Source organism: Mesoplodon densirostris, chromosome 19, assembly GCF_025265405.1.
Source record: "Mesoplodon densirostris isolate mMesDen1 chromosome 19, mMesDen1 primary haplotype, whole genome shotgun sequence".
NCBI classification, from domain to species: domain Eukaryota; kingdom Metazoa; phylum Chordata; class Mammalia; order Artiodactyla; family Ziphiidae; genus Mesoplodon; species Mesoplodon densirostris.
This window is the reverse complement of record NC_082679.1, coordinates 2,146,501-2,290,679: the sequence shown is the minus strand read 5'-3', so window position 1 is coordinate 2,290,679 and position 144,179 is coordinate 2,146,501. Positions and strand designations below refer to the sequence as shown.

Below are 144,179 nucleotides of genomic sequence, written 5' to 3'. Positions count from 1 at the left end.
TTGCAAATAAGATCATCTATACCATTTTTCTAGGTTCCACATATAAGCGATATTATACAATATTTGTTCTTCTCTTTCTGACTTACTTCACTTTTTGTGACAGTCTCTAGATCCATCCACGTCTCTGCAAATGACACAGTTTCATTCCTTTTTGTGGCTGAATAGTATTCTATTGTGTATATGTACCACATCTTCTTTATCCATACCTCTCTTGATGACATTTAGGTTGATTCCATGTCCTGGCTATTCTAAATAGTGCTGCAATGAACACTGGGGTGCATGTATCTTTTTGAATTATGGTTTTCTCTGGGTATATGTCGAGGAGTGGGATTCCTGGGTCATAGGGTAGTTCTATTTTCAGTTTTTTGAGGAACCTCCATCCTGTTCTCCATAGTGGCTGCACCAATTTACATTCCCACCAACAGTATAGGAAGGTTCCCTTTTCTCCACACCCTCTCCAGCATTTATTGTTTGTAGATTTTTCAAGGATGGTCATTCTGGGCGGTGTGAGGTGATACCTCATTGTAGACTTGATTTGCATTTCTCTAATAATTAGTGATGTTGAGCACCTTTTCATGTGTTTGTTGGCCATCTAGCTGCTATTTTAGATGGAGGAGTTGGGGGAAGCCTCTTCGAGGAAATGCTATTTAACCCGAGCCCCATGAGGTGTGCAGGAGCCAGCCCTGATGGGGGCGGGGGAGGCTTGGAGGTGGGAATTATGTTGGAAAGATCAAGGAACAGAAGGAAAACCAGCGAGGCCAGAGTGTGGTGAGCAGAGGGGACCTGGGAGGCCGGACCCCGTGGGTTGGATAAATTCCTTGTTGAACTCTTTCCGGGGAGCCATGGCAAAGTCATAAGCAGGTTCAGTGGGGCACAGTGTCACCAAGGAGGGCAGACCCATTGTAAGTGTTTTGAAGAGATGTGACGGAGGGAAGAGAAACAGGGAATTTTGACACTACCTTCCCACTCTTTTGAGGCCGTTCTCGTGCAGTTCAACACAACCTAACCAAGACTGGTGTTATTGCCTTCATTTTGCTGACAAGACCCCTCTGTTGGAGGAGTTAAACCAGCATCCCTAAGCCCTACATCTGAGTAGAAAGACCCTCATCTGGAAACCAGGTCCCGGAAGTGCCCGGTGGGTTACAAATCTCAAGGATTCTACGTAGCCGTCGACCGTGTCGGGTCCCGCTGAGCACATTTTGCAACAAAGGAAATCAAAGGTCCTGGAAGTCCCATCACCCGGCCGGGGCTACCTGGGCCCAGGATGCCCCTCAGCTCGAGCTCCCCAAGGAGAAGGGGTTAAACCCTTCAGCTTATTTGTTGTTGGAACCTCAGCTTGCATCCCACCCTGAAATTCTCCGAGCTACAAAGCCAGGCCAGCTGCCGGGTAGCCAGGCAACGCGGTGCTCCTTCTGGGAGACTCACAATGCGCTCGCTGTTCCGTCGATGTCAAGTTCCAGATGGAAGAGAGACTTCCATCCCCCAGCTTCACGGCTGTTTGACGCACCTCGCTCCTGAGATCCCGTTTTGTCTAGTTTTTACCCCGATGTTCCAGCGCGGCCATTTTGTCCCATCCTGTCTCTGATGTTGAATGTTTAATCCTTTACAAGTTGGTTTGTGTAGAAGGGAAATTGGAGGGAAGACTGAAGGGAAATGGACACAGTTAGGGACAACACCTAAGTGTTAAGATGAAGCCATGGGAAGAAAATTATTAATAGAGAAAAGGCCAGGAAGGTTTGGGTGATTAGGGACTGCAAGTCGAAATAATGCAACGCTGGGTTTAACTTGCAGACTCACCAAAACACGAGAATATCGGCAAAGGCCAGGGTTGGGGAGGGCGAGAGTGAGTTTGTACTCTCACACCCGGCGGGCGGGCGAGGGTTTCGAGGGCATGACCTCTTGGAGGGGGATTTTGTAGGAGGCAAAACTCCTCACCCAGACACAGAAAACGTACTTCCAGTAACTAACCCTACAGAAGGACTCACAGAAGTGCACATTCTATCGGAAAATATTGTAGATACTCTGTCCATCAATATGGGAAGGGTAAAACCGGTGGTCTTGTGTCCATTCTGTGGAGTCGTAAGCCACTGTCCAGAGATTGATGCAGTGGTGCATTTGGGGATAGAAAGTTGCCTGGGACACGCTGAGGGGTCACAAAGAGGAAAGACCATCAGGTCAGTAACAGTACATAGAGTCTGAACTTGATCCTATTGAAAAATGTGTGTATATTTTTCTATATGTATGTATATTTTTGTACACACAAAGAAACCTCTGGAAGGAAAAACAAAACATTAATAGTGGTTACGACTGTGGGGTAACGACTGTCCAGGACAGACTGTTGGTTCAAAGAACCAAGAAGGGCAAGTTGCCGCACAAAGTGTAGAATATGATTCCATTCCCATAGAAACAAAACTGTGTGTATGTGTGTACACGTGTGCACACAGCCACATACACAGGCCCATATGCATCTTTTGTACCAAAAAATTTCAAGAGGGAAAAAACAAGAAAACGTCAGTAGTTATTGGCGCTGTGGAAGTGGGAGGGATTTTTACAGTTTTTCTTTCTACATTTCTGATATAGTTTGAGGTTTCTCAAAGATTGCATATTATATTTTTAATTTTAAAAAAATCTTTAAAAATACCTTTAAGAAACTATCATAATCATACTACCCCAACATAAGTATTGTTTAGCAATTTTCTACATGAATCTCTTTCCCCTCTACACACACACACATACACACACACCTATGATATATATAAGAATTTATATATGATAAATACATAATAAATAATAAATATATAAATTGTTATATATTAAAATTTCTATATTATATGTGTGTATATACATAATATATATACACGTATAATGTCTGATAGAGATACACATGTGTATAATGTTGGAGAGATGGAGGTAGATATATAAAATATTAATATTGGACCTATAGATTGTCATACTGAGTGAAGTGTCTTTCTCAGACAGAGAAAGACAAATATCATATATATCGCTTATATGTGGAATTTAAAAAAATGGTACAAATGAACTTATTTACAAAACAGAAGTAGAGTTACAGATGTAGAAAACAAACTTATGGTTACCGGGGGGAAAAGGGGGAAGGGATAAATTGGGAGATTGGGATTGACATATACATACTACTATATTTAAATGGATAGCTAATAAGGACCTACTGTACAGCACAGGGAATTCTACTCAATACTCTGTCAAAACCTGTATGGGAAAAGAATCTAAAAAAGAGTGGATATATGTACGTGTATAACGGAGTCAATTTGCTTTGCTGAAACTAACCCAACATTGTAAATCAACTCTACTCCAATAAAAAGGAAAAAAAAAGAAAGAAAAAAAAGTGAATATTTTTGAAGGCTCACTATGTGCCAGGCTCTCTGTGGATGGGCTGCCGTGAGTACCAGACAGGAGAGTGGGTTGATGATGGGAAGCGGAGGTTCAGGAAGGCTTTGGGGAGCTATTGGCTGCTCCAGCTATCCAGGAACCAGGGATGTGTGGGTTAGCGTGGGCCGCGGGCAGCGAGGGTGGGGAGATGTGGATAGATCCAAGAGAGATGCAGACTTCAAGTGAGGACACAGCCCTGAAGAGGACGAGCTGAATGGGGGTGAGGGAAGAGGGACATTTCAAGCCAGAAGCAAAGGGACTGGATGAGGGAGGGGAGGGGGGAGGGGGAGAGAGGGGCCAAGGATGAGCCTGTGATTGAAGCGATGGTGACAGAAACATGGGAGAGGCTGCCCTCTGGGTGGGGACGGAGGGAGGGAGGACGGATGTTGGTCTGGTGTCTGCCAAGTACAATACTTGGGCAACCAAGCCAGCAGTTGAGAAGGGAACAGTATGGTGTGTCCTCAGAAACTCAGACATAGAATTAACATGTGATCCCCAAAGTTCCACTTTGGGGATACACCGAAAAGAATGGGAAACACAGCTGTATAACAGATAGAACCTTGTTAAGAGGGTATATCTTAAGAGTTCTCATCACAAGGAGAAAAATTCTTTAATTTTTTTCTTTATATTGTATCTACAGGAGATGATGGATGTTAGCTGAACCTATTGAGACAATCGTTCTATGGTAGTATATGTAATCAAATCATCATGCTGTATGCCTCAAACTTATACAGTGATGTAGACAATTATTTCTCAATAAAACTGAAAAAAAAAACCCCAAAACCAAACCAAACCAGAACAAACAAACAAACAAAGAAGGGGAAGCAGGAATTCAACGAAAATTCTGTGCACCCCTGCTCAAAGCGGCATTGTTTGCGGTAGGCAAAATGTGGAAGCCACCCAAGTGTCCATGGAGGGGTGAATGGATACATGGGATGCGGTGTGTGCATACAATGGAATATTACTCAGCCTTTATTTTTTTTAATTAATTTTATTGGGGTATAATTTCTTTACAATGTTGCATTAGTTTCTATCGTACAGCAAAATGAATCAGCTATACATATAACCCCTCTTTTTTGGATTTCCTACCCATTTAGGTCACCACAGTGCTTAAGTAGAGTTCCTTGTGCTCTACAGTAGGTTCTCATTAGTTATCTATTATTCAACCTTTAAAAGAAAGGAATTCTGACACAGTACAACACGGGTGACCCTCGAGGACATTCTGCCTAGTAAAGGAAGCCACTCGCAAAAGATTAATGCTGTAGAATTCCATTTCTAATTGTTTTTTTAAAATATTTATTTATTTAGTTGGTTGCATCTATGTTGCAGCAGGCGGGCACCTTAGTTGCAGCATGCGTGTGGGATCTAGTTCCCTGACCAGGGATCATACCTGGGCCCCCTGCATTGGGAGTGCAGAGTCTTACCCACTGTGCCACCAGGGAAGTCCCTGTAGGATTCCATTTCTATGAGATGTCTAGAGTAGTCAGATACAGAGGCAGCAAATAGAGTGGTGGGTGCCAGGGGCTGGACGGAGCTGGGGAATGGGAGTTAGTGTTCAGCAAGTTTTGGAGGTTCAGTTTCGCAAGATGAAAAGAGCTCTGGTGATGGCTGCACAACAGTGTGAATGTTCTGAATGCCTCAGAACTGTACACTTAAAAGTGGTTAAGATGGTAAATTCTGTTTGGTTTTGGTTTTTTTTTTTTTTTTTTTGAAGATGGTAAACTGTGTGTAATGTGTATTTTACCACAATTAAAATTAAAGAAGAAAAAAAAATAGGAAGGAAGTCTGGCCATGAGTGGAGGTTGGGGATTATTTGATTGTGTCCTGTGATGGGGAACAGTAGAGCACAAGGAAAAGAACGCTGAGAATACTCCACGTAGGAACTAAAAACTCGAGGGCATGCAAGGCCAGCACCTGTCTCTGAGGTGATCCCAGGGGCCCGAGTGTTGGAGAAGAGGCAGTGGGGATTTCCGCTGGATAGACCACTCCAGGGTGTGTGACCATGAACCCTCCTCATTTTGTAAAGACAGATTTATGCGATAAAATTGACATACAATAGACTGTGCATAGTGAAAGTGTATAATTTAGTACGTTTTGACATATACGTCTCTATACATATAGGTATACAAAACCTTCACCAAAGTCAAGACGGAACACACCTGTCACCCTCAAATTATCTTTTTTCCCCTTTGCAGTCTCCCCTTGTTCATCCCCACCCCTCCTGCCTAAGAAACCACCAAAGTATACTTTGTGCCACTATATTTAGTTTGCCTCTTCAGTTTTACTGACATCAAAGCATATAGCATGTACTTTTTTCTTGTCCAGCCTTTTAAACTCAATGTAATTATTTTGAGGTAATTATACATTGATGCAGGTATCAATAATTCATTTCTTTTTTAGTAATATTTTATTTTTAAATCTTTTTATTGAAGTACAGTTGGTATACAATATTATATAATTACAGGTGCGCAATATAGAGATTCACAATTTTTGAAGTTGATACTCCACTTATAATTATAAAATGTTGGCTAGGTTCGCTGTGTTGTACAGTGTATCCTTGTAGCTCATTTTATTTTTTCTTAACCATTTTTAAAAATTGAAGTATAGTTAATTTGCACTGTTTTGTTAGTTTCAGGTGTACAGCAAAGTGATTCAGTTATATATATGTATATATATATTTCAGATTCTTTTCCATTATAGGTTGTTACAAGATATTGAATATAGTTCCCTGTGCTATACAGTAGGGCCTTGTTGTTTATTTTATATATAGTAGTGTGTATATGCTAATCCCAAACTACTAATTTATCTCTCCCTCTCCCCCACCATCCCCTTTGGTAACCATAAGTTTGTTATCTATGTCTATGTCTATTTCTGTTTTATAAATAAGTTCACTTGTATCATTTTTTTAGGTTCCACATGTAAGTGATATCACAAGATATTTGTCTTTCTCTGTCTGACTTACTTCACGTACTATGATAATCTCTAGGTCCTTGTAGCTTATTTATTTATTTTTTTGGCCGAGCCTCAAGACATGCGGGATCTTAGTTCCCCAACCAGGGATCAAACCCGTACCCCCTGCAGTGGAAGCGCAGAGTCTTAACCAATGGACCACCAGGGAAGTCCCTCTTGTAGCTTTTTTTTTTTTTTTTTTTTTTTTTACAGTACGCAGGCCTCTCACTGCTGTGGCCTCTTCCGTTGTGGAGCACAGGCTCCAGACGCGCAGGCTCAGCGGCCATGGCTCACGGGCCCAGCCGCTCCGCGGCACGTGGGATCCTCCCGGACCGGGGCACGAACCCGCGTCCCCTGCACCGGCAGGCGGACTCTCAACCACTGCGCCACCAGGGAAGCCCTGTAGCTTATTTTATACCTAATAGTTTGTACCTATTAATCCCCTACCCCCATGTTGCCCCTCCTCCTTCCTTCTCCCCACTGAATAATTCATTTCTCTTCATTGCTGTGTGGTATTCCACTGTGTGGCTGCACCACAATTTGTGTATCCCTTTACCTGTTGGACGTTTGTGTTGCTGCTGGTGTGTGGCTACTACAGACAAAGCTACTATGAACATTCATGTACAAGTCTCTGTATGAACATAAGTGTCATTTTCTCTTGACTAAGTATCTGGGAGTGGGACAGCTGGCTTATGTGGTATGTTTATGTCCTTTTTTATGGTTCATGGGACCCTGATTCAGTTTGAGTGGTAATGTTGGATCATTTTTTAGGATAGGTATGTCCCAAATAATGCATGCATTTGTTGTTTATCTGAAATTCAAATTGAACTGGTATCCTTTTTATCTTCTCCATCTGGCAATTCCATCCCTCTCCCACTTCTTGGAGGTCTCTGCTCCAACCCTGGTCATCTCCCCCAAGAGTTCTTCACGGACTGCTTTCCCACCCTGCATTCAGATGGTAGCCCCTGCACCCTCCTGTAGCATCTTATCCTGCTGGTTTTGTTTCATGCCCTCCTCACAGCCTGGCCCTGTACATCCAACAACCAAATGAATTGGTTTGCTCACTATCCGTCTCCCCAGTGATAGCATCAGCAACACAAGGTTAGGGCTTTTGACTGCTCGTCCACTCTTTTACCCCCAGTACTCAGAAGAGCATCTGGCACGCAGTCCACATGCAAATACCATGCTGAATCCTTTCAACCCATCTTCCTTTTGCTTCACCAAAGCCCACAGACCCTGCCGGTAGTTTTAAACTAAGAACAACCGAAATCTGCCAAAATCATGTGCACACACGTGTATCCAGGCAGCTGCGTCCAAGGACATGGTTAACTGCTAAGCCCCCCTGGATCTATGCATTTACTCAGTCATCACATTCTGTTCCCGGGAAAGCAGCTAGAAGCCTGATGATGTTATGTAACCCTCACCACACCCCAATGTGAAACAAGTCCTGTAATCATTTCGGTTTAGAGATGCAGGATTTGAAGCTCAGAGCTGGTAAGGGCAGATCAAAGTTGGATGTGAGGCTGGCCCTGTTTTATGGAGTGGATGGTAACCAGGACCCCAAATAGGGATCAAGAGGAGAAGTCTATTTGTGGGTGGAGAGATGCAGGCAGTGACCTGAGTGTAAGAAGTCTGAGAGCCTCAGGCGGTGGCATTTGGGAGCTGGGTCTGAGGAAGAAGATCTGGGCTGAAGTTGGAATACACTGCTGGTGACTGGACTGTGGCTTCAGCTGAGTTATCTGTGGAGAAAGGTTAGTGAGGAAGGTGGATGAAGACCCTTCACATCCTCTGTGCTTGAGTTCTGTTGGGAGCAATGTCAGTTCAACCCTATCTCAACTGCACACATGAGAAAAACCTACCACAATGACCTAAATGAGTCAGGGCTTTATTTTTCTTCCCCAACTCAGGATGGACTGTTATGGCTCAGTAACTTCACCAAAGACCCAGTTTCCTATTCTCCTTCTTCCTCACGTTTCATAGTGTAAGTCTGTCTTCCTCAAGGTCACAAGACGGCTGCTGCACTTCCAGGCATCACACCCATGTTCCAGGCAGAAAGTCAGAGGGAAGGCCAAATGCCTCCTCCTCATGAAGCTCTGCCTTTTATTGGAGAAGGAATGTCAAGAGGATTTTTGTCCTTGTCTCATTGGCCAGAACTGGCTCATCTGTTCATGCGTGTGCAAGGGATTTCTGGGGAGGTGGGTATTTGTTACTGAACACATTGGCATGCTGAGCAAAATCAGAGTTTTAAACTTTTTTTAAAAAGAGCAAAATGGGTGTGGAGTAGGTAACCAGAGTGCCTGGCATAGTCAGTGATTAAGTGGGGAGAGAATTTAGAAAAGAGAGGGGTATGAACAGGGTCACAGAAGCCAGGAGAATATTTAGGAGCAGGGCTGAAGACTTTTTCACCTTAGAAGTCAAGATCTGGAGAAGAGTGGGGAAGGGAATTCATGAAAATACTGCTCTTCTTTATCAAGTGCTTATTACGGGTCAGACACTGCACCAAGCCCTTTTCCTAACTGCTCTTCTTAAACCCTCACCACTAGCCACTGATGTCGACATCCTCACCCCCTTTTTACCGATGGCAGAATGAAGTCTTACCAGAGTTAACCAATTCTTGCCCTTGTTACAATTTCTTTTTATAATTTTTTTTTTTTTGGCCATGCGACATGCGGGATCTTAGTTCCCCGACCAGGGATGGAACCCACGCCCCCTGCAGTGGAAACGCAGAGACAGCCAGGGAATTCCGGTTACAATTTCTTGAAACCTTTGATTTATTTATTTGGTTACGTAGTAAACATATTTGATACAAAGATCCAAAAAGGAGAAAAGACTACCCATTCAAGAGTGAATTTTCCTTCCCATCCCTGTGTCTCACCTACCAGGTCCTCTTCCCTAGAGACAACCACTGTTAACAATCACAGTCCATCTTTGTTATTCACAGATTCCATTGTTTGCAAATTCGCCTACTCCCTAAAATGTAACGCTCACGGAGGTTTCACAGACTTATGCCAAGTGGCGAAAAAATTTAAGTAACTCCTGATGAGGTTCTGCCTTCTTCTTTCAGCTTTCGTGCTGTAAACAGGTGTCTTTTTAGCAGTCTGTTTAGTGCCACCTATGACAGCTGCTGACTTCCCCACACTCTGGCCAACACAGCATGTGATCAAGATTTTTTTCTTGGTCTAACTGGTGAGTGGGAGATGGTACATGAAGGTTTTACTCTGGGTTTCTTTTACTGTGGCTGAGGCTGACCATCTTTTCACACGTAGAAGAGCCATTCGTGATTCTTTTTCTGTGGACGGTTGGCATTTACATTTACTTGAATGAGCTGTTGTTTGCTATCCATCCCGCCGTTTGGATTTAGACTCCAGGAGGACAGGGACCATGCGTGGTACCGCCTCGCTGTGACCCCCTGGCATATAACAGCACAGAGCTGGGTGGTCCCACGGGCAAACCTCACAGCTGGTAAGTTGCAGTGCTGGGAGTGGGACCCAGGTTGCTTGACCCTCAGATGGCCGGCTGCCTTTGGTATTGCGAACCCACTGCCAGGCACAAGGTCCTGGGTGGTTTGTATCAAACATCCCATTGGTCTCTCACTGCTTTTGTGTGGGTCATTTCCGCACCTCGCCAACGAAAAGACCAGGGCTCTGAGAATACCAACGGGTGTCAGCCTCCATGTCACATGCCTCCCGAGCAGAGGGAAAGGATGGATGGGTTGGAAAGTTGGTGCAAACTGAGGCAGCGCAGTTTGATTTCTAACACATGGCCCAGCTTCCAGAGGCAAGTTCAGCTCATCAACCTATCATGGGATTTTCCTCCAGGCTGAAAAGCCAGGGTGGATTCCAAGAAATATATACATTGCCGTGTAATTAAGCAACGGAACTGCGTTCTAGGAGCCTCAGTGCCCTGTGGTCAGTGTTAGGAAGACATTCACTTCCTGACAGTAAACAGATTTAAATACACCCTCTGTTTTGCAGTTATTTCCCTGGACCTGTTTTTAGTCAGTTTCTCTAATTTTCAGGTTCTGACAACCTTGTTTTCTTTTTCTTTCTTTTTTTTTTAAATGATGTAAAACAGTAGTTGCTTTTATTTTTTTCATGTGCCAGGTTTGATTCTTTTAATTTACATACCCTCATTTGTTCCCTAAAAGTAAAAAGTAAGCCTTCTTTCTGGTTGTTTGTTTTGTCATCATTCACAATGAGTAAGAATTTACAGAATCAGTATTTGGTTTGGTCCTCTAACTGGGAGAAGGTCATTTTAAAAAAATTTTAACATTATATCAATTTACTATCATTTTATTATATTATTTTTAATTAAAATAACAGACTTTCTTCTTGAAAAGTGAAAATTACCCATTCCCCATAGCATGTTCCACAGACTAAAGGGCAAATATCCAATTAAGGTCATGTTTTTGATAGATAGACATGGGAAGTAAAATTGATATGTAGGAGATGGGTAAATGTGATAATGTGGTCTTGAAAGTCTGTGAACTTTGGACAATTCCATTTACGTCTCTTCTTGGGACAGCAGAAAGTCCCTTTGGACAAATTCTTATGGGAGGGCATTTATTACAGTATCTGTTGTTGTAGTTTGTAGTGTATCCCCACGATTTGACACTTTGGGGCAGAAAATAGCGAGGTGTCAGAAGCCTCTTCTTATTCATACTGTGAACTCTTGGGTGTGTGCTAACAAATTCCCAATGAAGATGGAATACATTAGCTCAGTCTTGGGATACCGTTCAAAGCGGCTTTCTAAAACTCAAAATGTTGATGTTTTAAAAAGTTGCTCTTTTATTGTTTTTATTTTTAATTATAAAAATATTAGGTAAACAACAAGGTCCTATTGTATAGCACAGGGAATTGTATTCAATATCCTGGGATAAACCACAATGGAGAAAAATACAAAAAAGAATGTATACATATGTATAACTGAATCACTTTGCTGTACAGCCGAAATGAACACAACATTGTAAATCAACAATACTTCAAAAAAAAAAGTTTTCGGTGTTTTTCATATAAAGAAAATGAATTCCCCTTTAATGTTCCAAGGTAATGTTAAGAGACTTCCTGTATGTTTTTCTACATCTTTCTTTCTGCCTCTACATCTGCCTCCTGGCCTGGTGTGGTCTTTCTTTCTTTCTTTGTTTCTTTGTTTCTTTCTTTCTTCCTTTCTTTCTAACATCTTTATTGGAGTATAATTGCTTCACAATGGTGTGTTAGTTTCTACTTTACAACAAAGTGAATCAGCTATACATATACATATATCCCCATATCTCTTCCCTCTTGCATCTCCCTCCCTCCCGCCCTCCCTATCCCACCCCTCTAGGTGGTCACAAAGCACCGAGCTGATCTCCCTGTGCTATGCGGCTGCTTCCCACTGGCTATCGGTCTTACATTTGGTAGTGTATATATGTCCATGCCACTCTCTCACTTTGTCCCAGCTTACCCTTCCCCCTCCCCGTGTCCTCAAGTCCATTCTCTAGTAGGTCTGTGTCTTTATTCCTGTCCTGCCCCTAGGTTCTTCATGACTATTTTTTTTTTTTAGATTCCATATATATGTGTTAACATACAATATTTGTTTTTCTCTTTCTGACTTACTTCACTCTGTATGACAGACTCTAGGTCCATCCACCTCACTACAAATAACTCAATTTCGTTTCTTTTTATGGCTGAGTAATATTCCATTGTATAGGGCTTCCCTGGTGGTGCAGTGGTTGAGAGTCCGCCTGCCGATGCAGGGGACACAGGTTCGTGCCCCGGTCTGGGAAGATCCCACATGCCGCGGAGCGGCTGGGCCCGTGAGCCATGGCCTCTGAGCCTGCACGTCCGGAGGCTGTGCTCAACAACGGAAGAGGCCACAACAGTGAGAGGCCCACATACTGCAAAAAAAAAAAAAAAAATTCCATTGTATATATGTGCCACATCTTCTTTATCCATCATCTGTTGATGGACACTTAGGTTGCTTCTATGTCCTGGCTATTGTAAATAGAGCTGCAGTAAATATTGTGGTACATGACTCATTTTGAATTATGGTTTTCTCAGGGTATATTCCCAGTAGTGGGATTGCTGGGTCGTATGGTAGTTCTATTTTTAGTTTTTTAAGGAACCTCCATACTGTTTTCCATTGTGGCTGTATCAATTTACATTCCCACCAACAGTGCAAGAGGGTTCCCTTTCTAATTATTTACTTAAAACTGCTCCAAAGCCTGTTTCTAGCTTTGCACACCCCTTGCAGGTCCCTACATGCTGTTTTGAGCCTGTGTCATTTCATAGGGAACCATGGACAGGTTTCCTTTAACCTTCTTCATTTACGCTATCAGACAATTCTTTTTTTTTTTTAATTTCCATTTAATTTTTTAAAATTTATTTTACTGAAGACTGAAGTGATGCCATTTGCAGTGACATGGACGGACCTATAGAGCATCATACTAAGTGAAGTGAGTCAGACAGTTCTTATTACATGCCTACTATGTTCCAGGCCAGTGCTTCCTAAATTTCCAGACAATTACATCCACTGAGTGTCAATCCTGACCTGTTGAAACCATTCCATACTCACTCACCCACTTGGAAATGTCTACAGGGTGGACTGGCTCGCAATGCACATCAGCATCTGAGGTCTATTACAACTCAGTGCCCCAACCAAAACTTTTCATGAAACCCTTCTTTTGGGGAAAGCAATGCCTCCCCGAATTAACTTACAGAATGCCTGTTTGCTGAAAGCCTGTTCTCCAAGCGATCAAAATTTTAAAACATCCTAATTTGGGGCTTTAACCCAGGGTTTTTCTTAGCAAGCCAATCTGAAACATTTCACTTATTGGAATCAATCTCACTTAACAAATATTTGTGGGCATTTACTATCAGGTGCATTTCTAAGTGTTGAGATTAAAATAGTAAGACAGCAGACGTTCCCGTCCTTATGGAGCTCCCAGCCAAGTAGAGGAAACAGGCAAGAAGTGCATGCATAAATATGGAATACATGAGTGGTGTAGGTACTACATTAGGTGGTCATGAAAACATGTAGTGTGAGGTAGTGGGGAGAGGCAGACAATAAATAGTATAAAGTAACAAAACAGATGATGTAGCATAGCATAATGATATATGATATAATGTCATATGTAACAATATAGTGTATAATAATTCAATGCAGGGGACTTCCCTGGTGGTCCAGTGGTTAAGACTCCACACTTCCAATATAGGGGCCGAGGGTTTGATCCCTGGTTGGGGAACTAAGATCCCACATGCCGCGCAGCCAAAAATAAACCAATAAACAAATAATAATAATTCAATTCATAATGTAATATAATGTAATTCGTAATATAGTATAATATGCTACAATGGAATATGTTTTATGTAATGTTATAATATATACTGATACAATGTATAAGGTAGCAGAATATAAAGTAATATGATATATGTAATATAATAACATAATACAATACAATGCAATAACATAGTATATAATAATGTAACAGCGTGATGAAACACGCCAGGTATCCAGAGAAGTAAAGCAGGCTGAGGGGTAGAGAGTGAGGTGCAGCACCATTGACGTGCGTGGCCAGGCGGCAACTGAGCTGAGACCTTTCGGGTGTGGTTCAGCCGCGAGAAGAGCAAAAGGAACAGCAGGTACGGAGGCTCTACATGGAGACTTCCAAGAGATGGGAGGGAGTCCAGTGCCGCAGGAGTGGATTAAATGAGGTGGATGGCCAGGGAGCCGCCCCAGACCCCTTGGGGTCTCGGGGGCACATGGGAGGGGTCTGGATCGTATCCTGAGCAGGCAGAGTTCGGATTCTGGTCTGAGCGCTGTGAGAACCTTCCTATGGTGTAACTCAGGGTGGGGATGCCTTACTTGCCTTTTGAGAAGGCAGCTTTGGCTGCAGTGCGGAGGGTCACTTGCCGGGGAGAGGATGCAAGTGTGCGAGCAGTTGTGAGGCTCCTGCAGTGGCCCAGGGGAGAGGTGGTGGCCCCTTGGGCTGGGATGGCAGCTCCTCCTTGGAGGAGGCGAGCGCTGGTTGGAACCCAGATGTTTTGAAAGGAAAAGCCAACAAGACGGGCTATCGGTTGCCCTTGGGGGTAGAAGGAGAGAAGACAAGTCAGCGATGACTCCTGGGCAGGAGACCCAACAACGGGATGAGTGGGGTTGCTATTTACTGGGGTGGGAAGATCAGGGGGAAGAGCAGTGTGGGTTCGTCAGCTGGGCTGCGGTAACGAGATACCCCAGGCTGGGGGGCTCAAACCACAGACGTTGATTTCTCACAGTCGTGGAGGCTGGGAGGCCAAGATCAAGGTGGCAGCCAATGCAGCCCATCCGGGAGCTCTCTTCCTGGCTTGCAGATGGCTGCCTTCCTGCTGTGTCCTCCCGTGGTAGAGAGCGAGAGCGAGCGAGCCCTGGCGCCTCTCTGTCTTCTTGTGAGGACAGTAATCCCATGGGGAGGACCCCAGCCTCACGACCACATCTAACCCTAATTACTTCCCAGAGGCCACGCCTCCCAACACTGCCACACAGGGGCTTAGGGCTTCAACCAGCGAACTCGGGAGGGTTGGGCGGCACACAAACATTGAGTCCACAGCGCAGGGCTGGGAGGAGGTCAAGAGTCCCGTTTTGATTATATTCGTGTTGAGGTGTCTATGGGATACCCAAGTGGACATCGTAAGTGATGATAGGGTGGTTGTGAGAGTGTGGACCTCAGCGGAGGGCTGGGATCAGGAGGCAAGTTTGCGAGTGTTCGTTTCCTAGGGCAACAATTTACCCCACACTTGATGCCTTGAAACAACAGAAATGCATTTTCTCAGAGTTCCGAGGCCAGAAGCCCCAGATCAAGGTGTCAGCAGGGCCGTTGGGTCCTTCTGGAGGCTCCACCTGGCGCCTCTCTCTTAGCTTCTGGCATTTGCCCCCACACTGTTCCATCCGTGGGCTTGTAGCTGCACCACTCCAGTCCCTGCCTCCGTCACCGCAAGGCACTCATCTCTGTGTGTCCTGGGTCTGTATGTCTCCTTTTCTTACAAGGACACCCGTTATTGGAGTTAGGGGTCCACCCTACTCCAGGACGACCTCATCTGAACTAATCACATCTGCAGAGACCCTGTTTCCAAATAAGGTCACGTTCTGAGGTTCAAGCTGGACATGAGTTTGAGGGTGGGGGGAGGACCCTACTCAACTCAGTACGGTGAGTAATGGGCATAGGCTTAATACTGGAAATGATTGGTCTGGGGAGACCACCCAGTGAGTGGGGGTAGGTAGAGAAGAGACGAGAGTAGAGGATGAACCCCACACACCCCTACAGGTTGAGGGAGTGAACAGGAGGAGGGCGGGTGAAGAAGACAAGGAGCAGAGAGGTGCTCCTTGTCTCGGGGGGAAACTGGAGATGCCAGGGTAGGGAACCCAGGGAGGGGGGCGGTTCCACATCATCACGCGTGGTCATGAGATTGGATGGGATAAAGACGGAGAACCAACACTGGTTTCGGGCAACTGAAGGGTCCTGGTGAGTTTGACAAGAGTGGGTCATGTAGGCTGGAGGAAAGAGCCTCGTACCAGTGGGTTCAGGAGAGAATGTGCAGGCAGGAGTGGAACGATGCTTTGGGGTCAGGAGATGGTGCAGAAGCCAGAGAGGGATTCAGGGTCTAGAGAGCACTTGTTTTTTTAAGACGGGACCTATCACATCACGTCTGCATGCTAGTGGGAATGACTTAGTGCCGAGGAGGACAGGGCACGGTCCATACAGAAGAGAAAAGATGTGGAAGCAACGACCCCAAGCAAAGGCGACAAGCAAAGGATGCAGCGTTTCAGGGAGGCGGAGGCGGGGCGGGGGGCGGGGTGGTAGCTGGAAAGGGAGTTTGCTAAGTCGGTGATCTGCAGAATTATGCATTCACTGTCAACTAATTTCTATTAAATATTTATGAACATGACATCGAACTGTGCCACATGGCACGAGTCAACCTCAAGGGTAATTTTTTTTTTCCTTTGCTGTTTCGGTTTCACTTCGATCGAAACTAATTTCGGTTTTGCCCTAGTTTTTGTTTCAGTTGGGCAGGTTTATCTCAGCCTCGTAGCCTGATCTGCAGATCCAGCTCAGTCACCCATCAGATGCGGGCGTGATTCTCAATTGAGCCACAGAACCCCTCTCAAATGTTTAAAACATGTCAAAAATTTATGTGATCGTGCTGGGTAAAACATCTATACATTAAGAGAATTTCAAACGGCAAAGACAGTCACAAAAATAAGTTGGATGATAGAAACCTGTTCTCTCCTTTATAACACCCTTGACATCCCAGACCCAAGGAATACTGTTGGTTGAATCACAGAGATTCTTATTTTAAAATATAAAAATCCTCAGAACACACTAAACTTTCATTTGGCCAAGGCGAAACAGCTGTAGCCAATGTAAATCTGAACTCAAACTCCACTACCCTAAAAACGAAACTAAAACCTCAAATCATTCAAAGGTCACAACCATCCCCAGAAGCTCTCTTCCAAGTGGGATTGCTGTACGGTCAGAAAGAGTTCAAAGAAACACACGTTTTGTTGTTGTCGCTAAGTAGATAAAGCTGATAAATTTGGCCATTTTAGGGAATTAGCCATGCAGCAAAAATGGTCATTTGGAGAACTGATTTTCAGTCAGTCTGAAACGTGAGATCTGGTAGAGTAAAAATAACATGTCCCATAGCTGTGCTTTAGTTTTATAATTGTCTTTAAAACGTCCAGATGCATCTTCTCATACATTCTTCTCTATGTGTGATGTATTTCACTGTAAGATAAGGAAAGAAATTCCCATGGCTCATAAGGAACGGAAATGGGATTTGAATTCAAGTTGTTTGGGAAGAAGCTGGTGGGCGTTGAAACAGGAGATTTAGAATTAAAAAAAAAAAAATTCTCCTTACCAGATGCTATCTCTGCTATGGAATCCTGCCCCAGGGTACAGACAAGTTGTCATTCCAACAATACACACAGTGCAGCGAAGTCAGGCAAAGGAATGAAGTTCTTGAACACACAGCCCTGTGCTTCCCCCTTTGCCCTGCAGCAAACAGACTTAATACATCATCCATTTGCCGACACTAGCCATGCAACATTTTTTTCTTTCAGCTTTTTTCTTTGTAATTTTTGTAAACCTTTTCTTTTCTTTCTTTCTTTTTTTAAAACAGAAACTTGTGTTTGTTTTTGTTTACTCACGGGCTACCTACAATCGTTCTCAAATTAATTGATAGACACTTTGTATTGCATAAAAGGAAAAGCATCACGTTTTGTTTCTTCTGGTTCTGGTTACAAAGGTTAAGAACTTTCTAAACAGAATTTGATTTTATTCTTTAATAAGGAGGTGTTTCGTCTTACAGGATGGCCACCTGAAAAAAAGACAGTTAATACACAAGAGTTGGTAAAATTTGATTATTGATTCTTAAAATCTGATAAGTAGAAAACCATCTGATAACTCCAGTTGTGTTCCTCTGTTTAGGACTTCTGATAGTGTGTGTGTGTGTGTGTATATATCCCCTTGATTTTTTGGCTTTTATAAACCGTTCAAATATTTGGGGACCTATTTTTTTGTATCTAGAAACAGGAAGAACTTTCAAGACTCCCCATGTCTGTGCCGTGGGGCCCCCTGTGAATTGTACTAGCAAGTTCCAAATGAAGGTATGGAGAAAACACCAAAAGAAAGTAGCTCAGCCTTTTTTATTCAAAGGCAATTAATTGGCTCTATGTGTAAATAGATTTATCCTAGACTTTTGTGCTTCCGCTTTTAATTTTGGAATAAATGCAAGCTTGTTGTAACAGAACAACAAAATAGAGGTGTCTGAAAACCATGCTGTATCCCTGCCCCCTCCACCACCATCCCCTGATGTAACAGTATGAAAAATGTTTTGCATTTCCTTTTTCTTCCTGTAGAATCACACACCAGCCTCATTTTATGATCAGTTTTATCCCAGTTCTTTGCCAACACTAATCTTATACGGATCAAAACTAATAAATTTTTTTTGTTGTTTTGTTTTTTTGGTAAATAATCACCGACCACCCAGCATAAAAGTTTTCCATGTTAAATGCTTCCTTCCAGGTTTTAATTTGTATCTTCACATGGTTACAGTAACGGCTGACATTTACAGAGTGATTATCATGAAGCAGGCACTGTGCTAAGCACTAACAGGCATTCTTTTATTTATTCTTCCAAAAAAAATTGCTGGAAGTAGATTTACTCTCCTTTCATAGACGAAGAAGCTGAGATTCTGAGGCATGAAATGACTTAATCCAGTCACACAGCTAAAATACAGCAGAGTTGGGATTCAAACCCTGATTTGCCTGTACGGACGCAAAATGGAGTGTTTTGGCTGTGCTGTTTCAGTTTGTTTCAACTTTTGTTTTTCTTAATAATACCTCATAAGCATGTTTCCATTTTTTAAATGCTCTGTTAATTTCTTCATTAAAACAAGTATTGATTGGGAATTCCCTGGCAGCCCAGTGGTTAGGACTCTGAGCTTTCCCTGCCGAGGGCCTGGGTTCAATCCCTGGTCGGGGAACTAAGATCCCACAAGCTGCGTGGTGAGGCCAAAAACAAAATTATTGACTACAAGACTACTCTCTACTAGGTATGAAATCTAATCAACACAATGGCTACGTGGCTATTGAGGGGACCCGAATACGCCACCCCAAAACATGCCTCTTTGGCATATGGATTATTCTGAGTTTAAAGCCATTGAGAACCAGCAGAAGCAGGAAAATCTCCTAAATCAGGGCATGAGTTTTCCTGTCTCCCTCTGCATAGCTCATATTAAGATGTCTCCCTCTTGATAGCTCTTATCAACAGAGGAGACTTCAACCTAAATCTACATAACATAAGGATCTACTGTCTAGCTCAGGGAACTCTACTCTGTACTCTGTAATGGTCTACATGGGAAGAGAATCTAAAAAAGAGTGAACATATGTATAACTGATCCACTTTGCTGTACACCTGAAACTAACACAATATTGTAAATCAACTATACTCCAATAAAAATTAACTTTAAAAAAATCTACGTAACAACCTTACTAAACAACCCTTGTCTGCGATACTTTCCCTGGTCACCTTGGCCATAACTAGTTCCGCCCCACCCCCCACCCCCGCCAGAAGCCCCAAACCTCTTTTCCTTTGTTGGTATTTAAACCCAGGTTCTAACCCTCCTCTGGGTTACCCATCCATTCCCCGTGCTTCTATGTGTACACGCAAGATGCACTGCTCTTAAACGTCTGTTCGTTTTCCTCTTGTTAACCTGCTTTTGGCCAGTCTCATTTACAAAGCCCCAGCTGTAGGTGGGAACCTAAGGCGGGTAGCAGAAGGATTTTTCCCTCCCCTATACTAAAGAGCGTAGGCCCCTCTGATTTTGGACACTCATTATTCTCAGTGCTCTGGGGGTGCACCATCCAACACGGCAACCACGTGCCCCGCGTGGTTCTTGGGCACTTGACCTGTGGATTATCAGACTTGAAATAGGCTCCACCATAAATACAAAATGCACATTAGATCCAAAGATGTATCATGACAAAAATAATGTAAGGAACCTCAGTAATGTCTTTTATGGTGATGACATATTGAAATTATACTCCTTTGGAGACGTTGGGTGAAATAAAATGCATTCTTTAAATTAATCTGACCTGTTTACCTTTATATACATACATATTTTCTCAGCTGCACCACGTGGCATGCGGGATCTTAGTTCCCTGAACAGGGATGGAACCCATGCCCCCTGCAGTGAAAGTGCAGAGTCTTAACCACTGGACCACAAGGGAATTCCCTACTTCTACTTTTTTAAAAAATGTAACTACTAGAAAATTTAAAAATTTTTTTTTTTTTTTTTTTTTTTCTTTTTGCGGTATGTGGGCCTCTCACTGTTGTGGCCTCTCCCGTTGCAGAGCACAGGCTCCGGATGCGCAGGCCCAGCGGCCATGGCTCACGGGCCCAGCCGCTCCGTGGCATATGGGATCCTCCCAGACCGGGGCACGGAACCCGTATCCCCTGCATCGGCAGGCGGACTCTTAACCACTGCGCCACCAGGGAGGCCCGAAAATTTAAAATTTAGATGTGGGGTTGGCATTATATTTCTTTTGGAAAGCTGTGCTCTGACTTCTGACTTCTGTTACATTTTTCTCCTCAGAAAAAAAAAAAAATCCTGTGGAGTTTTTTTGTTTTGGGGGCGGTTTTTGCTATGGGGGGATATCGCTATAGAATTGGGATTTTCTCTAAAAAGTTAGAGGAAATAGCCCACCAACGTGTGTGAGAACTCCAGGTTCACAGCCTTCTTGCCTACGTAAGGTTTCCTACTGTTTTTCGGGTTTGAAGTACTTTGGGGGGGGAGTTAGAGTTGATGTTCGTGGGAGAACAATTCAGTGGTTTTTAGTAGATTCGCAGAGCTGTGCAGCCATCACCAGAATCCGTTTTTTAAAATTTTTTTTAATTTTTATTTTTGGCCTCTCTGCGCGGCTTGTGGAATCTTAGCTCCCAGACCAGGGACCAAACCTGGGCTCTCGGCAGTGAAAGTGCCAAGTCCTAACCACTGGACCACCAGGGAACTCCCACCAGAATGCATTTTAGAACATCGTCATTGCTAAAAAGAGAAACTCCATACCTTTAGCTGTCACCGCTTATCCTTCTACCCTCCCGCCCTCGGCAGCCACTAATCCACTTTCTGTCTCTGTAGGTTGGCCAATTCTGGACCTTTCATACAAATGGTTTCATATAATATGGCATCCTTTGGGACTGGCTTTTTTCGGACTTAGTGTGATGCTTTTGAGGTTCATCCACTTTGTAACGTGTGTCAGAACTTCGTTACTTTATATGGCTGAATAATATCCCATTGTGTGGATAGACCACATTTTGTTCATGCATTCATCCGTTGATGGACATATGGGTTGTTTCCACCTTTTGGTTATCGTGGATAATGCTGCGAGTGTGCATGGACCAATTTTTTGTTTGAACACCCGTTTTCAATTATTTTGGGTGTTTACTTTTTAGTGAGACAGAGAATGAGGAACACACACACACACACACGCATGCACACACACACACACCTTGTCTGTGAAAACTAGGACCCAAAAATTAATTGGGTTAGGTTCTGAGAGGTAATACCCATGCGTGCCCCAGTTTATTTGCTAACCTGCTTTGTACTGGCTGTGGATACAACAGTGAACAAGACAGAGAAGGGACCCAGCCCCAGGAAGCAGACCTTTCAATGGAGAAGGTCAAGGATAACGGTGTCGTTGTGAGGAATGTGACTTAAGATAGTGATGAGGACGGTGAAGGAACTGCACAGTGGCTGAGGGGGGCGGGGGGGGCATGGGTGTGGGGTCAGCGATGGTCTCTCTGGGTTGTGACTGACCCCTGGGGTGAGGCTTGAGTGCTGAGAAGGAGGCAGGGATGTGTGTGTGTGTGTGTCTGTTTCTGTGTGTCACTGTGTGTGTGTCTGTGTGTGTGTTTCTGTGTATCTCTGTGTGTGTGTCTGTGTTTCTGTGTGTGTCTGCATGTCCGTGTCTGTGTGTGTCTCTGTGTGTGTTTGTGTGTCCATGTCTGTGTGTGTGTCTCTGTGTGTGTTTGCATGTCCGTGTGTTTGTGTGTCCCTGTCTGTGTGTGTTTGTGTGTGTGTGTGTCTGTGTGCATCTCTGTTGTGTCTGCATGTCCGTGTCTGTGTGTGTTTGTGTGTCTGTGTGTGTTTGTGTCTCTGTGTGTGTCTGCATGTCCATGTCTGTGTGTGTCTCTGTGTGTGTCTGCATGTCTGTGTCTGTGTGTCTCTGTGTGTGTTTGTGTGTCCGTGTCTGTGTGTGTGTCTCTGTGTGTGTTTGTGTGTCCGTGTGTGTGTCTCTGTGTTTGTGTGTCCGTGTCTGTGTGTGTGTGTCTCTGTGTGTGTTTGCATGTCCGTGTCTGTGTGTGTGTCTCTGTGTGTGTCTGCATGTCTGTGTCTGTGTGTCTCTGTGTGTGTTTGTGTGTCCGTGTCTCTGTGTGTGTGTCTCTGTGTGTGTTTGCGTGTCCGTGTCTGTCTCTGTGTTTGTGTGTCCGTGTCTGTGTGTGTGTGTGTCTCTGTGTGTGTTTGCATGTCCGTGTCTGTGTGTGTCTCTGTGTTTGTGTGTCCGTGTCTGTGTGTGTGTGTGTCTGTGTGTGTCTGCATGTCCGTGTCTGTGTGTGTTTGTGTGTCTGTGTGTTTGTGTCTCTGCATGTCCATGTTTGTGTGTGTATCTCTGTGTGTGTCTGCATGTCCGTGTCTGTGTGTGTCTCTGTGTTTGTGTGTCCGTGTCTGTGTGTGTGTGTCTCTGTGTGTGTTTGCATGTCCGTGTCTGTGTGTGTCTCTGTGTGTGTTTGTGTGTGTCTCTGTGTGTGTTTTTGTGTGTGTGTCTCTGTGTGTGTTTGTGTGTGTGTCTCTGTGTGTGTCTGCATGTCCATGTCTGTGTGTGTATCTCTGTGTGTGTCTGCATGTCCGTGTTTGTGTGTCTCTGTGTGTGTTTGCATGTCCGTGTTTGTGTGTGTCTCTGTGTGTGTTTGCATGTCCGTGTCTGTGTGCATCTCTGTTGTGTCTGCATGTCCGTGTCTGTGTGTGTTTGTGTGTCTGTGTGTTTGTGTCTCTGCATGTCCATGTTTGTGTGTGTGTCTCTGTGTGTGTCTGCATGTCCGTGTCTGTGTGTGTCTCTGTGTTTGTGTGTCCGTGTCTGTGTGTGTGTGTGTTTGTGTGTCTCTGTGTGTGTTTGTGTGTCCGTGTCTGTGTGTGTGTGTGTCTCTTTGTGTGTTTGTGTGTCCCTGTCTGTGTGTGCTCTGGGGGAGAGGTGTGTCACGCAGGGCCCCGGGAGGATGAGGCGCTCACAGATGCCGGTGAGCTGAGGACAGGGGAGCGGCAGGCCCGAGCCCTCGTGTCTTGGGGTGTGGAGCTGTGGAGGGGCTTAGCGGGGCTCCCTGAGGCTATGTCCTCACCCCAGCTGCTGCCCCTCCCTCTCTGGGGTGGCGGGGAGGGGGGCGGGGGGGCAGGGGGGCAGGGGCCCTGAGCAGGCTAAGCTGGGGAGGAGAGAGGAGGCTTGTGAAAACAATCCTCCCCTGGCGCAGCCATCCTGCGCCAGCAGCCATCTCCACCCTCCCCAGCCCCCACCCTCACCCCAGCGTTCCTCCCGTCTCAATGCAGCAGGGGTCCCCGCAGCTGCCAGCTGGAACCTCACACTGCACGGCCCTAGTCAGGTCTGAGTGTTACTTTGGGGCGCTGTGACTCCCACCTGGAAAACAGCTTTGCCCCTGGGGGGCCTCTGGCTCTGCCTTCCCGTCTCTGCCCCCTTGTAGCCACTCATGGGCAACTCCCGGGGGCAAGCTCTCCCGCCACCCGCCCCGCCCCGCCCCGCCCATTCCCTCCTGCTTGCTGTCCCACTACCCAGCACCCCTGTTGCCAAATCCAGCTGCAAGTTCCCTGCCCTCGTGTCCTACTCAGCTTCCCAGTGTGGAAAAGCCTCACCACCCGCCCTGGTTAGAGAACTCTTCACAGCTTTACATCTTTCTTCTGTGACCCCTTCCTCCTCATCCTCCCAGCTCCTTGTGGAACCGAAAGTGGCGTCAGGCCGCTCACTGCTCAAAAGCCAATAAAGAGGCCAGGTTGGTGGAAAGGAAATTTGCTTTATTCTGGATGCCGGTTTGTTTCCATTTTCTTTGAGGCAAATTCTCGGAATGGCAGCTTATGTCATGGCTACAGTCTGGTCATCATATAATTAACTTCTTCTACCTGGTGGGGTTTCAGTATCTATAAGACAACTCACAGGATATGGCTCAGAATATTATCTATAGCCCTTGAGGAGGAACTAAAGGTCCTTGACTTTGCTTAATGACTAAACTATTAATATTTGGTCTCTGTCTGTTTTCCTTTGTTTCTGCGTTTTCTCACTTCTCTGATTAAACTTATTCTTTGGCTTAAATTTTTTCACACGCAAAAGGCAGGCCGAGGACATGGGGGGATGGGAAGGACCATAGGGTCCTGCTCCGTTTCACTTGGGCCTCCTTGCTCATGGACCTGGGCTGGTTCCTTCTGCTTGACCTGACCTCTCTGAAAGGCTGTGTCCTGGACCTTCCACACCCTCTCCTCATGGGATTTCATTTGGCCCTGTGGCTCTGTGTGCCACCCATATGCCCCGTCTCCCCATACTGACATCCTACACGCTCCCCATCTCACCTATCCACCCACCGACTTGACAACCTGATTTCTGTCAAGTGTGTGACCCTGCAGTGGCCAGCCTCCAAGGTGGTCCCCGAATAGCCTTGCCCTCTGCATTCCTGTGCTCATGTGGTCTCCTCCTCCCTGATCTTTGGGACCATGGGATCCTGTGAAAGCAACAGTGCATGACTTCTGGGGCTGGGACGTAAAGTGCTCAGCCGCATCTGCTTTGGTTTCCTGGAGCACTTGCTCTGAAGGAAGCCGGCCGCCATCTCATGAGGACACGCACGCAGATCCAGGAAGAAGCCCAGGTGGACAGGAGCGGAGCTTTCTCTCCCAGAGTGAGCGCTACCTTGACAGGGGGCAAGCCACCTTGGAAAAAGATCCCCCAGCCCATCAAGCCGTCTGATAACCGCAGTCTCACGAGGCATCTTTGACCGACCCACAGAAGCTTTATTGTTCCAAACCACCAAGTTTTGGGGAATTCGTTTTGCTGTAATGCGTAGCTAATACACAGACCTACCACTTGTAAAGTGGAACTCTTGCATCCTCACCAACCCCCAACCAAAACTGCAAATCCACCCGACATCCACATCAAAGTGCATCTGATTTATCTGCCATAAACCCAGTTTCTCCAGTCAGGAACCTATGATTGTTTTTTTTCAATTAATTTTTATTGGAGTATAGTTGCTTTACAATGTTGTGTTAGTTTCTACTGTACCGCAAAGTGAATCAGCTATACGAATACGTATATCCCCTCTTTTTTGGATTTCCTTCTCATTTAGGTCACCACAGAGCACTGAGTAGAATTCCCTGTGCTATACAGTAGGTTCTCATTAGTTATCTATTTTATACATGGTATCAGTAGTGTGTATATGTCAACCTCAATCTCCCAATTTCTTCCCTTTTATTTTATTTTATTTTTAAAATAAATTTATTTATTTATATATTTTGGGCTGTGTTGGGTCTTCATTGCTGTGCTCAGGCTTTCTCTAGTTGAGGCGAGTGGGGGTTACTCTTCATTACAGTACGCAGGCTTCTCATTGCAGTGGCTTCTCTTGTTGTGGAGCACGGGCTCTAGTCACACAGTCTTCAGTAGTTGCAGCACGCGGGCTCAGTAGTTGTGGCTCATGGGCTCTAGAGCATGGGCTCAGTAGTTGTGGCGCACGGGCTTCGTTGCTCCGCGGCATGTGGGATCTTCCCAGTCAGGCCTCGAACCCATGTCCCCTGCATTGGCAGGCGGTTTCTTAACCACTGTGACACCAGGGAAGCCCCCTTTTATTTTAAGTTGGCGTTATGTTGTGTAGCTCTTATCCCTTCACTGAAGGTGAATCACAACATGACAGTGTATGGATTTACCCTCTTTCATATGCCCAGTTTCCTCATGAAGACATTTAGATTGGTTCTAGGTTTCAGTATTGCAAATGAGGCTGCACGTCCCCAGGCCGTACCTGTCACACAGGTGACACTCAAATAAGATTTATCAAATTCGGGTACGTTGCAATGAACACTCTTCTCCGTGTCACCTTGCCCAACTGGGGGGAGTTTCTCTAGGGAATGGTCTCAGCATGAAATTGCTGATGGGGGTTGGGAATGCACTCTTTTTTTGTTGTTGTCTTTAATTTTTAATTCAAGTACAGTTGATTTACAATGTTGCATTAGTTTCAGGTGTACAGCAAAGTGATTTAGCTATTTACATATATATATATATATTCTTTTTCAGATTCTTTTCCCAAATAGGTTATTATAAAATATTGAGTATAGTTCCACATGCTAGATAGAGTAGGTCCTTGTGGATTATCTATTTTATATATAGTAGTGTGTATCTGTTAATCCCAAACTCCTAATTTAGCCCTCCCCCCTGCCACCTTTCCCCTTTTGGTAACCGTAAGTTTGTTTTCTAGGTCTGTGAGTCTATTTCTCTTTTGTAAGTAAGTTCATTTGTGTCATTTTTTTAGATTCCATGTGTAAGTGATATCATATGATATTTGTCTCCATCTGACCTACTTCACTTAGTATGATAATCTCTAGATCCATCCATGTTGCTGCAAATGGCTTTATTTCATTCTTTTTTATGGCTGAATAGTATTCTATTGTGTATACATGTACCACATCTTCTTTATCCGTTCTTCTGTTGATGGGCACTTAGTTCGCTTCCATGTCCTGGCTATTGTGAATAGTGCTGCTGTGAACACTGGGGTGTGTGTAGGAATGCACTCTTTCACCTTTCTAGATATTGTCAAAATACATTGTCAAGTGGTAGTTTCTTTGTGCCTGTTTCTCCCACTAAAATGGAAGTTTCTGGAACACAGTAAACTTGTCTTTCTTCCTCCCCCCCCCCACTGTGTTTGTCTGTTTCACAGAGTTCTTGGTGCACAGAGCTGCTCAATAATACTTGTAATCCTGTGCTGTCCAATATGGGAGCCACCAGCCACATGTGGCCAGTGAGCCCTGGAAATGTGGCCAGTGCCACGTGTTGAAATGATCATACCATGAATAGGTTGGTTTCAATGAAATAAACCATTACATTTATTTTTACCTGTTTCTTTTTACACTTTTAAATGTGATGACTAGAAAAATTTTAATTATGTATGTAGCTTGCACTACATTTCTATTGGACAGCTCTAGATTATGTATAAGTGAATGAATAAAAGAAAGAATGGATGGATGAATGTACGATTTTGACTCGAAATGGGGATTCGGGTCTGTATTGGTGGTTCTCAAGCAAGGGAGACTTTGCTTCTCTAGAGGACACTTGGCAATGTCTGGAGACGTTTTTCTTGTCACAACTGGGGAGGTGGGTGCCACTAGTATATGCTGGGTGAGACCAGGGATGCTGCTAAGCAGCCTGCAATGCACAGGACAGCCCTCCCCCACAAAGAATCATCTGGCCGTTCACGTCAATAGCATGAACATCGAGAAACTGCTGTGTAAAGGCTTATATCCTGATTTTCCTCCCATTAAATATATCATGATACTCAATGTTCTTCAAAAACAAATTTTATTTTTAAAGGAAGGCACTTCCTTTTTCTGACAGTAAAACACTACCTCATATTCACACTTAGTGTTCTTGTGCATGGTTATATATACTTTTTGCCCCGAAGTTTCTTGACCTCATGTTGCATCGGTGCCCTACAGACATGTCTTACTGTAAATATTCTTGTAGTCCAGAAGTGGGCTTGTATGTGTTTAGCTCTGTCTGTCCTTAACTCTGATACGTATTGTTCTATGTTCTCCAGAAAGGCTTGTGCCAACCACACATATACCCACCAGTAGCCTAAGGCTTTTTCTGTTTCTCCATGTCACAGCAACCCTGGGTGTTGCTGCTTTTTTCATCTTTCTCAGTCTGATGGGAGTAAACAACATCTCATTTTGGTTTAGATGTCCAGTTTTGGGTCCCAAGTAAGGAGGTGTTTTTCAACATTTGACTTTTCTTCGCTCCTTCCTTCTCCATCTCCTCCTCCTATTTCTTCTCCTACTTCTTCTCTTTCTCTCCCTCCATATCCTTTGCCTACATTTCTTCTATTTTGAGGTTCTTTTTTCCCCGTTTTGGACCTCTTCACACTCTGAGTTCCTTGTGCCTGTATAGATATGCTTTGAATATATATTTTGTGACATTTTTGCTCAGTTGTTCATTAAGTCTTATTCATGAAGGAGTTTCCCCATTTCTAATTTTTCAGTTTGGGGAGACAGACTTATTAATATTTTCTTTTATATTCGCTGGCTTCTTTTTTTTTTTTTTTTTTTGCTTTATAACAAATTTAATCAGTTATACATATACATATGTTTCCATATCCCCTCCCTTTTGTGTCTCCCTCCCACCCTCCCTATCCCACCCCTCCAGGCGGTCACAAAGCACCGAGCTGATCTCCCTGTGCTATGCGGCTGCTTCCCACTAGCTATCTACCTTACGTTTGGCAGTGTATATATGTCCATGCCGCTCTTTCACTTTGTCACAGCTTACCCTTCCCCCTCCCCATCGCTGGCTTCTTTGTTAAGTTTAATGGGACGTTCCTGCATCCCACAATTATAAGAATACATGTTCACCTATTTTATCTCATGCTGAGGTGAGCAAAGGAGCTCTTTACCTGCTCTAAACACTTCCTTCCATCCTCAACTTAGACATACATGCCATGTCCTTCAAGAACCAGTTGCTAAAAGCAAGATCTGGGGGCTTCCCTGGTGGTGCACTGGTTAGGAATCTGCCTACCAGTGCAGGGGACACGGGTTCGAGCACTGGTCTGGGAAGATTCCACATGCCACAGAGCAACGAAGCCCGTGCCCCACAACTACTGAGCCCACGTGCCGCAACTACTGAGCCCGCGTGCCACAATTACTGAAGCCCTCACCCCTAGAGCCCATGCTCCACAACAAGAAAAGCCACTGCCATGAGAAGGCTGTGCACCACAACGAAGAGTAGCCCCTGCTCACCACAACTAGAGAAAGCCCATGTGCAACAATGAAGACCCAATGCACCCATAAATAAATAAATAAAAGCAAGATCTGGACCAAAAACTGAACACAAAAGGAGGTTCCATTAGAGGTGATGATTTCTCAGAAAAAGCAAATCATCTCTGAACACCAGCCGTTAGGATGTCAGCTTGGTCCCAGTTGCCAAATAAAATGCCAGGGCAGCCACCCACCATGGAATTTCCCCTGATTAATGACCTACAAATGCCAGGCTCAAGTCCAAGCTCCATATACATCGACATCCAACTCAGGACAGGAACCGTTTTCCCAGAAACTGCACAAATGCCCAGTATTCTGGAGACGTCCATTTCTAAACCATAAAAATACTTAACATTAGCCATCTGTTTATAGATTATATCCCTGGGTCATGTTCATAACTGGGTTTTCTCTGGCTTTCTGGGGTGAAAAATCTTGTGTCCTTGTTTTGAGATGAGTTGAGTGTTTCTTCCAAATGCCCTTGGTGGCCCATGGTCCACTGTTTTCCTTATGGATGATGGTTTTAAATGTTGGCACATAACGGCAATCTACTTCCAGGTGTGTTTGTTGAGCTAAGGTACATAAACATTGGGATAATAACTCTAACAGTGTGTACATTTTCACTCCTATTCCTCTGTACCTCACTTTATAAATCCCTAAATACATGCATTCAAAGGAGTTGTTTGCTTTCTTTCCAAGGGCCGTCTTGTGTAACAGCGAACATCGTTGTGCAAACACCCCTGCAAGGCAGGTCCCTGAGCCTCCCAGCCTCCAATCTTGCCCCCCTTAAGCCCCTTCTGTGTGGAAATGCCAGAGTTCCCTCTATTTGTAGTTCCTCAGAGCTGGGTGTGCATCTGCAGAGCAATGGCATCTGCTGAGGTGTCCTTATGTGGGGACATGATCCGATTTTCCTTTCACACATCTACTCCTTTGTTTTGACATTTGATTCTCCAGTTTATTATTATAATTTATGATATAAGTGTCTCATTGAAGAACCTCTATAATTTTTTTCTATTATTTAAAAAATTCTTTTCCTATTTAGTTTATTACAGAATATTGAGCAGAGTTCCCTGTGCTATACAGTAGGCCCTTGTTGGTTATCTATTTTAAATATAGCACTCTATACATGTCAGTCCCAAACTCCAACTTCTCCAAAGAAGACGTGCAGATGGCCAAGAGGCACATGAAAAGATGTTCCACATCGCTAATTATTACAGAAATGCAAATCAAAACTACAATGAGATGTCACCTCACACCAGTCAGAATGGCCATGATCAAAAAAAATCTTCAAACAATAAATGCTGGAGAGGGTGTGGAGAAAAAGGAACCCTCCTACACTGTTGGTGGGAATGTAAATTGGTTACAGCCACTATGGAGAATAGTATGGAGGTTCCTTAAAAAACTAAAAATAGAGCTACCATATGATCCAGCAATCTGACTCCTGGGCATATATCCTGAGAAAAACATAATCCGAAAGGATACATGCACCCCAATGTTCATTGCTGCACTATTTACAATAGCCAGGACATGGATGCAAGCTAAGTGTCCATTGATGTATCTACTCTGATGCTTGTGAGGAACATAAACTGAAGACCAGGGATGGTGGATGCAGGAAACCAATGAAGAGATGGCTGGGGACACAGGAGAGAGAGGACGGAGGTGTGGCTGAGATGGGACCATCGGGAAGATGGAGAGATGTGTCCATGGTGAGGTTCTACTGGAGCACGGCCACACCCATCTATTACTATCGTCCACGGCTGCTTTCATGCCCCAGTGGCAGAAGTGAGTGGTAGTTGAGTCAGAGACCATATGGCCCCAAAGCCTGAAATATTTACTATGTGACACTTTGCAGGAAAAGTTGCCCCAGCCCACAAGTCGAGTCTAATGATTCAGAACTCTGTGTGGACCCAGCTTTGAGGAAAATTCCACAGAGCCCCTTCCCACATAGCTGGTACCCCCAAATTCCTCTAAAGAGAGAATCTGGGGTCCCTATAGCTTGGAGACTGTTCTGAGGAGGGTGGAGTTTATCCTAAGAGCAACAGGAATCAGCTGAAAAGCCCAGCAGGTGGTGGTTTGGCCAGATTTTCTTTGAGAAGGAAGAAGAGTTAGGGTTGTTTCTGCAGTCACTTAATAGAAAGATAAATAGGGTGGGCTGGTGAAAACCCTATTTCTGAGGCAGTCAGCAAGATTTGGGGAGCATTCGGCTTCAGGGTCGCGAAGAGGGGAAGTTAGCATTGATGTTCCAGTTTTTTTCGAGGACACACGAGGGACCGTTCTCAGGCATGGTGAGCGAAATAAAATAGATTACTAGGACTTCCCTGGTGGTGCAGTGGTTAAGAATCCGCCTGCCAATGCAGGGGACATGGGTTTGAGCCCTGGTCCGGGAAGATCCCACACGCCATGGAGCAGCTAAGCCCATGCACCACAGCTACTGAGCCTGCACTCTAGAGCTCGCGAGTCACAACTACTGAAGCCCGAGTGCCTAGAGCACATACTCTGCAACAAGAGAAGCCACCGCAGTGAGAAGTCCACACGCTGCAACAAAGAGTAGTGCCCGCTCGCTGCAACTAGAGAAAGCCCATGTGCAGCAATGAAGACCCAATGCAGCCAAAGTAAAATATAAATAAATAAATAAATTTATGTTAAAAAAATATATTACTAGCATTCATTTTAACTTCCTTTTTTTCCCTCAAAAACATGGGTACTAGAAAATTTTAACTTATACACACAGCTCGAATTATATTTCTATTAGACAGCACTGGTCTAAGGAGAATCATGACCTGACTTTCTGATCCACTAGGTTTTTTGTAAATGATGCGCCCAAGTGTGAAATATGTAGAGTTTGAAGTTGTGTTTTATAATTTTTTGGAGGTGGAATTCACATACCATAAAATGAACTATTTTAAAGGGAACCATTCAGTGGTATCTGGTGCTTTCACAATGTTGTACAACAACCACCTCTATCCACAACCAAGATATTTACCCCAAAAGGAAACCCTAAACCCACTAAGCAGTCATTCCCCATCCCCCCCACTTTCTCCCAGCCCCTGGCATTTGAGTGTATGAGGAGCTTAGCAGGAGGTTTGGGATGGAAAGAAATTGGAGGCATCAGTAAGCAGATGTGAGTGTGGCAGGGAGAGTGCAGAGAGTGAATATCCCTGGGCTTAATGTGGACAGAATTCCAGAGACCGGAGAACTCCATGTTAAGGTCTTTCATTAATAATGGGATAATAACAGGGAAAATATTACCAACCCCGATAGGTGTCCATCCGTAGTACAGACCAATGGTTCTCAAGCTTGAGGGAGCATCAGATGCACTGGTGGGTCCATGAAAGTCCGAGGAGAGGCCCCCCAAATTGGATTTCTAACAAGTTCCTAGATGCTGCTGCTGCTGGTGGCCCGGAGGGCTATGCTCCATTGTATAGACAGATGACAGTTGGTCCATATGTCACTCATCCTCCCCATTTATCCCTCCATCCTCCCCATTCATCGCCCACCTTTGCCCCAGGAGAAATAAATTCTCCAAATCATGCTTTTCTCACGTGGCTAGGATTTTTTAGCCGACAAGAAACTGCTCTGAGGGAATTCCCTGGCGGTCCAGTGGTTAGGACTCAGCACTTCCACTGCGGGGGGTGAGGGTTTGATCCCAGGTTGGGGAACTAAGATTCTGCAAGCCGCATGGCTCACCCAAAAGAACAAAAAACAAAACAAAACAAAAAAGCAAAAAAAAGAAAGAAAGAAAGAAACTGCTCTAAAAAGAAAAAAGAAATGATCGTTATGCTATGTGATAGAGGTGTTAGTTAACAGGACAGTGGTGATCCTATTGTAATCTATAAATGTATCAAATCGAAATGTTCCATGCCTTAAACCTACACAGTGTTACATTTCAATTCTATCTGAATGGAAATTTAAAAAAAAATTTATGTCAAAAAACCCAAAAGCTGCTCTGGAATCCAGAAACAGCTGGTCTCGAATGAAATCGGTTCTGCAGAGGGAGTCTGGGAGGATCCACAGCTTGGGGGATGGTGAGCATCAGGCCTCCGGAACTCTTGCCCATACCCCACCAGGCAATTTCATTAGCCAGAGCTCTGCTTTGTTCTCTCTGCGTACCTGCAGTTACAGCGGCAGGCTTATCGGTTGCCGTGGAAACTGCCGGCTGGGTTGGGAGGAGAGAGAGCGGTGGAACAGGCAGAGAGCTTCCGAGGCTGGAATTTTCCAGGCTCTAGAGGTAAACATGTACGGGTTTAAGAAAAACGCCAGCATATAGTTGTCACGTCTATATGCTTCTTGAGAGAGGGAACAACAAATCTAATTACGCTAGTAGAAAAAAATTCTCCACGGAAGGTTAGAAATCCCCGGAGTGGACATCAGATTGCAGCAGACATTCTCTCCTTAAAGCTGCCCTTGTTAATTGAATTATGGCTGGTAGAACTCTAAACAATAACCAAGAGCTGTAAACACTCACAGAAAGAAGATCGATGGATGGACCTAGAGGTGATCATCCTGAGTGAAGTAAGCCAGATGGAGAAAGACAAATATATGATATCGCTTATATGTAGACTCAATAAAATGACACAAATGAGCTTATTTACAAAACAGAAATAGACCCACAGACATAGAAAACAAACTGATGGTTACCAAAGGGGAAAGGGGGTGAGAAAGGTAAATTAGGAGGTTGGGATTAACATATACACCCTAATATATAAAACAGATAATCAACAAGGTCCTACTGTATAGCACAGGGAACTATACTCAATATTTTGTAATAACCTATAAGGGAAAAGAATCAAAAAAGAATATATATATATATATACACACACACACATATATATGTATAACTGAATCACTTTGCTGTACACCTGAAACTAACACAGCATTGTAAATCAACTCTACTTCCATTTAAAAAAGAAAAAGAAGAAAAGGGGGGAAAAAACGAAGAAAGAAGATTGTTTCAAACAAGTGCACTGGGGAAAGTCATTGGGAAAGAGGTGATTGACAGCTGCCATTGGTGGTATCATGGCATCGTCTTGGGACTTCTTTTCCTTATGCAGTAATCATGTTCCTGAGGTATATTCATATGGAAACTTGGCTTTGGTTCATTCATTCAGATGGCTGTATAGTATGTGAATGCACTTTGTTTTGTTTTATATATATCCATTCTTTTCTTGGCACAAGTCTTTGTCAGATAAATAACTGTTGCAATGTTCATTCTGGCATTTTCTCATTGCTCACATGTGGAGAGCTTCTCCAGGATGTTTGTCCGGGAAGGGAATTAGTGACTAATGGGAAATTCATGGTTTCAACCTATCTATACAGTACCAAATTGCTGTCCCCTTGGGTAGTTTGTTTTCTGTTTCTCCCATTAAAAGGAAGCCCCGGCTTCCCTGGTGGCGCAGTGGTTGAGAGTCCGCCTGCCGATGCAGGGGACACGGGTTCGTGCCCCGGTCCGGGAGGATCCCACGTGCCGCGGAGCGGCTGGGCCCGTGAGCCATGGCCGCTGAGCCTGTGCGTCCGGAGCCTGTGCTCCGCAGCGGGAGAGGCCACAGCAGTAAGAGGCCCGCGTACCGCAAAAAAAAAAAAAAAAAAAAAGGAAGCCCCAAGAGTGCAGAGACTTTTTCTGTCTTTGGTCTCCATGATGTTCCTGGGATGTTTCAGAATACCAGGTATATAGTAAATACTCAATACAGTTTCTAGACAAATGGTAAATATGTAAGTAATGAATGTGTGAATTATGTTTTGCCCCAAATTGGGATATGTGAGTTTTAATTTTTTTCATATAACATGCTCTCATGATATTAAGTATCCTTGAGAAAGTTGTTTTTAAAGAGCTTCCTCCAGACGTCCTTGGGGACACGTTACATGTACTTGTTTTCAATTGTTTGCATTCAGAGTCAATGCTGTCATTACCCCCATGTGGCTGGGTGCTTTCGTGGGGATTTAGATGAGCAGGGACAGATTCCCACAAGTGGAATCATTGGATCAAAGGATATGTGCATTTTAAACTTGCATAATTCTTGCCAAGACGTCTGCTGGGAAGGATGAACTAAACTGCTCTCTCCCAAGGCCAGCCTGTGAAGATGTCCATTCCCTCATTCTCTTGTCATCCTTGGGTGGTATCAATCCTTTCATCTTTATTTGCCTGATAAGGAAGAAAATGATGTCTCATTTTGGTTTCAACGTCTGGATTTGGGGACATAAGAGAGGTGTTATTGAAAATTCGACCCGGAGTAGATCCAGGCTTAGTAGGGTCTGAAGTTTGACAATTTGGGGGGTGGGGAGTCTCTTTGAGGAAGAGAATACAAAAATGACAAATACGAAAACTTGATACACAAGTGAAAATGTACTCAGGATGAGTATAGAAACAACAAAACCACTCAACATGCAACGAGATGGCTCAAATACCATAACGTTATCACAAAGTCAAAAGTGACATAAAGTGTTTTATTAATTAACTGCCTGACACACCTCTGGAAGACTTTTCTCCTAGGTGTTTTGTTTGTTTGTTTGTCTTGGCTACATACTTGTCCATTACCTCTTTTTATGAAAATAATTTTGCTCTAGAGTGGTTAAACAAAAGAGACAACAGCTGTATGATCCCACTTATATGAGGTCCCTAGAGCCGTCAAATTCAGAGACAGGAAGAAGAATGGTGGTTACTAGGGGGTGGAAGTAAGGGGGAATGGGGAGTTGGTGTCTAAAGGCTACAGAGTTTTTGTTTTGCAAGATGAGAAGGTTCTGGAGGTTGGCTGCACAACAATGTGAATGTACCTTAACACTGCACAACTGTACACTAAAAAGTGGCTAAAATGGTTAACCTTATGTGATGTGTATTCTACCACAATTTAAAAAATTTTTAAGTGGGATGGACCCCAGAAAGAAAATACGGAACAGTTGCAACACATGGAGACAGTCAGCAACCTCAGACCCTGTAAAGGCAGCGCTTTCTCTGCGGAGATTAAAGGGAATGAGTGGCATAGGATACATTCCTGCAGATTTGCAGATTTATCAGTGTTTGTAAAGGGAGTTGCTGCTTTCTGCTTTCAAATTTCCGAACAGCTGCAACTGTCACATACCGACCAAGAATGCTGTTCTCGGTGGATCACAGCCGCTCAGAACTTGTTTGACTTTGTTGAATAACATCTCAAAGAGATGGCTTGCAGCAGGCAGAAACGCTCCCCACAAAGTGTCTCATAGGTCTCCCCATGATAACAAACCCAAGTCATCAACGTCTGAACAGTCCCCACTACATTCAGCGCAGAATCGTAAAAGTATAGTCGTTATTTGGCATCTGGCCTGGAGCGTTTGATTTGCCGCTTTGTTTTGTAAACATTTTCCCCATTATTTAAATTAATTCTTTATATAGAGTTCTGTTTAAATAAAGCACATTTGTTTTCTCACTTTGATTTCCACCCCCCAAGTGCACAAGATGAGTATAATAATAACTCCCATGAAATTCATTTAAAGAGTTATTTGAAAAGTAAATAATCCTTCTTGTCTGGTCTAGTGCATTTGTGTTTGAATAATGTATCATCTGAGTAAACACAGCCTTCTGTGCTCTATGTAGAGTCTTTGTCACGTTGCTGGGCTTGCTGTATATTTACCTCGTTTGAAAACCCGTTTGATGCAAGTAATGCTGTTCTGGTTGAAAACCATTTACAGACAAAACGATATGCAAACTTTAGTGTTCAGAAAAGCTAGCCTGGATCTCATAATAGACTATGTATTGTCACTGCATATTCAGTGGATTCTTTGTAACTATTACTGAGATCATGCTTTGGGGGGAAAACACCCAAAACCAGTTTTTCAACCATGTTGAACGGAATATCGCTCATTACAACAGGTCATAATGAAAGCTCATGGTCCTTATTAAAATGAGCAAATTCTATTGAAATGAAAATCCTGCCGACCTCTTTGCCCATTTTTTGGTGACCCACAAATTATGGTTTTTATTTGCTATTATTTCCATTTTTCCTTCTGCTTTTAATTTCCTGTTTGGAAGAGTCCTGTGTTCTGGTAATGAGGAAAAAAAATGCCTTCTGCAGTTGTTTTCATTACATCTATCTTTTTGGCTGTCATAACTCTGTTTCTTATCACTATGATTTTTTGTCTAACAGCAGTTTTAGTTATCTTCATATTTTGAAGCCCCTGCCAGACTTCTTTCTTTCAGACTGCAACTTGGCTTCCATGAACATACTTCATTTTCTGGTGTATTTGAATTCTGACGTGATTGATAATTCTGAAAAAAAAAATAGAATATATATATATATGTATACAAATTTGATCTGAAATTAAATCATACCCAAGAGCAGTTCAAATGCTTTTTTAAATTGCCATTATGTTGTATTGGGTGGTGCTGAAAAACTGTGCAATCAGATTACTGTTTCCCTAGAGCAATTGATGGAAGGACTGATGAATGAATGTGTACAGGAGTTGGGTCACTGAAGCATTTCCTTCCTCAGTTCACTTCTCTGCGTCGGAGGGAATTTTATGTGACATTTTGGCTGGAACCACGAGGCTTCCTTAGGACCAGATGCGTCAGACACACATCTATACATCTTCACAGACGATCTTACTTGCTGTCTGTCCATCAGGTTTGACCCAAGGAAAACAGGGATTCTGCTAAAATCTATATCACAATTTCCCAAACTGTTACCACCATAAACACTGCCCTAAGGAGTTAATTGCTGACAGGGAATGATTTGTGTCTTGGCTAGGTGTTAGTGACAACTGAATCCTCCACTTACAAATTTACACTTCTCCACAGACCAGCTTCCGCTTTGTACATTTCAAACCTTATTTCTTCCCCACAGTTCTCAAATTTCTGGCGCCCTGCACCACAAGACACGTTTGTAGCATGAGAAGCATCTTCACAAACTGATGTAGGGTTAGCAATTCTCCTGGAGCTATTCTTACACTAGGATGGTAACTAATAACTCTATAGTTATTTATCTATAACTATATATTATTATATATGATATATATATAAACATATGCAGTTACATAGATATAACCTTATCTATAGCCTTATATGTATGTGTATATATAACCTTATAACAACAAATAACACAGAAATAGGGTTGCCTGATAAAATTTGAATTTCAGATAAGCAATGAATCCTTTTTTAGTATAAGTGCATATACTATATGTCTCAACTATTGCATGAGACATACTTGTACTAAAAGTTATCCATTGTTTATCTGAAATCCAAATTTAACTGCATATCCTGTATTTTTATTTGCTAAATCTTGCAGCCCTGCACATACATATATTCCACTAAATCTGCCCCCACTCAACTTGCCTTTAGTCTCAAAAATGCCCAGGACCACTTCAATTCCATCCAGTCTGAGGGTTCTTTTCAGGAAGGAGACATCAAACTAGAAACAAATGGTGATTTCAACCAATTACAGTTAAAATATCTCACTTCTGCCGCCTTTACAGAAACACCTTGCTAGGCTTTTGGAAGGGGCAAAAGAGGAAGCTTGAAGCTTAACCTTCATTGGAAATCTACATACTGTGAACAGACATTTCAAGTGACCCCACCTTTTGCCTATTTTGGTGTTTGTAGTGGGTCATATGGTGTCCTCCACAAAATTCATGTCCACCTAGAACCTTAGAATGTGACCTCATTTGGAAATAGGGTCTTTGCAGATGTCGTTAACTAAGTGTCTCAAGATGAAATAATCCTGGATTTATGATCGGCCCTGGATCCAGAGACTGGGGTACTTAGGAGAGAAAAGAGAAGGAGGTTTGGAGACACAGAGACCCAGAGGAGCAGATGGCATGAAAATGGGGGCAGAGATTGGAAAGACACGTGTGTAGGACAAGGAACGCTGGGAGGATTCTCCCCTGGAGCCTCTGGAGTGAGCGTGGTCCGGCTGGTCCCTTGATTTTGGACTTGTGGCCTCCAGAGCTGTGAGAGATCAACTTCTGTTGTTTTAAGCAACACAGTCGGTGGTCATTTGTTACGGCAGCCTTGCAAAACTAAGACAGAGTACCTGTTTCTTATTGATCTGTCACTGAAATGTATATAACTAGCAATTAGTGCTAGGGATTCGATTGTCAGACGTGCTGGGAAAAGTTTTACCTAGTGAGCCATTTAAACACTTCTCATGGTGACTGTGTAGGTTTCCCAGAGCTGCCCTGACAAAGCACCACAGACCAGGTGTCTTAAGCTCCAGAAACATTTTATCTCCCGGTTCTGGAGGCTGCAAGTCCGAGATCAAGGTGTCAGCAGAGCCGGTTCCTTCTGATGCCCTGAGGGAAGATTCCTTCCAGGGCTCTGCCCTTGGCTTATCGATGGCTGTCATCTTCCTGTGTCTTTTCACGGCCTTCTTTCTGTACCTGTCTATCTGCAGATCTCCCCTTCAGATCTCTCTGTTCTTTTTCCCTTGGCGGGGCAGGAATTTTGCTGTACCTGTCTGTCTCCAAATCTCTTCTTATCAGGACTCCAGTCATATTGGATTAGGGTCCACCCTATGATCTTATTTTAATTCGGTTACCTCTGCAAAGACGCCCCCTCTCCAAATAGGGTCACATTCTGAGGTCCTGGAGGTGAGGATAGATGATGCTAACTATCACTGGAACTTGTGGGAGGTTTGTGATCTCTAACGGGGTGTGCCGAGACCCCACAGAAGCCAGTTTTGTTTCCTTTTGCAAAGACCCTGTCTGATGATGCAGTTTTTTTCATATACGTATGCTGTGCCTGAGACATCACCTGGGGACTGTCTGCTGGACCCTTCCCCCAGGCCACCCCATCCCCCAGCCAGGCTATGTTGTTTTAGTTGCTTTGCTCTGTTCATCCCTCAAGAGCTTTCTCACTGCAAGGGGCTGGCTCCAGCTGTTACCATGGAAACTGTAGCTGGGCTGTGGAAATGGAGATAGAGCCGCAGAGTCTGGGATTTTCTGGCCTCTAAAGGTGAACACATGTGGCTTCAAAAACGTCTCCGCACACTCTAGACCTGGGGTGTCCAACATGGTAGCCACTAGCCATCTGCGCGGCTAACCAGACACTTGAAATGTGTCTTGGTCCCAAATATCATATGATATCCCTTACATGTGGAATCTAAAAAAATGGTACAAATGAAATTATTTACAAAACAGAAATAGAGTCACAGAAGTAAAAAACAAACTTATGGTTACTGGGGGGAAAGGAGGGGGAGGATAAATTGGGAGATTGGGATTGACACATACACACTACTATATATAAAATGGATAACCAATAAGGACCTATTATATAGCACAGGGAAGTCTACTCAATACTCTGTAATGACCTATATGGGAAAAGAATCTAAAAAAGAGTGGATATATGTATATGTATAACAGATCCACTTTGCTGTACAACAGAAACTAATACAACATTGTAAATCAACTATACTCAAATAAAATTCTTTTTTTTTTTAAAAAGAAATGTGTGTGGGTCAAATTGAGATGTACTGTCATTGCAAAACACTCAATGGATTTCAAGAAATTAGTATAAAAAATTTTAATACCTTGTTCAATACTTTTTATTGATCAATTTCACCTATTTTATCATTTTTTATTTTTGATGAAAGCGGTCACTAGAAAATGTAGTTACATATATGGCTTGAATTGGGGGCTGTTATGTTTCTATTAGACAGAGCTCTTTTGGAGTATATGTAAGTGAATGAATGAATAAAATATCTTTGGTCAAAACTGGAATTATCATATACTGTTTTCCATCTTGCTTTCTTTCTCAAACAATTTATTTCTTAAATAGGTAATTAAATATCTTAGTGGAAGAGTTTATAGATATAATTTTCAGTAGTGAATTAAAGTGGGAATTAATTACAATTTTCCAACCCTGGCATTAAAATACCATTTATATTTTTAAAAAGGAGCCGCCTGCTCCTGACGGTAAAACTCTCTGTTGTTGCGGCGGTTGACACCCTTGTGGGTTCATCCTACGCACCGGCTTCTAATGTCGTAATAGCCCCCGCATAGACAGGCAGACCTTCCCAATTTTCATGTTGACCAGATTCCCAGAAACAGGATTGCTGAGTCAAAGGGCATCCCCAAACACCTGACGCTTTGAGAGACCTGTTGCTGGAATGCTCCCACAAAGGCTGTGCCTACCAGCACCTATTCCCACCGGCCTGATCTAAAGGGGTCTATTTACCCTCCACTCTTGCCAGGTCTGGGTGTCATTGCTTTGTTCATCTTTGTCAGAGCAATGACATTTCATTTTGGTTTTGAGTTCTAGTTTTCTTTTTTTCACTTTTTTATTTCTTCCCATTTTATTGAGATATAATTGACATAGAGCACTGTATAAGTTTAAGGTGTACAGGACAATGATTAAACTAGCATACCTCATGAAATGATGACCACAGTAATTTAATGAACATCCATCATCCAATATAGATACAAAATTAAAGCAGCTGAAAAAAAATTTTTCCCTTGTGATGAGAAGCACAACACACAGCAGTGTTATTTATATTTATTATGTTGCACATTACATCCCTAGTACTTATTTATCTTATAACTGGAAGTCTGTACCTTTCGACAACCTGTGTCCAATTCCCCTTCACCCACCCTTCACCTCTGGTAACCACAAATCTGATCTCTTTTTCTTTTGAGTTTGTTTGTGTGCTTTTGAAGCATAACTGACCTACAACAACACCATGTTAGTTCCTGTTACACAAAATAGTGATTCGATAACTCTATATATTTCAAAATGATCACCATGCCAAGTCTAGTTACCATTTGTCACCATACAAAGATATTACGTAAGTAATTGTGGTAGAATAACCATAATATAACATTTACCCTCTTAACCATTTTTAAGTGTACAGTTCGGTGGCATTAAGTACATTCACATTGCTCTGCTGCCATCACCACCATCCATCTCCAGAACTCTCTTTATCTTGCTAAATGGAAACTCTGTGCTTATTAAACAATAACTCCCCATCTCCCCTCCCCCAGCCCCTGGCAACCACCATTCTTCTTTCTGTCTCTATGTGAATTCAACTACTCTAGATACCTCATATAAATGGAATGCTACAGTATTTGCCTTTTTTTTTGACTGGCTTATTTCACTGAGCATAATGTCTCCAGGAGTCCTGTACAATGTGGTATGTGTCAGAATTTCCTTCCTTTTTAAGGCTAAATAATATTTCATGTATATAGTACATTTTGTTTATCCCTTCATCCATTGATAGACACTTGGGTTACTTCCCCCTTTTTGGCTGTTGTAAATATTGACTCCCAGTTTTGCATTACAAGGAAATTGGAACACCTTTTCATGTTTCTCTCGAAATGTTTGCATTTTCTCTTGCAAGAGCTGCCCGTTCAGGTCCCTTTCCTGCCTTCCTATTTTGATGTTCAACTTTTCCATCTTGACCCATTAGCAATCTTTGGGTATTAGCAGTAGAATCCCTTCAATTTTATGTGATGCAGTAATTTCACCCAATTGGTTATGTTGATGAAAAATTAATCAATAGTCGATCTAAGGAAGAAATGAAAATTTTTATTCGAGCCAACCTGATGATTATAACCCAGGAGACAGCCTCTCAGGAAGCTCTGAGAACTGTTCCAAAGAGGTAATAGGGGGAGGCCAGTGCTTATGGGATTTTGGAAAACAGGTATGTGCAACCAAGCACACATCTCAGGAGAAGGTTGCAGCTAGTCACGAGGAACAGATATCATCTCAGCTAACAACTTTAGTGCTTTTCTAAGTATTATGAGAAGATGCAAGAATGTGGGTTCATAAAATCTCCTGAAAACATCTAACTGAGGACCTGTGCTGTCAGTTTTCTTGGAGCACAGAGTGCCTCATGCTGATCTTCACCCTGGATTCCTTTCAGGGTGTGCTGTAGGTCAGCGACTGCCGTGGCTCATGACTTGTTGTTTGTAGAGCTCAGTGGTGGGCAGCATTCTTTATTTTACAGTCACTTCCCTTTCGGTCTTAATTTCAACCAAGGCTTAGAAGGCGTTTTGTGACCAGTTTGTCCCCAGGGTGGTAGGAATGCTCATTCCCAGGTCTAGAGAGGATTTCGATGATAGGCCACTCAATGTGCTGTTACTGGACTAGGCCCTGTTAACAGTAGACAAAAGCCTGTGGACCACCTGTCTTATGTGGTCCAGGTTTCCTCTTGTTGTTTCTTCCCATATCTAGGGTTACTATATATTTCAATCCTTGATCTTACAGAACTATATATTTGGTCCATCGTTTCAAGTTGCCTAATCATCATTAATTTTGTCAGAGGCTCAGTCACACATTTGGTAATGTAAGAAAGAATGACTTTGTAAAATAGGCAGAATACAAGTAATATAGCTACTGGCACTAGTAAGGTCACAAGTAAGTATTTGAGCTAAGATCTTCTGTTAGATGTGGCTCAGTATCTCCCCAGGTCATCTGGCCAGTCTGTTCTGTACCAATCGCTATCTTTATGGGAAATGATACATTGGCCTTGTACATAACGTTCTCCAATGTCTGCACGTACAAGGCAAGTGGTGGTTCATCTTGACCCCTTACAGGGCTGAGAAAGGAATGTTATCTTCTAAGGAGTCACATGGCTGGCTCCAGAAGGAGAAAAATTGATCCTCATGGTTGAGCAGGTATTTCTGCCTTTGGGGAGGTCAGGTTAACACATAACAAAGACGCACAGTGCATCTTAGTGGGAAGGGAGGAGGCCAAAGGTCAGAGAAAAAGCTTTATGTTTACATCTTTCTTGCCTTGCCTTACTTAAAATGAGAGTTTTTATTGCATCAGTCATTAAACCTTATTTGTGATAGGGGTTTTCGTGTTCTTGCATTTTTGGTGTTTATGGAATCAGGTTAAATACTTTCTTTTTGTGTTTGTTGAAGTTTGGATTTTCTTGAATAAGTTGTCTCCTACCCCACGATTACAAAAAATATCCTCCTGGGGGCTTCCCTGGTGGTGCAGTGGTTGAGAGTCCGCCTGCCGATGCAGGGGACACGGGTTCGTGCCCCGGTCTGGGAAGATCCCGCATGCCGCGGAGTGGCTGGGCCCGTGAGCCGTGGCCGCGGAGCCTGTGCTCCGCAAGGGGAGAGGCCACAACAGTGAGAGGCCCGCGTACCACAAAAAAAAAAAAAAAAAAATCCTCCTGTTTGTTTGTTTGTTTTGTTTTTTGCCCGACTGAGGACTGAACCCATGACCCCTACAGTGGAAGCTCAGAGTCCTAACCACTGGACCGCCAGTGAAGTCCCTTTCCTGTACTGTACTGTGTTGGGCTCAGAAAAGAACCCTCTCGCTGTTCAGAAACAGCCCCCCCCCCCACCAACACCCAGAAACTCTAGCCTTTATTAAGGATCCTGGATCTCAATGTTACAGGAGGGATTTGGGCCAGATCTGAATTCAGTTGGGAGACACATGTCTAATTGGTAACTTACAGTTACCAATAAACTCTGGAAAAGAAGGAGTTTGGATGTTGCTTCCTGGCCCAATCCTCATTATATTTTAGTTCAAAGACTCACCGTGGTTCATTAGCTCAGTGCTTGGCTAGAAACCAAAAAATACATACATTGCGTCCTTAGCAGGAAGTGGTTGGATTTCTTGGAAACAACTCAACGCTGACCTCTGTTCTAAAGACATGGGTTTCCAAATCATGAAAACATTTAACACTAGCCATCTCCTTTCCAGACCATATCCTTTCATGTTCTTCTTTCTTCACTTTTCCCTTAGTTTTCTGGGGCAAAACCCCAGCCTCCTCATTTTCTGATGGACTGGGGGCCTTGTTGGGTCCTGGCCCCAACACAACTGGTGCTTGTGGGCACACACTGCAGATTTTTATACACAATAGCCATCTGGTTCCAGATATGCTCGGTTAAACCAAATTACACAATGCATGGCAGTCATGGCTGGGTCAATGAGAAGAATTTCACTTGTGTTCCTTTGTATACACACACGTAAACGTATGCACATATATTCAAAGAAAGCGCTTGCATTTTCCTAAAAGCATCCTGTGAGAGAGCGCATTCCCCCACCACTTCTCCAGCTCTGCTTCGGTAGAATTTCTGGAGGAGTGCCAGCTGCTTGCATACCGTGGTAGGGAGCTGAGTGTTTGCTTACTGAGCAAAGGGATTCCACCAACGTGATTAAAGCAGAGATACGGTCATACTTTCCTTTGGGACATGTTATGTCTTGGGGTGGGAAAGGGAGAGGAAACATTTGTATTTATGCATGTGTGTGTGTGTGTGTGTGTGTGTGTCCAATAACTGGTCAAAGAGAACAAATATATTTAGGACTCTGGACTTCAGTGACCAAATTTTCTTCCATAAACAAGACAGCCCAGTGAAAAACATTGGTTATATTTTGCTGCATTTTCCAGTCTTTTTTCTATGCACATCTCCACATGAAGTTTTACATGAAATTGATGTGGTTCTTTATTTTCAGTCTAACATCTCTCTTGTTTAAGCATGAGCATTTTCTCATGCCATGAAATCTACTTTAAAGTATGACTTTAGGGGAATTCCCTGGCGGCCCAGTGATTAGAACTTGGCACCTTCCCTGCTGGGGCCAGGGTTCAGTCCCTAGTAGGGCAACTAAGATTCAGCTAGCTGCGCAGCACAGCCATAAACAAACAAAGAAACAAACAAACAAAAAAACAAAGAGAATATGACTTTATTTTGAGAGAGAAAAAGAGCTTGGTTTTTTGTTTCTTCCCTCTCCCCCCTTGGAAATTTCATTACCTTATTTTATTGTGGTTAGAACACTTGAGATCAGCCCTCTTAACACATTTTTAAGTGCACAATACAATGTTGTTGACTTCAGGTACAATGTTGCACAGTAGACACCTAGAGTTTATTCATCTTGCTTGACTGAAATGGACAGCTTCTGGTTAGAAAAATGCTGCCTGGTCATTGGATTTACCGTCCTGGTGGGGATATTTTACAGACCCACCAAAACAAGGCTGCTCAAATCTCCATTATATAGACACTGCCAGTACATTTGGGTGGGTTCTCGTTGAGGATAAATTCTCAGACATGGAATTGAAGAGTGGGTCAAAGAAATGAAATTTCGTGCAAACTCCCAGTCCATCCCTGGACTGGGAGTTTGGGATTGGTAGATGCAAATTATTACATTTAGAATGGACAAACAGCAAGGTACTACTGTATAGCACAGGGAACTATATCCAATCTCCTGGGAAAACCATAATGGAAAAAAATGGTTTTTTAAAAAAAGAATGTGTATATATATAACTGAGTCACTTTGCTGTACAGCAGAGATTGGCATAACATGGTAAATCAACTATACTTCAATTAAAAAATAAAAAAAATAAAGCTTTTTATTTTTAAAAAATTGAATCATACAGGAGCAAGAAGAGTGCAGTGAACACCTACCTATCTGCTCAACACTTTGCTTCAACACCTGTGAACCTGTAGTCGTATATGTTTTAGCCATATATACGTGTCTATTTCAAAGTTCATCATTTTGTCTAAACATTGCAGCATCTCACTCCTAAGTACTTCAGAGAATAAGAGTAGCCCCCTGTATGACCCCCAATACCATTTTCCCACCTAAGAAATTGTCATGCCCTATATGAATGAATGAAATGAACACATATAATATTCTGCTCCATCATTTAGAAGAGGACATGCCTGGATGCTGGCTTTTTACTTAAAGTTTTTAGTTTGAGATGATTATAGATTCACAAGCAGTTTTAAAATTTTTTTATTTTATATTGGAGCATAGTTGATTAACAATGTTGTGCTAGTTTCAGGTGTACAGCGAAGTGATTCAGTTATACATGTACAGGTATCTATTCTTGTTTGAATTCTTTTCACATTTAGGTTATTACAGAATATTTAGTAGAGTTCCCTGTGCTGTCCAGTAGGTCCTTGTTGGTTATCTATTTTAAATACAGCAGTTACATTCACAAGCAGTTTTAAAAGCCCATGTACACTTTACCCAGATTCTCCCAATGGTGACATCTTGCCAAGCCATAGTACAATATCACAACCAGAATACTGACACAGATACAATCCAGCTGTCTAATTCATATTTTCTCACTTCTTGTGTGTGTGTGTGTGTGTGTGTGTGTGTGTGTGTATTTAGGTGTATGCGATTTATCATACATGCAGTTTCCTACTTCTGCCGCCCCATGTGAGATGTGGGTCAAAGTTAATTTCTCTGCCTGTGGATGTCCGATTGCTTCTGCACCATTTGTTGAAAAAGCTTCACTTCCTGTACTGGATCATTCTTGCGCCTTTGTCAAAAATCAGCTGGGATCCAGACAATGGAATATTATTCAGCACTAAAAAGAAATGAGCTATCCAGCCGTGCAAAGACATGGAGAAACCTTAAAAAATTCATATTCCTAATGAGAGAAGCCAATTGGACAAGGTTACGTGCTGTAGGATTCCCACTACTTGATATTCTGGAAAAGGCCAAACTATGGGGACAATAAACAGATCAGTGGTTGCCAGGGGTTGGGGGGAGGGAGGGATGAACAGGTGAAACTGTTGTGCATGACACTATAATGATGGATACAAGTTGTTATGAATTTGTCCAAACCCATATAAAGTACAACACCAAGAATGAACCACAATGTAACCCATGGACTTCAGGTGATAATGACGGTGTCCCTGTAGGTTTGTTGATTGCAACAAATGTAACCCTCTGGTGGGGGATGTGAGTGCTGGAGGGGGCTTTTGGGTACGTGGGGACAGGGGGTGTGGGAAATCTATATCTTCTGCTCAATTTTTCCGTGAACCTAAAACTGCTATAAAAAATAAAGTCTATAAAAAAATCAATTGGGGGCCTCCCTGGTGGCGCAGTGGTTAGGAGTCCGCCTGCCGATGCAGGGGATACGGGTTCGTGCCCCGGTCTGGGAGGATCCCATATGCCGCGGAGCGGCTGGGCCCGTGAGCCATGGCCGCTGGGCCTGCGCATCCGGAGCCTGTGCTCCGCAACGGGAGAGGCCACAACAGTGAGAGGCCCGCATACAGCAAAAAGAAAAAAAAAAAAATCAATTGGGCATGTTTGCGTGTGGCATGGTTTTTTAACCCAGTTTTCCCCTTATGCCTATTTCCTAAAGGGTATAAGCTTGAGTGTCTGTCTCAGGGCTGATTCACAGTTATTACTCAATGACCTATTTTCTTTTAGATTCTTTCTATCATCAGTTACTCTAAAGTTGTGGTTCTCAAAGTGTGTTCCTTAGGCCAGCTGCATGGGTATCACTTGGGAACTGGTTAGAAATGCATGTTCTATTGGTCTTACCCCAACCTACTGATTCAGAAATTCTGGGATGGGACCCACCACTCTGAGCATGAACAAGCCCCTCTAGGGGGTTCTGATGCCCTCAGGTTTGAGAACTGCTGGTCTAGACAATAGCCTTTCTCTACTGGGTTCCTCGTGTGAGTCATAGAATTCTGCAAATGGTATTTCAATCACTATTTCTCAATTCTCCCAAGGATGTTACTTGCCTAAAAGCATTCTAGATGCAAAAAGAAAAGCCAATTGGTTACATCCAATGGATAGAAAATCAGAGGAGAAGAAAGTAAAGGACTGTTTCACAGAAAAAGAGATCAGATTTGTGGTAATTGCGGGTGGGGAGTGCAGAGGAGGAATTGGATGAAGGTGGTCAAAAGGTATAAATCCCAGTTATAAGATAAATAAGTACTAGGGATGTAGTGTACACATGATCAATATAATTAACACTGCTGTATGTTATATATGAAAGTTAAGAAAAGTAAATCCTGGGAATTCCCTGGCCGTCCAGCGGTTAGAACTCCACGCTTTCACTGCCGAGGATGTGGGTTCAATCCCTGGTCAGGGAACTAAAGTCCCACAAGTTGTGCAGTGTGGCCAAAAAAAAAATAATTAATTAAATTAAATTTTTTTAAAAAGAAAAGTAAATCCTAAGAGTTCTTATCACAAGGAAAATATATTTTTTCTTTTTCTTTTATTTTATGTCCATATGAGATGATGGATGTTCACTAAACTTATTGTGATAATCACTCCATGATGTTTGTGAGTCAAATCATGATGATGTCCAGCTTAAACTTGTACAGTGCTGGATGTCAGTTATATCTCAATAAAACTGGAAGAAAAAAATTAAAACAAAAGAAAGTAAAAGAGAGTCATCCGTGGCATAAGATATGTTCTAGAGACAAGACTCATTTTATTGTCCACAAAGAGATGGATTTTGAAATCCATGGAGCTGGAATTTCAAACACACATGTGGTGTGGAACATGGACGGAATTCAAGAGAGAGGTCTGGGTTGGGAAGAGAGACATGGGGTGGGGAGAGGATGACCTTGTTAGGTGAGAGTAAAGAGAGAGGGAAGGGCCAAGGACTTTGGTCAAAGTTTGGTGGAACTCAACATGAACGTCTTTCCTACCCAATAGGAAGGTGTGACATGATCGGGGAACATTATAAACCCAGAGTCGTTCCCCAGTGGAGTACGTCAGTGCTTCACCACCCTTATGGTGCCCATCAGTCACCTGGGAGACCTTGCAAAAATTCGGATTCTGACTCAGTGCATGTATTAGTCAGCTCAGGCTGCTGTAACGAAACACCACAGATGGGGTGCTGACACAACACACTTATTTTCTCCCAGTTCTGGAGGCTGGAAGTCTAAGACCATGGTGCCAGCAGGCTTGGTTTCTGGTGAAGACTCTCTCCTTGGCTTAAAGAGGTTGTCTTCATGTACCAAATATACCAAAATGTTCATAGCAGCCCTATTTACAATAGCCCGGAGATGGAAACAACCTAAGTGTCCATCATCGGATGAATGGGTAAAGAAGATGTGGCACATATATACAATGGAATATTACTCAGCCATAAAAAGAAATGAAATTGAGCTATTTGTAATGAGGTGGATGGACCTAGAGTCTGTCATACAGAGTGAAGTAAGTCAGAAAGAGAAAGACAAATACTGTATGCTGACACATATATATGGAATTTAAGAAAAAAAATGTCATCAAGAACCTAGGAGTAAGACAGGAATAAAGACACAGACCTACTAGAGAATGGACTTGAGGATATGGGGAGGGGGAAGGGTAAGCTGTGACAAAGTGAAAGAGCGGCATGGACATATATACACTACCAAACGTAAGGTAGATAGCTAGTGGGAAGCAGCCACATAGCACAGGGAGATCAGCTCGGTTCTTTGTGACTGCCTGGAGGGGTGGGATAGGGAGGGTGGGAGGGAGACGCAAAAGGGAGGGGATATGGGAACATATGTATATGTATAACTGATTAAATTTGTAAAATAAAAAAAAAAAAGAGGTTGTCTTCTTGCTGTGTCCTCATGGCCTTTCCTCTGTGTGTGTGCTTCATCAGGGGGAGAGAGAGAGAGAGAGGTCTCTGGTTTCTTCTTATAAGGCCACCATCCTTTTGGATTAGGGCCCCACCTTTATGACCTTATTTAAACTTAATTACATCCTTCAACACATGAATTTTGGAGGACACAACTCAGTCCATAACACAAGTTCTGGGGTGAGGACCTGAGATCCTGCATTTCTACAAAGCCCCCAGGGGATGCCCAAGCTGCTGGTCTGTGGACCACAGCTGAGCAGTAAGGTCCATAAGGTAAGGTAGTCAGGGTTAAGATTGGTCATTCTTGAAATGTTAGGTATGGACCACTTGAAGCATCCTCTGGGAGCCTGTTAGAAATGCAAATTCTCAGGCTCCACCCAGATGTAACTGCATTGGGAACTCCAGGTGATTCTGATGCACACTTAAGCCACATATCTCTCAACCCCACCCTTCATTTCCCACCTTAACCTCAGAGAATCAAATTCCCCCAAGTCATGATTTTTTCCTTGTGGATGGTGTTTCCAGCCATCGAGAAGCTGAAAATGAGGATGCAGACATGGTTTCAGATGAAGTCGATTCTGAACAAGGGATTTTGGCACCACCCCTGTTGGGGGTACAGTGGGTTCCAGCCCACCCTGAAGTCCTCAGCTTTTTCCCACTGGCATATTTCATGGTCAGGAGCTCTGCTCTGTGCAGCAGGTGAGAGAAGCAGGCTCAAGCTGTTGTCATAGAAACCACAGCTCCAAGGTGGGGCTGGGGGGCTGAGGAAAGAGCTTCTGACACTGGAATTTTCCAAGCCCTGCAAAAACAAATACCTGCAGGATCAAAAAAAAAACATCCGGGCACAGAGTTGTGGCATCATCTATGCCTTTTTGAAGGACGGATAAGTGTATCCCACCCGGCCCCCCACCATAAGTCTATCTGTACATAATAGAAAGTTCTCATTCCAGAGCAGACATCAGTTAAGCATCGGATTCTAAGCAACTGCTCATTTAGTTCTGGTTATTTCAAGTCAGTGAGTGGATAACAAAGAAATAGGAAGGAGAAAGGAAAGATGGTACTCTCAGATGACAGTAGAGCAGTGAAGAAATTAAACCAAGCCATGACATAACAGTGACCGTCTTTGGGGTGTTATACCGATAGTGTCATGGGTATGAGGTCTAAGGCAGCATCTTACAATTTGCTGCCCCGATCAGTATCCTATTCTTGAGACTTATCCTTGTTGCTTCAGGTAACGTTTGCTGCAGTGTGGTAATCACCATGTGACTACATCATCATTCATTTATTTATTCTCCTCTTGATGGGTGTTTGGGCTGCTCCCCATCCTGATTTTTTAATTTTTTATTTGCAGTATCCACAAATCACAGTCATTCCTAATATCTTGCACAGTGCCTGATGCAAACATATATTGAATGAAAGAATGTTGCAAGTAATATACTTTTATCATTGCCTTGCCCACGGGGTGGAGAATTTCTCCAGTTCAAATAGATATGGGTGGAGCCATAGGGAAAACACAAATTCTGTTTTTAATAGTGCCAAATTTCTGTCTAAGGAAGTATTTTCTTTGTTTTCTCTTGGCAGCTCCATAATCAAGGACCTGCCTTGCTTTTGTTCTTCAAAGTATCCCCAGCAACTGGTGCAAAGTAAATCCTCAGTTGGTGTATCTCAAATATGGGTGAGTAACTGAATGGATTATTTTTCTTAAAATTGGCATCGAGGTGTCTAGACATCTATTTATCCTACCATTTCATTGAACATGTTACCATGACATTAAATGTTCCTCAAGAAACAAGATCTCTTTTAGGAGGAAAGAGTTTATTTCATTTTGATGATCACGTGTTGTATCATGATTGCAGATTAATACCTTTGTGCGTGCGTCGTATACACTTGTTGCCAACTTCTTGCTGTCACAGACAAAGACAAAGCTGATAACCGCTCTGTAGATTTCTGAATATTTGTGAATGTTCGTGGACATTCGATTCCCAGAAATAGACTTGCTAGGTCAAAGCACACACACTTTTTAGACTGTGGAACCTATCACCAAGCACATACTCAGCCACCAGCATTTGAGAATGTCCACTTTCCTGCAACCTTCCTAACTTTATTATTCTTTTTTCAGCCTTGTCACTTCAAAATATCACCTTCCCTAAACCTTTTGATTCAGGTGTCTGTTCTGATATTAAAAGTGTAATGGCATATCTTTTTTGTGTTTATTGCACATGCAAATTTCCTCCTGTAAGTAGTTGATTCACATTCTTTGCCCGTTATTCTATTTTGGTGTTCAGCTTTTCCTCTGACTTGACCCTTCATGTATTAGTGAAATAAAGTCCTTGACTATGATCTCTATCTCTACATATTTGACCTGGGATGACCATTTCAGTCTTATTTATGGTGGAGGTTCCCCTCATACATACGGTTTCAATTCTCGTGGAGTCAGATTTATAGGATTGTTGTTATTGTATGCTCATTGACTTTTTGCCATGTTTAGTAAATCCTCCTTCATCCCATAGCTTCAGAAACATTCCCTTCTGTTTCCTTGCCATGACTATGAAATGGAAGCTATGAGTCCTCTCCTCTGCCCCAAACACTGCTTTCCCTAGTCAGACAAAACTCTAGGGCCGAACTGTTCAGGGGAATAGCCACTGGTCACTTGTGGCTATTAAGCATTTTATTTTATTATCATTTTGTTTTTCTTTTTGGCCGCACCACACGGCATGTGGGATCTTAGTTCCCTGACCTAGGATCGAACTCTGGGCCACGGCAGTGGAAATGTGGAGTCTTAACCACTGGACCCCCAGGGAAGTCCCTACTAAGCATTTTAAACGTGGCTGGACTGAACTGAGATATGCCACACAGTGGGTTTCAAGACTTGGTATGAAAATAAGGATGTAAAATATCTCATCAACAATTTTTACATCCATTACGTGTTGAAACAATAGCATTTTTTGATATACTGGGCTAAATGCAATGTATTAGTAAAATCAATCCTACCCATTTTTTTTTTTTTTTTTTTTAGCGGTACACAGGCCTCTCACTGTTGTGGCCCCTCCCGTTGCGGAGCACAGGCTCCGGACGCGCAGGCTCAGCGGCCATGGCTCACGGGCCCAGCCGCTTCGCGGCACATGGGATCCTCCCAGACCGGGGCACGAACCCGCATCCCCTGCATCGGCAGGCGGACTCTCAACCACTGCGCCACCAGGGAGGCCCTTTCCTACCCATTTTTAAACAGGGAATAGAAAACAAAGATGGTGAATGGTAATGGCTAATAGAAAACTTTAAGTTTCAAGGCAGCTCGAATCGCAGTCCTATGGCATCGCTCTAGGGTCCTTCAAGACAGCGTCTGTTGCCTCAGGAAAGATTTGTGCCCAACCTAAATAAATAGAAAAGAGGTTTCGATGGCAGAAGCCTTTCTGAGTGGAGACTCTCAGTCCATGAGAAGTCGTTTGAATGTCAACATCTGAGCCAGTTGCCAGATAAAACCTCAGTTCAACAACCCACCGTGGAGTTTTTCCTTGATTAATGACCTCAATGCTGGACTGGAATCCAAGCAATATATATGTTGCCATCCAACTCAGGAAAGGACTGGCTTTCTCGGAAAGAGCACAACCCAGCCAGTGTTCTGAAGACCTCTATTTCCAAACCATAAAAATATGAAATGCTAGCCCTCTGTTTTGCAGACTGTGTCCCTGATTTTCATCCTTCCTTGGTTTCCTTCCCCCAGCCCCCTCTTCGTTTTCTAGGGGTGAATATCCTACCCTCTCATTTTCTGGGTTCCCGTTGTGAGGGTCTTCAGGGGTCCTGGTGTGCAGAGAGTGGTTGTGTGTGGATATTTTACCTTGTGGTGCAAAATGCCAGCCTACCCCCAACTGAATAAATCTCTGTAATGCATTCAGAACAAAACTAAATACATAAGAATACACTTTTTTTTATGTTTTCATAACAGCTTTATTGAGATATCCTTCACGTGCTCTACAATTCACCCATTCAAATGGTATTATTCAAAGAGTTTCCGGAATATTCACAGAGTTGTACAACCACCATCACAATGAATTTTAGAATGTTCACTCCAAAAAGAAATCCTGGGCTCATTGGGGGTCACTCTCCTTTTCCTCCCAACTTCCCCCAGCCCTAGGCAACACACTATTCTGCTTTCTGTCTCTATAGATTTCCGATTCTGAATCATACAATATATGACTTTTTGTGTACAGCTTCTTTCACTTAGCTTAATATGTTTTTAGTTCATCCATGTTGTAACATGTATCAGCACTTAATTCCTCTTCATGACTAAATATATTCCATTGTATGGATAGACCATATTTTATTTATCTGCTCATAAGTTGATGAACATTTCAGTTGTTTTCTCTTTTTGGCTATTAGGGATAATGCTGCTGTGAACCTTTAGGTACAGGTTTTTGTAGGGAGTTATGTTTTCATTTCTCTTAGGTATATATCCAGGAATGGAAAACCTGGGTCATGTGGTAATTCAGTCCTTAACCTTTCAAGGAGCTGCCCCTGTTGTCCAAAGCAGCTGTGCCATTTTACTCATTGTGGTTGTGATTTGAATTTCCTTGATGGCTAATGATATCGAACATCTTTTCATGTGCTTATTGGCCATCTGTATATCTTCTTGGCACAAATGTCCATTGAGAACCTTTGCTCCTTGGTCATTCTGCACCCATCCAGTTTTGGAACAACTGGTCTACCCATGACAGGTTAAAACTTTGAATTTCTGTGGCTGCAGTGTAATTGGGGAAAACAGAAAGTGTACAGACTGATTTAGGCTGTAACCAGAGAAATTGTTTAGAGACAGCCTTAACTGGATCTGTTGATGGATGAGTTTTGTTGTACAAGATGAGGTCAATTTTGAATTTTGTTGAGGCTGAACCTCCCAAACCAATAGAGCTCGGAAAGGTTCCCAGTTAAGGCTGCAATGTTGAACGGTCACTCTGGCCTCAGGGAAGGAGGCGGGAGGAGGAGAAAAAAAGGGGGCAGGGAGATACCAGGGGAGCTGGCCGGGGCCACTTCCATGCCAGGAAATAAAGGAAGTAGTTAATTCTTCTAAAGTACTTTTTTTTTTTTTTTGCGGTACGTGGGCCTCTCACTGTTGTGGCCTCTCCCGTTGCGGAGCACAGGCTCCGGACGCGCAGGCTCAGCGGCCATGGCTCACGGGCCCAGCCGCGCCGCGTCATGTGGGATCCTCCCAGACCGGGGCACGAACCCGCGTCCCCTGCATCGGCAGGCGGACTCTCAACCACTGCGCCACCAGGGAAGCCCTGAAATACTTTTATAATATGAATTTATTTGTAAAGAGTATACACAGAAAAATGTTATGTGCAAAATAAAACTTAGAAAATTTCCAGAGTATAAGATAAAATAAAAATAGGAGTTCCAGTCATTTATTTCTGCACGTGACCACGTTTGAGACCACTGATCTAAGCACCACACTGTGGAGCGAGCCCAGGGTAACGGCAGAGTTTTAGGAGAGGATGAGGAGGATTGGGGAATTCTTTAGGGGTGAGTGGAATGGCTGAAGATACGTTTTGGAAGGCGATTTGATCTGATGTGCGGATGGACTCGGTTTCTCATTTCTCATTTCTCACGTGATCCATTGTGAACGGACCGAGATGGAAGTGCCAAACCTCATCTGATTTGCAATTTATCTGCAGCTCCAAAGGGAGGTCTGGGCTGTGGGGTCACTGGGCTGGCCATCGTGGAGAAACAAATTGTTAGGTGTAACCAGGGGAGAGGAGGAGATGGCAGTGAGAAGAAAGAACCAGAGCAAGAGCCAACGCAAAGTCCTAAAAACTCAACCTGGAGATATGCATCTCAGTCTCTAGCCTTCCTTGAGAGTCTGGGATCTACCCGGACCCTTTCAGGACCTCCCTTTCCCGTGGAGGCAAGACACAGTTCATTCCTGTTGAGGCAAGAATTCTTACTCAGAAAGCAGTGGCTCACACGCCCTATGGCAACCTCCTCTCTAAAGAACTCATCCAGTGAGTATGAGGCTGTTTCATCAATGGTAGATGACAACTTAGAAATCATGGATAAATTTATGTATTTTTCCTTCAGAAACATCTGAGAGACTTATTGACAGGATACCATGTTATTTTCCCAGGTGTGTGGAGTTTTTTAAATTAATTAATTAATTTGGTTGTGCCAGGTCTTAGTTGCGGCAGGCATGTGGGATCGAGTTCCCTGACCAGGGATCGAATCCAGGACCCCTGCATTGTGAGCGCGGAGTCTCATCCACTGCGCCACCAGGGAAGTCCCCCCAGGTGTGTTTTTAATTTTGAAGATTTTAAGTTTTCATTTGTAAAAACTTCATTATAAGTTATATGTGTGTCTCTCATTTTTGTTAAGCCTTGTGTATTTTATGAAATCGCTTTTAAATGATCTTCAAAAAAAAAAAAAAAGAACTCATCCAAGAACATATTTTAAAGTATACAAAAACCATGATGTGAGTACTGGTGGAGAACACTGCAGGCTTGAGCCGCCTCCCCCATCCGTTTCAAGAGCTTTGATCTGCTGTGATTGGCAGGTTCAAGCTCCAGCCATTGCTGTGGAAACCAAGGCTGCAGAGAACGACATTTGCTAGGGCTCTGGAGTCAGCTGTCCGCGGGTTTAAGACCCCAGCCTTGGGCTTCCCTGGTGGCACAGTGGTTAAGAATCTGCCTACCAATGCAGAGGACACGGGTTCGAGGCCTGGTCCCGGAAGATCCCACATGCCACAGAGCAACTAAGCCCATGTGCCACAACTACTGAACCTGTGCTCTAGAGCCTGCGAGCCACAACTACTGAGCCCACGAGCCACAACTACTGAAGCCCTCGCGCCTAGAGCCTGTGCTCCACAGCAAGAGAGGCCACTGCAATGAGAAGCCCCCGCACTGCAAAGAAGAGTAGCCCCCACTCGCCGCAACCAGAGAAAGCCCACGTGCAGCAAAGAAGACCCAACACAGCCAAAAATAAATCAATAAAATAAAATAAATTTATAAAAAAAAATTAAGATCCCAGCCTCGCATACAGCAGGCAGTTAAGCTATGTTTGTAGCGGGAATAAATCTTTGTCTCCTCCACCCCCAACATTCTGTACGGTAAGAATGATCTTCTCGTCATGAAACAAACATTTGGAAAGCTGAAATTAAAAAAAAAATCCTTCAGGTTGTTGAGGTATGATTTACATATATGACGATTTGCCCACTTTTACTGTATAGTTTTTTGGGTTTTTTTTTTTTTTTTTTTTCTGTACGTGGGCCTCTCACTGTTGTGGTCTCTCCCGTTGCAGAGCACAGGCTCCGGACACACAGGCTCAGCAGCCATGGCTCACGGGCCTAGCCGCTCCGCAGCATGTGGGATCTTCCCGGACTGGGGCACAAACCCGTGTCCCCTGCATCGGCAGGCGGACTCTCAACCACTGCGCCACCAGGGAAGCCCAACCGTATAGTTTGATGTGTCTTAGGGATGGTACTCAGTCATGGAACAGCCATCACAATCAAGACAGAGAATTTAAAGGACTTCCTTGGCGGCCCAGTGGTTAGGACTCTGACTTTTTTTTACCCAGCATAATGTTTTTGAGAGGCATCCATGATGTTACAGATTAACGTTTTGTTTAGTTACATTAATTATTAAATAATTAATGTTTTATTCCTTCTTATTGCCCAGTAGTTTTCCATAATATGGATATACCACAATTTATTTATCTATTTTCCTGTTGATGGATACCGATAGGTTGCTTCCCATTTTGGGCTGTTATGAATAATGCTGCTACCAACATCCAGCCTCTCTATCAGCATTTCAGGATTTCTCCCAGGTGTTTGCAAACCTAAACTGTTGTACTTTTCTTTCATTCTTGCCAGTTGCATAGAGAGAGAAACGATCTCTCCTTTTGAGTTTGCTGTCCGGTTTTTGGATTACAAATGAGATGGACCACCTTTCACTGTTCTTTGCATTGGACTTTCTGTTTTATGTTCAGATCCTTGCCCATTTTTTCTATTTTGACGTTTGACTTTTTCTCATTGACGTGTAATTACAAACTGTAAAGTAGCATATGATGCCTTTGACAGTCTTGTATATTACAGCGATTTCCCCATTTTCTTCTGACTGGTTTACGTTTTTCTCCACTCCGTGTGTAAATTTTCAGCTGTTCTGGAGCCACATTTATCAACATTTTTGTTTACGGGTTTTGGTTTTAGTGTTATAGGTTGTGTTGCCCCATCCACCCCAAGGTTATAGAAATATTCCCCCATGCGGGCTTGTGATGCGTGAGAAAGGAAACCACTGGCCCTTCTCCATCCCAACACTGCCCTCCTACCCTGCTCAGATAGAAGTTCTAGCCCTCCAGGGACACTCCAGACTCCCAGTGCTCAAGGAGGAATTTGGGCCAAACCTGAACAGAAAAGTGGGTCAGAAGGGAATGACATTTCTGACTCGATGCCCACAGTCCCTGAGAAGATGCAGTTAGAATGTCAACTGCCAGATGAAACTTCAGTTCAATGACCCACCGTAGAATTTTCTCCTTGATTCATAAGCTAAATGCCCAGCTGGAATCCAAGCAATGGAGATGTTGCCATCCAAACTCAGGAACAGAACGGTTTCCTCAGAAACAGCACAGACCTGGCCACTGTTTTGGAGACCTCTATTTCCAAACTGTAAAAATCCTTCATTCTGGCTGTCATTTTACAGATTGTGTCCCCTGGTCCTGTCAGGAATCATTTGGGGGCAGTTTTTTCCCCCTTCCTTATTTTCTGGTTCCATGATGTTCAGCTATGATTCCAGTGTAATCCTGAATACACTCGTGGAAATAAATTTCTATAATTGGTTCAATTCAAAACCAGATCAATAAGAACTTACTTTTATTACTTCACCTCCCTGTGTATGTGTAAATTAAGTTCACACACACATACTTCTCTCCCAGGGTTTGTCTGCCTTTTACATAACTATTATGCGTTCTATTCTAACTATGATGACTATTTTGCATAATAGTAACTTTGTGGAAACACAGCCTCACAGCAAATGACCCATTGCTTCCTGTTATGGGCTGAATTGTCTCCCCACAAATTCATATGTCGAAGTTTCAGCCGCAGCACCCCAGAATGTAAGCTTACTTGGACAGAGTGTCTTTACAGAAAGAATCACGTTAAAATGAGGTGATCAGGGTGGGTCCTAGTCCAATAGGGCCAGAGTCCTTATAAGAAGAGGAAAATTGGGACTTCCCGCAGTCCAGTGGTTAAGACTCAGCGCTTCCGCTGCAGGGGGCTCGGGTTCCATCCTGGTACTGAGGGAAGACCCCATGAAGACACAGGGGGAAGACGTCTTGACAGCTTACAAACAAGGAGAGAAGCTTGGAACAAATCTTCTCTCATGGTCCTCACAAGAAACCAACCCTGCTGCTGCCTTGATTTCGGTTATGGACCCTCCAGACCTGGGAGACAATGCATTTCTGTGGCTGAAGCTGCCCCATCTGTGGTACTTTGCTCTGGCAGTCCTCGCAAATTAATACGCTTCCCCAATCAGAGTGTCCCCAGCCCCCTCCCATGTAGGAATCCTGGAACTTAGATTGTTTGCAGATGATGGTAAGGAGCTGAATCTTTATCTAAAGAGCAACATGAATCCATTGATGTGTTTGAACCCTAGAAGTGGACATGGGTGTCTTTTCTTCTAAGAAAGTCCACGTTGGCTCCAAGGATTAGTGGATGGAGGACCCCCCACGAAGAGAAGACTGATTACAGGTCATAGGAGGAAGGGGATGGAGACCTGGATGGTGGGGGTGGGTAGAGGGAAGGTGGGAGACGGGTCTGACCTGGTGTTGGGCAGAGGCAGGTTTGACGGGGCCCAGTAACCGATGGGCTGTGGGGCGTGGGGATCCCGGGGCCAGGAACTGTGATGGTTTATGCGGCTGCTTGGCCAGCCTCCAATCCCCAGTATTCAGTCAAACTCCCATGAAGGCCTTGCTGTAAAGGTGTTTTGTAGCTGTGAGTAGCGGAGACAGTCAGTTGGCTTTAAATAAGGAGATTTTCCTCGAGAATGTGGGTGGGGCCTTTCTGCCCAGCTGAAAGGCCTGAAGAGCAAACACTGACGTTTCCTTGAGGAAGAAGAAATTCTGTCTCAGGTCTTCCGCAATGGCTCCTGCCTGAATTTCCAGCCTGCGGGCCAGCCCTGCAAACTCCAGACTTGCCAAACCCAGACTCATGGGAGCCAGTTCCTTGAAAGGAGTCCCTTAAAAAACTCCAAAACAAGAAACTAACACAACATTGTAAAGCAACTATACTCTAATAAAAATTAATTTTAAAAAAAGAGAATACTAATATTTAATTTCTAAAAACCCTCCAAAACATATCTGTCTACCTATTTTTCTATCTCTCTATCAATATAGATATAGACAGCTATAGCTATAAATCTGTGTATGTATATACATATATGTACACATTTATCTATCTACCTATTTACCTATCTTTCTATCAATATAGATATAGATAGCTATAGCTATCAATCTCACCTATCTATTTATATAGTACTAGTTTACCCTTTATTAGGGTGTAGTATTATGTAGCCACTTATTAGGGCTGCCATAATGAAGTACCACAGGCTGGGAGGCTTAAACAACAGAAATGTATTTTCTCCCAGTTGTGGAAGCTGGAGTTTCAAGATGAAGGTGTGGGCAGGTCCTGTTCCTCTTGAGGCCTCTCTCCTTGGCTCGGAGATAATGATCTTCCCGCTGTGTCCTCACATGGTCATCCCTCTGTGTGTGTCTGTGTCATAATCTGCTCCTCTTATAAGGACACCAGTCAGATTGCATGAGGGCCCAACCGTATGACTTCATTTAACTTTTAATCACCTCTTGGAAGGCCCCGTCTCCAAACACAGTCACCTTCGGAGGTCCTGGGTGTTAGGACTTCAATGTATGATTTGGGGTGAGGGACACAGCTCAGCCCAGGACACCAGTGGTTCTGTTTCTCCGGTAGAACTCTGACTGATACTGGACTATACACCATTTCTGCTTTAGGGAACTGGGCTGGCAGCCTCCCCCTCTGAGAAAGGGAAGGATTTGGAAGTATAAAGGGTAGAGACCTCCTAGGAAGAGGAAAGAGCTTGGTCTGCCTCTGTGATGGGAAAATGTTTTTCTAACATTTTACTCTTTCAAAAAAAAAAAAAAAAAAAAACCGAATGCCCAACCTCCATTCAGATCTGTCTCTGTGTGCCTCATTAATTCCCTAGAAAGAACTTCTGCAAGTCCAATTACTGGGTCAAAGGGGATGCAAGGTCCTCGTGATTTGCTTGTATTCCTGAATTTTATTCCCAGCTGGGTGGCTCAGCCATAATCCCTGTTTATTTGTTGTTTTGTGTTTCTGTTTAGTCATGTTCCGTGCACAGATGGGCATAGTATTTTGCTTGAAATTGAGGCTATTGGGACTTTCCTGGCAGTCCAGTGGTTAAGAGTCCGAGCTCCCAATGCAAGGGGCATGGGTTTGATCCCTGGTAGGGGAACTAAGATCCCGCATGCCGCACAGCACAGCCAAAAAAAAAATAGAAATTGAGGCTATCTATAGTTTCGCAGTTTATCATCCGTTTTTTTTCACTGATGAGGATGTCTGCATGCTGTGAAATATTTCTTCAGGATTTTGATGGCATTTTCAGAAGGAAAGGGATTCGTTATTTTCTCTTGATCACCACAGTGCTAAGTCCTCATGTGTTATGCCGTTCTTGTATGTTAAGGTCATGTTTCTAATTATTCCATCTCACCAACATGCTGTGACCATCCCCTTCTGTCTACATCTTTGTGCACTTGGGCTGCTGTAATGAAGAATCAATCCTTTGAACTGGATTAGTGGGAAGACCAAACCAGACGTATTATGGCCTTGATGTGTACAATACTGACGAACCATCTGTCAGAAAGGTCACTCTCTGGCTGATCGGTGGAGGAGGGAGTGTGGAGGCCGGGGAACAGAGAAATGCTGCATGATTCACCCGGGGCGGGAGGAGGGAGAGGCTGTGACAGCCACCCAGGAGTCTGGCCATGGACGCTCGGGCCAGCATGGTGGCAGGGATGTGGTCAGGAGAGCAGAGAGGGGGCTGACATGGAAAGCGAAAATGGAGGGACTTCCCTGGTGGTCCAGTGGTTAAGACTCCGCACTTTCGATCCCTGGTCAGGGAACTAAGATCCCACATGCCGCTCTATGCAGCCATAAAAACAAAAAAAAGTGGGAATGGAAAATGGGAATCATGCAGTGAGGGGAGATCGTTACCCCTGGGGAGAAGGTTTTAGAGTGTCCAGGGACCAGATGAAACCTCACACAGCAATCTTGGAATGGTCCCTGATCTGTGAGATTAATTCCTGGCTGTAGTGCCAAATATATATATATATTTCTATTTCTATTTCTATGTTTGGGTTTTAGGGGTTTTTGTTTTTGTTTTTGTTTTTTTTTGCGGTACGCGGGCCTCTCACTGTTGTGGCCTCTCCTGTTGCGGAGGACAGGCTCCGCAGCCATGGCTCACAGGCCTAGCCGCCCCGCGGCATGTGGGGTCTTCCCGGAACGGGGCACGAACCCGTGTCCCCTGCATCGGCAGGCGGACTCTCAACCACTGTGCCACCAGGGAAGCCCTTATTTATTTATTTATTTATTTATTTTTGTTTTGCTTTTGTTTTTTGGGGGGGTTTGGCCGCGCCACGCAGCATGTGAGATCTTAGTTCCCCAACCAGAGATCGAACCCACGGCCCCTGCAGTGGAAGTGCAGAGTCTTAACCACTGGACCTCCAGGGAAGTCCTCTATTTCTATTTCTTTATAAACATATATCTCTTATACATATATATTTCTATATAAACACATATATCTTATATATAAAAAATATATAAATATACATATGACATATATATATATATATTTTTTTCTCATCTATATAAGGAAGGAGAGAATTTCTTTCCCCAAAGAAGCACACTGTAGATGCTACTCCAGAGATATCCATTTCTAAAGCACACATAGTTTTTTTTTTTTTTTTTGATAGTCACTCCTCTTGTAACTGTTCCAAAGTTTTAATCATAGAGAAAAGGAAAGAACACTTCCGTGAAGAGCAAGATATCCACCATGCGTTCAGTAATTGCTTCACTTGTCATGTTCGTCTGCCTGTCTGTTTATGTCTCATTTGCAGGGGGCTGGGGGGGACAGATCTATTTTCAAGTAAATTTCAGACTTCCAGGCCCTTTATCCCTGGGCACGTCAGCATGCACCCTCAGATAACAGGAACCATCTCTTATATAAATACAATGCCATTAGCTCCACTAAACAAAATTAACAACATCCCTCTATGCAAACACAGGTTATATATCAACCAGCTCTTTGGGAGATAGGAGGCTTAAATCCTGTGTTTACCAAGTTTTTCTCAATTTGTAGGAAAGGCTGATAATCCTATATGCACAAATCTAAGTAAATATATGGGTGTTTTATCCTGAAGGGCTGTCACAGATCTGGTACACAGTAAATGCTCAATAAATAAATAAATACTACCTGGATTCTGCAGTGCATCCCAAGCACGCTCAAGCAACGTGAAGCGTGTCCATCTGTTAATTTGTGCCCTGACACAGCATACATATCAGCACATATGCACCGCCACATCTCCACACACACACACATTCGTGGGCATGGCAGCGCCTGGTGTTTTAGGGTTTAGAACTCTTTGTGAACAAGCCTGCCAGAGAAATCCTGCTAACCTTCTCCCAGCAAGCCTGCCTCCCGGTGGCCCCTCCTCTAGGAAAATTCTGAAGCTCTCACTTGCTGTAGGCCTCCCTATGGGGTTGGGGCTCATCCTAAAAGCACCAGCAGCACGACTCAGAGAGGGGCCAGGACGTTTGTTTGTTTGTTTGTTTGTTTGCGGTACGCGGGCCTCTCACTGTTGTGGCCTCTCCCATTGCGGAGCACAGGCTCTGGATGCGCAGGCCCAGCGGCCATGGCTCACGGGCCCAGCCGCTCCGCAGCATGTGGGATTTTTCCGGACCAGGGCACAAACCCACGTCCCCTGCATCGGCAGGTGGACTCTCAACCACTGCGCCACCAGGGAAGCCCCCAGGCCATTCTTAACTTGGGGAAGGAAGTAGGACCACAAGGAGGTTATTGCAGGAGATGAGAAAGAGATGGTCAGCAAGGACACACGGAGTGTTCTGCAGGCAGACACGGCGAGACATAGGGATTGACAGGGTTCCCATGTCTGGGAAGGAGGCCGCCAAGCCCTCATGCTCCGAACGAGAGACAGGGGACTTCCCTGGTGGTCCAGTGGCTAAGACTCCACATTCCCAATGCAGGGCGCACGGGTTCAATCCCTGGTCAGGGAACTAGATCCTGCATGCCGCAACAAAGATCCCAAGAGCCACAACAAAGACCCGTTGCAGCCAAATAAATAAATAAATATTTTTTAAAAAGAAGAAGAATGAGAGACAGAATATATAGAGGTGTTCATGGTTCTCACAGGTCCTGCGTGTGAGATAAGAATTACAAATACTTGTAATCGAAGGGGCCGGGACCTGTTGGTAGGAAGAAAAGACTCATATGGCCTGAGCACCTCCCTCACACTGCCCTCACCAGATGGTCTTCTTTCCACCCTCATCAGCACCCCCAGCATCTCTTCTGTGGACAAGACCCACATCCCCACTGTTCTCCCAGTCTCCACGCTTCTCATCCTCATCTGTACTTAGGCTGATCTTTTGCCTACTGGGTGTCCCTGAGCCATGCCAGGCCCTGCAAGATAAGTGAGCCAGCCCAGCTCTGCGGTGATCCACTGTCTTAAAATACAGATTTATTATTATTCAGGTATGGCCAAGCCAGCAGACCAGGAGACGACTGCCATCGAAAAGATAACTAGGGACTTCCCTGGTGGTCTAGTGGTTAGGACACGGCGCTTTCACTGCCGTGGCCCCAGGTTCAATCCCTGGTTGGGGAACTAAGATCCTGAAAGCTTCGCAGTGTGGGAAAAAAAAAAAAAAAATATATATATATATATATATATATATATATATATATAAAATTATCTGTTACTCACAATTCCCAAGAGGAGGGGGCACAGCCCACACACGACACAGGGCCACACGGGAAGCACCAGGGTCCAGCAGGAGGCAGAGGGAGTGAGGGGCGATGGTGGGCAAAGCCTGGAGTGTGGCTTCATGGGGAGGAATGGACAAGGCAGGGTGAGATGACTCCGGATGGGCTGGTTTGCATCATTTCGGCAGGTTCTGGAGCGTAGGGCCTGCTCCTGGTTGTCGGGTACATGCCCTGGGGAGATGGAGCAGGTGGATGGTGGCTGGAGTGTGTGAGCCTGACAGGAGGTGGTGGGTGAGGGCTCTGGGTGGGTCGCTTTGCATATAAAAGGCACACTGCCAGGCCAGTAGTTTGCACTCTCTAGGAACTGGCCAACCTTAACAGAGTCCATCTATTCGGGGTCAGAAGGACCCCAAGATGCCCAAGCATCAGAATGTAGAAAGAAGAGGCACGGTTAGTACACCCGGGAGAGGGCCGAGGCAGCCCCAGGGCCCTCCGTCCTCCTACTGGGTGGTGAGGGTTGGGGGTCAGGGATGGACGGAGCTGAGAGTGAGGCAGGATGCTGCCCGGTGAGGCTTGGTCCCACCAGCCTCCTCTTTCCTTCTCAGCTCTGCCTAATCCAAAGCAGAGCTTCTCAAATTTCAAGGTGCATTCAAATCCCTGGGGGGAGCTGATTGAGTAAGTCTTGGATGGGTGCCCATGATTATGCATTTCTAACAAGTTCCTGGGGGTTAAGAGTGCTTGACCTTACTTTGAAAACAAACTTAGGGTTACCAAAGGGGAAACGTGGGTGGGGTGGGAGCGATAAATTAGGAGCTTGGGATGAACATACACACACTACTATATAGAAAATAGATAGCACAGGGAACTCTACTCAGTGCTCTCTAATGACCTATACGGGAGAAGAATCTGAAAAAGAATATATACATATATATATATATATATATATATATATATATATATATATATATATATATATATATATATATATATATATATATATATATATATATATATATATATATATATAACTGAATCACTTTGCTGTACACCTGAAACTAACACAACATTGTACACCAACTATACTCCAATATAAAATAAAAAATTAAGTTAAAAAAAAGTGCTTAGGGACTTCCCGGGGGTCCAGTGGTTAAGACTCTGCACTTTCACCGTGGAGAGCCCCGGTTTGACACCTGGTTGGGGAACTATGATCCCACAAGCCACGCGGCATAGCCAATAAATAAATAAATAAACAAAAAAACATTAAAAAAGAAAAAACAAAAACGTGCTCAACCTTACTGGTTGGCTGGGGCCCTCAGTCTTGGCTGGATCCCAGGGAACCCATTGGCCCCAGGCAAAGTGGGGTGGTTGGTCGCCTCACCAGTGATGGCAATGGCCCAGTGGCACTGGTACCTGGGCCCTTGTTTGAGCAGCAAAATCCTGTCTGAACTCGCCTTTCTTCCCAAGACAGTTGCTCAGAGATGACGGGGAGGCGACATTCTCCACTCGCTCTCAGCCCAGTTCTCTCTGGGTTGACCTTTCCTCCCGGTGGGCACTGCATCTTCTCCTCCTAGAGTGTGGACACACTTGGGTTTTATCCTGATGGATAGTTCCTACCCATCTAGACACATTTCAGCGTGACCCATCTCAGGGTCAGGACTCACCATCTGTAAACATGTAGAGTCATTTGCTGTTTTCCAACTGCCCCAAGGCACAGTCTTCGGCTGCTTTCGGTCCACACCCTGTACAACAGCTAACCATTAACCACCTGAATCCTCTTTTCTATTCGTGCTGAGCCCCAAATTCTTCTGCAGCCACCAGAGCCCGGAACCGTCTGCTCACCACAAGGCAAACAGGGAGAATATTTTAAAAAGCGTGTGGTATGAAACAGCTCCCTAAGGAACAGGGCAACAACCAGTACACATAAAAGAAGAGATGGGTAAATATGACTCTGTATATATTGAACAAACACGTAGGTAACTGGGGAGAACATACTACACACAAAAATAATTGAACAGAGAAGCTGCCAGAAACAGATGCAACATAGTCAAAAATTATGCGATGAATATACAAAGACTACAGACAGGTCCAGAAGACAAAAATGAAGACCAAAAGAGGTTGGGAACAGTCAAATTCCCTGGCAGTCCAATGGTTAGGACTCCGTACTCTCATTGCTGAGGCCCCAGGTTCGATCCCTGGTTGGGGAACTAAAATCCCACAAGCTGCACGGAGCAAAAAAGAAAAAAGAAAAAAAAGAGGTTAGGAAGAAGCTGCTTAGTACAAGAGAAAATTCAGATTATGAAGAACTGTGAAAAGATATTCCACTTAAAGTCTGACAAAAAATCAAAACATGTCACTTTCCACAATTCAGACAGAAACAGATGGAAAAAAATTAGTATGTGGGGAGAGTAAGGGCATGGCATGGGGAAACAGGCTGGTGTGAAAGTGTAGGTTGGTGCTACATTTCTGATCCATATTTTAGCAATAAGATTGAATGCACTTTCATATATCCAGAGAAAACTGTAATTCAAAAAGATGCACGCACCCCAATGTTCATTGCAGCACTATTTACAATAGCCAGGATGTGGAAACAACCTAAATGTCCATCAACAGAGGAATGGATAAGAAGAAGTGGTGGGACTTCCCTGGTGGCGCAGTGGTTAAGAATCCTCCTGCCGATGCATGGGACCTGGGTTCAAGCCCTGGTCTGGGAAGATCCCACATGCTGCAGAGCAACTAAGCCCGTGAGCCACAACTACTGGAGCCCACGTACCTAGAGCTCATGCTCCACAGCAAGAGAAGCCACCGCAATGAGAAGCCCGCACACTGCAACGAAGACCCCACGCAGCCATAAATAAATAAATAAATAAGTTTTTTAAAATGGTACATATATATACAGTGGAATATTACTCAGCCATAAAGAATGAAATAATGCCATCTGCAGCAACATGAATGGACCTAGAGGATATTATCCTTAGTGAAATAAGTCCGACAGAGAAAAACAAATACCACATGATATCACTTATATGTGGAATCTAAAAATATGACACAAATGAACCTATCTATGAAACAGAAACGGACTCACAGACTTAGAGATCAGACTTGTGGTTGCCAAGGGGGAGTGGGGAGGGGGAGGGAAGGATTGGGAGTTTGGGATTAGCAGATGCAAATTATTTTATAGAGAATGGATAAACTACAAGGTCCTACTGTATAGCTCAGGGACCTATATTCAATACCTTGTGATAAACCATAATAGAAAAGAATATGAAAAAGAATATATATATATATGTATGTATGTATATCTGAGTCACTTTGCTGTACAGCAGAAATTAACACAACATTGTAAATCAACTATCCTTCAATAAAATAAATTTTTAAAAAATGTTTAAACACCCTCTGATGGAGCAATTCCCCATCTTGGAACTGGGTCTTCATCAAAACTGAAAAAGAATACACCAGCAGGGTCTGCTCCAGCAGAACAAACCCAGGCAAGGTCCCTTCCCACAAAGAATTTCAGTTAAGTAGGAGAAGAGATAGAAAAAAGTACAAAAGAGGTAGAACAGCAGTTTGTCAGTGTCTGGAAAAGCTGGAAATGTGCTTTCTCTGTAGCCATTTGTTCTCTGGGGGGGTGATTTTTGCCTCTTCCACCCAAGGGGGTATTCAGCAAGGCTTAGAGACATTTTTGATTGTCACAACCGGGGGGAAGGGGTGCTATGGTATACAGTGAATAGAGACCAGGGATGCTGCTAAACATACTACAATACACAGGGCAGCCTCCCACGACCCCCCAGAAAAAGAGTAACTTGCCCAAAATGTAAACTGTGTTGAGGTTGAGGAAGCCACTGTATAGCCCAGCCATTCAGCTTCTGGATAGATGCTCCAGGGAGGGGGGGGACTTGCCCCTGTCCCCCGCCTCAAGTACAAGAGTATACTCATTGCAATATTTATTCAGTGCTATTTGTGTACAAAGCACTGTCCTAGGGAGGGGGCTATTTATAGTCTTTGTAGTGAAATTTAATGTCTACCGATAGGAGTATGGATCAATAAATTGTGGTTCATCCCTACAGCAAAATACGATGTAGCAGCTTAAAGAATGAGGTAGTGTATCCATCTAGATATTGAAACATCTCAGCCGGCGAAAGCAAGTTGCACTAGTCGGACAGCCCACCCTTCAGCCAGCCACACCCTGTGGGATCTAGTTCCCTGACCAGGGCTCGAACCCATGCCCCCTGCATTGGGGAGAGCAGAGTCTTAACCACTGGACCACCAGGGAAGTCGCCAAGGGTTTACAGCTTTGAGTTAGTATTTTGAGTTCCCATCACCATTCAGTGAACAAAAACCACAGGGCAATCACACATAGACACACAGATTTCTACCCTGCAGAGGGGAGACAACTTTCCCCAGACATCTGTGGACTCAGGTAGGAGCAGGAGGGGCACATCATTCATTCTTTTGACAAACATTTATTATGCACCTAAGGTATGCTCGCCTGGCATTTTGAACACCCCCACCATCACCACCACACACACACTGTGACATCAGAACCTGGAAAATTCCAGTCTCGGTGGTGGTGCAGTCCCCAGCCCCCTCCTTCCCCTGTTCCAGCTGCGGTTCCCATGGCAACAGCCTGAGCCTGCCTCCTTCTCCAACAGGTAATTGCTCTCGAAGGGAAGGGGCAGCTTGGGGAATGGGAAGGCTCAACCCGCAGGCCTCCTGCAGTGGCCTGTGCAGGACCTCTGTGCCCCTTAAAATACACCCTTGAATGGGAGCTTTGCAAAAAGATCACCAATTTGCCTGTGAGGGCCTGCCCATGGACCCGGTGAGAAATCACACACGTCGTTTAAGCACCAGTGACATCAGCTATCGTTTCTTCTTTGCTTATTTATGTATTCATTTATTCAACAAATATGGATCAACTGTTCTGGGAGCTGGTGGGATGAGAAAAAAACAAACAAACAAACACTGGGAAAGGCACGCTCTTTGGTCTGAGAGCCGAGCTACCAGCGATATTCGTTCCTTCAAACAAGACTTTTTTAGGTTCATTTAGCAAAAGTTTATGGAAGGACCACCGCATGCCAGGGGTCATGGGAGGCGTAGGGAATACATCATAAAGAAAGAACGTCAAAATCCCTGCCCAGAATGCCCGGCACTTAGTAGGACCTTCAAACATTTTTAGAATATGAATAAATGAACAAATGAATGGATTCTGTTCAGCTCAAAAATTGGATTCTGGTGCCTTTATTCATTTAACACGATGGCATAGCATTAAATTTACTTTCTTGGATGGAGGGGCAGTTGGTTGGATGCTGAATACCCTAGAATTTGTCTGAGTAGGAAGCAGGAGGACAACATTTGGGCAGGGAGAGAGCTGGTGGCCTTCAATTTTCTTCTCACCAGCAGAAAGCTTGAGTGAATATTTTCTTATAATTTGAGTGGAGAAAAGGCTCGGTAAACACAATGCTAGAGCTTACAACCACAGAAAGAAAAAGATAAATTAATCTGACTCCATAAGAGCTGAAAAAGTAGGTACAGAAGAAATCAAAAATAATATAAGCCAAAATAAAGTGACAAAGTGGGTAAAACTACTTGCAACCCAATGAGAATCAAAGAAATTACATCTTTCACGTGTCAATTGTATTTACAAGAAATGAATTAAAAACATGGGAGAAAATGAACTTCAAAATACAGGATTTCAAAATGGCCAGAAAGGCTTTAAAGGAGAAAATTGAAATGTTAAAAAAAAAATGACAAAATGACATTCCAATCTTTGTACTCCAAGAAAAAAAACAAAAAAGGACATGAAAACCAAAGTGGCAAATCCTTTTTCCATTTGTAAGGTGGACGAAGATGACAATATAGACAAGGAGAATTGGTGATTGTATGAAAAATGGATGCCTTCCCAGGCTAGTGGGGAGAATGCAATTTGTTATAAACTTTCTGGCAAGTTCTTTTGGCAGAAGGCATCCAGGTTTAGTATGTGCATGCCCTTTGACCCAGCAAATCCACCCCTGGGAATCTCCACCCTGCAGACACTCACAAAAGTACACACACACCCACACGGTGCTCAGGGCAGTTTTGCTGGGGGAGTGGCTGATGGAAAAGTCATAATATGTGTGGCATGTAAAAAGTGCCATAACAGCAGAATCTTAGAGCCCAGAGACAAATTTTTTTGCGTGATGAAGAAACTGTGTTTTGAAGGCTATTGAATGTTACCGTTCTATGTTACGTAAATAAGAGCTGGATTAAATACCTGTATATGCATCATTATCTAAATGTGAGCCAATATAACCCACTCGCCCACATATTCACCTCCTAGAAACATCTCTTGAATACCTGTGGTGTGCCAGACACTCCATCAGGGAATAATGGACAGCAGAAAATGTGACTATTGTCAGAAAGTTTGGGATTAGCAGGTGCAAACTATTACACATAGAATGAATAAACAATAAGGTCCTACTGTATAGCACAGGAACTATAGTCAATTTCCTGGGATAAACCATCATGGAAAAGAATATGAAAAACAATGTATATATATGTATAACTGAATCCCTTTGCTGTACAGCAGAAGCTAACACAACACTGTAAATCAGCTATACTTCAATTAAAAAAATTTTTTTTCTACATAAGTCCAAGGCCATCTTGGAGAGCAGTTTGACAATATCTAGAAGAGCTGGTGATGTGCGTTCTCCTACCACTCAGAAAATCCACTTTGAGGTCTGTGCCCTAGAACTCTCACACGTGTGGAAGGAGACCAGTTCACTGTGACACTCGCTCATCTGACAAACGTTTATCGAGCAGAAACCATGTACCAGGCACTGCTGTGGGCCCTGGAGACTCCAGCGGGGCTTGTCATAGCGAGAGGAAAAAAGAAAAACCGAATACAACCTAAATGTCCACCAGCGGGAGAATGAGCGCATTAACTGAGGTCCGTTGACCCCACGGAGTATGATGAGCAGTTGAAAAGCAAGCAAGGGAAAATGGGCACACGCAGCTGAATGATTCGTTGACCGAAGACCCCCCAGCTGGTCTCTCTTCCTCCCTGTTCCACTTCTTTGCTGCCCTCACATTCTCCAAAATGTTTTCTCTCCTCTCTCTTTGTTTGCCGCTTTTAGCTGGCGTTATTTTGGATTTGAGGACAGGAGTCCTCTTGGAAGGTGGGCCGCACGTGTGTGGTTGTCCTCAGAACACAGGGCAATGAGGAGTAAATCCTGCTGGTTCTGACAGACTTGGGGAGGGCGTGCAGAGCCCATCACTGCCACAGCAGACTTTGAAGAAGCATGACACACGCACACACACACGCACACACTACTCTATATAAAACAGAGAACTAACCAGGACCTACTGTCTAGCACAGGGAACTCTGCTCAATCCTCTGTGATGTAACCTGACACCAATACAACAATGTAAATCAACGCTACTCCAATATAAAGTTTAAAAAAAGAAAAAGAAAAGAGAAGCACCTGCCTCGTGCTAGCCAGGCTTTTGGATGCCCACACCGGCTAACTTCAGAACTGGAAATTTCCAGCTGCGTCTCCCCGGCCCCCTCTCCTCTCTTCCACCGCCTGATCAGGCTACAGTGTCCATGGCAACGGCCTGAGCCTGCCTCTGCCCCACACATCAGGTGACAGCTCTTGAGGGAAAACAGATGACAAAGACGAAGCCCCGGTTGGGAGAGGGGGGTACGGGGCAGGGGAGGACTCACACCTGCAGCCCCTGCTCCCCTTCGCTGCCGGGTCAGGCCTGTCTTTTGTGTACGTTTACCCGCATCTTTAGACGGGGGTCACGGCAGAACAAAAGGAAGTTGGCTCTTTGGGTCTCTGCAGTCCTTATATGACTCACAAACCTCCTGCAAGCGCCGGGGATATTGTTCTTAGCTTTTCAACATTCAACATATTGGTCGAACCCCACTGTGGCGGCCGCTTTCCCTGAAGCCAGGGATGCAGTGGTAGGAAAAAACAAGCGGTGTCTGCCCAAGACCCTAATGTCTGAGGCACCCATTCATCCGACACATGCATTTAATCATCTGACAAATAGGTACCGAGGGCTCACTCTGTGCTGGGTAACAGACCAGGGGTGTGGATGCAACAGAAACAGTCAAACATCTCTTCCTTGGGATTGACAGGTACACACTACTATACATAAAATAGATAATGAATAAGGACCTACTGTACAGCACAGGGAACTCTCCTCAATACTCTGTAATGACCTATGCGGGACAAGAATCTAATAAAGAGTGGCTATAGGTATATGTGTAACTGACTCACTTTGCTGCACACCTGACACGAACACAACAGTGTAAAGCAACTCTGCTCCAATAAAATTTAATTTCCAAAAATAAAAATAAAATTAAAAACGCATTCAGTGCCTATTAACAACAACAGCAAACCTTTCTTGGAGCTTTTGTTGTAGTTGGGTTACAAGCGGTGAAGAGTTGAGCCCTTAAAATCACGTTGTGACGAGAGCACGAAGAAAACGTAAAGGGGCGGTTGGATAGGGTGTGATGAGAGCACGAAGAAAACGTAAAGGGGCGGTTGGGTAGGGTGTGACGAGAGCATGAAGAAAAAGTAAAGGGGTGGTTGGATAGGGTGTGACGAGAGCATGAAGAAAAAGTAAAGGGGTGGTTGGATAGGGTGTGACGAGCGCACGAAGAAAACGTAAAGGGGCGGTTGGGTAAGGAGTGATTGGGGGCCGCTGCTTTAGCAAGAGGACCCAAGAGGGGGTGGGAATTGAGCAGACGTATAAGCGAAGGGAGTGGACAAAGTATGAAGAAAGAGCAGCAAGAGCAGGAGCCTGGAGGCAGGGGCTTACAGGGACATCGCAGGGGAATCCAGGAGCCCCTGAGCAGTGCAAGTGAACAGAGCACGAGAGATGAAGACACGGGTGGAGCAAGCTCAGATCGACACAGAAAGCACTTTGGGTTGTTTTGGTTTGTTCTTCTTGAAAGTCCATTCATAAAACTTTGATTCCACTTACATTAACTTAATACATATGTTCTTACAATTTAGTCGGTACTGGAAATTTTATAAGAAATTAAGTAAACCTATCCTTCATCTCAACTTATTTCTCTATTTCTTTTTTTTTTTTTTTTTTTTTTGTGGTACGCAGGCCTCTCACTATTGTGGCCTCTCCCGTTGTGGAGCACAGACTCCAGACGCGCAGGCTCAGAGGCCATGGCTCACAGGCCCAGCCGCTCCGCGGCATGTGGGATCTTCCCGGACCGGGGCACGAACCCATGTCCCCTGCATCAGCAGGCGGACTCCCAACCACTGCGCCACCAGGGAACCCCTATTTCTCTATTTTTAAAAAAATTTTATTGGAGTAGAATTGATTTACACTGTTGTGTTAGTTTCTGCTGTACAGCAAAGTGAATCAGTGATACATATAAATATATCCATTCTTTTTCAGATTCTTTTCCCATATAGGTCATTACAGAGTATTGAGTAGAGTTCCCTGTGCCTAATAAGTAGGTCCTTATTAGTTATCTATTTTATATATAGTAGTGTGGGTATGTCAAGAGATGGAAAGCACTTTGGATTGTATGTTTTGATATAGACAATGTTATTTGCATCCATGGTGTCCATCCATGACTCAGAGATGGAGGTGTCCATCCATGACTCAGAGATGGAGGTGTCCATCCATGACTCAGAGATGGAGGCGTCCTCATGGCTCAGAGTCCACTGGGAGGGAGGGGAACCACACGGATGAGTGCACAGAGGAACTTCAGAAGGACGGACCGTTTACTCGGTGACCATTCTGTGCTGCATGGCCACAGCGCTGGATGCCAGACACCTGGAAGTGAACAGGACAAGAGCAAGACGGTGGTGTGGAGGGAATTCCCTGGAGGTCCAGTGGTCAGGACTCAGCGCTCTCACTTCCAGGGCCCTGGGTTCGATCCCTGGTCAAGGAAGATCCCGAAAGCTGCAGGGTGCACCCAAAAAAACCCCAAAGAATAACAAAAAACAAAGACAGTGACGTGGAGATGGCCACAGAGAGAGGCATCAGGGATGGATTTGGGATGGGACAGGACAAGTGCATCGTGTAGAGCTGTCTGCACCACAGTTGGGAAGGGACCAAAGGTGGTGACCATGATGGTAATAGTGGTAACAAAATACTTAACCCGATTGGCTGGCTGTGCTATGCTAGGCACCTGCTGTATGCCTTCCATTCACTCCCCTTAGCACTCCACAAATGTGAGTGGGACATTCCCTCCCAGGTGACAGATGAGGTCCCTGAGGCTCAGGGAGGAACACAGGAGGTCATCTGGCGTCTGGTCAAATATGGGGACGCTGGACTCAGATTTGCTTAGTGCTCATCCATCATGTCCTTCCTGTGTCATCACTGGAGCCTCCGTTTCCTCATCTGGTCAAGAGGGCCCTTGAAGCCATGGAAAACCCTTTGGGTTTTATTAATGAGCCACTGTAAGTATCAATATAGATAATATCATTGATCTATGTGAACAGGGGTTATAACAGAAACAGAGGCAACAGGAGCTCCTGACTCCCAGAGGGACCTGAGACTAAATTTCACGTGCGAGTTTATGGCTAGCATACAGGAAGCGCTCAGTACACGCAAGCTAGGTGTTTGCAGCAGGGGAAGTCAGAAGCTTTTACTTGCCTTGCTAAAGATTGGAAAGTGTGGTCACAGGGCTTCAGCGTATGGCTGGGCAAGCTGTTCACTGCACAAGGGGACAAGCGAGAGGTTTGGAATCCAAGCTGTGCCTCGTGGCACGAGGCTGCACCCTCCCAGAGAAGCAGCATTTTTGCTACTTCCCACAGAGACCAAGATCCGGGGGAGCCTCCCAGGAACTTGGGACAGCAGATCAAAGAGATGCCGGTGCTTGACAGCCAGCATTCTTGGCAGTGAGCAATAGAAACCACTATGATAGACTCCAGCTGTTCAGAGAGATGCTGAGGGGATAGCGGGTAGATCTTAGAGAAGCCAGGGAGGCTTTAGATTCCTAGGTGAGTTTCTGGAGCCAGACTCATCTTCAGAGACTGGCCGCAGGACTGGCCCAGGGAGGACACAGATGCCGCCGCTCCCGGACTCAGGAATTCACTGCTGCTTCTGCTGCCTCTGGGAATGAGCTCCCACGATCTAGAAGGCGTCCTCTGCTGTTCCACTAATGGGCATGCCTTTACAAGAAGGAGGAGGAGGAGAGAGAGAGAGAGAGAGAGAAAGAAAGAAAGGAAATATGGAGGTTCCTTAAAAAACTAAAAATAGAACTACCATATGACCCAGCAATACCACTACTGGACATATACCCTGAGAAAACCATAATTCAAAAAGACACATGTAGCACAATGTTCATTGCAGCTCTGTTTACAATAGCCCGGAGATGGAAGCAACCTAAGTGTCCACTGACAGGTGAATGGATAAAGAAGATGTGGCACATATATACAATGGAATATTACTCAGCCATAAAAAGAAACAAAATTGAGTTATTTGTAGTGAGGTGGATGGACCTAGAGTCTGTCATACAGAGTGAAGGAAGTCAGAAAGAGAAAAACAAATACCATATGCTAACACATATATATGGAATCTAAAAAAGAAAAAAAAAGGTTCTGAAGAACCTAGGGGCAGGACAGGAATAAAGACGCAGACATAGAGAATGGACTTGAGGACACAGGGAGGGGGAAGGGTAAGCTGGGGGATGAAGTGAGAGAGTGACATGGACTTATATACACTATCAAATGTAAAACAGCTAGCTAGTGGGAAGCAGCCACATAGCATAGGGAGATCAGCTCGGTGCTTTGTGACCACCTAAAGGGGTGGGATGAAGAGGGAGGGAGACACAAGAGGGAAGGGATGTGGGGATATATGTATATGCAGAGCTGATTCACTTGGCTATACAGCAGAAACTAACACACCATTGTAAAGCAATTATACTCCAATAAAGATGTTTAAACAAAATAAAAGAAAGGAAGGAAGACAAGCAGGGAGGGAAAGAAAGAGAGAGAGAGAGAAAAAGAAAGAAAGAAAGAAAGGAAGAAGGAAAGAAAGAAAGAAAGAAAATGAGAATGAAAGAAAGACCAGGGATTCATTTCACTATGTTTCTGTGGATGGATTTACAAATACATACACAAAAAGCAAGTTTACAAAATCGTAAAGATTTTCTCATTTATTATCTGCAAGTAGTATACATCTATATCCCAGTCATTATAATTATTCTTGTTGATCTTTTACGTTAATTCAACGTAATACCAAATTTTGGAAGTGGGCCATAAATGCTCAATGCCTGCAAGGTCCCAATAAAGTCACTGGGAACAGGAATTGAAACCATCAGAATATTAGAATCAAGATTTTTTTAACTCCAGGAAAGTAGAGAGAAACTCATTTGTAACTGGCTCCAGGGATGTAATCTATAGAACAGACAACTAGTCTTAAATATGTTTATGGTTTGGGAATGAATGTCTCCAGAATACTGGCTACGTTTTACTGTTTCCGAGAAAGCCGTTCCCTTCCTGAGTAAGAAGGCAATATATACAGAGCTTGGACTCCAGTCTGGCATTTAACTCATTAATCAAGGAAAATTCTGAGGTGGGTTGATTTAACTGGCACTCAGGCTGAATGCTGACATTCTCAGAGCTCCGTCCAAAGGGCCCTGGGTTTCCGGGAGAAACTTGTCTCCCATATGAACCGTCTTTTCAGTTTAATTCTGGCTCAGATTCCTCTATGAGCAACTGCAGCCAGGACCATGTGGAAGAACAGAGTTTTCTCTATGTGGGCATAGTGTGCTCCAATGGTCTCCTCTTTTCAGCTCCACATGAGACTGTGTAAATGTTCTTATCATCATGGACAGGGAAGGACTTGTTAACCAGTCACAAAAGCACACAAGCGTGAAAGAAGAGAGATACATAAATCTGACCACATAAAAACAATGAGATACCACCTCATACCCATTAGGAGGGTAACTCTTTCTTTTTTAAAAAATTTTTATTGGAGTATAGTTGATTTACAATGTTGTATTCATTTCAGGTGTACAGCAAAGTGAAACAGTTATACACATATCCACTCTTTTTTTTTCTTTAGATTCTTTTCCCATATAGGCCATTACAGAGTATTGAGTAGAGTTCCCTGTGCTACTCAGCCATAAAAAGAACAAAATAATGCCATTTGCAGCAACATCAATAGACCTAGAGATTGTCATACTGAGTGAAGTAAGTCAGACACAGAAAGACAAATATCAGGCGATATCACTTATATATGGAATCTTTAAAAAAAAGGGTACAAATGAACTTATTTACAAAACAGAAGTAGAGTCACAGATGTAGAAAACAAACTTATGGTTACCAGGGCATAAGGGGGAGGAGGGATAAATTGGGAGATTGGGACTGATATATACACACGACTATATGTTTCTTTAAAAAAATACAGAAAACACAGCTGGCCCTCTGTATCCGCAGGTTCGGCATCTGCAGATTTAACCAACCACAGATGGATTCAATCCCCAGTTGGTTAAATCCATGGATACCGGAGGGCCGTATGTAAGGGACTTTAGCATCCTCGGAGTTTGGTATTTGAGGAGGTCCTGGAACCAATGCCCCGCGGATACTGAGCGACCATGACAAGTATTGGAGAGGAAGTGGAGAGATTGGAACCCTTGCACAATTTTGGTGGAGATGTAAAATTGTGCAGCCACTATGGAAAACAGTACGGAGATTCCTCAAAAAAAATTACAGACAATAACTATATGATCCCAGAATTCCACCACTGGGTATATACCCAAAAGAATTGAAAGCAGGGTCTTAAAGAGATATTTGTACACCCGTGTTTATAGCAGCATTATTCACAGTAGCCAAAAGGTAAAAGCAACCCAAGTGTCCATCAGTGGATGAATAGATGAACAAAATGTGGTCCATCCGTATGGTGGAATATTATTCAGCCTTAAAACGGAAAGAAATTCTGACACAGACTGCAACATGGATGAACCTTGAGGACATTATGCTCAGTGAAATAAGCCAGCTGAAAAAAGACAAATCCTGTATGATTCCAATTATATGAGGTACCTAGAATAATCAAATTCATAAAGACAGAAAATAGGATGGTGATTTCAAGGGGTTGAGGAAGGAAAGAATGGAGAGTTAGTGTGTAATGGGGACAGAGTTTCAGTTTTGCAAGATGAAAACAGCTCTGGAGATGGACGGTGGTGATGATTCCACAACGTTATGAGTGTATTCAATACCACTGAACTGTATGCTTCAAAATGATTAACATGGTCAATTTTATGTTATGTGTATTTGGGCACAATTAAAAAATTTTTTTAAATAGTGTGTATGGCTATGTACAAAGGAACACCACAGTTAACAAAGATTGGAGGAGGGGAAATCAACAGGTTAAATTCACTGCTGCAGACGTGGTAGTCCAGGGAACGTATATCACTCCTATATAAATTCTGTTTCGGTGAGTAAGAGTTGAACATGAAAATAGAAAAACAGGACAGAGGATCTGAAAGGGTGTTCACAAAGCAAAAAACTGCAACGTTGGACCTACGTTAGTTGGTGAAAATCTCACCTGACTTGTGATCCAAAAATTGGAGACCGTGGACAAACTGAGACGGTTCCACCACACCAGGTGGGCAAAGATGAAAGTTGGGAGTGTGAGGTTGACACTGGGCTGGGGGAGCAGGCTCCTTTCTGCATGCGGGCGGTGGACACATCTGCCCTGGCACGCGTTTTTGGCAATGTGTCAAAGTCTAAAATAGGTTCTCCCCCACCCTTTTCTTTTTTTTAATTTATTTATTTATTTATTTATTTTCAGCTGTGTTGGCTCTTCGTTGCTGTGCATGGGCTTTCTCTAGTTGCGGTGAGCGGGGGCTACTCTTCGTTGCGGTGCGTGGGCTTCTCATTGCGGTGCATGGGCTTCTCATTACGGTGACTTTTCTTGTTGCAGAGCACGGGCTCTAGGCGCGCAGGCTTCAGTAGTTGTGGCATGCGGGCTCAGTAGTTGTGGCTCACGGGTTTAGCTGCTCTGTGGCATGTGAGATCTTCCCAGACCAGAGCTCGAACCCATGTCCCCTGCATTGGCAGGTGGATTCTTAACCACTGTGGCACCAGGGAAGTCCCTCACCCCTTTTCTAAGAATTTTTTTTATTGAAGTAGAGTTGATTTACAAGGTTGTGTCAATCTCTGCGGTACAGCAAAGTGACTCAGTTTTACACACATAGACATTCTTTTTGCTTGTTTGTTTTTTTGCGGTACGCGGGCCTCTCACTGTTGTGGCCTCTCCCGCTGCGGAGCACAGGCTCCGGACGTGCAGCCTCAGCGCCCATGGCCCACAGGCCCAGCCGCTCTGTGGCATGTGGGATCTTCCACGAACCCATGTCCCCTGCATCGTCAGGTGGACTCAACCACTGCGCCACCAGGGAAGCCCCACATTCTCTTTTTAATATTCTTTTCCATTATGATTTATCTCAGGATATTGAATATAGTTCCCTGTGCTATATGTAGGCTCTTGTAGTTTATCCATTCCCTATATAATTGTTTGCACCTGCTAATCCCAAACTCCCAATCCTTCCCTCCCCAACTCCAGCAACCACAAGTCTGATCTCTATGTCTGTGAGTCTGTTTCTGTTTCATAGATAGGTTCATTCGTGTCATATTTTAGATTCCACATATGTGATATCATATACTTGTCTTTCTCTATCTGACTTACTTCACTTACGCTGATAATCTCTAGTTGCATCCATGTTGCTGCAAATGGCATTATTTCATTCTATTTTATGGCTGAGTAATATTCCATTGTATGTATGTACCACATCTTCTTTATCCATTTATCTGTCGATGGACATTTAGGTTGTTTCCATATCTTGGCTATTGTGACTAGTGCTGCTATGAACATAGGGGTGCATGTATCTTTTTGAATTATAGTATTGTCCGGGTATATTCCCATCAGTGGGATTGCTGGTTCATATGGTAATTCTATTTTTAGCTTTCTGAGGAACCTCCATACTGTTCTGCATAGTGGCTGCACCAATTTACATTCCCACCAACAGTGTAGGAAGGTTCCCTTTTCTCCACACCCTCTCCAGCACTTATTGTTTGTAGATTTTTTAATGGTCGCCATTCTGACTGGTGTGAGGTTGTACCTCATGGTAGTTTTGATTTGCATTTCTCTAATAATTAGTGATGTTGAGCACGTTTTCCTGGGCCTACTGGCCATCTGTATGTCTTCTTTGGAGAAATGTCTATTAAGGTCTTCTGCCTATAAAACATGTTCACCCTTTGACCGAGCAGTTCCACTTCTGGAGCTCACCAGAGCACGCATGTCTACCTTGTGGTCATCGCGGAGACGTTTACGAGGCAATTAATTAAAATAAGTGATGTACAATCTGTACCCTTACATTGTAAGAAAGCACAGCTGCAAGTATAAAAGCTTTCAGTGAAAAATAACGTAAAATAAGTGATGTGGGGGCTTGCAGTCCAAAGAAGAAAGCCCTTTCCTATATACAATTTGCATCTTTGAAGAATTCTCAGTGCTCTGTGTGTTGGGGTCCCCAAGCTCCTCCCCCCTCCAGGTTCCACATTTCACTGGGAGAACTCAGTGTACAGTTGTGCTCACAAGTCAGTCCTTAACTATCGCACCCTGTTTTATTTTCATCATCAAACCAGGAGATGACATTAGTTCCTTTCTCCATTAGATATTCATGCTTTGAATAACACTCACCAAAATCCATTTAGCAAGGAGTACTAGGCAACACAAGTCTCCCCAGAATCAAATGCAGATGGCCTTGTAAGGAGGAAACCCGTCTCACGACACAGGGCGAGTGGGTGTGCATATAGGTCTCAAACGAATTATGTTCTTTCCACACGCTAGTGTTGCATGGCAAGGGCGCTAAGATGTTCTTGAACTCACACACCCTTTCCTGGAGAGACCAGACATTTCCACACCCCGAGGCTCGCTCTCTCTCTCTCTCTCTCTCTCTCTCTCTCTCTGTACCAGCAATTCTGCAGCCCCTCCCCTCCCCTGCCCAGTGCAGTTCCCATGGCAACAGGCTGAGCTGGCCTTTGTCCTGCACACAAGGTGAGAACAGCCTGCAACAGTGGACAACAAAACCAACCGGTGTGGGGAGGGCTCAGGCCTGAGGGACGTCCCCCAGAGGCAGGGGTGTGTTCTTTCCCCGCAATTGAATGGCACTCTTGGACGTTTGTGGAGTGTTAGATGTCCTAAGTCAACTGCAAGCCCATGACGCATTATCTACTTTAATCATTCATTCATTCGTTCATCCATCCATCCATCCATTCATTCACAAACTATGCATTTTACCCCAACAGCCGTGGCAAACCCTCTTCCAGGAGATGGGGATCCAGCAGTGGTTTTCAACGGGGGGCAGGGGGAGATTTGGCTTCCCACAGGGGTCTTTGGAAATATTTTGGTTACCACAACTTAAGGAGGGTGGGTGCTATTAACATCTACTGCATAGAGGCCTGGGATGCTGCTAAATAAGCATCCTACAATGCACAGGACAGCCACACGCATGCGTGCGCACACACACACACACTCAGAATTATCCAGCCCCTAATGTCAGCAGTGGAGAAGTTGAGAAACCCTGGGGAACAACGATGTGTTACAACCTGCCTGGAAAATCCTCCCAGCACTTAACAATCCAAGGGAGCACACAGACCCATCAACGAAACACGATTTGTGTGCTGTGATAAAGAACTCAGGGGTTCAGCGGGGGAGTTAGTAGGGGAGAAAGAGAGCAGGGTGAAAGTGTTAAGTGGTTGTGATGACTGAGGACAGAGATGGATAAAGGCAGGGAGCTAGTCACGGGAAAGGAACATTCCAGCGAGCGGACACGTGCAAAGGCCCGTTGCGTGCATTCAAGGCAGGACCAGGAGACCAGAGCAGCTGAAGAGCTATTAGGTGGTGGGGGCCAAGGGTTGGATCAAGAAGAGCCTTGTAGATGATAAGAGCTTTGGGATTTATCGTTTAGCTACTAAAATTATTAATATTGTTGGTGTCGTCCATTTGGAACGCTTAGTCTCAGCCAGACTTTCTCTGGGGCCCAGAAGGGGACATGACTCAGAGGCCACTGGGAGAGGGAGAAAGAGATCAGACAGTCACACAAAAGTAGAACAAATGTTTACTCAGTGACTTCACCAGGCCAGGGGCTGGGCCATGCACAGGACAGGGCGCCTCGATCAACGTGACGGCCAAGGGAGAGGCAGAAGTGGACATATTTTGGATGGCAGAGCTATTCACAGAGATGAAGAATCCTTGTATCTTTAGAATCAGCATTTTTAGATTTGGATGGAGCCAACAGCTGCTGTTACACCATGGTCACTATCCTTATACAGTAATGAGCATTTCTTATGCTTATCATGTGCCAGGCACCATGCTAAGTGCTTCCTGTTGAATTCCCACCCAAAGGTGGGTGATATTAACTCCCCACTTTACAGATGAGACCCCTGAGGCACAGCAGAGAATGGGTGGTCAGCTCTCATTCTAATTGCAGAGTTAGACACCCGCTCCTTCCCCCCTCCTGGGGTGGGGGAAATCCATCACATCACAACTCTCGGGGTTGATGTGAGGATTGAGAGAAGGAAAGAATCATGGGCACACAGCAAACTCAATACGTAACAGCACAAAACACATAGTCTTCAAGTTAAGTAGTATTTTAACATTTGAAAATATTTTTGAAATTTTGGAAAGAAAATATTTGAAAAAACATTAATGCAAAAAAATCCATGATGAATGAAATAATAAAATTTTAAATACAGAAACAATCTGACCGTATTTTGTGCCATGCCATATCGGAGTCTGAGACAAAAGGAAACGTACACTGTTCTATCCATGCTTTTGTATATTTTTTAAAGGTAAACTGTTTTCCAGAAATAGATTTTGAAAATATTACTGGGAACTTCCCTGGAGGTCCAGTGGTTAAGACTCCACACTTCCAAAGCAGGGGGCATGGGTTTGATCCCTGGTCAGGGAACTAAGATCCCGCATGCCAGATGGTGCGGCCAAAATAATAATAATAATAATAATTTTTAAAAGACCATCCTTTAAAAAAAGAAAATATTATTGATCAGTTTGCTTCTGTTAAAGCCAGGAAAATAGAATTATAGTAAATGCTGGATTTTTTTCTCTTTTGTATAATTAAAATATTTAAACATAAGATAATGTTGTGAGTTTTAATGTGCCTACTTTTCAATTTTAACATGCCTACTTTTCAATATTCTGGAAAAATTAATCCTTAAAAATTACATTAAAACACATTTATAGGGGTTTCCATTTTCTTTTGCTTCAAGCTTCAATATGGCTCAGCACACACTGGACTTTAAATTTTTGATATTTTTTCCTTCCTTTTGTTGGCATTCATGTTGATCTTTAAAAAAAAATTACATAAAAATATTATTTATCTTGGTGATGAGGTTTTTGGTGCCTCCTTCAAGCTCACCTCATCCTGGTCCCAGCTCTGCCTTTGAGAACGTGACCTTTGAGCTGAGATGTGAAGATTGAGGCGGAACCAGCCATGGTAATTATGAGGAAAGAGAATTATTATGAGAGGAAATGCAAAAATCTAGGTCAGGGGGCAGAGGAAGTTTTCAGGGACAGCAGGAAGGCAGGGTGGTGAGAGTGTGGTGACCAAGGAATGAGGGCTGTGCTATGAGCAGCTGTTGGGGGCCAGGATGCCAGTGACCTTGCAGGCACTGCTCAGTCTATGTGTGTTGCAGGCCCACTGACCGAGGCTGAGTTGGGAGGGGTGACATGATGTGACTTGTCTGCAGAAGGTCTGGGGCTTGCTTCATGGAGGATAGACTGCTCTGGAGCTGGAAGGACCAGAGCCATCAGGATGCCACGGTTATCCAGGGAGAAATGGTGGCGCCCAGCTCGAGGTGGTTGCAAACAGAATGGATCCTGTTGTGTCTTGAAGGTGGAGCTGCGGCAGGGTTTGTGTTGGCGGGACAGGTAGTGTGGACAGAAGGAGAAGAATGGGGAATGGCTTCTTTTTTTTTTTTTTTTTTTTTTTTTTGCGGTACGCGGGCGTCTCACTGCTGTGGCCTCTCCCGTTGTGGAGCACAGGCTCCGGACGCGCAGGCTCAGCGGCCATGGCTCACGGGCCCAGCCGCTCTGCGTCATGTGGGATCTTCCCAGACCAGGGCACGAACCCGTGTCCCCTGCATCAGCAGGCGGACTCTCAACCACTGCGCCACCAGGGAAGCCCTATTTTTTTTTAATTGAAGTACAGTTGGTTGACAATGTGCCAATCTCTGCTGTACAGCAAAGGGACGCCTCCTACACTGCTGGTGGACGTGTAGGTTGGTGCAGCCACTATGGAGAACAGTACGGAGGTTCCTCAGAAAACTAAAAATAGAGCCGCCATATGATCCAGCAACCCCACTCCTGGGGATATATCCTGAGAAAACCATAATTCAAAAAGACACATGCACCCCTATGTTCATAACAGCACTATTTACAATAACCAAGACATGGAAGCAACCTAAATGTCCATCGACAGATGAATGGATAAAGAAGATGTCATACTGAAATACGTATATATAATGGAATACTACTCAGCCATAAAAAAGAAGGAAATAATGCCATTTAAAGCAACATGGATGGACCTAGAGATGATCATACTAAGTGAAGTAAGCCAAACAGAGAAAGACAAATATCGTATGATATCACTTATATGTGGAATCTAAAATACGACACAAATGAGCTTATCTATGAAACAGAAACAGACTCACAGACATAGAGAACAGACTTGTGGTTGCCAAGGGGGAGGGAAGGATTGGGAGTTTGGGTTTAGCAGATGCAAACGATTATATATGGAGAATGGATAAACAACAAGGTCTTACTCTATAGCACAAGAAACTATATTCAATATCACATGATAAACCATAGTGGGAAAGAATATTAAAAAAAAAAAGGAACGGCTTCTATTTTGTGTTTTTCTGTTTTGAGTTTGGGTTTTGGGGTGGAGAGTGATGCCTTTCATAGAGGCTGGGAAGACTGCAGGTGAGGAGTAGATTATAAGGGAGATTGAATATTTGTCCTGGGACACGTTAGCTTAAGACGTCAATTTGACATTCCCGGAGCAGTGTGCAGGAGGCAGGAGTTCAGATGCAAAATCAAGGCTGGAGATACAAATTAGCTTGGAGGCAGTTTTTGTAAAGGCAGCTCTGGATGAGAGAGTAGAGGGGGTGTGGAAGCCAACCCCTGAGGTGGTCCCCAGCCTCTCAGTACTCACTCCCCTGTGTGGTCCCCACCCCCAGGACGCTTGAGACTGACCTGTGCAGCCAGCAGCAGATTACAGAAGTGTCAACGTGCGGTTTCCAATGCCGGGGTGTAAAAGGCACCTTGCTTCCTTCTTGCTCTGTCTTGGCTCTGGGGGAAACCCATCGCCCTGTCACACGGGCACTCAAGGAGCCCTCTGGAGAGCCCCACGTGGTGAGGAACTGACACCTCCTGCCAGGAGTATGAGTAAAGCACCTTGAAAGTGGATTGTCCAGTCCCAGTCAAGCCATCAAATGACCACAACCATGCTCAACGTCTTAACGGCAACCTCACAAGAGACTCTGAACCAGAACCACTCTGGCACTGGGTGACATAATAAATGCTTGTTGCTTCACATCTTGGGGTAACTTGCTATGCAGCTGTAGGTGACTAATGCAGATGGGGAAGGTGAGCGTAGACCCAGCCCTGGAGCCCTCTGATACTTAGGGGTGGAGTCGAACACCTAGGAGCACCTGGGGAAGCAAGACAAAGGCCGGAGGGAGCTTAGTGACCCCCAAGGGCAACAGAAGGAAGGAGTGAGCAGCTCAAATCTGAGAGCAGGACAGGGAAGCAGGCACCGGACATAGTAGGAGCCAAGAGGTCACTGGCACATCGACAGAGCAACTTCTTGGAGCAGTGTGGCGAAAACTACGTTATGGGGAAACGAGGGATCAGGCAGCGGCCAGAGTGAGTGTAGCCGAGGACTCAGAACGTACACATGCGTGTACATCATGTTACAAAGCACAGCGTTCAAAGCCGTCTAAATTCTTTCCAGTTACACGTTGGGCACATTTGGGGAATTCCATTCAGCGGGAATCTGTTGCGGAGGAGGTGACAGACTCAAACCTTAAAAACAAGACTTGGCTGTTCGTAAGGAGTTCAGCGCGGGAAGGAAGGAGAGGACCGGGAGGCCCAGAGGCTGGAAACCCCACACCCGATGCCTCGAATGCATCAGAATGAGAGGCTTTCTCCTGGGCACTCAGAGTCCCCGACACACACACACACACACACACACACACACACACACACCAGTTCCAGGAACTGCTGTGCTCTCCGCAGGGCACAGAGGGCAAATCAACGTACTCTGAAAGTGTAAACTGAAAATGTACACTCGAGAAGAGGCCCAATGTACGTCTGGAAACAATAGACGGCACAAGGCACAGTATGTCTTTTTCTGTGGGGCCAAAAGTGAGTGACACTGAAGGTCTAAAAGGGAGTGAGGAAGTGGGTTCAAGGGAGGGAACCATCAAGGATGTGTCTGTTCATCGAGATTTTTTTTTTCAAATATGGGACCTGAAGGGATTTTTTTCAAATTGAAGGGACTTCCCTGGTGGTGCAGTGGTTAAGAATCCGCCTGCCAAGGCAGGGGACATGGGTTGGAGCCCTGGTCTGGGAAGATCCCACATGCCGCGCAGCAACTAAGCCCGTGCGCCACAACTACTGAAGCACACGTGCCTAGAGCCCGTGCTCCGCAACAAGAGAAGCCACCCCAATGAGCCTGCACACCGCAGCGAAGAGTAGCCCCCGCTCACCACAACTAGGGAAAGCCCACGCGCAGCAACAAAGACCAAACGCAACCAAAAATAAATAAACAAATAAATTTTTAAAAAATTGAAGTATAGTCGACTTACAATGTTGTGCTAGTTCCAGATGTGCAGCAAAGTGATTCAGTTATACATATACATGTATCTATTTTTTTTCAAATTCCTTTCCATTATGGTTTATTACAAGATAGTGAGTATAATTCCCTGTGCTATACAGTAGGACCTTGTTGTTTACCTATTTTATGTATAGCACAGTAGTGTGTATCTGCTAGCCCCAAACTCCTAATTTATCCCCCCCCCCACCTTTTCCCTTTGGTAACCATAAGTTTGTTTTCTATGTCTGTGAGTCTGTTTCTGTTTTGTAAATATGTTCATCTGTCATATTTTAGATTACACATATAGGCGATATCATATGATATTTGTCTTTCTCTGTATGGTTTACTTCACTTCGTATGAGCATTCCTAGGTCCATCCCTGTTGCTGCAAATGGCATTATTTCATTCTTTTTTATGGCTGAGTAGTATTCCATTGTATATATGTATCACATCTTCTTTATCCATTCATCTGTCGATGGACATTGAGGTTGCTTCCACATCCTGGCTATTGTAAATAATGCTGCTGTGAACATTGGGGTGCATGTATCCTTTCAGATTATAGTTTTCTCTGGATATACTCCTAGGAGTGGGATTGCTGGGTCAAATGGTAGCTCTATTTTTAGTTTTTTAAGGAACCTCCACACTGTTCTCCATAGTGGCTGCACCAATTTACATTCCCACCAACAGTGTAGGAGGGTCCTTTTTCTCCACACCCTCTCCAGCATTTATTATTTGTAGACTTTTTGGAGATGGTCATTCTGAACAGTGTGAGGTGATAAGGAACAAGTTCTTTTGAATTCAGCTAAGAAACATGAGAAGGTTGAATAGATGGAGAGCTGAGGTATAGCGACGTTCCAGGCTGATGCTGTGGAAAGCAGAAAGTCAGGGAATGGGCTGGTCCCTTCCTGGAGACCAGGATTATATTTAAAATTATTTGGATGAGCAGATGTGTTTTAGAAGGAGGGGAAGCCAAGTATAACCACTGTGTGGCTGGAAGAAGGGAAGAATAACAAAGTCCCAGCAGACGGGTCTGGGAGAAATGCCCAAACATCTCTCCCTCTCTGAACCCCAAGTTCCCTTTTTTTCCCCTAAGTTCCCTTTTAAAGAAGGACTACAGTCCTGAGAAGACAAAGCTGGGAAGAAGACAGGATTGGGGTCCCAGGGGAAAGAGACCAGAGCAGAACTCTGTTTTTAAAATATAGGTTTTATTATTATTCAGAAATGGGAGTGTCAACAGATCAGGAGACACATACCGTTGAAAAGACAGTTTATAGTTTACAGATCTCAAGAAAAATGGGCGTGCCACACCATGCAGGGCCACGTGGGGAAGCACCATGTTCAATCCGGAGGTGAAGAGGGTGCACAGATGTGGGCAAGAGCCTTTATGGTGCTTTCCCTGGGGAAGGAATGGATGAGGCAGGGAAAGAAGGCTTGGAATAGGCTAGTGTGAATAATTTCAGTGAGATCTAGAGACAGACGCTGTCTCTGGTTGTCTGATACCTATCCTGAGGGATTAGGCAAGTGGAGAGTGGTCCAGAGTGTAAGAGCCCCATAGAGGAGGTGCTTGGAGGTGCTTAGGATGATTTGGTTTACATGTGAAGACCACACTCCCAGGTCAGTTATTTCCTATCTCAAGCCATTGACCAGCCCTGGGAGGGGCAGTTTCTCCAGGATCAGCAGGGTCTCAAGATGTCAAAGCATCAAATTTATTATTTTTAAAAAAAAAACTTCAAAGAAGTTGATTTTTATTGAAGTAGTACCTATTATTTTTAATAACCTGTTTTTCACCAATATAGAGTTAACTTATTTTTAAATGTAGTGTGTACTGGGATTCCCCTCTTTCATTATTAATGGAAAGTCTTAGAAAACTTAAAATATTAGATATGCCTATTAGCTAAATATAAAGTTTTTATTCTTTTTCATTATGGTTTATTACAGGATATTAAATATAGTTCCCTGTGCTATACAGTAAGACCTTGTAGTTTATCCATTCTATATGTAATACTTTACACCTGCTAATCCCAAACTCCCAGTCTCTACCCCCCTTCCCCTTGGCAACCACCAGTCTGTTCTCTGTGTCCATGATTCTGTTTCTGTTTCATACATAGGTTCATCTGTGTCATATTTTAGACTCCACATATAAGTAATACCGTATGGGTATTTTTCTTTCTCTTTCTGACTTACTTCACTTGGTATGATAATCTCTAGGTCCATCCATGTTGCTGCAAATGACATTATTTCATTCTTTTTTATGGCTGAGTAATATTCCATTGTATATATAAACCACGTCTTCTTTATCCATTCATCTGTTGATGGACATTTAGGTTGTTTCCATGTCTTGGCTACTGTAAATAGTGGTAAAGGATCAAATTTAAAAACTAGAAAGCATGGTTATTACAAACCTTAATAAACAGTGACCATCAATTGGGAGATTGGGATTGATGTATACTCACTGCTATATATAAAATAAACAACTAATAAGGGATATATAATATCCCTTATTATATATATTATATATATTATATTAATATATAATAAGGGTATAGCACAGGGAACCCTACTCAATACTCTGTAGTGAGCTATATGGGAAAAGAATCTAAAAAAGAGTGGATATATGTATATGTATAACTGACTCACTTTGCTGTACAGCAGGAACTAACACAACATTGTAAATCAACTATACACCAATAAAAATTTTTTTTAAAATAGTGACCATCAATTCAAAACTGCACAAAGTCTGCTCTCTTGCTGGCATTTTCAGTCTGTACATCTGATACATTTCTTTCACTGTTTAAGCCAAACTGAATTGCATTTCTTGTCTCTTGGAACCAGATGCATCCTGACAGAATTGTTTCTCTATTTTAAGTCCCCCCCTTATTGAAGGTAAGCTCCATGAAACCAGGAACTGGTGCTTGGTTATTCTTTTGCACCATTTCCCTATGGTCTGGCATCACTAAGGAGATGCCATGTTTGCTGCTGTTGGGATGTGGTTTGTGTAATTAATGTCTAACCCACAACACACCTATAATCACCTTGAGAGATGGTGTGGTTTGCTTACCACCCAATCCTCCGGCCCTCAGCACAGTGCCAGGCACAGAGTGGACCCTTGGGAGGAACTTATGGAATAAATGACTGAATTAGTGTGTTCTAAGTTCCATGAACATGGAGACTGGGTCCTTTTTTTCTCATCGTTTTACTTCCAGAACCTAGCAGATTGTACACACTCAGTAAGTACCATGAGGGGATGAGCATATAAACAAATGATTAAACAAATGAAGAATGGATGGTGGGAGACAGATGATATTTATGCCACTGGCACCTGCAGCTGCTGCTCGACTAAAAACTGAAAGTCTGCAGAAACCCCAGAGCCATCCTTTTGCCCATCTGCAAAGACTTAGGAAGCAATTCGAAGGGCATAAAAGATGCACGATTACTGGTGGGAATGTAAAATGGCACAGCTGCTGTGGAAAACAGTGTGGAGGTTCCTCGAAAAAATTAAGCATAGGATTACCTTATGATCCAACAATGCCCGTTCAGGATATATGCCCAAAGAATTGAAAGCAGGGTCTCAAAGAGGTGTTTGTCCACCCATGTTCACAGCAGGATTATTCACAATAGCCAAGACATGGAAGCAACCCATGTATTTATTGAGGATAAATGGATACGTGACATACAGTGTGTCCATATGATGGAATATCATTCAGCCTTAAAACGAGAGGGAATCCTGATGCATGCTACCAATGCTGAAGACGTACGCTAAGTGAAATAAGCCAGTCACAGAGGGGGCAAACATCATATAATTCCATTTATATGATGTACCTGGATGAGTGCAAGCTATAGGGACAGAACTGTGGTTGTCCGGGGCTGGGGAAGGGGAGAGGAGGGGGTTAATACGGAATGAGCACAGAATTTCTGTTTGGGAAGACGGAAAAGCCCTGGAGATGGAGGGTGGTGATGGTTTCACAACTATCATTGTGCCCGGCACGCAGGAAGTGCTCAATTAATGTTTGTTGAACTGAACACCTGAGCTGCATCCCACATGTAACTCTGAAGCAGCCAGAAGGATTTCACTGGGTCACATCACAACTGAATTTGCACGTATGTACACACCCTTGCACAGGTACCACTCGCTGTCTGTAAAAGGCAGGATTGCGTCATCACCGTGAAAGGAATACCGTCGCGTCTTCAGGGTGTGGTCCACACGCCACATCTCTGGAGTCATCTCTGAATTTCATCCACACTGAAATTTGGTGGCCACCATCGCCTGTTGGATATGGTGCAGAGTGATCCTTACTCTGTGACCATAGGGAATCCATGGATTTTTTTTTTTTTGTCAGGGAGCAAAATGGTCAAGTTTTCCTTTGAGAACATGTAGGAAGAGAGGAAAGCCAACAGAGGAGGTGAAAAGTTGGGCAATGTGGCCTGATTTAGCAGCTCTCTTACAGGAGGAAACTTTAGGACTTGGTCGTGTTTGCAGGGGTGTGGAGGAGAAGGCAACATGGACATCCTGGTTTCATCCCTGTGCAGCTGGGCAAAAGATGGCACCCTCTCCTGAGCTGGGATCGTGGATAAAAGTATCCAGATGCAACGCTGATCTGGAGACACGTTTTGTGTTGAAGGACACCTGTCTTAGTTTGGGTCTCCCCCAAAGCAGACCCTGACACGTGGTTTTACGCGCAGGTGGTTTATTTAGGAGGTGGTGCTGGGAAATACTGGCAGGGGAGTTGGGAAGAGTGATGAGGAAGGGAAGGCAGCTAACAGAGGCTGTAGAGTACTTGAGCTACGGAAGAACACATTGGAGCTTACCCCAGAGGGAAACTCTAGGAAACTGTGCAGAGTACAAGCCCGAGCATTATCTCACCCAAAAGGAGAAAGATCTTGGTCTAATTAAACATCAACCCCCGTTATCATGGGTAGGTGGCCTCCTGGTTACCTGGGCCCCTTTTCTGCCATTTTCTACCCATTTTTACCCTTCTGCTCCTTTCACTTCAGCTACATGGCCTCCTTGCTGTCCCTAAGCTGTGCAAGCATGCTCCTGACTCAGAGCGTCTGTTTTCTGTTCTCTTGCCTGGAATGCTCTTCCGCTCTGATATTCCTTTGTCTCCCTCCCTTTCTCCCTCCCTTTCTCCCTCCCTCCCTCCCTTCCTTCTTTCCTTCCTTCCTTCCTTCCTTCCTTCCATCCTGTTCAAATATCACCACGCCAGAGGTACTCCTTGGCCATCTGATCAAAAACAGCTCACTCCCATTTGAGTTCTATCCCCTTAGCTTTCTTTATTATTCCTCACGGCAGTCATCACCAACCAACACTGCAGTGTGTTTTTGTTTGTTGCCCATCTCACCCACTAGAATGTAAGCCCTATGGGAGTAGGGAGACAGTCTTTCTTGTTCTCTATTCTTTCACTAATGCCTATCACCATGCCTGGCCCCTGTTAGGCACTTAAGAAATATTTTAATGAAGAAAGATGAATTGGATAGACTCCGAGTTCCTTGCAGGCAGAGTTTGTGACTCTTGCCCACCATGTCCTGCTCACGTGGAGATGGGAACTTGGCACACAGTAGGGCTCCTTCAGTGTGTGCTGGAAAAATGAACAGCAGGAACAGATTACAAGCACCGATGTTTCCACGAGAAGTGTGGTTTCCGGCACGGTCTGCCGAGACTCAAGCAACTAATTATTTTCCTCCAGCAAAGATCCTTCACGTTCAGAGACATTTTTAAAAATTATACTCACTTCACATTACATACAGTTGAATTCACTCTTCTCCGTGTAGAGTTCTACACGTTTTGACAAACGCACACAGTCCTCTAACCACCCCCGCAATTAATTCACCACCTTCAGAAATTCCCTCGTGCCCCTCGGCAACTAAACACCCTCCTCTCACCCCTGCTGATCCATCTCTTGTCCCTATAATTTTGCCTTCTGCGTATTGTCAGGTAAATGGAATCACACCACCTCGGAGGGTGATGTGGCTCATCCTCTTATTTCACGTCTGCTCAGATATTAGATCCTCCCTCATCCCTTAACTGCAAACAGCCTGCTCCCCTGCCGCCATGTTATTCCCCATCCCATTCTCCCACCTTCGTTTTGTTCCTAATCTTTCCCACCCACTGACTTTTTCCCTGTTTCCCCCACTGGAGTGAAGCCTCTGGAAGGGCATGGTCTTTGGCCTGTTCTCACCCGAATCCCGTGTGTAGCACAGCACCTAGCCCACTGTGGATACCCTCAATACTTGTTGAAGGAACAAATAATCTTCTGATTGCCTAAGGCCCGGGGGAGAGTCCATTTGGTGCCTGTTTTTACTTCCCCTTTTGGTCCCTATGCGTAGGACAGTGCCTGGCACACAGTGGGACTCAGGTGGTGTTTGTTGACTGACTCAATGAGTGAGTGATGAGGACAGGTAACGTTCATACTGCCGGGGCTTGCAGTAGATTAGTGGTTCCTTTAAAAAGTCTGCAGAGGGAGTTCCCTGGCGGTCCAGTGGTTAAGACTTCGCCTTCCAGTGCAGGGGGTTCGGGTTCAACCCCTTGTTGGGGAGCTAAGATCCCATATGCCTTGTGGCCAAAAAAAACAAAACATAAAATAGAAGCAATATGGTTAACAAATTCAATAAAGACTTTAAAAATGGTCCACATCAGAAAAATCTTTTAAAAAAAAAGGTCTGCTGAGCCAGACTGAATGGCCATTCCTCCCCCCACCCCCGTTTCCCCCACTGCTCTGCAGCACTCTTTTTCATTTTAATGCGCACAAAGGACTTAAGTGGACCACTGCTGTCCAGCTTTCAGCCTGGAGAGTTTATTATAATTCTCCCGTCCCCCCTCCCCAACCCTGCCTGGAAGTTTGATCATCCAGCCTGTGCTTCTTGGACAGTGACTGGCTGAGGCTGTTGCCATGGAGACTGCAGCTGGAGCTGGGGAGCCTCAGAGACTGGAAGTTTCCATGATTTGGCTAAAAGTTCTGTGTGGTTTAATAATGGTGGTGGTCCAGCAAATAATAGGAACTTAATAAATGTTTGTGAATGAAGAGATAACTGTATCTCAAGGGGTCACCTAGTGGGTGGTGGAGGGAGAGGCATCACGTACCTCATTTCTACTTGTACTTCGAAAATCTTCTCATCGTGGGGCTGGAAATCTATATAGTCAGCGTTTGAATTCATCCATCCATCCACTGACCCATCTGCCCCCCCATATTAATTATGTTTTTTATTTTCTGTATCTTATGATGCTTTGACATCTCCGGGGGGGGGCGGGGGAAGCTGCTCAGAGACCCGGGGGAGACTGCCCCTTGAAGGGCTGCCTAAGCCCTAAAGATAATAACATCTTGCCTACAAACATCTTTCATATGCAGACCAACAAATCCAGACTATAGCCCCAACCATCTTCTTCACCTGACCCTCACACACCAAGCCCCTGTTTCCTGCCCTGAATCATCCCAGGGCCGGGTACCAGGCACTAGAGACCACCCGCTACAGCCCAAAGCCTGAGGAATTATTCAAACTAGCCAACCGTAAGCTGTTCATCCTCTCCTGCTTTGCCTTTCCCATGGAAACCCCAGTGAAGGATCTGGCTAGACCTTCCCCTCCTTCCTGCCTTCCCCTGGACCCTGGGGCCTCCCCTGTCGCCCTGAGTGGCTCGCCCCTTCCTTTAGGGAATGTAAGTGATAAAAATCTTTCAATGGCATTAGGCTCTCTGTAGTCACTCAGTGACCCACATAAATCAAACCTCCCCTGGGTACCAGTGAGAACAGCCCCCAACACCCACCCACCCCCTCACCTGCTGAGACCTTTACTCTGGTCTTCCTGAGATTGTCCCATAATTTGGTCCCCCCTTCACGTGGGTCTTTGCTCCAACATCACTGCCTATGACCACCAGAGCTAAACCAGAGCAGCCCCTCCCTTTCCCTCTCTATTTTTTTCACCCCAAAGCCTTGTTTCCCCTGACATCATAATATTACTATTTATCTCACACGGTAACCTATCCTCTGTGTCAATATCCGTCTGCTTCTGGCTGCGGGGCACACAGACCCTCATCGCCAGAAGACAGTGCTTACATCAGCAGCTTTCTAAAATGTGTGATTTCTTTCAGAGTCCACAGAGACCCAAAGAGTAAAATTTTGACACTGTCCCAAAGTGCATTTATTTTATTTTTTTAAACTTTAGTTTTTTTTTTTTTTTAATTATTTATTTATTTATTTTTGGCCACGCCAAAATAATCTTATTTCCCGGACCAGGGATCCAACCCGTGCCCCCTGCAGTGGAAGCACAGAGTCTTAACCACTGGATCACCAGGGAAGTCCCCTAAAAATGCATTAAAAAAAAGACAACTTAACTGTTGTATTAGTTACATAAAACAAAATGCAGCCGTTGCCAGCGTACAACCAATGGGTTTTGACAAATGTACGCAAGTGTGTAATCAACCCCACAATCAAGAGGTATGACATTCCAGGGGCTTCCCTAGTGGCGCAGAGGTTAAGAATCCACCTGCCAATGCAGGGGACACGGGTTTGAGTCCTGGTCCGGGAAGATCCCACATGCCGCGGAGCAACTAAACCTGTGCACCACAATGACTGAGCCTGTGCTCTAGACCCCGTGAGCCACAACTACTGAGCCCCCGTGCTACAACTACTGAAGCATGTGCTCCTAGAGCCTGTGCTCCACAACAAGAGAAGCCACCGCAATGAGAAACCTGCACACTGCGACGAAGAGTAGCCCCCACTCGCTGCAACTAGAGAAAGCCCACACGCAGCAACGAAGATCCAACACAGCCAAAAATAAAAATAAATTTTTAAAAAATTTATTTTAAAAAAAAGATGTAGGACATTCCATAGATGCATTTTTATGAAGAATAAACAGTCCATGTGTCACTGGTGAGGCACTGGTTATCTGATGAGGATTGACCGCCACCCACCCCATCATCTCCTGGAGGGGTTGTGTCTCTCTCTCTCTCTAACATAGTGTCCTGCTCAGGGTGGACCCACAGTGAATATTTGTAGGATGAATTGTCAGATGGAAGCCTCTCCAAGCAGACCCTAATCTCTACAAGAAGAAAAAAAAAGAAGGGAGGAAAATAATTTTCTCTCTACCCTTTAAGTTCTTGACTTAAAGACCCCTGTAATAAAAGATTAATAACAGAAAAACAGAAGTTTATTAACATGGGAGATACCCAGGGGAAAATGAATAACTCCCGGAGGTGGCCTAGAATTGGGGCTTAAATACCATCTTAATTGGAGAAGTGGGGCTGGACGGAGTGAATGATTTTCAGGAAAGATGAATGGGCCCTTAGAAGAACAGACAAGCAGTATGACAAGATAGTTTGTGACAACGTTTGTCTGGGTGTGGTGTCTGTGTTGAGTCTCCTCTTTGTGATAAGAAGTAGTCTTTCTTGGTTGACGAAATGTCAGGGAGGGGATTTCTGACAAGTGAGTTACCTTTGGAGGATCTGTCTTTAGGCAAATAAGGGAGTTCAGAGAAAGCTTGTCTCTGCATTTGCTGTTTTCAAGTGCCTGCAGCTCAGTGAACTAATACACCAAAGTCCCATTTTGGGGGGTGGCATGTCCTGAACTCCCACGGTCATATTTTGGGGTGGGCTGTTCTGCTGTCCTCCAACATCATGTCAGTTTTTCTCACCAGGGCCTGGCACATTGACTTACCAGAGCAGATACCCAATAAATATTTGTTGAATGAATAAGTGAAAGAACGGATGAAAATATAGTGAGGACACTGAATGTTTATGTCACTGGCCACAGCCAATATGAAAATGTGGGGTTTTCTAGATTCTGTGAGGCTCAGGACCGCCTTCTTGCCCTTGCACAAAGGGTCAAAGGACAAGCACAGAGATGTGGGGAGCACCAGTGATGGGGGTGGACTGCAGGCTGAGAGCCTCCCCTGGCACCACCACCCCACACCCCCCACCATCCCTCACTCAGGCTGGTTGCACAACAGTCACACCAGACTGCTTCCTCCTCGGGGCTGGCAAACTCAATCTGTTGCCATGGAAACTACTGTTAAAAGGTGAAAGTGGAGGTAGCTGATAATCAGCAGAGGATGGAATATTCCAGAATCTTGTATCAGACTGAGTTTAGATTTAAAATCCCAGCCTGGAGTTCTCTAGTTTCACATTCATTATTTGTGAATAAATAAAAATGTGTGTTCTTCTCTTGAGCACTGCTGATGGGAATGTAAAATGGTGTAGCTGTCATGGAAAACAGTACTGAGAATCCTCAAAAAATTAAACATAGAATGACCATATGATCCAGCAATTCCACCTCTGGGTATATGTACCCAAAAAAAATTGAAAGCAGGGACTCAAAGAGATATGTGGGCATCCATGTTCATAGCAGCACTAGTCACAGTATCCAAAAGGTGTAGGCAACACAAGTGTCCATCAGTAGATGGATGGATACACAAAGTGTGGTATATACATGCAATAGAATATTTATTCAGCTCAAAAAGGAAGGAAATTCTCACACATGCTACATTAAAGGTGAACCTTGAGGACATTATGCTGCATGAAATAAGCCAGTCACAAAAGGGCAAATACTGCATGATTCCACTTACCTGAGGTCCCTGGTGTAGTCAAATTCACAGACAGAAAGTAGAATGGTGGGTGCCAGGGGCTGGGCGAGGGGGTGGAGGAGTTTTTGTCTAACGCAGACAGAGTTTCAGTTTGGGAAGATGAAAAGAGTTCTGTGGATGGATGGTGCTGGTGGATGCACAACACTGTGAATGTACTTAATACCACTGAACTGCACACTTAAAAGTGGATAAGATGGTAAATTGTATGTTATATGCATTTTCCATAATTTAAAAAACGAATATAAAAATGTGCGTCCTCGGCAGGTATTTCCGTCTCTCTGAGCCTTTCTTAGTCGAACTTCTTATTTGTAAAGTCAGAATGTTAATCAGTCCTACCTTGTAGGATAATAAAAACACGGCGTCAAACACACGGCCCAGCATCTGATAAACTAGAATTTGGTAAATAGGTGGTTATGGGGTGACTTTGGAGAACTTTCCTTAAAAACGAAGGTTCCGGGACTTCCCTGGTGGCGCAGTGGTTAAGACTCTGTGCTCCCCAATGCAGCGGGCCCGGGTTCGATCCCTGGTCAGGGAACTAGATGCCACACGCATGCTGTAACTAAGGAGTCCGCCTGCCGCCACTAAGACCAGCGCAATCAAATAAATAAATTAAATATTTTTTAAAATAAAAATGAAGTTTCCACTTATCAAGGTTATTTTTCCTCAAACACCATGTATTCCTCCCCCACACACCCCAGTTGCTTTCTTTGGAGAAGAAACGCCTCATCATCTTAGCACATAGATTTCTAACACTGGGGTCTGTGCCAACTTGTGTGCAGGCCCTGTAGACACGGCTTTCTAGTTCTGGACTAAAACGTGGTTGACGGGAGCATCCTGACGAGGTGAAAACCACGGACCATGGACCATGGAGGCCAGATGGCTTCCATTAAACCCTGCCCGTTCTAGATGTGTTTTATATATATATATACACACACACAGTGGAATAGTACTCAGCCATAAAAAGAAGGAAATAATGCCACTTGCAACAACCTGGATGAACCTAGAGATTGTCATACTAAGTGAGGAAAGTCAGAAAGAGAAAAACAAATACCATATGATATCACTTACACGTGGAATCTAAAATACGACCCAAAGACTCTATCTATGAAACAGAAACAGATTCACAGACAGAGAGAACAGACTTGTGGTTGCCAAGGGGGAAGGGGGTTGGAGGAGGGAAGGATTGGAAGTTTGGGGTTAGCAGATTCAAACTATTACATACATGATGGATAAATAGCAAGGGCCTATTGTATAGCACAAGGAACTACATTCAGTATCCTGGGATAAACCATAATGGAAAAGAACATATATATGTATAAATGAGTCACTTTGCTGTACAGCAGAAATTAACACAACATTGTAAATCAACTATACTTCAATAAAACTAAAAAAACAAACCAAAACACCCTGCCCCTTCTAGGGGCATAATGTTGGACAGACTGCTCAGCCTCTCTGTGCCTCAGTTTCTGCATGTCCAAATCAGGGATAATAATGTTATCCACCCTATAGGCTTGTTGAATTTCTTATAAAGAATTTACAACAGTACCTGGTACATCATAAGGACCCAGCTGATTTTAGATACAATAATTGTCCATTTCTGTTCACTCATTGCTCTGAAGCCATGGAGCCTCCTTCAGCTCAGGAGATGGCAACACGGTCCCCCCACAAAGTATGTTCACTGTGTCTGCTTCCACGCCCATCACCCATCATCCATGACTGGCTTATTTATCTGGGGATGCCCACCCCGGATGGAGACCACAAGCAGGGAGAAGGTACTGAATGCTTATTTGATGTTCCTGAGAAGCATTTATCAAGGAACGAAATTGTGTCATTTGCAGAGATGTGGATGGACCTAGAGTCTGTCATACAGGGTGAAGTGAGTCAGGAAGAGAAAAACAAATATCATATATTAACGCATATACGTGGAATCTAGAAAAATGGTGCAGATGAACTTATTTGCAAAGCAGAAATAGAGACATAGACGTAGAGAACAAATGTATGGACACCAAGGGGGGGAAGGGCGGTGGTGGTGGGATGAATTGGGAGATTGGGATTGACATATATACACTATTGATACTATGTATAAAATAGATAACTAATGAGAACCTACTGTATAGCACAGGGAACTCTACTCAATACTCTGTGGTGACCTAACTGGAAGGAAATCCAAAAAAGAGTGGATATATGTATACGTCTGGCTGATTCACTTTGCTGTACAGCAGCAACTAACACAATATTGTAAAGCAACTATACTCCAATAAAAATTAATTTTAAGAGAGGAAAGGCTTTTATCTTTTGATGATCTGATTGATGTCCATAATCTCCTAATAACCATGAGCTCCATGAAAGCAGGGAGTTTGTCTGTTTTGGTGCACCTAGCTCAGGGCCTGACTCCTAATAGGAACCCAATTAGAATCAATAGTCATCACTGATTAAGAAAGCCCAGTGTTGGGCTTCCCTGGTGGTGCAGTGGTTGGGGGTCCGCCTGCCGATGCAGGGGACACGGGTTCGTGCCCCGGTCCGGGAAGATCCCACATGCCGCGGAGCCACTGGGCCCGTGGGCCATGGCCACTGAGCCTGCGTGTCCGGAGCCTGTGCTCCGCAACGGGAGAGGCCACAACAGTGAGAGTCCCGCATACCACAAAAAAAGAAAAAAAAAAGAAAGCCCAGTGTTTCATGAGGCTTTGCATAAGCTGGCTGCCATGTGGACCTCGCCTCCTAACACTCCGTGTCCCTCGCTGGCTGCCATGGAGTTCCTTGCACATGCCTTGCATGTTCCTGCCACAGGACCTTTGCACTTACCATTCCCTCTGCCTAGATCTCTCTGCTTTTAAAGAGTCCCATGTTTCCTTGACCTTATTCAGCTTTCTGCTCAGATGTTACCACTTCCTTAGCATGCGTGTAAAACAGCTCTTCCCTTCAGAGATCTCGTCAGACTTTTTTTTTTTTAATTTTTATGGGAGTATAGTGATTTACAAAGTTGTGTTAGTTTCAGGTGTACAGCAAATTGACTCAGTTACACATATACATATATCCACTCTTTTTTAGATTCTTTCCCATATAGGTCATTACAGAATATTGAGCAGAGTTCCCTGTGCTGTACAGTAGGTTCTTATTGTTATCGATTTTATATATAGTGGTGTGTATATGTCAATCCCAATCTCTCAGTTTATCCCTCTCCCTCCACACCCTGGTAACCATAAGTTTGTTTTCTACATCCAAGACTCTACTTCTATTATGTAAATAAGTTCATTTGTACCCTTTTTTTTTAGATTCCACATATAAGAAATATCATATGATATTTGTCTTTCTTTGTCTGACTTACTTCACTCAGTATGACAATCTCTAGGTCCACCCATGTTGCTGCAAATGGCATTATTTTGTTCTTTTTTATGGCTGAGTAATATTCCACTGTATGTATGTACCACATCTTCTTTACCCATTCATCTGTCGATGGACGCTTAGGTTGCTTCCATGTCCTGGCTATTGTAAATAGTGCTGCAATGAACACCAGGGTACATGTCTCTTTTCGAATTATGGTTTTCTCTGGGTATATGCCCAGGAGTGGGACTGCTGGGTCATATGGTAGCTCTCATCAACCTTTGATGTTATATTAATACTTCTGTTCATTGTGCGTCTCCCTTGCACCAGTGCAGCCCTCACAATGCAGAGGTTTGGCCCCTCTTCCTCCCTGCCATTTCCCCAAAGTCTAGGATGCTACCTGTCTCCTGGAAGAGGCACATCATCCTTGTTCAATAAAGGACCTGACGTTGGGAATGAATGAACATTTCTCCTGCTGGGACAAAGCACAGGTAGCGGCCTGTTGGTCTGACATTTATTCTCTGCCCAAAGACAAGGGCTTGGCATGCAAAAGAGCTCGATGGACATTTATTGAACCACCTGATGAATTCTGAGGGCGGATAATGCTCTTATGGCTGGAGGACTGCAGGAGACACATGCGTTCCAACTGACTCTGAAGAAACTCTCACATGCGCGTTTTTGTTCTACTGCAGATCCCCTCACATGAGCATTTTTGTTCTTCCGCAGACCCCCATTCAAAAGCGCCTAAAGGTGGTTGCAGCAGCCTGTTCTGAATCCCCCGCCCCGCTCCCCTGATGCCCACCGCCATCTCTCAATGAGATTCGCCCACCACTGTGGCCCGCTCCCTCCAAGATTGCTGATCTTCCCTTAGCAACAGAGAGAGGCTCAGACCATCACCATGGAAACTGCAGCGACGAGGAGAAGGGGAGGGGCTGAGGAAGGAACCCGGGGTGCCCAGCGAACCAGAATTTTCCAGTCTTTGGAGTCCGTTGTGAACCCTGACATGGCACACAGTGTGCCTTCCTTAAATATTTGTTGAAATAATGAATGGCTGAGCCACAACGCATATGGTGGGGAGTTCCCCACATTCCCACTGCCCATTTAAGCCCCTTTGCAGTAAACAGAAAGTTGGAATCAGTGAGATCTGCATTTATTGAGTCTCTTCTTGGTTCGGTTTCCATCTTAGTGAAACTCAAAACCATCACAGTCAAGTGTTAACATTTATTAAACAGGCTAAGGGCTTGCTGTGGACTGAATGCTTGTGTTCCCCCAAATCCACATGTTGAAGCCCTAATTCCCAGTGGGATGGTGTTTGGAGGTGGGCTTTGTGGAGGTGATGAGGTCATGTGGGTGGAGCCTTCGTGATGAGATTAGTGCCCTTCTAAGAAGAGACACTGGAGAGACGATTTCTCTCTCCATCAGCTGAGGACACTGGGTGAGGGGAGTAAAATAGAGTTTTCCCAGAACCCAACCAGGCTGGTACCTGATCCAGGACTTCTCAGCCTCCAGAACTGTGAGAAATAAATGTCACCCAGCCCATGGCATTTTGTGATGAGAGCCCAAACTCAGTTCTGCAGACCCTCAGCCCATGGCTCTTTCCTACAATCCCCATGCCGCCCCCTCTAAAGCCAAGCCGAATTCTGAATTCCGTACTTGTTACCTTGTAACTGAGGAAGAGAATGGTTGCCATGGACACAGCACAAGGTGGTCAGTGTCCTGGAGACCCATCCATTTGCAAACCATAGGCTATTTAAATGCTAGCCATCTGTTTTGCAAATTGTTTCCTGGGATTCCATTTTTCACCAGTGTTTCTCGAGCTTTCTTCCTCTGAGAGGCCTCCCTCTAGTCACCCTGATCAGGTCTTTCTGTGTAGTCTTTATTTTTGCCGCCTTTTACCTTGAAAAAAATCCAGTCTAAAATGCCCTGGCTTTTGTCATCCTAACAGTAAGATATGTATTTGAGTTAATCAAATGTTGTTTTTATTTTTTTGAGGCTATGGATTTTAAGGTGCAAATTATCACAGGCACCATTATAAAAGAAAAATGCTGTCTACTAAATTATGGCAAAAATGTTAAAATCTGAAAAATATACCTTAGAATAAATGAGACCTTCTTCTCCTCCTCCTCTTTTTTTTTCTTTTCTGAACATTTTCTACTTCTTTTTTTCTTGTCTAGGGCATTGCTGTGTGATTTTGGGTGCTACGTGGTCAAAGCTCACTCTACCACCTGATGCTTACTAGAGCATCAATAGATAATGGCTGAACGAGTAGATGAATGAAGGAATAAATTTTGCCTCTGAAAAACTGGAGTCATAATGTTTTTATATTGTTTGCCTTCCTATCTTTCTCTCTCTTTCTCTCTCTCTCTCTTTTTAAACTTAATTATAGCATAAACATATCCCAGATCGTTAGGTGGCCGGTCACTCAGTAAGCATTTAACAAACATTTGTGGTCATTATTATCATTATTGTTGCTGTTACCAATATTTAAGGTTGCCAGATTTAGCAAATAAAACTACAGGATGCTAGTTAAATTTGAATTCAGATAAACAACAAATACTTTTTGAGATTGCATAATTGATTACATTGCTACAATGAACACATACACAATGCAGAACTTTACAGTATCAAAACTTACATGAGAATTTTGTCGAAAAAACAAAAAAAAATTTTCATCAAAAGATCAGCGCCCAGAATCACAGTGATGTTCTTTCATTTATTCTAAAACGTTATCTCTTTTTCAGATGTTAACATCTTTGCCATAATGTAGCAAATGGTAGTTTTCTTTTATGATGGTGCCCAAAATAATTTACCTCTTAAAATCCATGGCCTCAAAACAAACAAACAAAACGAAGTGAATTCACTTCTGCAATCGCTGCTGCAGACATAAAAACATATTTTAAATGTCTTCAGAATATAGACATACAACTATTTAAGAATGAAAGCTTTACTGCAAGAGATGTAAATATATCAGGAAATTTTCTTTTATGGAGTAATAATAGTAAAAATATATATCATTTTTCAAAAGATTGGCCTAACTAGTAATCTATGATTTAGATAATTCTGTAATAAATTCATTTATAAATATTTTCTGAAAACCGAGGGCTTTTAAGTATAAAGAAATTTCTTTACATTTCCCCACCACTGGCAATTAATACACCTTGTAATGAACCCATTAAAACAAATAAAAAACCTTAAGAATATATGCTATGAATCAAATCTGAGTAATTTAGGGGAAAAAATCGGAAAACTTGTATTATATTTTTACTTTTATAATTTTAAGTTATAGTGCAAACCTTACTGCATTCTGTCACTGGTTATCTTGCATCTTCATACAAGAAACTATCTCTGCACTTGGATAAACACAAAATATGAATGATTTCACAGACTAATGTTCTGTGTTACCCCACATAGGAAATACCCTAAGCAAAGCCAGCAGGGCTCTTTTTCAGGCCCCAAGCAATCTGAACAAGAACTTTTAGCCTCAGAATAATGAAAGATGTGTGTCCATTTCAGAAAATGTCAGAAAAGCTGCAGGGGGAAAGATGGTCTTAGTTTTTTTCTTCATAAATGCAATGCAGTGTTTCAAGGTTTTACACTGTCAAGTTTAAAGTTTATTAACTCTAATAGTGCATCTGGAAGCCAAACTAGAAACTGACATCTCACAGCTGGAAACACTTAGGGGAAATTACTACGCTGGCTAGTTTTTAGTTGAAAGTGTAAAGATGAACAGGAACGGCTATGTTGAACCAGTCTGGAGGTCGGTATGTCCCCAAGATGTGTCTTTATAAGCAATTCTTCAAGATTAAAAAAAAAATTTTTTTCTTTTAAAAAAATGAGGCGCATTATTTTCTTTTCGGACTGAAAATGCTACACATTCACTTTATAAACATCAGAATATGCTTCTTACACAGGCCAGAAGCCTCAGCCCAAGCCCCAGCACTCCCTCTCCCCATCCTCCTCCTGTCTCTGCAAAGTTTCTGTGCATCCTACTGTCCGACTGCAGACCTCAGGCCCTCCTGTATGGGGGAGATTCAGCCGAGATACAGCCCCATCACCCTCTGCTGAACCTTGGAACGATGAGCAGAAACCACCCTGCCCCCTCCCCAGTGAAGGTTCCCTGCAGTTAAGAGGTCTGAGAAAGTGGGGAGGAATCCTCGGGGGGGGACTAAACATCAGGGAGTGGACCTGGGCCCACACCTATCCTTCACCTGTCAGGTGAGCGCACACTGGATGGGAGGAATGAGAGAGGGGGCTGGTCTGAGTCTTCCCTGATTCAAGAGATACCCTCGAATTCCCCCTACAGTGAGCCTAGAGAAATTCAGAGAGACCCTGCCCATAACAGCCAGGGACTCAGGGAGTGCTCTGGGATGCTCACACTTCACTCATCCATTCATTCATTCATTCATTCATTCATGCAACTGATATTTATGGAGCCAGGCACTGGGAGGACAGTGGTGACCAAGACAGGAGAAATGCCCTGCTTTCATGGGGTTTATACTCCAGCAGACCAGAAGTCTATCCACATAGAAGCAAATACAAAAAAGAGGAATTTCTAATAGGAGCCCATGCCACAAAGAACAAAAAGCAAGCTGATGTGGTGTTTGTTTTTTTTGTGGGCCGCACCACGCAGCATGTGGGATCTTAGTTCCCCAATCAGGGATGGAACCCATGCCCCCTGCACTGGAAGCAGTGTCTTAACCACTAGACCGCCACAGAAGTCCCAAGCTGATGTGGTGTTGATTAGACACTAATGTCAGGAAGAATCCAGCCACGGGAAGCTCCAGAGAGAACAAGTATAGCAAGAAAAGGGGAGAGCAAAGGCCCAGAGGCAGGAAGAGGCTTTGCACGTTTAAAGGACAACAAGAAGACAGCCGCTGCACATGGACAGCCGAGTGTAACAGAGGAGTCTTACCACGAGAGATTGGCTGGAACAGAGGCACTCCAGATATTTATTGGATGCATTAGTTTAAAAAACATTTTTTTTTTAAATAAAGATCTCTCCCATAACACAGATGCAAGCGCTGTACTAGTTTTCTAGGGCTTCCATAACAAATCACCACAGATGGCGTGGCTTAAACAACAGAAATCTATTCTCTCATGGCTCTGGAGGCTGGATGTCCAAGATCAAGGTCTTGGTTTCTCCTGAGGCCTCTCTGCTTGGCTTGTTCATCTGGTCTTCCCTCTGTGCGTGCCTGTGTCCTAATCTCCTTATTCTTATAAGGACACACACCCATTGGATTAGGGCCCACCCATAGGACATTGTTTTAAGTGAATCACCTCTTTAAAAACCTGGCTCCTAGTACAGCCCCATTCGGATGTACTGGGGGTTAGGATTTCGACATACAGATGGGGGAAGGGAGCTGACTTGCCTTCTATAATCAGGGTGTTGTTGGTACCTCCAACTGTTCCTGGCACAACAGGCAGGGCCTCAAAGGGCATGTGGAGGGAGTGGGTGAGTGGTGAGAACAGACAGTGCTGGTGTCACTGGCCCTGGACCGAGGTGTGATTTCTAACAACCTGCAGACACCTGCCCAGGCTCAGTGACGTCCTTCTGCAGGTCTTGGTTCAGGATGTGATTCAATGTTCCCTGAGGGGCGCGTGTCCCCCCCGCACCCCTTGGAGGGCCAGCGAGCTCGAGTCGGCCTCCCAGTCCTCCCCTTCCATCCCCACACGAGCTCCCACTCTTCGAGGACCACGGAGGCAGCTCAGGCTGTCGCCATGGAAACCGCAGCAGGATGAGGAGGGAACAGAGGGAGACGGAGATTGGAATTTTCCAGAATCTAAGGGTTCCAACCGTCAGCCCGCCCGGCACACACGGGGTGCTTGAGAAACGCTTGTGGAAAGAAGAAATGCGCATCTCTCCAGGCATGTCCCATCCCGAGGGAACCAGTGAAACAGAGGACGCGGGGATTAGCTGAGCACAGATGCAGGGAGAACCGTCTTCTCACGTCCGCTCTGTCCGTGGGAATTTCTTGGCAAAACCAGGACTTGAAAATCTCAGAACTAAGCAGTTTCAGCATTGACTAGGTGCCAGGCAGCTGTTTAAGACTGAGTGCATGTGTTCCATCCGTTCCCACAACAGCCATGGGTGTGTCCTGTGTAGCTGCAGGGGAAGCTTCTGGAAATTGTAAGCAGGGAGTGGTGGACGGATGAGTTAAGAACCCAGGAGATCTGCCATCGGGCATCGCGCCTGTGGCCACAGCACTGTGCGTTGTACTTAACACCTACCCAGAGGGCAGCTCTCCAGCGAGGTGCTCTTCACACACACGCACACAAATAATAAAGATAATAAAGGGGCAGGAGGAACACTGGGGAGGTGATGGATGTGTTTATGACCTCCATGGTGGTGCCGCTTTCATGGCCGTATACTTAACCCCAAACTCACTGAGTTGTGGATATTAAATAAGTGTTGCTCTTTACATGTCAAAAGAAAGAAAAAAAAGAACACAAGTGACAAAAGCAGGCAGGTCTCCTGCAGCGTCACCCACCTGCCACCTCCTCCCACACGACCTCACCTCTCTGAGCTTGTTTCCACCTCAGATGCAGACAAGGATGCCGACTGTCCCATGTTACCCGGTTGTCGGAAATAGGCAATGAATTTATGTGCAGGAAAATGCTTAAAATTGTGACGACGCATATGTATTACTGTGTCATGTCAGAAAGTTCTTAGAAAGTCCCGTTTACACCAGCATTCACACGTGCTTTCAGAAGAGCTTCCTAGTTAGGGAGTTAGGGATTGACATGTACATGCTGCTATATGTAAAATGGATAACCAACAAGGACCTACTGCACAGCACAGGGAACTCTCCTCAATACTCTGTAACAACCTAAATGGGAAAAGAATTTGAAAACTAATAGATACATGTATATGTATAACTGAATCACTTTGCTTTTCCCCTGAAACTATCACAACATTGTTAATCCACTATGCTCCAAGATAAAATAAAAAGTGAAAAAAATAACAAAGATGAAGAGCTGCACAAATCTGGAGACCATCCTCCCCTCCCCTCTGTCCCACCCCTGACCCTTCCCCCACCTGCCCAGCCCCTTCTGCAGAGACAGGGATTCAGGCCAGACATTCCAGGGCACAAAGACCCCCCTTCCTCCCAGCCAGCTGCTGCCACCTGGCCCAGATCAGGCGGCCAGAGCCTCTCAGGAGGCCCAGATGAGAGGGGCGGTGAATTCTGCTCTGTGCAAACTGAGGTTCTTTGTGACCAAAGAGTTCTCTCTAAGACCTGAGATTCAGCGTGCTGGGGACTGGGTCTAACTCCTTCCCATACTGGGCTTATCAGCAGAGTTTAGACGAGACGCAGAACAGTATTCTGTGGTATGTCAGAGGTACGCTGGAGCCGGCTCTCGCAAGATCACAAGAGCAGAGATCTGTCTGTTGCTCCTTTGCTGTCTCCACCAGGCTTAGTTCAAGTTCTGCTCTCAGTAAATATTGTCTGAAGGAAAGGATGGGTGGTGAAATAAATGAGGGTGTGGGAAGCTCTCTCTGCTAACGGTCTCTCCACTCCTGGTAGGCAGAGAGGAGACTCTTTTTCAGTCACCATTTTATTCTCCATGCCCCTAGCGCACAGTCCAGTACACAATGGGAGCTCAATCAGTATTTCTGACCAATGAATATTCTGAAAACATGAAGTGCTGGTGCACTGCAGAGAAGATACTCAGGATTTCTAGCCACGTCCATAGAACCTCCCGACGCCAGCCTTCCCCTCTGCAGAGCCACTGCGGATGGTGACGCATTTCATCGTGCGCAAAAAGCGCACATACACCCAGGATGCAAAGACCCTGTCAGACAGACCAGGCCCTCCCCCGCCGGCCTCATCCCTCTCCTCACTTGGTTCCCCTCACAAGGGCACTCACTTTCCCCTGAAGGATGAGGGAGCTCGGGCTGTTGCTGTGGAAACTGCAGCCAGAGTCAGGGAGGTGAGGGTCTGGGGAAGGTGAGGACGGAGCCACAGAGTGGAATTTTCCAGGCTCTGCGGTAAGACTGTCGGTTCAGTCCAACGACCTCATCTACATTTCTGCTGAACCCAAGTCTCCTGCAGGGTCCACCACCCCTTTTCCTTTCTCTTTAGCCGTCTAGAGGTATGGTCTCCCTTGGAAATACTCTGCCCTTTCTCTTTCCTATTCTTTCGAAAAAACACCAACCCTGGACGATTCCGTGTCCCAATCCACCAGCCCCCTCAGTCTGTAAAATACACATAACACACACTTCGCCCTCCTAAGGACATTTTTAGTCCTTTTTGTTTGTCTTTTTTTTTTTTTTTTTTTTTTTTGGCACGGCGGGACATGTGGGATCTAAGTTCCCTGACTAGGGATCGAACCTGTACCCCCTGCCGTGGAAGCACAGAGTCTTAACCAATGGACCACCAGGGAAGTCCCTCACCCTCCTAAGTACATTTTTAAGTGTACAGTACAGTAGTGATAAATACATTCACAGTGCTGTGCAACCATCACCGTTATCCATGTCCAGAACTCTTTTCATTTTGTAAAACTGAAATTCTGTACCCCTTAAACAATAACTCCCCATTCCCCCCGTCCCAGCCCCAGCAATCACCATCTTACTTTCTGTCTCTATGAATTGGATGTCTTAGGTACCTCATGGAAGTGGCATCATAGAGTAGTCATTAGTCTTTTGTGATGGATTTATCTCACTTAGCATAACGTCCTCAAGATTCATCCATGTGGTAGCACGTGTCACAGTTTCCTTCCCTTTTAAGGCTGAGTCATATTCCATTGTATGCATTCACCACACTTTGTTTACCCACTCATTCATCAGTAGACAACTTGGGTTGCTTCCACCTTTTAGCTATTGTGATCAAGGCTGCTATGAACATGGGTGTACAGGTATCATTTTGAGACCCTCCTTTTAATTCTCTTGGGTATATACCCAGAAATGGAATTTCTGGATCAAATGGTAATTCTATTTTTAATTTTTTGACGTACGACCGTACTGTTTTCCCCAATGGCTGTCCTCCCCAGGTCCCCGATTTTAACCACAATAACCAAGTTGACTGAGATGGGTTTCCAGCTCTGCCATTTGTCATAGCAGTACTTTGGGTGACTTTTAAATTTTTATTTATTTATTTATTTATTTATTTATGGCCGAGTTGGGTCTCCGTTGCTGCACGCAGGCTCAGTAGCTGTGGGGCGCGAGCTTAGTTGCCCCGCGGCATGTGGGATCTTAGTTCCCCGACCGGGGATCGCACCCTTGTCCCCTGCAGTGGAAGATGGATTCTTAACCACAGGACCACCAGGGAAGTCCCTTTTGGTGACTTTTGAGGGAAACTTTATTGCAGGCCTGGCAGTGTTCCCACAGTTTCCAATGTTGAAACCACTCAATAATCACAGAAATTATGCATTATGCTCGGTTTAATAACCAATACAGTAGGACTTACACTATGCCATTCAGTCCTCTGAATTCTTGCTTCAGAAAGGCTCGTTTGAGATATGTTCTAATATTATCCCACTATTACATACAAGGAGATGGCAACTCGGGGCAGGCAATACGTTCTGGAGGTTCACACAACTAGCAAGTGGCAAAGCCAGGATTCGAACCCAGGCAGCCAGAGTTTGTCATCTGGACTCTTCGCCCCGGGGGTTATCTCCTTGCTTGGTAGATTTTTAAGGGCTGCCTATGCTCTGACGCCCATTTTAGAGCTGAGGCAACTAAGGCATCGACCTAGGATTTTCAAAGTGAGCTGACCACCATCTGACTCAATTTCCCTCACTTGTTTCAGTAGTAGGATTTTCCACACAGAGCCACCAAGGAGCCTTAGCTAGCTATTGACAGATTATATGCTACTGCAGCAAGGTGGTGTATAGATAATAAAGCACTCAAAAGAAATAGATCATTTCAAAAGGTGAAAGTAAAAAAAAAAAAGAAATAAAACGTCTTAAACCTTTTCTCACGGTGCTCCATTTTGGACACCATTGGTCCATTGGCAAGAGAGGAGGTGGCTTAGAATAGGGTGGTGGCTCTGGAAATTGGGAAATCTGGGAGGACTCGAAAGATACACAGAGGAGAAGTGGCCTGGGTGGAGCTATATCTTGGGAATTCTTGAACTGTTGCTGGTGGGCTGGGTTTGTTGATGTTTAGATCAGTCCTGAACTTGCACCGTTCGTACTGAATGTCATCCGAGGGGAACGTCCAGTTGCTGGGTGGACATCTGTTTCTGAAGCTCCTGAGGGAGGTCTGGGCTGGGGAAGCAGATTTGGAGATCCTGCCAAATGCACAGAGTCACTGGAGATCACAGGGTTGTACACTGCACAGCTCCAGGGGGCGCCATCTATGTAGATAACACTATGAGTGGGAATTTCATCTGCATCACCGAAGGAGAGTGGGGCAAGAGAGGGGCATTCAAACCTCTACCGACTGATCAGAAAGATGGGACATGATGATGAAAATATTACCCACTCCCACAGGTGTTTGCACACAAAGGGGAGGCCACCTTTCAATTACCCTTATTCATTCGCCACTGCTTTACTTCCAAATATCTATTTTTATGTATATATACCCCAAAGTCATGATCTTCACAGATGAGTGGTGTAGACAGAGATCAAGGGAGACTTCTAGAATTCAGAATTGACCCTTGGAGAAGGAAAAAATTGTCTATTTTACTTGTAGCACCCACCCAACAAAACATTCATTCATCAAAATATCCATCCATCTGTCTACCCATCCATCCATCCATCCATCCATTATCCATCCATCATCCATCCACTCATCAGTCCTTACACTCACCCACCCATTAATCAATCCTTCAATCTATCCAACCATTCATTTATGCATTATTCTAGCCATCATCCATCCATCCAACGATTAATCCATCCATCGATCTCTCCAACCATTTGTTCATTTAAATATCCATCCATCCATCCAACCATCACCCATCCATCCATCAATCCATCATCCATCCATCCATCCAACCATCATCCATCCATCCATCCATCCATCTAACCATCATTCATCCATCCATCCATCCATCTAACCATCATTCATCCATCCATCCAACCATCAATCATCCATCCATCCAACAGAGGAAATATATCTCTAAGAAACAAAAATGTGAACACCTTAATGATAAATTTAGCTATGTGTTTATTCACTAAATGTAAGCCAGAAGGCACTGCATGACTCTTCCCAGCTCCCCATCTGAATCCACCCCCATCTACTTTCTTCCTCACTCACTCCCATCACACACCCTGGCTTCCCCGCTGTTCTTCAAGCATGAGAAACATGCCCCATCTTCCAATGTTTCCAGGTGCCGTTCTCTCTGCCCAGAATGGTTGTTTCTCTAACGAGCCAAAGGTTTGTGCCCTCCCTTCATTCAGGTCTGCTCAGATACCTCCACCTCCAGGAAGATCTCCTTGATCAGCTAAAAGGTCCCCTTTCTTCACTCTCCATCTCCTCATCCTGTTTACCCTTTATAGAACTTACCATCATCTGGTATTTAAGTTACATTTATTGACTGTTATTCTCACATACACGAAAGATTCTTAAGGGGAGGTGGAATCTGTCTTGGTTTCTACTTCATGCATCAGGTTTAACTCAGTGCTGACCCATAGTGGGACCTCAATAAATACTTGCATAGTAAACACATAATTTGGGGGGTGAAGGAAGGAATGAATGGTCTACCAGCAGTCAGAAACTGGGCCTTATGTCTCACCTTTTCATTTTCCAGATCTAGAATAAAGCATGTAAAACAGGCAGTAGCTCCATGAATACACATAGGTGTGTATATCTAATTTCTCAGTTCACATACAATACGAATATGTACTAAATAAATGAATGGTGAAAACATAAAGTGCTGTGTCACGGCTGCTCAGAACAGATTCAAAACTTCACTCGGAGTCGGTGGAGGCTCCGGCAGACGCTTTTTTTTTTTTTTTTTTTCCTTCTTTTTTTCTCTTTCTACGAAGATGGTACCACTGACGCATTTCAACCCGCGCAAACTGTGCAGACGTGCTGCTGACGTGGAGGCTGCGCAGCGAGCCTAGCCCTCGCCCTCCCAGGTGGTGCGAGTCTGATGCGCGCCCCTCAGCTCCACTCCCAGAGCAGGAGCCCCCACGTCTGCGGTGACGCAGGTGGGCTCAGGCAGTTGCCATGGAAACCGTAGCCACAGTGAGGAGGGAGGAGGCGGGACTGTAGAAGGGGCCCTGAATGTCTCTGCCTCTGCAGGGAGTGTGTGTGCACAGAATGCAAATCCCAGCCTGGTACACAGTAGGCCCTCAAGGCAGGTCGGCAAGGCCAGTGTCGGTGCCCCCAGAAACCCCAGGGATTCCATCCATCATCCTGGAATGTGTTCTTTTTTGGCTCCGTTTCTGGCAAGAATTAATATCCCAAGTCTTTGGATCTAGGAATGGTGGCATGCGTGTAGTCCTTTCCCTCACGAATTCGGTACAAGCAACTGAAGTAGGGTCCAGCACTAGCCCCCCGGAAGCAGCACGGACCACGCCGGAACGGCCCCATCACAGCGCTGCGGTGACAAAGGGCTCTTCCCCCCACACCCTCCGGATGACTGAGGAGGGACCCCGGGCCCAGCGGGTGGGGCACAGGCAGCTGAGCTCTTCAGGAGCTGGGGAAACAGTCAGAGAGGACCTGGGCGAGACTGTTCCAGGCAGAGGGAACAGCCAGTGCGAAGCAGAGCCAGCTTCCTCTTTGTAAGATCACAGAGAGGCCAGACTGAGGGAGGGAGGGGCGGGCAGGGGGCTGAAGAACCTGCAACCAGGCCCACATCAGGGGTCCCTGTGCTGGGGGTTAATGCTCTGAGGCCACCATCATGAAATTCCTTTTTGTTTGTTTGTTTTGTTTTTGTTTGTGTGTTTTTGGCCACATGGCTTCTGGGATCTTAGTTCCCGGACCAGGGATTGAACCCAGACCCACAGCAGTGAGAGCACAGAGTCCTAACCACTGGACCACCAGGGAATTCCTCTTCTTTTTCTTTTGATGAAATTGTTAACTTTATCTTTGACGTTGAGTTTTGGAAGTGAAGTCCCACAGGACAGGGATCTGTGTCCGGGGCTGGGAGTCCTGCCCCCCACTTAGTCCTGCATCCCCGGGGCAGGTTCTGGGCAGTTCAGAAACCCTCCCCTCCAGGAACCCTCGCTGCCCTCTGCCCCACCAGGAGGGGGGTTCAGGGCACAAGCCTGGGGAGCGTTAGGGTCAGGGGGGCCCAGCCCCCGTGAGGGTCTGCGCTCGCGCCCCAGCAACCCCATGTGGCCGAGGGAGCATGACACTGAATGGCAAACAGAAAACACCACTGACAGGTTGAGGGTAAGACTGCGGAAGAAAGGAAATAGCCTTTTCCTGCTTCTTTGAACCAGAGGCCTGCATTTTCCTTTTGCACTGGACCCTGCAAGTTATGCAGCCGGTCCTGGCTGGAGGGGTCAGCCCAGGCCAGGTGGCCGAGACCCCGTGTGGGCCGTGTGAGGGGAGCGCATTTAATTGTGGGAATTATCACGTACACGGGGGAAGATGCTATTTAACATGTTGTATTCGCTTTCAAGGGGAAAGGAGCCGTTGAGGGAAGGGAAAGGAGTAGACCGTTAGGAGGAGGTGCTGGCTGGGCTGGGGGTGGCAGAGGGCAGGGCCAGCGGTGGACTCAGAGACGGAAGGCAGGGGTGGAAATGGTCAAGGAGAGACAGAGGGAGGGGCCTTCCTGCTGCATCTCCCGCTGCCTGAGGGGAAGCAGATGTGGAGTCTGACCTTGGCCCCAGGACCTCTGAGCCCCCTCCCCAAGGCAGCAGTCCCCCTGGAGTGAGCCCCGGCCCTGCACCCAAGGCCCAGCTGGGGGCCCCACCAGAGACACAGCCTCCAACCAGGGAAGAGTGTGGTTCTCGTTGCAACCACAAGCCTCGTTCAGAGATCTGGAGCTGCCCATCTCCTGACCGTGGTTGTGGTTTAAGTACCAGTGTCTGTACAGCTGTGGGCTCACTCTTGGTGTTGTACACTCTGTGGGTTGGGAACAAATGTGTAATGACATGTATCCATCATGTGGCATCATGCAGAGTATTTTCACTGCCCTAAGACTCCTCTGTGCCCTGCTCCATTCATCCTCCCCTCCTCCCCACCCCTGGCGACCACTGATCTTTTTTCTGTCTCCATAGTCTTGCCTTTTCCATGTCACGTAGTTAGAATCATACAGCATGGAGCTTTTTCAGATTGACTTCTATCACGGAGTCATGTGCGTTTAAGCTTCCTCCATGTCATTTCGTGGTTTGATGGTTCTTTTTTTTTTTTTTTTTTAGTGCTGAATAATATTCCATACTCCGGACGTAAATGGATTTGGGGGTGAAGGTGTCTCCCCTGATAGTCCCTGGTCTCTAGTCGGGGCACAGACCAGGCCCTTCCTCCACCCTATTTTATTCTGGCACACAGGAGGGGCCCCGTCAATGTTTCTGACGGAATTCAAGGAGGAATGCTGGTGTTCAGAGGAGACTGGCGATTCTATCCACATCTGCAGAGGCCCCGTGTTCCCTGCTGCAGAGAGACTCGGCCTGTGTCGCATTACGTGCACAAAATACCATATGAAGCCGCGATACCCAGACTGCGCAGGGGGTGGGTGGGGGACCTGCTCTCCCCAGCCAGGCTGGTCTAACATCTGTCCCTCCACCCTATCCTCCCTGGGAGACCACGGTGTTGCCATGGAAACTGCGGCTGGAGTGGGGGATGGGAAAGGCTGGTGGGGGGTGGGGCAGGAAGATGCCAAGGGCATTGGAGTCAGCCAGGGTGGGGGGCTTAGAATCAGGGCCCAGCACTTAGTAGGCCCTTCATATGCAGACTTAACGACTGTGCCTCCAAACATGACCCTGAGGAATCTCTACCAGACAACGTTATCCAGACTGAGAGAATTTGCCTCTGTCTGGGAACAGAAATTTGTAAGGTCTTATATGCTCACCCCAGAAGCATCCTTATTTCTGTTTATCACAAGAATTCTGTAGGTACAAGGCAGACGGCAGCTAAACACACATACATTTGTTTGTTTGTTTGTTTGTTTGTAGCAGGATCTTGAGCTAAGAATCTCTCTCGTGGGTTTTGTAGGCGTATCTGTAGGAATCCTCAGAGCATCCTTACGGGTGTTATTATTCTCGTTTGCTAATGAGTGAGCTGTGGCCCAGAGAGTTTAGGACATATTGGGACTGGACGGAGCCAGCCGCGGGAATATGCTCGGGGAGACCATTTCAGGAACCAGGGACAGCAAGTGCAAAGGCCCAGGGCACATGAACTCTGTTCTCTTCAGAGAGCAGGACAAAGGTCAGTAAGAAAGGAAGGAAGTGGGCTCGGGAACCAGGACGGGGTGGGGCGGGGTGGTCAGCAGGGTCCTCAGGAGGTAACACAGTGGTTCTAGGAACAATTGATTACATCTGAGTTATAGGTGTGAAACACCTCTTTGGCTACTTAGTGGAAAACAGACTGGAGGCCACAGTGGCCTCGGGAGTCTTTTTCTGTCCGACAGATGGGAAGGAAATGTATGGAGAGCTCCAAATGGGTTAACTACACAGGACTCTCTTAGCAACCTTCCTCAACCCCTCTCCCCTCCCTCCCCGGCTCCAACAGTCGTTTCCATGGCAACAGTCTGAGCCCACCTCGTTCCCACCAGCAGGGGAGAGTCCCTGTAGGGTGTGTGGGGGGGGACAAGGCAGAGACACGGAGGTCATAACAGCCCAGCTGCAGAGGCCAAGGCCTGGGGGGGCTCAGGTAGCATCCCCCACCCCACCCACGTGAGCTTTGCGCACAGTGAAATGCATTTGGGGATGAAATTTTTGCAGAGGGGCAGAAAGGTGGTTCTAGAAATCACACATCTCCCACAAGGATCGGTAACATAAGCAGATCTCTTCCCAGCATGAATTCATTCATTCGTTTACTCACTAATCCAACAAATGTTGCCTGAGCCTCCGCTGTGCACCCGGCCCTGTTCCCAGGTGGGGAAAACAACAGTGTACAATAAACAGAGATGAGGTCCTGCCCATCTGGAGACAGGGTGTGATGGATGAGGCATTCATTCTTCACGGGCTTTAGTCATTCATTGATCCTCCACAAGTTTGCCGAGTGGCTACGTTGTGGTGAGTACTGCCTGGGGTAGAGAGGGAATTCAACAGACAGATCCCTGACAAAGGCTCTCTCTTTGGCCAAACTCTGGCCAGGCTCTTCTGACCCTCTGACTTTTCAACCAGGTCTCAACTTCCGGACTTCTGCATCTATTTCTGCATTGTTCAATTTGAACAAGAATCTTGCTTCAATTCGTTTAGCTAGAATCTCCCACCCTGCATGTCTGGTGGCCCTCAATATCTGATCAGGTTTCTCACCACTCCCACCCCATCATCCCCTGGGTGACGTCTGATCACCCTGCCCTGCCTTCAGCAAGAACTGGGAGATGCCCGTCAAAGGGCACAAACTTCCATTTAGAAGATGAAGACGTTCTGGGGGTCTAATGTACAACATCGTGGCTAGAGTTAACAGTATCATATTATATACTTGAAAGAGACTAGATCTTAAACGCTCTCACCACCAAAAAGAAATGAGCAGAGTTCCTGATCAATATCATGTAACAATCTAACTGGGAAAATAATTTGTAAAAGAATACATACATGTATACGTATAACTCAATCACTTTGCCGTACACCTGAAACTGTCACAACATCATTAATCAACTATACTCCAATATAAAATTAAAAGTTTTTAAAAAGTAGGAAAAGAAAGAAACGAGCATTACGTGATGGCATGGAGGTGCTAGCTAATGCTAAGGTGGGAATCACGTTGCAATATATCAATTGCGGCAATTTAAGTGTCTGGACGGCCTGAAAACAAACCGTCCTGCATCACTGGCCACATTGGGTGGTTCCCAAGATGCCACCCTCTTCCTAGGTCCCTGCTCATCACTTTGGGGAAATTCCATGGTGGGTCATCAAGCTCAGCTTTTGCCTGGTGATAGGATGTTCTTTTTTTTTTTTTTTCAATTGGAGTATAGTCGATTTACAATGTTGTGTTAGTTTCAGGTGTACAACAAAGTGATTCAGATATACATATGTATATATTTTTTTCTTTTTCAGATTCTTTTCCATTATAGTTTATTACAAAATATTGAATAGAGTTCCCTGTGCTATACAGTCGGTCCTTGTTTATCTATTTTACATATAGTCATGTGTAACTGCTAATCCCAAACTCCTAATTTATCCCTCCCCCCCCACCTTTTCCCTTTGGTAACCATAATTTTGTTTTCTATGTATGTGAGTTGAGTCTATTTCTGTTTTGTAAATAAGTTCATAAGTTCTGTTCTGTAACTAAGTTCATTTTGTAAATAAGTATCATTCTTTTAGATTTCACATATAAATGATATCATATGATATTTGTCTCTGTCTGACTTACTTCACTTTGTATGATAATCTCTAGTTGCATCCACGTTGCTGCAAATGGCATTATTTCATCCTTTTTTATGGCTGAGAAATATTCCATTGTATATATGAACCACATCTATTTTATCCATTCATCTGTCGAAGGACACTTAGGTTGCTTCCATGTCTTGGTGACTGTAAATATGCTGCTATGAACATTGGGGTGCATGTATCTTTTCAAGTTAGAACTTTCATCTTTTCCAGATATATGCCCAGGAATGGGATTGCTGGATCATATGGTAGTTCTATTTTTACTTTTGTGAGGAACCCCCATACTGTTTTCCATAGTGGCTGCACCAATTTACATTCCCACCAACCATGTAGGAGGGTTCCCTTTTCTCCACACCCTCTCCAGCATTTATTATTTGTAGACTTTTTGATGGTGGCCATTCTGATTGGTGTGAGGTGATACCTCATTGTAGTTTTGATTTGCGTTTCTCTAATAATTAGTGATGTTGAGCATCCTTTCATGTGCCTATTGGCCATCCGTATGTCTTCTTCGGAGAAATGTCTATTTAGGTCTTCTGCTCATTTTTCGATTGGGTTGCTTGGGGTTTTTTTTATATTAAGCTGCATGAACTGTTTGGCAACGGGACATTCTGACTGCATCTCCTTGGGCACCATGGACTGATGTCAGAATGTTTCTTCCATCTAACTCTTCTTTCCCATTCAGGACTGGATAAAAACCCCCTATTCCCCACTCTTGTGAGGTGTGTGGAAGAACCGTGTTTAGGGTGGGAGAGAGGGCCCTGGCTTCTTTTACTGAATAGATTCTAAGGACCCCCAAGGTCTCCACCTCCTGGTGTTCACATCCCTTCCCGATGAGTGCAGATGGGACTTGTGATCTGCTTCTAGCCAGTGGGACATGGTAAAGATGACAAGGTGTCACTCCCATGATTATGTCACATTATGTGAGACTCTATCTGGCCAGCACATTGGGTCTAGATCCTCTTTACTGCTCATAAACTGGCCATGTGGGGAGAAACTCAAATGGCAAAGGATCCACAGGTGGTCTCCAGTTGACAGCCAGCGAGAAGCTGGGCCCTCAGCCCTACAGTCCCAGGGAAACAGACTCCACCAACAGCCTGAGTGAGTTTAGAATCAAATCCTTCCCCATCAGAGCCTCCGGTTCTGATGGACACTGCGTAGCTGCCACCTTGAGCACAGCCGCTTTGTTTATTTTTCATTTTATTTTATTATAGCTTAATTTTTAATATTTATTTTATTTGTTTATTGACTTAATTTTTATGGCTGCATTGGGTTTTTTTTTTTTTTTCTTTTTGCTGTATGTGGGCCTCTCACTGTTGTGGCCTCTCCCGTTGCGGAGCACAGGCTCCGGACGCGCAGGCTCAGCGGCCATGGCTCACGGGCCCAGCCGCTCCGCGGCATATGGGATCCTCCCAGACCGGGGCACGAACCCGTATCCCCCGCATCGGCAGGCGGACTCTCAACCACTGCGCCACCAGGGAGGCCCTGCATTGGGTTTTAGTTGAGGCATGAGGGATCTTTCGTTGCAGTGCACAGGCTCTTCATTGCAGCGTGTGGGCTTCCCTCTAGTTGTGGCGTGCCGGTTTTCTCTTCTCTAGTTGTGGCGCGTGGGCTCTGTAGTTTGCATCACTCAGGCTCTCTTGTTGAGGCACGAGAGCTCAGTAGTTGTAGCATGCGGGCTTAGTTGCCCCCCGGCATGTGGGATCTTTTTTTTTTAATATATAAATTTATTTATTTTATTTATTTATTTTTGGTTGTGTTGGGTCTTCATTGCTGCGCACGGGCTTTCTCTAGTTGCAGCGAGCGGGGGCTACTCTTCGTTGAGGTGTGTGGGCTTCTCATTGTGGTGGCTTCTCTTGTTGCGGAGCGTGGGCTCTAGGTGTGGGGGCTTCAGTGGTTGTGGCACGTGGGCTTCAGTAGTTGTGGCTCAAGGGCTCTAGAGCACAGGCTCAGTAGTTGTGGCGCAGGGGCTTAGTTGCTCCGTGGCATGTGATGAGATCTTCTCAAACCAGGGCTCAAACCCTTGTCCCCTGCATTGGCAGGTGGATTCTTAACCACTGCACCACCAGGGAAGCCCAGCATGTGGGATCTTAGTTCCCCGACCATGGATCAAACCTGCGTCCCCTGCATTGGAAGGCGGATTTTTTACCACTGGACCACCAGGGAAGTCCCAATCACAGCCTCTTGACACTCTGAGCAGAGGACCCAGTTTATCCATGCCTGCATCCCTGACCCACAGAAGTGGTTGTTGTTTTCAGCCACTAAGTTTGTGGTTATTGTGACCCAACAATTGAAAACTAATGCATTCACCCCAGGAAAAGATGATGAATGTCTTTATAATCAAAGGGCGCAAGAGGTCATGTTTAAACATGACCCAAAACCATCAGCATAAGAAGTAGATTAATGAATATGCCACATACGATTTGAAAATGTAAGTGCCAGGTGCGGTAAGGGCAGGGAGGGACCCACCATAAACAAGGTTGGTGATGAGCCTTTCTCAAGGGCCACCTGATCATGACAGTATCCAGCCCACAACCCCCACAGATCCCAAAGTTCATGTGACAAAGGGGAAGATGGGGTCCTATGGGCAGTGTGGGCCACAGAATCTCCTCTTTAGGGGAACTTGGGGGAGGCAACATTTTGCAAGAAGTAGGAGGTTAAGAATATATCTTGATTTTGCAGTGACATGGTTGAAGCTAGAGATTGTCATACTGACTGAAGTCAGACAGAGAAAGACAAATATGTGATATTGCTTATATGTGAAATCTAAAAAAAAAAATGGTACAAATGAACCTATTTATGAAACAGAAACAGAGTCACAGATGTAGAAAACAAACTTATGGTTACCAAGGGGGAAAGGGGGGCGGAGGGGTAAATTGGGAGATTGGGTTGACGTACACACAGTACTATACATAAAACAGATAACTAATAAGGACCTACTGTGTAGCACAGGGAACTCTACTCAATGCTCTGTAATAACCTATATGGGAAAAGAGTCTAAAAAAGAGTGGACATATGTATACATATAATAGATTCACTTTGCTGTACACCTGAAACTATCACAACATTGTACATCAACTATACTCCAATAAAAAAATTAATTAAACATTTTGAAAAAAGGAATATATCTTGTGGCTTCATTTGCTTTACCTTCTTGACTTTCATGCCACACTGTTGCAAGGAAAGAAAGCAGAGGGACTTCCCCGGCGGTCCAGTGGTTAGGACTCAGCACCTTCACTGCGGGGGGCTGGGTTTTGCCCCTGGTTGGGGAGCTAAGATCCCGCAAGCCTTGCAGTGCGACCAAAAAAAATCCCAGATAATATTATTATTACCGTGTGTTTATATATATACTTCTACATGAAGTTACAAAATAAGAAAAACGAGACTCCCTGCCCCCCCATTGTTTTATACTTCTCATTTAGCTAGGGGATATTTTTCAGGCAATCAGAGTGAAGGGGACTTATGGATCACTAATTATGTGCCAGGCGTCCTCATCCACATCAGTGACTCAAAACCGTTACATTAGAAAATGAAAGAACAGATTTTCAGCCTTTGAAAAATCCAGGAATAATTGTAGCCAGCAGTATCCATGGAAACAATCAGCAAAACAATCTTAATGGATTTGAACACCTTTTTTTTTTTTTTCCCCACTGTTTGGAAAAGGGCATCTCTTGAATAATGAGCATATTGTGCTGTTTCTGAGAAACCTATCTCCTTTTCCTGTTCATTAAATGGCAAGTTATATACATATATGGACTGGGCCCCCAATAAGCATTGATCGTGAATTTGGGGAGTTTTACGTCACAATATGGGCGAAGGTCCCCTGGGTACACACTTGGTGTGGCTTCTACTCAAGAAAGGAACTTAAGCCCCCAAAGTCTGGCCTTATTTGGAACCTTTGCCATCCCAGATCATGTATAGCTCATTGACATCCATCAGCGGAGGCTCTCTGTCTCCATGGCAACCCCCTTTAGTCTCAGGTGCATCCTCTCTCCCTAGACTTCCCTATCTCCATAGCATCTCTCTGCTTGAAATCCAGACGCGTACCACCCTCTCCATGCACAGAGCAGCCTTTATGTCCTCCCCACTCTGTCACCATCCTCGAAACTCTGCCCTCAGCCGGTACATTTACCTAACATCCATGGTTTCACTAGATTACTCAGAAGTGGAGAGTTTTCTCTGCCAGAAATTTGCCTCTGATAGAATCGCTGCTGTTAGGAGATAAACACCTTTGAAGGACATCTCTCGAATAGGAATCGTGCTTCAGTTACCTCATAACCTAAGCACGAGGTTTTTCTGGTTAAATAACCTCTCCCCACTCTGATCCACTGCCTTGAACTTTCCACGGTATTTGTGTGAGATTGGGCTCTAAGTCAGTCAATGTACAACCTGCCAGATTTCTGTTCCTTCTGGGTTAGAAAGCTATTGGTTTTCTTCTGTGGTTTGCTGAATTGATCTTACTTCTTGGTTGTTCTTTTTTAAAATATTTATTTATTTTATTATTTATTTGGTTGTGCCAGGTTTTAGTTGTGGCTCACGGGCTCCTTAGTTGCGGCATGCATGTGGGATATAGTTCCCTGACCAAGGATCGAACCCGGGCCCCCTGCATTGGGAGCACGGAGTCGTACCCACTGTGCCACTGGGAAGTCCCCTTCTTGGTTATTCTATCTCCTATCCTGAGTCCTTCTGTGTCCTGAAATTGGAGCTTTCCTTCCCCCTTCACCATAATGCTACATCCTTGAAGATAGCCAGCTCATCCCTTTAATTTTTCCCCTTAATTTTCATCGCAAAATGAATTCACACACATCATTCATTTTCTGAATCAAATAACATTGATCTGTGCGTATGTGAAGTAAACAAGGGAAAAGGGGGAAATCTTTCATTGTGTCAGAGTGCAACCGATATTTTAAAGACTATTTTCAGACACGGATGGACCTAGAGATTGTCATGTGAGTAAAGTTAGTCAGACAGAGAAAGACAAATATCAGATGGTATCACCTATAGGTGGAATCTAAAAAATGGTACAAATGAACTCAACTCATCTACAAAACAGAAATAGAGTCACAGATGTAGAAAACAAACTTATGGTCACGGGGTGTGGGGGGAAGGAGGGGAGGGCTAAATTGGGAGATTGGGACTGACATACACACACTACTATACACAAAATAGATAACTAACAAGGACCTACTGTATAGCACAGGGAACTCTACTCAATACTCCGTAATGACCTGTATGGGAAAAGAATCTAATAAAGAGTGGATATATGTATGTGTATAGCTGAATCACTTTGCTGTACAGCAGAAATTAACACAACATTGTAAATCAACTATACTCCAATAAAAAAATAATTTTTAAAAGACTATTTTCAGTAGTTTTCCTGGAGACCATCCCCATCAGAATCAGCATGCGGGCTGGTTCAAAATGCAGGAGACCCAAGGAAACAGAAGGTCTGTGGCTCAAGTGACTCCTACCCCTCCCTCTCTGCTCTCCTTCTCTTTACCGCAGTTTGTTGTTTTGGTCACGGTCATCCGTGACTGAGCTCATCCGGTTTATTCACTTGCTCACTGGTTTATCATCGGTGTCTGGGTGATAGCATCAGCCCCTGAGTCCCGAGATTCTTGCCTCCCTGGTTCACCTCTGCCTTCCCAGGACCCGAATGATGCCGGATCATTGCTGATGCTCAGCATACGTGTTTCGAGTGAATATAAGATGTGTCAATTGTTATCTCAAATGTGCACATGTCCTTTGAACCAACAAGGTTACTTCTAGAATATATCCTGCAGGCAAAGCTGAACATATGCCAAATACAATACAGACAAGTTTCTTTTCTGTGGCTTTTCGGGAGCCAGGGAAAAGAACAGAAACAACTCACTGTCCGTGGGAGGAGAACAGCTTAAATCAACCTTGGTGTCTTCACACTGTGAACGATCCTGCTACAATCAAAAGAAAATAAAGAAGCTCTTAGCCTACTGACAGGGAACCATGCCCAAGATGTATTGTCACACGAGGGACACATGTCTCAGCGTATATACTGTCATTTTGTATGATGTACAGATAAATGTATGCATAACAACACATGAGGATATAATGATGCCTAGTAACAGATGCATAATAATTCTGTTTAAAAAAGTGTATGTAAAACTTGGCACTGGATGATACAGAAGAAGTTGGTGTTATGGAAATTGCCACCGGAGAAGGGAGAGGTGAAAGGAAAAACAGTGAGAGGCGGAAGAGAGATTTCTTTTTGTTCTGTCTGATGAGTGCTTTTGTGTTCTCTTCGAAATGAATCATTCAAGAAGCAAGCATACTAGAGACAACGATTTGCATGATATTAAATAAGAGGTCTATTTTACGAGGTGGGCTAGATGTTAACATGTATTTGATGTGTGCACTAAGGATTTCCAAACTATTATAACACAGTCAGGAAGGAAAGAAAAAGATTAACAAATACGATAAAATTATTTAAAGTTTTAAGTTATGGAAAAATGTAAACAAAATTTAGAAGGTGGTCAAGAAACAATTGGAAAATGAAAATTTTTAAATAAGGATTTCATTAAGATCCAAAAATATGCACTACCTAGGGTAAATGTAACAGAAGATAACATTGCTAAGAGAGATTAAATAAGACTCAAATAAATGAAGAAATGTATGATGCTCAGAGATCAAAACTCTTGGTAATGTTAGGTTGGCTGTTTCCCCAGAGTTGGTCTAACAGTACCAGTGCCATTTTTTGTAAGAACTGACACATTGATTCTAAAGTTTATATGAGATTTTGGTGTCAGGGGAGGGATAAATTAGTAGTTTGGGATTAATAGATATACACGACTATATAGAAAATAGATAAATAACAAGGACCTACTGTATAGCACAGGGAACTATATTCAATGTATTGTAATAACCTATAATGGAAAAGGATCTGAAAAAGAATATACATATATATATATATACACACATGTATATATATATATACACTTATATATAAGTGTATATATATATATATATAAGTGTGTATATATATATATATTCACATGTGTGTATATATATATATATATACACTTATATATAAGTATATATATATACACATGTATATATATATATACACATATATATAAGTGTATATATATATGTATACACATATATACAAAACTGAATCACTTTGCTGTACACATGAAACAAACAACATTGTAAATCAACTACACTTCACTTAAAAATAAATAAATTTTATATAGAATAACAAAGGATCTAGAATTGGCAAAAAAAATCCTTAAGAAAAACAAAAAAGAACAAAGGTGTGGGGGATTTAAACTATCTGATTTCAAAACTTCATTAATACATTCACAAAATAGGAAACTCAAATGATGTAAGAGGATAATTATTGCCAAGTTCCCTTCCATCCTCCATTCCCCAGCTACCGAATCCCCTTCTTTTGAGGCAACCAAGGTTACCAGATTTTTGGTGTATAGTCACAAAGATTCTATGTATGCAGAACAAATATGTTTTCTGTTTTTCCCATATTAACACAAAATGTGATGCTCTGTCAAGTTTTGTGTTATACTTGTTTTTCCGCAAAATGGTGCATCTTAATGATTGGTCTACAGCAGTGCACAGAGAGGTGCTTCATCCTTTTTCATGGTTGTATAGTATTCCACAGATTAATGCACAACAATTTATTTAAGTGGGTGGGAACTTAGAGTGTGTCCATTCTCTTGTTACAAATTCTGCTGATGTGAATACACTTGTCGGTGACCATCTAGGGCTGGGCTTGGCTGTGCAGGGAGATGCTTGCCTGAGGCATCCAGGTCTGGACAGTGCAGAGCCCCCACGCTCTGTGCATTTGACAACATCAGCCTGAGTCGTCTCAGGAATTCCCAAATGTGTCTGGATCACTGCTTCCTGCTTATAGTCCATCTCCAAACTGTTAATAATAATAATAATGATATGGCCTATGTCACCCTGATTCTGAACTGTTTTTAAAAAGTAAATGAAAATATATAGGGCTTCCCTGGTGGCGCAGTGGTTGAGAGTCCGCCTGCCGATGCAGGGTACACGGGTTCGTGCCCCGGTCCGGGAAGATCCCACATGCCGCGGAGCGGCTAGGCCGGTGAGCCATGGCCACTAAGCCTGTGCGTCCAGAGCCTGTGCTCCGCAACGGGAGAGGCCACAACAGTGAGAGGCCCGCGTACCGTAAAAAAAAAAAAAAAAAAAAAAAACAGAAACAGACTCACAGACTTCGAAAACAAACTTATGGTTACCAAAGAGGAAAGGGTGTAGAGGGATAAATTAGGAGGAGGTTGGGATTAACATATACACACTACTATATATAAAATAGATAACCGACAAGGACCTACTGTATCACACAAGGAGCTATACTCAATGTTTTGTAATAACCTATATGGAAAAAGAATGTGTAAAAGAATAGATACATATATATGTATAACTGAATCACTTTGCTGGACACCTGAAACAAACACAACATTGTAAGTCAACTCTAATCCAATATAAAATAAAAATTAAATTTAAAAAAAGGAGAGCTTAGTCAGTATCCTGAGAAGAAAATATAATATTTGATAAAGCAGATGTTGAAAACCTCGTGTGCTGTTCCGTCAGCCTCTCTCCTGGGTTGCGGAGGTGGCACGAATTTTCCATCCCGCTAATGGCTGTTTTAACTGCTCCATTCTGGGCTAAGAGGTTGACATTTAAGCGATAAATGTCACGTCTCAAAACCCAGCACAAAAAGACATTTCTACAGAACTGCTAAGAGCCCTTTTCACTTGCAAATTTCCAACCTCAGCCCATCTCCGCGTTTTTGCATTATTCATATAATTTGGAAAATGAGTCATCATTTCTGAGTCGTGATTCTCTGCAGGGCACAGCCTCAAAAGGTGCCACGAAGCAAACTCTCTCCAGCTTTTAAACAAGACAAATATTCACGTTTTTCTTTTTCTTTCGTGTGTCATGGGATTATATTTTCTTACAGCAAGCGATTGCTCACACATTTTTAAAAATTTCCATAGTGCTTTTCACTGCGAGGTATAAAATACAGAAAAAAGGTGCCTGGAGCTCATTTGCACAGGTTAACACAGGATCGTAACTATTTCCCAGGTAATAAAGGAGCCCTGGCTCCCCAGGAACCACCCCTCCCAGAGATAAACACCATCCCGGCTTTTATAATAATAGTTTCTTTGCTGTTCTTCTTAGTTTCACTGCCTGAGCAAGCCATTGTTGACTTTGGTTTGTAAACCAACAATCCTTTTCTTTGTTAAAATTTTGGTCATCCTCGTTTTGTTTTCTTTCTTTTTTCCCCCACTCCTCCACACCGCCCTCCTCCCTCCCATTTACGGCGGGTGACACCGTTGGGTGTTTTTTTCTCCCTCATTGTAGGGATTCAGGTTTCTCGCTCTGCCTCTCTCTTCCTAAAAACACTTAATCGTGGTGAAATACACATGAAGTAAAATGTGCCCTCAACCATTGTAAGTGTACAGTTCAGTGGCAGTTAAGTACATTCACGCTGTTGTGCAAACATCAGCACCATCCGTCTCCAGAACTCTTTTCATCTTCCCAAACGGATATTGTCCCCATTAACCACCCACTCCCCGTTCCCCCTCCACCAGCCCCTGGCAATCATCATGCTATTTTCTGTCTCTATGAATTTGACTCTCCTAGGGACCTCATAAAAGTAGAATCATACAATATCGGTCCTTTTGTGACTGGCTTACTTCACTGAGCATCATGTCCTCAAGGTTCATCCGCGCTGTTGCGTGTGTCAGACTTTCCTTCCTTGTTAAGGCCCAATAATGCTCCACGATGTGTGTATACGGATTTTGTTTATCTGTTCGTCCCTTGATGGACACTGGTGTTCCTTCCACCTTTTGACTACTGCGAATAAGGGGTCACTCACAGTTTTGTTCCTGGGACACAGAAGAGTGAATAGCCCATAATTAATTAATATTACGAAGATATTAATCAGGACCTTCCCTGGTGGCGCAGTGGTTAAGAATCCACCTGCCAATGCAGGGGACAGAGGTTTGAGCCCTGGTCCGGGAAGATCCCACATGCCGTGGAGTAACTAAGCCCGTGTGCCACAACTACTGAGCCTGCGCTCTAGAGCCCGTGAGCCACAACTACTGAAGCCCGTGTGCCTAGAGCCTGCGCTCCGCAACAAGAGAAGCCACCGCAACGAGAAGCCCATGTATTGCAACGAAGAGTAGTCCCCACTCGCCACAGCTAGAGAAAGCCCGCGTGCAGCAACAAAGACCCAATGTCCCCCAAAATAAATAAATAAAATTAATTTATTAAAAGAAAAAGAAGATATTAATCAAGATTTGTATAATGAGTGAGAGAATGAAGGAGTAGATTAGTGACCAACACAGTCCTGAGCCACTGATTGAAGTCTCAAGTCCGTTCCTCCCCTTTGGACCCCCAGTTGGGCCAACTTTGGGGTCCCTTATCCCAGCGTCCATAGTCCCTCCTAGAGCTTTCACAGCTGCAGCTGATGAAGGCAGGCTCAGGTCGTTGCCACGGAAACCAGCACTCTCCTGACCTGATGAATGATCTCCAAAATTAAGTGTAGAATCCAGGCCTGAACTATTACCGTGAAAGTGCTATTATTTGCTGCAAGAAGAAAAAAGAATTGAGGTTAGCAATAAACACACATACTCAAAGAATAGCTCTGGAAGGACACAAGAAAATTGTTTATGGGAGGGGGTGGGAAGAGAGAGAGAGAGGAAGAAAAAGTGAGCAGGTGTGGGAGGTATATTTGTCTCTAATCTTTCTCTCCTATTAGCATGCAAATGGTCACCTTTCCTAAAAGTTAAAAATAACCCAAGCAAGAGCATCCAGAAAATTTTAGCCACTGATATAAAGTTCAGTTAGAGGCCAGAGTTTCAGCATACACCAAAATAATTTGAAATAAAGGCAGATGCTATGATTACTAAAATAAACAAAGAAACAAACAAAAACAACAACAAAGTGTTACTCCTTGGCAAAAATAAACCAAGGAGTGACTTAAAGTAATGAACATAATCGAAATATCCATTGTAAGCCATACTGGAAACAAACGACGAATTGCCTTAATATATAAAGAACCCAAAAGAAGCAATAAAAGAAAAAGGTGGGACTTCCCCGGTGGTCCAGCAGTTAAGACTCTGAGTTCCCAATTCAGGGGGTGGGGCCCAGGTTCGATCCCTGGTCGGGGAACTAGATCCCGCTTGCCACAACTAAAGATCCCGCACGCATCGAAGGTCCCACATACTGCAACTAGGACCCAGCACAGCCAAATAAATAAATAAATATATTTTTTAAAAAATCAATAAAAAGGTAACTATCTCAAGTGAAAAATAAACTACAACAATTAACAAGTGAACATAAGGAAAATGCAAAAAGAAGAATGGGATATTACTCAGCCATAAAAAATAATGAAATAATGCCATTTGCAGCATCATGGATGGGCCTAGAGATTATTATCGTACTAAGTGTAGTAAGTCAGACAGAGAAACACAAATATCATATGATATCATTTATATGTGGAATCTAAAAAAGTGATGTGAATGGACTTATTTACAAAACAGAAATAGACCCACAGACATAGAAAACAAACTTATGGTTACCAAAGGGTAAAGGGGGGGAGGGGGGAGGGATAAATTAGGAGTTGGGGATTAACAGATATACACTGCTATATACAAAATAAATAAATTCAATTTTAAATTTAGTTTTAAATGTTTAAATGTTTTAGATGTATATTTACTAACATGGAAACCTGTAGGTAACAGACCATTATATGCAGTATAATTATGAAAACTGCTATTGAAATAAGTAGGTTATATATGGAGGTCTAGTAATTATCTTTTTTTTAAACCTCATTAAGTGGTGGGGGTGGGGGTGGAGTAGGCAGGCTCAGCAGTTGCCATGGAAACCCCACCTAGAAGGGGGAAGGCGAGGCTGAGGAAGGGGCATAGAGGGCCTCAGTGAGCAGGAGGTTCTGGGCTCTGTGGTCAGACAGGGAAGGGGGTTCACAGCGGGGACCGGGAGTGACTAATGCAACACAGGGTCAGTGGTTAGCGGCCTCCTTTACCGCAGCAGCTCAAATGGGGGGAATAATCTTTTCTAGCTCATTGGCTTGTTGCAAATATCAGACTATGTTTATACAGCCTGTGCACATTTCTGGGGTTTCCATGGCGACAGGCAGACACACAGCAAGAGGATCACCTGTGTAGAGAGTGGACTTGGTGAAAATGCAGATTCCTGGGGCTCACCTCAGTCCAGCGAAGAAAATCTCTTGGTTAGAAAACTTCACATCCTCTCACAATGTAACAGGAAACTCTCTTAGCCTTCTGTCGGTTATCTATCCATCCATCTATCTATATGAATACATATGATTTGTTTCACTGTTTATTACTAGCTGAATTATCTTTTTAAATTATTCTCCTGTTGACTGTCATCGTCTGCCCACTCCAATGTGTCCCATGAAAGCAGAAGTCTTTCCATCTTCTTCCTTCCTTTAATTCATGGAAAACCATTGCTATGGATTGAATGGGGTCTCCCTAAGATTCATGTATTGAAGTCCTAACCCCAAGTACCTCAGAATGTGACTGTGTTTGGAGACAGGTTTTCAAAGAGGTGATTAAGTTAAAATGGGGTCATTAGGATGGGTCTTAGTCCAATCTGACTCATGTCCTTATGAAAAGAGATTAGGACACAGACACACAAAGCGATGACCATGACCATCTACAAGCAGAGACGCTTCAGCAGAAACCAAGGCTGCTGACACCTTGATCTTTTTTTTTTTTTTTTTAATATTTATTTATTTATTTGGCAGCGCTGGGTCTTAGTTGCAGCACTCGGGATCTTCATTGCTGCGTGTGGGATCTTTAGTTGTGGCATTCAAACTCTTAGTTGCAGCATATGGGATCCCTGACAAGGGATTGAACCCGGCCCCCCTGCATCGGGAGTGAGGGATCTTAGCCGCTGGGCCACCAGGGAAGTCCTGCTGACACCTTGATCTTGAGCTGCCAGAATTATGAGAAAATAAATTTCTGTTTGTTAAGACCCCCAGTATGTGGTACTTTGTTATGGCAGCCCTAGCAACCTAACACAATCACCCTTTTTCTTTTTAAGTTGTGTTTAAAAAGCAAGAAACAGTCTGAAAAAAAGTGCATATAATCGATTGGAAAACAATTGCTTAACATATTAGAACCATCAAAAAGTCTACAAATAGGGCTTCCCTGGTGGCGCAGTGGTTGGGAGTCCTCCTGCTGATGAGGGCGACGCGGGTTCGAGCCCCGGTCCGGGAGGATCCCACATGCCGCGGAGCGGCTCGGCCCGTGAGCCGTGGCCGCTGAGCCTGCGCATCTGGAGCCTGTGCTCCTCAGCGGGAGAGGCCCCGGCAGTGAGAGGCCCGTGTACCGCAAAAAAAAAAAAAAAGTTAAAAAAAAAAAAGTCTACAAATAATAAACACTGGGGAGGATGTGGAGAAAAGGGAACCCTCCTACACTGTTGGTAGGAATGTAAATTGGTACAGCCACTATGGAAAACAGTATGGAAGTTCCTTAAAAAACTAAAAATAGGGCTTCTCTGGTGGCGCAGTGGTTGAGAGTCCGCCTGCAGGGGACACGGGTTCGTGCCCTGGTCCGGGAAGGTCCCACATGCCGCAGAGTGGCTGGGCCTGTGAGCCATGGCTGCTGAGCCTGCGCATCCAGAGCCTGTGTTCCGCAACGGGAGAGGCCACAACAGTGAGAGGCCCCCGTACGGCAAAAAAAAAAAAACAAAAAAAAAACAAAAAAACTAAAAATAGAGCTACCATATGATCAAGTAATCCCACTCCTGGGCATATACCCAGAGAAAACTCTAATTTGAAAAGATACATTCACCCCTATGTTCATAGCAGCACTATTTATGATGGCCAAGACATGGAAACAACCTAAATGCCCATCGACAAATGAACGGATAAAGAAGATGTGGTGCATGTATATACAATGGAATATTACTCAGCCTAAAAAAGAATTAAATAATGCCATTTGCAGCAACATGGATGGACCTAGAGATGATCATAAGTGAAGTAAGGCAGACCAAGAAAGACAAATATCATATGATATTGCTTATATGTGGAATCTAAAAAAACGTGATTCAAATGAACTTATTTACAAAGAAGAAACAGGCTCACAAACTTAGAGAACAAGCATATGGTTACCAAAGGGGAAAGGTGGCGGGGAGTGATAAATTAGGAATTTGGGATTAACAGATACCCACTACTATATATAAAACAAATAAACAATAAGGACCTACTGTATAGCACAGGGAACTCTACTCAATATCTTGCAATAACCTCTAATGGAAAATAATCTGAAAAAGATTAGGTATATATAGGTGTATATATGTATCACTGAATCAGTTTGCTGTACACCTAAAACACTGTAAACCAACTATACTTCAATAAAAAATAAATAAAAGATGAGAATATATATATTAGAAACTCTTTAAACAAAAACATCAGAGACCTCAAAATGAAATCTGGACTTTGGAGACCAACAGGTGAATTTCGACAGAAATGCAAACCTATAAAACGCATCTGTCGCTCTTGGTATTTAGTGAGAATCCCATCCAGTTGTCCCCTGATAGTGTGGGCAGCAGGTCAAGAGGAAATCTGTGGCACCATCCTCCTCCTCACTGGGCCCCCCACTTCCCCTGCAGCCCCTGGGCATTCCACACTCCCCAGAGGAGCCAGAGGGAGAGTTCTGAGTCCTCAGACCACGCTACCCAGACTTACATCTTTCCCGTGGCCTCCAATGCGCTGAGAATGAAATCCCAAGTCCTCACCCTGACAACACCCGGGAGAAGGAATTTGCAAACATCTACAAAATTCACATGCACATTTTCCCTCCAGCCCGGAGGCCATTGATCGGTACTTAATCTAAACCACAAACGCACACAACCTTGAATCTGCAATGACTCTCTGAGTTCATCCAAGAGTCAGAGCAAAATTCGGGTGAAATAACATCTGTGTGATTAGATTGTTCCCTGCTCCAGGGCGTTAACCTTATTATTTCTGTAGCAGACACGCAAAAGAAGTGTGTCAGGAAATCGGCTCATGAAGTTATGGAGAATCCACAAATGGAACGTTGTAGGGCCTTTAAGAATGCAGAACGGGGCTTCCCTGTTGGTGCAGTGGTTAGGAATCTGCCTGCCAATGCAGGGGACACGGGTTTGAGCCATGGTCTGGGAAGATCCCACATGCCGCAGAGCAACTAAGCCTGTGCACCACGACTACTGAGCCTGCGCCCTAGAGCCAGCGAATCACAACTACTGAAGCCCACGGGCTAGTGTCCCTGCTCCACAACAAGAGAAGCCACTGCAATGAGAAGCCCGCGCACCGCAACGAAGCGTAGCCCCCGCTCGCTGCAACTAGAGAAAGCCTGCATGCAGGAATGAAGACCCAACGCAGCCCAAAATAAATAAATAAATAAATTGATTAATTAAAAAAAAAAAAGAATGCAGAAAGTCTTTATGCATCTATGCAGGGTCGTCACCAAGACACGGTGTTAAGTGCTAAAAGCAAAGTGGCAAACAATGCAATGCCAGCCACACTCTGTGTCTGTGAAAAGAGAAGAGCGTGAACATAAGCATATATGTTAACGCTGATGTACGTACAGAACACTCTGCAGGGAGACCTAGGAACTTGCAATAGGGTTTGTCTTGAGAGTAAGGGACGGCGAACGTTTCCTCTAAAGCAACTACTCAACTCTGCCATTGACGGGGGAAAGCAGCCACAGACAATTATAAGGAATGGGCACAGCTAGGTTCCAATAATACTTTATTTACAAACATAGGCAGAGACAGATGTGAGCAGATGGAGGGTTGTTTTCTTCTTTGTTTTTAATTTATTGTATTGAAGTATAGTTGATTTACAATGTGTTAGTTTCTAGTGTACAGCAAGTGACTCAGTTATATATATATATATACACACACACATATATATATACATTATTTTTCATATTCTATTCCCTTATGGTGATAACAGGATATTGAATATAGTTCCCTGTGCTATACAGTAGGATCTTGTTTATCCATCCTGTATATAATAGTTTGCATCTGCTCATCCCAGCTTCCCACTCCATCCTTCCCCCAACCCCCCACCGCCTTGGCAACCACAAGCCTATTCTCTATGTCTGTGAGTCTGTTTCTGCTTTGTATATAAGTTCATTTGTATCCACTTTTTTAGACTCCACATATAAGTGATATCATATGATATTTGTCTTTCTCTGTCTGACTTACTTCACTTAGTACGATCATCTCTAGGTCCATCCATGTTGCTGCAAATGGCACTATTTCCTTCTTTTTTATAGCTGAGTAATATTCCATTGTATGTATGTACCACTTCTTCTTTATCCATTCCTCTGTTGATGGGCACGTAGGTTGCACCCATGTCTTGCCTATTCTAAATAGTGCTGCAGTGAACATTTGGGTGCATCTTTTCGAATTAGAGTTTTCTCCGAATATATGCCTGGGAGTAGGATTGCAGGATCGTATGGCAACTCTATTTTTAGTTTTTCGAGGAACCTCCCTACTGTTCTCCGTAGCGGCTGCACCAATTTACATCCCCACCAACAGTGTAGGACTGTTCTGTGGGGTGGTTTTCTGATCCCTGGTCGAGAGCATGAAAACTGGGGCACGAGCATCAGGACAGAAAAAGAAACTCATCAGCCCTGTTCCCTTCCATGCACTTCATCGAATCCTCCAACAACGCCTACGGGAGAGGAACTGTTTTTATCCTCAATACACAGCGTTGGAAACCACTGTTAAGAAAAGTGCACAAGAACCCAGCTGGGAAGTGGAGGAGCCAACACGCACACCCACACTTACTCCACAGCCGGATGCAGCCACGTGGTACTGCCCCACCGCCACCCAGCAAGGGCTGGCCGCCCGAGGCCCACGGAAGCCAGCACGATGGCACCAGCGTTTGAGAAGAGAAGGAGCCTTACTGCGAGGTCCCCCAGCCAGGAGACAGGAGGCAAGACTCCCCTTCTGCCTCCCCAGTCCAGAGTTGGAGTGAAACCCAAGGGGTTTCACTCCACCTGCTTAAGGGGTTCGGGGAATTTCAAACTTGGAAGATGACTGGCTTCGTCTCAAATCAGTCCATACAAGCTACTCAAGCTACTGGAAGTCAGGTTTTCCTTATTGAAGGACCTCTCACTTTGGAAAGGGCTCTAGTTGCAACGGTTCTATTCTTCGAGTTCTGTAGACTGAAGATTCTTGGTTCTGGGGTAAACCTGAGGACGCGGGTTCCCGTCTTGCACATGTGCAGGGCTGTCTGTAAAGTAACTCCAGGTTTGATCAGTCAACAGCCTGTTTTAAGGGAGCAAAACCAGCTGAAGTGGGTCAATGTTTCAGGTGTTGTCCCATCACCTTGAGGGAGGCACTGTGTTTCTTCCCTCTTTGATGCATTTTGGAGGGAACCGAAGCACAGAGAGGTTGAGTAAACTTCTCCTGGAGGCACAGCTCAGGTCTCACTTTAAAACCCATTTATGTCGACAGACAAGGTCTATTTATATCCTCAGGTGGCTTGAGTGTCTCCTGATACCCCATCTCCACTGACCCTTCCCTCCTCAGTCCTTCCACCAATGTGCAGCTGGGGCTGCACAAACACAGGCTCACTCCATCTGTTCAGCACCATCCCAGAGTTATAAAGAGGCCACTGGGGGCTTCCCTGGTGGTGCAGTGGTTAAGAATCCACCTGCCAATGCAGGGGACACGAGTTCGAGTCCTGGTCCAGGAAGATCCCACATGCTGTGGAACAACGAAGCCCATGAGCCACAATTACTAAGCCTGCACTCTAGAGCCCACAAGCCACAACTACTGAGCCCGGTGCCACAACTACTGAGCCTGTGCTCTAGAGCCCACAAGCCACAACTACTGAGCCTGCGTGCCGCAACTACTGAAGCCTGCATGCCTAGAGCCCGGGCTCCACAACAAGAGAAGCCACCGCAATAAGAAGCCCGCGCACCACGATGAAGAACAGCCCCCGCTCACCTCAACTAGAGAAAGCCCGTGCATAGCAACGAAGACCCAACGCAGCCAAAAATAAATAAATAAATTTATTATTTTTTTAAAAAAAAGAGGCCACCGGGCTACAAAGGCCTCATCACCCCGACTTCTTTCTGTCTTTCCCTCTCCACCCTCTCCATCGCCACAACCTGTGGGCACTGCTCCCGATCACCTCAAGTCCATCTGTCTCCGTGGCAGGGCCACCACCTCTCCCTCTGATGAGTACAGCAGCCTCCTGGTGGATCACTCTGCTCCCATGTCACCCTTAAGCTATTTTCTTTGTAAAAATCTTCCTACATTTTCACCTAACCCAAAGAATCCAAATATTACCGCTTCAAAACGTAATCCACATTACAATGAAAAATAACATGTTATATCCCCGGATTTCTTCTGCGTTTGTCTCGTGTGTGTTTCACAGTTATGGCACTGCTCCATTTGAAAGTTAAATCTGACCAGATACACTTGACGTGTATCAAGGTTTCATACGATCTACAGTTGCGAGAGAGGCTTCGAGCAGCCGCATTGTCCACACACACCTTGAAACCTTCTCCGGTTTCAGAATTGAAGTTACGCTCGTTAAAATGAACCCAATGCAAAACTCCCGTCCTGTGTGTTGTTGAGCTGCATCTCATAGCGAGGATGGGCCATGTCACGGTGCGGATGGGCCACCGGTTGTACGTGAAGGACCCTGGAGTCCCATCCAGCTTTTGGCGATTCTGAGTGTAGGGCTGCTCTAAATCTTTGCATTCACGTTTTTCTCAGTGTAAGTCCTTTTTTGTAGATTAAATAGCTCAGAGTGTGCGTTTAATTATAAAAGAGATGGACAAACCGTTCTCCTAGTGGATGTGCCGTTCTGCGTGCCCCCGGCAGTGGTGAGATTCGCAGCTGCCCCACACCCCTGCAGCCCTTGGTATGGTCAGGGATCCTCCTGGAGCTCCCAGTGGCTGTGGGGCGTCTCAGCGCATTGAATTTCAGTCCCCCCCGGGATGGTGATCCAAACCCTTTTCAAGAGTGTCTCCCTAGATCCTCCTTGGTGAACTATCTATTCAAGTCTTTTTTTTTTAAATACTAGTTATTTTATTGTATGCTGCCAGTGTGTATAAAATAATTACCCTTGGGAAACAGAAGTTCACGAAAATTCAGAGAGGTAGGTGTTGAGGCCTGAGAAGTACATAAAAGTTTGTATAGTGTGGCAGGTGTTGTAGAGATAGGCTTTGGTACAGGCTTCAAATGTAGGTCTCCTTTGAATATTCACTGGTTCATGAAAAGTAGTTTAGAAAACCTTGCGAAGATTCCTTTTACTACAAAAATGAACAGACTTTCTGGGGTCTGACAAGTCTCCTTTCTAAATTTTTGTTTTTTTAATAAAAATTGTATATATTTAGGGACTTCCCTGGAGGTCCAGTGGTTAAGACTTGGTGCTTCCACTGCAGGGGGCCCGGGTTCGATCCCTGGTCGGGGAACTAAGATTCCACAAGCCACATGGCACGGCCACCAAAAATAATTGTATATTTAAGGTGTACAACGAGATTTGATGCACACATTCATAGTGAAATGATTACTGCAGTCAAGCTAAATAACATACCTTCTCACATAGTTACCTTTGTTTGTGTGATGAAAGCTCCTGAAATCTACTCTCTCAGCAAATGTCCAGTATTCAGTACAGTATTTCTGTTTTATTTATTTTTTATTGAAATATAGTTGATTTGCAATGTTGTGTTAGTTTCAGGTGTCCAGCAGAGTGCTTCAGTTATATATGTATATATATATATATATATATATATATATATATATATATATATATACACATACACACACATATGTATATATTCTTTTTCAGATTCTTTTCCCATATAGGTTATTAAAAAATGTTGAATATAGTTCCCTGTGCTATACCATGTGTCCTTGTTGTTTATCTGTTTTATATATAGTAGTGTGTGTATGTTACTCCCAAATTCCTAATTTATTCCTTGTCCCATCTTTCCCCTTTGGTAACCATAAGTTTGTTCTCTATGTCTGTGAGTCTGCTTCTGTTTTATTTTTATTTTATTTTTTTTTTCTTTTTGCGGTATGCGGGCCTCTCACTGTTGTGGCCTCTCCCGTTGCGGAGCACAGGCTCCGGACGCGCAGGCCCAGCGGCCATGGCTCACGGGCCCAGCCGCTCCGCGGCATATGGGATCCTCCCAGACCGGGGCACGAACCCGTATCCCCTGCATCGGCAGGCGGACTCTCAACCACTGCGCCACCAGGGAGGCCCTGCTTCTGTTTTATAAATAAGTTCATTTGTATCATTTTTTTAGATTCCACGTGTAAGTGATATCATATGATACTTGTCTTTCTCTGTCTGGCTTACTTCACTCAGTATGACAATCTCTAGGTCCATCCATGTTGCTGCAAATGGCATTATTTCATTCTTTTTCATGGCTGAGTAGTATTCCATTGTATATATGTACCACATCTTGTTTATCAATTCCTCTGTCGATGGACACTTAGGTTGCTTCCATGTCTCAATACAGTATTATTAACCACAGTCACTGTGCTGGACACTGGATCTCTAAGCTCCCTCATCCTTCATAACTGCAATGTGTCCACTTTGACCATCATCTCCCCATTTCCCTACCTCCCCACCCTGGTAACCACTGTTCTACTCTCTGCTTCTATGGATTTGAGTTTTTCAGATTCCACATATGTGAGGTGGTGCATTTTTTTCTTTCTGTGTCTGGCTTATGTCACCGAGCATAATGTCCTCTGGGTTCACCCATGTTGTTTCAAATGTAAGGATCTCTTTCCTTTTTAAGGCTGAGTCATATTGCATCATATCTGTATCCCACAATTTCTTTATCCATTCATCTTTCTATAGACACATAGGCTGTTCACGTCTTTTACCTGTTTTCTGACTGAATCATCTGTGTTTATCCAGAGATGTTTTAGTTCCTATCCCCTCATCAATTTTATGAGTAATGAAATGGAAGCACAGAGAGGTTAAGTGACTTGCCCAAGAATGCACAGCTGATCACTGAAAGAGCCAGAAAACAGGAACCCAGGCCACCTGATTGGTGGAAAGTACAGCAGAGAGGCCCTCACCCCTCTGGACTGATCTTTTCAAACATACGGTCATTCTGTGTTCTGAAAAACAGCTCCAGGCAATATCCTGGAATAGGATTGTTCGAGGATCTCCAAGCGGACTGGCTTGTACCCACCTCAGGGCCTTTGTACCTGCTGTGCCCTCAGCCAGGGAAGTCCTTCCGCAGACATTCTCCTTCTCGTCATTCAGGTCTCAGCTCCCACATCATTGCCTCAGGGGGCCGTTTCCAGAGTTGCTCTCTGAAACTGTAGCGTTGGTTTTTTCTTACTGTCTCCTCCTTCTAGGAGGATTTAAGTTCCATGAGGCCAGGTGACTTCTCTGTGCTGAGTCAGGCTTCTGCCTCATTTCTCAGCAATCTTTTCTGTGCCCCGGAACTTTCTTTACTTCTTCAAACGTACCGCATTCGCTCGAGATTCTACCTAGCAGAAGGGACAAGTGACACGTACTTGTTGAATGAAGTAACGAAAATAGCAAACGTGAAATCTGGGAATGAACTGTTTTTGACAAATTGGTAACCAACAGATTAGCATCACAGAAATTGTCTTCTCCAGAGAAAACACATGCTGTTTTTGCTCGAGTTCTGCTCCTTCTCTGGTTTCAGGAGAAATCCCCTGTATGACATCATATTATTGAGAAGGGTCCCTCCAGACCCCAGCAACGAGACAGGGGCCAGGAGCCAGCCCCCAGGGTGGGCCCCTGTAACCCTGGCCAGCGGTGGTCCGTGGCCTTGTGAAGTAAAACTGACAACACTGCCGCCACGCCCTGAAATCCCCCTGAGCAGAGGTGGGGCTTGTGAATACAGTGACGCCTCACTCCTGGTCATGTTATGTTCTACAGCAGAAGGGAGATGACCCTGGGGTGCCTGACCTAATCAGGTGAGCCGATTCTGAGCAGAGTGTTTTCTCGGGCTGGTCACCTGGTCGCAGAGGAAACCAGAGAGACACACTCCTGGTGGCCTAGAAGAGAAAGAAGCAGCTGCCATGGTGTTATTTCCTACAGGAGGCATGTGGGAGGGAGCTGGGTGTAGCCCCTGGGAGCTCAATGCAATCCTCCACTGACAGCCAGAGAGAAAGCAGGGGTCTCAGCCACACAACTACAGGGAGCAAATTCTGCCAATAGGCAGTCTCGCTGTGTGTGTGTGCGTGTGTGTCTGTGTGTGTGTCTATGTGAACTTGTGTGTATGTGTCTGTATGTGTCTTGTGTGTCTGTGTGTACCTGTGTGTGTGTCTGTGTGTGTGTATGTCTGTATGTGTCTGTGTGTGTCTGTATGCGCCTGTGTGTGTGTCTTTGTGTCTGTGTGTGTCTGTGTGTATGTCTGTATGTGTCTGTGTGTGTGTGCATGCTTGGAACAGGACCTTGAGCCCCAGACAAGACCACAGCCCTGGATAATACCTTGACTTCAGCCTGGTGAGACCCTAAGCAGAAGACCCAGCTAACCTTTACCTGAATCCTGACCAGGGGATTTTAAGCTGCTGAGTTTGTGGTGATTTGTGACACAGCAACAGAAACTACCTTCTACTGGCCATTCCGCAAATACTTCTTGGCTGCTGGCACATGCTGGGCCCAAGGACCATGCACCAGGATGGAGATGGGTGGTCCAGTGGGTCTGGGACCATAGTCCCCTCACCCCCAGACTCTCATGACGGAGGCTCTAGTTTGTGAGTTAGAACAAACATTTTGGGGCCATTGAGCAAAGCAGTTAGTGTGGGGACCAGCCTGGTGTCACACACACCTGGTCCACAGCCTAGCTGTGCTCCTTCTAGCTGGTGTGAGAACCTCTCTGACCTCAAGCTATTTCTTCATAAAGTGGGGGTAAATTCGGTGCTTTCCCTATGGATTCTTGGAATTAAATGACTTGATCCACTTCCAAAGCACTTGTGCACATGCCACAAGCGTATCACCTGAATTCACCATATCCAAACCCTGCATTCATGTGTCTATAAACATGTTTATAAGGGCACATGCAACGTATTGTTAAATGTCACACACACACACACACACACACACACACACGCACGCACAGCAAGACTCCCAAACAAATGGAAACCCTCCTCGATCTAATTCATATAACAGTGGAATTTGTTCAGTAAGCATTTAACGGACACCCACTGGCTTCAAGACACCATGAAGGGTCCATAGGGCAGAAAAACGACTTCCTTTGCAAAATAAAGTCGCGAAATGACCAATTCTAAAATCATAGAGGAAAAACTGCTTAGAAACAGAATGTGGTGAGAATGATTTGCCAAACAGATGGTTAGCATTAAAGCTTTCTCTCGTGTTTTGGAAAGGGCTGTCTCCACCATGCCGTCTGTACCGGGCTGCGTCCCAGAGAGCTGTTCCCATCCTTACTTCCACGGATGTATATCCTGCTTGGAACTCAGCCTGGCCTTGAGCTCAGTGGAAAGTCCATGGGATTCTGGAGAGATGAGGGTCCACCCTGGCCACTTGGCCGCGTGTGAAAATTCTAACAGCTCCTTCCCATCTGTCTGCATTCATGGGGGCCGGTTCCTGAGGGAAGTGACTGAGGCTCTCAGCTTGGGTATAAAATTTAAGTGTGGGGGTGACAGGAGTGCAAACATCTCAGTAATCAAGAGACATAATACTTTAATGCAACGTGTCCTTAAAATTTCAAAATTGGACTTCCCTAGTGGCACAGTGGTTAAGAATCCACCTGCCAATGCAGGGGACACGGGATCGAGCCCTGGTCCAGGAAGATCCCACATGCCGCGGTGCAACTAAGCCCGTGCGGCACAACTACTGAGCCCGCGTGCTGCAACTACTGAAACCCACGTGCCTAGAGCCCATGCTCCACAACAAGAGAAGCCACCACAATGAGAAGCACGCACACTGCCATGAAAAGTAGCCCCCACTCACCGCAACTAGAGAAAGCCCGTGCGTAGCAACAAAGACCCAACGCAGCCAAATAAATAAATAAAAATAAAATTTCAAAATTCATCGGAAAAAAATCAATGATGAACAAAATATCAACATTTTCACTCAGGACAGGATCTCACAGGGTCAAGACTAGGGTGAGGTGAGTCCTGCAAAGCTCAGGGTCCTATCCTGTCTGGAGTAAATATTTTGGTGTTGTATGCATCATGGATTTCTGGCATTATTTTTTATTTTTTATTTATTTATTTATTTATTTATTTATTTGTTGCGGTACGCGGGCCTCTCACTGTTGTGGCCTCTCCCGTTGTGGAGCACAGGCTCCGGACGCGCAGGCCCAGCAGCCATGGCTCACGGGCCCAGCCGCTCCGCGGTATGTGGGATCCTCCCGGACCGGGGCACGAACCCGTATTCCCTGCATCGGCAGGCGGACTCTCAACCACTGCGCCACCGGGGAGGCCCTATTTTTTATTTTTAAAAATACTGCATCGGGGGCTTCCCCGGTGGCGCAGTGGTTGAGAGTCCGCCTGCCGATGCAGGGGACACGGGTTCGTGCCCCGGTCCGGGAAAATCCCACATGCCGCGGAGCGGCTGGGCCCGTGAGCCATGGCCGTTGGGCCTGCGCGTCCGGAACCTGGGCTCCGCAACGGGAGAGGCCACAACAGTGAGAGGCCCATATACCGCAAAAAAAAAAAAAAAAAATACTGCATCGGGGCTTCCCCGGTGGCGCAGTGGTAGAGAGTCCGCCTGCCGATGCAGGGGACACAGGTTCGTGCGCCGGTCCGGAAAGATCTCACATGCCGTGGAGCGGCTGGGCCCGTGAGCCATGGCCGCTGAGCCTGCACGTCC

The 144,179-nt window shown here is 44.4% G+C and overlaps 1 non-coding gene across 1 annotated transcript; it reads left to right on the top strand.

Annotated features, from left to right (window-relative positions):
• Positions 1–65,013: 65,013 nt before the first annotated feature.
• TRNAE-UUC (transfer RNA glutamic acid (anticodon UUC)) lies at positions 65,014–65,086 on the top strand. The gene has a single exon. It is a non-coding gene; the product is annotated as a tRNA-Glu (tRNA).
• Positions 65,087–144,179: the final 79,093 nt, after the last annotated feature.